The 141,114-nt window shown below is 31.8% G+C and overlaps 21 protein-coding genes and 2 pseudogenes across 24 annotated transcripts in view; 10 read left to right on the forward strand and 13 right to left on the reverse strand.

Moving 5' to 3' along the window:
• The first annotated feature begins 232 nt into the window (after positions 1-232).
• Positions 233-4,573, forward strand: LOC100795660 (DNA-binding protein BIN4). The gene is given in 13 exon segments (XM_026128297.2): positions 233-358; positions 553-638; positions 807-1,032; positions 1,281-1,342; positions 1,610-1,694; positions 1,697-1,890; positions 1,990-2,043; positions 2,356-2,473; positions 3,273-3,319; positions 3,442-3,468; positions 3,667-3,742; positions 3,850-3,986; positions 4,083-4,573. Coding segments are annotated over 12 exon segments (1,176 nt in total). The 5' UTR covers positions 233-358; positions 553-590; the 3' UTR covers positions 4,185-4,573.
• Positions 4,574-5,123: 550 nt separating this feature from the next.
• Positions 5,124-5,726, reverse strand: LOC121174742 (thaumatin-like protein 1). The gene is made up of 2 exons (XM_041014678.1): positions 5,492-5,726; positions 5,124-5,407 (listed from the first exon to the last, which is right to left on the reverse strand). The coding sequence occupies exons 1-2, from the start codon at positions 5,724-5,726 to the stop codon at positions 5,124-5,126; spliced, it is 519 nt and encodes a 172-aa protein (XP_040870612.1).
• Positions 5,727-7,940: 2,214 nt separating this feature from the next.
• LOC100527500 (uncharacterized) lies at positions 7,941-11,176 on the reverse strand. 2 transcript variants are annotated; one of them, NR_147693.1, is made up of 3 exons: positions 10,719-11,176; positions 10,020-10,099; positions 7,941-8,693 (listed from the first exon to the last, which is right to left on the reverse strand). NR_147693.1 is itself a non-coding variant. In NM_001249998.2 (2 exons), exon 2 carries the CDS (start codon positions 10,023-10,025, stop codon positions 9,585-9,587), a length of 441 nt encoding a protein of 146 aa, NP_001236927.1. In that variant the 5' UTR covers positions 10,026-10,099; positions 10,719-11,176; the 3' UTR covers positions 7,941-9,584. The 2 variants fall into 2 exon arrangements, 1 of the variants encoding a protein (NP_001236927.1); NM_001249998.2 differs by having other exon boundaries at positions 7,941-10,099.
• Positions 11,177-18,830: 7,654 nt separating this feature from the next.
• Positions 18,831-21,414, forward strand: LOC100796714 (UNC93-like protein 1). Its single transcript, XM_003522472.5, has 3 exons — positions 18,831-19,592; positions 19,737-20,610; positions 21,043-21,414. The coding sequence occupies exons 1-3, from the start codon at positions 19,304-19,306 to the stop codon at positions 21,275-21,277; spliced, it is 1,398 nt and encodes a 465-aa protein (XP_003522520.1). The 5' UTR covers positions 18,831-19,303; the 3' UTR covers positions 21,278-21,414.
• A 5,657-nt stretch (positions 21,415-27,071) lies between these two features.
• Positions 27,072-28,051, forward strand: LOC100797240 (uncharacterized). Its single transcript, XM_006578802.4, has one exon. The coding sequence runs from the start codon at positions 27,366-27,368 to the stop codon at positions 27,759-27,761; it is 396 nt and encodes a 131-aa protein (XP_006578865.1). The 5' UTR covers positions 27,072-27,365; the 3' UTR covers positions 27,762-28,051.
• Positions 28,052-31,564: 3,513 nt separating this feature from the next.
• On the forward strand, positions 31,565-35,991 carry LOC100776545 (stomatin-like protein 2-like). Its single transcript, NM_001255339.3, has 9 exons — positions 31,565-31,825; positions 31,918-32,164; positions 32,514-32,663; positions 33,476-33,533; positions 33,620-33,712; positions 33,882-33,980; positions 34,356-34,447; positions 35,044-35,103; positions 35,198-35,991. Exons 1-9 carry the CDS (start codon positions 31,680-31,682, stop codon positions 35,465-35,467), a joined length of 1,215 nt encoding a protein of 404 aa, NP_001242268.2. The 5' UTR covers positions 31,565-31,679; the 3' UTR covers positions 35,468-35,991.
• Positions 35,992-37,767: 1,776 nt separating this feature from the next.
• Positions 37,768-38,739, reverse strand: LOC100500079 (uncharacterized). Its single transcript, NM_001249573.2, has 3 exons — positions 38,320-38,739; positions 38,072-38,194; positions 37,768-37,972 (listed from the first exon to the last, which is right to left on the reverse strand). Exons 1-3 carry the CDS (start codon positions 38,689-38,691, stop codon positions 37,889-37,891), a joined length of 579 nt encoding a protein of 192 aa, NP_001236502.1. The 5' UTR covers positions 38,692-38,739; the 3' UTR covers positions 37,768-37,888.
• A 4,420-nt stretch (positions 38,740-43,159) lies between these two features.
• LOC100777587 (IAA-amino acid hydrolase ILR1-like 5) lies at positions 43,160-48,391 on the reverse strand. Its single transcript, XM_003523257.5, has 5 exons — positions 47,879-48,391; positions 47,666-47,791; positions 44,729-45,043; positions 44,337-44,465; positions 43,160-43,665 (listed from the first exon to the last, which is right to left on the reverse strand). Exons 1-5 carry the CDS (start codon positions 48,338-48,340, stop codon positions 43,288-43,290), a joined length of 1,410 nt encoding a protein of 469 aa, XP_003523305.2. The 5' UTR covers positions 48,341-48,391; the 3' UTR covers positions 43,160-43,287.
• A 688-nt stretch (positions 48,392-49,079) lies between these two features.
• NAC021 (NAC transcription factor) lies at positions 49,080-52,509 on the reverse strand. The gene is made up of 6 exons (NM_001289282.2): positions 52,069-52,509; positions 51,539-51,816; positions 51,140-51,445; positions 50,357-50,668; positions 49,776-50,195; positions 49,080-49,695 (listed from the first exon to the last, which is right to left on the reverse strand). The coding sequence occupies exons 1-6, from the start codon at positions 52,271-52,273 to the stop codon at positions 49,405-49,407; spliced, it is 1,812 nt and encodes a 603-aa protein (NP_001276211.2). The 5' UTR covers positions 52,274-52,509; the 3' UTR covers positions 49,080-49,404.
• A 12,610-nt stretch (positions 52,510-65,119) lies between these two features.
• On the reverse strand, positions 65,120-69,745 carry LOC100797792 (uncharacterized calcium-binding protein At1g02270). Of its 2 annotated transcripts, none has more exons than XM_003522474.5 (10): positions 69,306-69,745; positions 69,110-69,214; positions 68,835-68,940; positions 67,564-67,784; positions 67,380-67,456; positions 67,180-67,288; positions 66,972-67,097; positions 66,651-66,758; positions 66,434-66,541; positions 65,120-65,885 (listed from the first exon to the last, which is right to left on the reverse strand). In XM_003522474.5, the coding sequence occupies exons 1-10, from the start codon at positions 69,459-69,461 to the stop codon at positions 65,649-65,651; spliced, it is 1,353 nt and encodes a 450-aa protein (XP_003522522.1). In that variant the 5' UTR covers positions 69,462-69,745; the 3' UTR covers positions 65,120-65,648. The 2 variants fall into 2 exon arrangements, with proteins under 2 accessions (XP_003522522.1, XP_006578866.1); XM_006578803.4 differs by having other exon boundaries at positions 65,120-65,882; positions 69,306-69,744.
• A 6,086-nt stretch (positions 69,746-75,831) lies between these two features.
• LOC121174804 (60S ribosomal protein L9-1) lies at positions 75,832-76,672 on the reverse strand. The gene is made up of 3 exons (XM_041015027.1): positions 76,555-76,672; positions 76,312-76,452; positions 75,832-76,197 (listed from the first exon to the last, which is right to left on the reverse strand). Exons 1-3 carry the CDS (start codon positions 76,585-76,587, stop codon positions 76,108-76,110), a joined length of 264 nt encoding a protein of 87 aa, XP_040870961.1. The 5' UTR covers positions 76,588-76,672; the 3' UTR covers positions 75,832-76,107.
• Positions 76,673-81,136: 4,464 nt separating this feature from the next.
• On the forward strand, positions 81,137-82,313 carry LOC100306058 (60S ribosomal protein L9). Its single transcript, NM_001249964.2, has 3 exons — positions 81,137-81,561; positions 81,686-81,808; positions 81,914-82,313. The coding sequence occupies exons 1-3, from the start codon at positions 81,190-81,192 to the stop codon at positions 81,995-81,997; spliced, it is 579 nt and encodes a 192-aa protein (NP_001236893.2). The 5' UTR covers positions 81,137-81,189; the 3' UTR covers positions 81,998-82,313.
• A 1,440-nt stretch (positions 82,314-83,753) lies between these two features.
• Positions 83,754-85,375, reverse strand: LOC102659988 (stomatin-like protein 2, mitochondrial; annotated as a pseudogene).
• Positions 85,376-94,042: 8,667 nt separating this feature from the next.
• Positions 94,043-98,307, forward strand: LOC100798852 (heavy metal-associated isoprenylated plant protein 9). The gene is made up of 5 exons (XM_041015028.1): positions 94,043-94,414; positions 94,539-94,686; positions 94,800-94,963; positions 95,098-95,188; positions 97,668-98,307. The coding sequence occupies exons 1-5, from the start codon at positions 94,394-94,396 to the stop codon at positions 98,102-98,104; spliced, it is 861 nt and encodes a 286-aa protein (XP_040870962.1). The 5' UTR covers positions 94,043-94,393; the 3' UTR covers positions 98,105-98,307.
• Positions 98,308-105,448: 7,141 nt separating this feature from the next.
• LOC100778126 (uncharacterized) lies at positions 105,449-110,759 on the forward strand. Its single transcript, XM_003523258.5, has 5 exons — positions 105,449-106,360; positions 106,716-108,250; positions 109,217-109,282; positions 109,407-109,584; positions 109,693-110,759. The coding sequence occupies exons 1-5, from the start codon at positions 105,802-105,804 to the stop codon at positions 110,499-110,501; spliced, it is 3,147 nt and encodes a 1,048-aa protein (XP_003523306.2). The 5' UTR covers positions 105,449-105,801; the 3' UTR covers positions 110,502-110,759.
• A 2,821-nt stretch (positions 110,760-113,580) lies between these two features.
• LOC100779031 (peroxidase 5-like) lies at positions 113,581-115,101 on the forward strand. The gene is made up of 4 exons (NM_001255039.3): positions 113,581-113,823; positions 113,946-114,137; positions 114,222-114,387; positions 114,473-115,101. Exons 1-4 carry the CDS (start codon positions 113,611-113,613, stop codon positions 114,883-114,885), a joined length of 984 nt encoding a protein of 327 aa, NP_001241968.2. The 5' UTR covers positions 113,581-113,610; the 3' UTR covers positions 114,886-115,101.
• A 497-nt stretch (positions 115,102-115,598) lies between these two features.
• Positions 115,599-117,418, reverse strand: LOC100779560 (nascent polypeptide-associated complex subunit alpha-like protein 2). The gene is made up of 4 exons (XM_003523260.5): positions 117,124-117,418; positions 116,941-117,040; positions 116,224-116,342; positions 115,599-116,137 (listed from the first exon to the last, which is right to left on the reverse strand). Exons 1-4 carry the CDS (start codon positions 117,211-117,213, stop codon positions 115,790-115,792), a joined length of 657 nt encoding a protein of 218 aa, XP_003523308.1. The 5' UTR covers positions 117,214-117,418; the 3' UTR covers positions 115,599-115,789.
• Positions 117,419-118,043: 625 nt separating this feature from the next.
• On the reverse strand, positions 118,044-120,633 carry LOC100780632 (nascent polypeptide-associated complex subunit alpha-like protein 2-like). Of its 2 annotated transcripts, NR_182772.1 has the most exons (5): positions 120,419-120,633; positions 120,201-120,306; positions 119,213-119,289; positions 118,764-118,882; positions 118,044-118,681 (listed from the first exon to the last, which is right to left on the reverse strand). NR_182772.1 is itself a non-coding variant. In NM_001289261.2 (4 exons), exons 1-4 carry the CDS (start codon positions 120,518-120,520, stop codon positions 118,337-118,339), a joined length of 672 nt encoding a protein of 223 aa, NP_001276190.2. In that variant the 5' UTR covers positions 120,521-120,633; the 3' UTR covers positions 118,044-118,336. The 2 variants fall into 2 exon arrangements, 1 of the variants encoding a protein (NP_001276190.2); NM_001289261.2 differs by lacking the exon at positions 119,213-119,289.
• Positions 120,634-121,875: 1,242 nt separating this feature from the next.
• Positions 121,876-122,944, reverse strand: LOC100799371 (uncharacterized). The gene is made up of 3 exons (XM_006578805.4): positions 122,657-122,944; positions 122,448-122,534; positions 121,876-122,336 (listed from the first exon to the last, which is right to left on the reverse strand). The coding sequence occupies exons 1-3, from the start codon at positions 122,924-122,926 to the stop codon at positions 122,193-122,195; spliced, it is 501 nt and encodes a 166-aa protein (XP_006578868.1). The 5' UTR covers positions 122,927-122,944; the 3' UTR covers positions 121,876-122,192.
• A 2,009-nt stretch (positions 122,945-124,953) lies between these two features.
• LOC100781717 (uncharacterized) lies at positions 124,954-126,441 on the reverse strand. The gene is made up of 3 exons (XM_003523264.5): positions 126,028-126,441; positions 125,421-125,507; positions 124,954-125,327 (listed from the first exon to the last, which is right to left on the reverse strand). Exons 1-3 carry the CDS (start codon positions 126,397-126,399, stop codon positions 125,187-125,189), a joined length of 600 nt encoding a protein of 199 aa, XP_003523312.3. The 5' UTR covers positions 126,400-126,441; the 3' UTR covers positions 124,954-125,186.
• A 4,271-nt stretch (positions 126,442-130,712) lies between these two features.
• Positions 130,713-133,107, forward strand: LOC100780100 (caffeic acid 3-O-methyltransferase-like). Its single transcript, NM_001253074.3, has 4 exons — positions 130,713-131,143; positions 131,512-131,822; positions 131,980-132,044; positions 132,213-133,107. The coding sequence occupies exons 1-4, from the start codon at positions 130,725-130,727 to the stop codon at positions 132,513-132,515; spliced, it is 1,098 nt and encodes a 365-aa protein (NP_001240003.1). The 5' UTR covers positions 130,713-130,724; the 3' UTR covers positions 132,516-133,107.
• Positions 133,108-134,276: 1,169 nt separating this feature from the next.
• LOC100781172 (caffeic acid 3-O-methyltransferase-like) lies at positions 134,277-137,333 on the forward strand (annotated as a pseudogene).
• Positions 137,334-137,356: 23 nt separating this feature from the next.
• The window catches only part of LOC100782253 (protein DOWNY MILDEW RESISTANCE 6), a 9,437-nt gene continuing 5,679 nt past the window's right edge, over positions 137,357-141,114 (reverse strand). The window contains exons 3-4 of the mRNA XM_006578806.4: positions 139,373-139,697; positions 137,357-137,974 (exon numbers count right to left, since the gene is read on the reverse strand). Of these exons, the coding sequence (XP_006578869.1) occupies positions 137,729-137,974; positions 139,373-139,697 (571 nt within the window). The 3' untranslated portion in view covers positions 137,357-137,728. The remainder of the gene's footprint in view (positions 137,975-139,372; positions 139,698-141,114) is intronic.

Below are 141,114 nucleotides of genomic sequence, written 5' to 3' on the forward strand. Positions count from 1 at the left end.
TGACAAATTCAAAGTTTTGACAATTGGACCTTTCCATCTCATGTGAAATGGTTCTTCTTGCTAAAAAAATACAACATTTACATTTTCATATTAAATAAGAATATTTTTAAATAAATTAATTAATATTTTATACTTATTAAATACTACTCCTTAATTTATGTATATTAAATTATTAATCTCAAACAATCAATAATTTTGGAAGTGAGACAAAAAAGAAAAGAAACTGTATAATTTAGTATTTGGTGTTGTGAAACGACGTGTCGTTGAGAGTTAGGAAAACATAACAAATCAGGACTCCAGTTGCGCCAGAAAGAAGTTCCCGCTCTCGGTTGGTAGCAGCAGCAGCAGTGAACTGAAGGTATGTGGCAATTAGCATAGCATTCCTTTCCCACATTTATTCCTTCCAGATTTCACACATAATCTTACGTAGCTGATTCCCTTTTCTCGAGATTCGAGGATTTTGTTCACGATCTGATTAATATTGTGCCTACGACATGCTCGATCATTTGCTTCACTCAAAATGGATACTTAGAAACCGTTTTTTTCTTCCAGGGCCCAAACCGGTTTTCGTTTAGCATTCATCTCTGATAATGAGCAGTTCAAGGGAGAGCTCCCCGGATTGGTTGCGTTCTTTTCAGGTATCACTCTATGCCCATTCATTTCGCTTACCACCTTCCCCTTTTTACTATATGCTTTTATGGTTCCTCGTTTTCCTTGTTCAATTGCAACCTTGAATTTTAACATCAGTTCCTTTATGCTTCTTACATCTTTGTCTGTTAAACATAAGGAATTGTATTGTGGACTAGGTGCCATCTCATTCGCGGTTGACGCTGTCCTCTGATTCTGGGTCTTCACGTGATGGTGGATCTTGGAATGAAGATAAAACTGATGTTGAAGGGGCTTCTCCAAAGTCACCCAGATTTCTGAAGGTCACAAAGAGCAACGGAAAGACACCAGAAGCTGCAAGTCCTAAAGTAGAAGAACAAACACCATCCAAAAGAAAGAAAGTAGACAAGAAAAAGCCCAAAGAAGGTAACTTGCGATTAGATTTGTGCTTTGGAGTTCTCTCGAGATGACTACATGGAATAGGTATAGGTTTTATGGTCAAGGAGATGAGTAACATAATATTTACACATGTATAATAAATATAAAAATCAATTTACATGTAGTCTAAGATTTTTAGAAAAAAATTAGCAGCAGTGCTAGGATGTGAAAGTAATTTCTAATTTCTTTTATTGAATTGTCATTCAGTCATTTGTTATTAATTTATGATGATACAGGAAATAAAGAGGAAAAGGAGACAGCAAATGAATCAAACATCGACAAGCATATAGACCATAAAGTAAGTGCCCTGTTTTCTTCTATTTAATTGTCAGGGTGTGTTCATAGATTTAGAAGAAAAAACGAACATATTTCTGTGCTTTACCATATTTTCTGTATATTGACTTGCTCGATCCTTGAAAATCTACATAGAGGCTTCTGATGCATCTAGAGTTCTCAACCAGTTTAATTGTTTTTCTTAATGCGTTGAGTGTCTTCTATCATAAAAGCAGTGATTGACCTGCTACTTATTTTGTGATTCCTGTTAATATCAGATGTTTTTGCATAGGAATCTATTCATTCAATCTGGACACTATCATCAGAGTCTGAGTCATTCCTTTTTCCTCTCAGCATGAAATATCAGGTGAAGGAGAGTGTGTGGATGGACTTGTTCTTGGTAAATCTCCATCCAAAAAGGGTTCAAAAGAGAAGTCTTCACAAAAACAAATAGATATAGAAGATCATACACCAGTTAAAGGGAAGGAAATAAAGGCCAGTGCAAAGGGAAAAGGTATTGGTGATTTGAAAGTTGAAGAGGAAGAAACTTGTGAAAAGCCTGCTGAACCAAATGTAAGAATGGTTTGTTAAGGTTAAGGTTATAATGATTGCCTAAAAAAGCCTGTGATTTCAAATAAATAGTAACTTATGCTTGTTATTCATAAGTTGCAGGTTTCCTCCGCAAGGTTGCCTTTGATGCTTTCTGAGAAAGTTCAACGTACAAAGGTTAGGTGACAACTGTATGTTATGGATTTCCCTTTGCTCTATGTTCTGTCTTGTAAAATTGCAAGGGCCATGTTTTATTGCTGTTATTAGGACGATCTAATGAGTATCAGAGGTTTCACTTTTGAAAACAAATACAATTTTGTGAAAAGATAAGTTGCTAGTTTTGTTTTGAGTTGATAATTGTGTGATACATTGTAGATTTCTTATAAGAATCACATGTTTTATCTTTAGTATTGATTCTATTTTTCTTCTTTAATCCTTTTTCACGAAAAGGGAAATGGGTTTGACAGAGAGCTTTTCTGTTTTTTGCAGGCACTCATTGAGTGTCAAGGTGACTCCATTGATCTGAGTGGTGATATGGGAGCTGTTGGACGGATTATAATTTCAGATTCACCATCTGGGGATCAGGAAATGTGTTTAGACTTGAAAGGTATTTTAATTTATGTTTTCTGATTAATACACAAATTGTAAGTCCTTTGTTCTGTATAATTTATATAGACAATCATATACTGGCTCCGTTCCTATTTATAAGACCCAATTACTTAATTCATCAAGATTAAGAAAAATAGTTAATTTAGTTGACAACAATAAATTTATCCTAAATTTATATACTTTTCCAAAAATACCATTGTCATTAATGTTTCTCTCTCTTCTAAATGCATGCTAATATAACCTCTCTCTTGTTTAATTAGGGGTAATTTTAGTCTAAAAATAATTAATGCATGAGACAATATAGATTGGGTCTTATATAAAGGAACAAACAAGTTTAAAAAGTTGGATCTTATAAATAGGAGCGGAGGTAGTATATCTTGATCATAACACTGTAGCATCCATACATGTAGAAGCATAATACAGCTAAGCTATACTAGTCCTATTCTGATTTTTGCATGTTGACCTTGCTCCATGTTATAAAAAATGAAAATCTCAGACTGATAATCATAATGCCTTTTATATATAGATAGAGATATGTTAGGTGGTTTTAGCATCTATCAGAAAGACCTATTGAAGTCCCAGTAGGGACAGTAGAAGAGATTGAGGATAACCCAATGTCCCAACTACTAGAGAAAGAGGGAGACTGAGAAAAACTATGGGCAAAATAATTAAGGATTTAGAAGTTAATAATTTGTCTAAAAACATATTTTCCATTTTCTGAGTTATTGATACAGTACTTTTACTTGTTAGTGACAAGTGACCTGTATCTGATGGTTCAGATTTTGCTGTCATTTCAGGAACAATATACAAAACATCTATAGTTCCTTGCCGGACGTTTTGCGTTGTATGTGGCGTGATCTGTATTTAACATCACCTTGAAAGTTTTCATAGGGACATGTAGCTAGTTACTTTTTTTTATCAATATCTTTCAAATAATGTTTCACATGAGCTTCTTATTTTTTTTAGGTTAGCTTTGGGCAGTCAGAGGCAAAGGTCTGTTGGCTATCTAGTATCTACTTATTTTCTATCTTATTCTCTATAATTACTACTTCATTTAGTTAGTAAACTTTGGCTTAGATTTTTTAATTTTGTATTTAACGTTCTTACTCATCAGTAATTTAATCAATCATGCCAAGGATTTTTGAAAAAATATATGCTGTCATTGTGTTTAACTAGTAATTTATTAGTCAGGTTGAGGCCATCATGAATGACTTCATACAGCTGAAGCCACATTCTAATGTGTATGAAGCTGAAACTATGGTTGAAGGTTATTTGCATCTACCAACAACTATTTGGTGCTTTTATGTATGATAATGTTGCCTTTATATCCTGCATAAATTCCTTTCCTCACATCTATTCATTTCATATGAGAAGGGACACTGGATGGTTTCTTCTTTGATTCGGATGAGGAGTCTGGCAAGATCCAGAAGTCAACTAACCAAACTGATCAAAATGAGAATGCTGAGGAACAAGCTAATGGCAATTCCAAAGGGAAGGCTGACAAAACATCAGTAAGTTTCCTGATAGTCATTCTTGGTTTTGGATTTCTCCTTAGTGAATGAAAATGCTGGTGCATGCATACTTAATTGCTGAAAATCTGAATGCAGGGTGCTGGAAAGAAAAGAGGTAGAAGTACAGGAGGAAAACCACAAGCAAAAATAGCAAAGAAAAAAACTCCAGGTTCCAAAAAGGCAAAGACCAAGAAGTGATTCAAAGAAACTCTCTGTAATTTCTTGTATATGCCATGAACCAATAAAACTCTATCCTTGGTTTAAAAGTAGTGGTGCTAAATTACTTTGCCCATGACGAAGATGGTGATAGTAGAATTGCTGCTGTTGGAGTTCTTCTCAAACCACACACAGAAGAGTTGAAAGCTTATGATCTGTCGAATGACTTCTCACAAATTCCTTATTGTGTTTATCATTTTCAGGCCTGTTTTAATTATACTCTTTGTAGTTTCTTTTCCAGTGAATACTATTTTTATTTTAATTGATCTGCATTAGCCGGCTATTATCATCTAGAAGGGTCACTTTGTTCATTAAATTTCTGCAGAACATGTACTATAGAATATGTGAGAGAATGAATTTGAGGATTCCTATATTCCTGTTTACATTGCAAAAGACTAGTTGTTTCCTTCTTAACTTTTATTTTGCTAGATTTACAAGTTATCTTGAGATAATAGTGAGTATACTGGAATTATGACCGGTGGTATTTATGTGATATCAATTCGTTCATAATAAGCTCCGAACTTATTGGAGCTTTAGAAGACTGCTTTCTGAATCATTTGTTTTCAGAGGGTTCTTCAAGTGTAATATCTTTTTGCTGTCCATCGATTCCATCTCATTGATTGTGCCTTTTTTTTCCTTCCCCCCCCCCCCCCATTTTGAAAGCCCTTATGAATCTCTTCTGATGTTATTATATTACAAATGAGAAAGAGTGAGAACCAAGAGAAAGATTGGCTCTGGAAAGGGAAATAAAATATTTGATGAGGAAGTGACCTGCTGATGCTTCCAAAAGGGTTGCCTAATTGGTGGAGGAGATGCAAGATTTGGTCTTCTCATCCTGTGTCGTAATGTAAAATGTTAGTTATGGTCCTTTTTTTTCTTGAAAGTATGGAAAATTGGCAATAAATTGAAAGGGAAAGGAAATTAATCGAATTTGAGTGAGATGATGTATAGTGTATACCCGTTGCTGTTGGGACAGAAAACAATATCGTATTCATATGCTTTGCAAGTGAAAGTGCTTGTGCCATCATCAAAGGCATAACTATAAGATCTTGGACAAGCCTTCTTGAAAATGGTTGAATAATAGGAAGGCTTGCACGTATTTCTGCAGCAATACTTGTCTGTCTTGAATGCCTCACAAGCACTCCTACACCCGACTACCTGTTGGTTTTGATGGCCTCCTAGTAATTGAAGTTCTCTTGGACAACCTATACCATTGTACCCTCGTTATTCTTTGGTCATTTAAATACCTAATTACTTATGATATATTTGTACTTTAAATAAGTTCTTACCTCTATTAATATCAGTAATACAACCTGTGGCATTACAGACACCACCATATACACCTCGTGGTAGAGCGAGTAATGGCAAATTGTTGCCATCTACCATGCTAACATCATAGTAGTCTTGTCCATTACCTGCACCAAGTGTTATCTCAAACAGTGAGGTAGGAGGAGCAGAACCATTTCCCTCACATTCCAGCCTTCCCCCAGTCACCTGTTTGGCATTTTCCAACTCCTGCTGCATCAAATGTGCAACCAGTCCTTGCCCATATCCATCCTGACCAACCTGGAACAGTCGTAAGATTGATGCTTTGATCTGTGTCCAACTGGAATCCGGTTGTTGCAAGTGGTGGACTCCCTCAACCTGAAAGTGTGCCTGGCCATATAGTATGTGGACAGTTGTTGATTATGGTGAACGAGTATGAGAAAGAACAAGAGAAGAATGTAAAGAGAATGAGCAAACTGGTGAGGTTCCAGGATGACTTTGTTGGCATTTTCAAGGATTATTGTAGTTGGTAATGTAGGTCGAGCCTTAGAAACTGTAGAGGGATTGAATTTGATGGCCAAGGGAAGGGACAATGCCCCTAAGATTTGTAATTTATACTGTTCTGAAGGAGGGAGTTGTGTGCTAAATCAGTTGTGCATTACAACAGACAAACAGTGACGTTACTATCATGAAATCCTCAGCCGCAAGACCAGCTTTATGGGTATGGTATTTCTTTTATTGCGGATGGCCTTGCTTAGAAGCAATTATTTGCTTTTGCTATGGCATGGGAAGTTGTACAAATATGGAGTTCTTTGTGACCTCCTGTCCGGAGAAATCATTAATTTCTTCAAAGAATCATATCAGAAAATCTCAGATTGTAGCGTATAAGAAGTTGCATGGGATCATCACAAAAAAGGGGACAAAGGAGATAGAGTAACTAGACTAGGTGTTAGAGGGAAACATGTAGTGGTTCCCTTGCGGTACACACCCCTCTAGACCGATCAGGGAGCATCTGATTCTGATCATTGGCATGTCATATGTGAACTTTCATGGAAGCAAAAGACATAACTTTCATATATACAAAAAAAGAGAGCATAACTTTCATTCTTTCAACGGTAAAATTGACCGCAGCCTCCCTCGAGTATCCTAGTTATTATCCATGTCGCAGACTAGAACTAGAAGATACCGATTAATAGAACTAATTTAATGTATAATATATTTTTAAATATATATATAAGTAAATATCAAATGTAATGTTAGATGATTACAAATGTCCAATTTATGTAAATTTTAGTGTGCATGGTCTTGAGGGAATATCAAAATATTTAACAATTTAATTAATAAAATTCAATATGTATAGAATTATTGAAGTAAAATTTTTGCCAAGAATTATTATTGGAATAACTTATTTACACACACTTTATAATGATTGATTTAATAAAATTCAACATTTATAATATTATTGAAGTAAAGCCTTTATCAAGAACTATTATTGAAATAAATTGATTACACACAATCCACATACAGAGTACCATTTTTATTAAAAGGATTAGTAAGTTAATTTTTGTTATTTAAAAAATTATTATACAAAAATTAATTCCACATTAATAAGAGGGCACCTCTTAGGCTCTTTCCTTTATTCTTTTTTGGTAGTAAAGTTTTCTTTGAGTATTGGGAATTGTTAAAACCCTTTTAAAGTAATATAAATCTTCTAGTGCACTAAGAATAAAGTATACAGTAATATCTGTAGCTGAGAATTCCACCCAAAAAAAACTGCATCTTAGAAAATGAATAATGAAAATTTTAATCATTTCATAGTTCATTATGTAGTGCATATATTCAATAGTTACTTTTTTAGTGAATGGTTGATTATTCTTAATAATTTTCCATTTATAAGTGTATCTCCAAGATGGAAATGGAAATGATTTGCTAACCAATCAGGTACCACATTGCTTTCACAATAAACATGAGTTCTTCTGCCTGCCAAGGCTTCTTCAACAATTAACGAATTTGGGAAAACAATTGGAGGACAATGATGCTAACTTGGATAGCGAGTTAGTTACCACGAAATACACAGCACAGGATAAATCAGCTTCCAACCATAATTTCTAACTACCAATCGGTGGAACCTTTCGTTAAAAAAAAAAAAAAAACTTGCTGATGAATATTGAATACTACATACTACTATATCAAAATAATAAATTCATAGTCTGTTATGGTATAAACGTTTACTTTATCATAAAGAAATGTATTAATTTTGTAATTAATGGTTTGAATCCCTCACTTCTTATTTAAAACGAGTTCACAAAGGAGACCAATCAAAATTCAACACCATCCCCTAGATTTTTCTTTATTTTCCACTAGGCTTTCCTTCCAGGGGAGGTTTGTATAGTTTTTTTTAAAAAAAATAGCTGTGTAATAGTGCTTAAAGGGAGAATTCAAAAACAGACATGAACTAAGCTTTGAATAACTGCATAAAACTTGAATATTCCAAATTTCATTAATGATCTATAAGGTGTGATACAAAATGTCAAAAGAATAGAAACTAAGATATGCTTACAAATTACAAACCTCCGGCATTTAAATATCAGGATACAAACTTACATTTGCCTGGAATACAGAAGCAAAAAACATCATCAAGGCTGGGGAGAGTTTACTTTCCCGATTCAAATAAAGGGAAAATCACTTTCAATCCTCCAATATAGGCAGGCTGGAGTGATAAACAGTGCTGATAATTGTCACCTGTCAGTATCCCAGGACAGGTCACTTTTATTTGTTCAATCACTACAGTCCACAGGCAAGAAATGATAAAAAACTTCGTACCCCATTGCCCAGAGGCTCTTCGCTATGCGAAGGTATGGGGGAGGGATGTTGTACACAGCCTTACCCTTGCATATGCAAAGAGGCTGTTTCTGGATTCGAACCCATGACCAACAAGTCACCAAGGCAAGAAATGATAGTGAAAGACAAATTCATTTGGTCTTGTACTTCAAAATTCAAACTATGTTGAAATTAAGTATGCAGACTTTTTCAACTTTTCATAGTGTCTTGATCATCCACCAAAACTTGTTGGGAGCATCATAACTGTCCTTTCCTCAACTGTTACATCCACTCCGTGCCAGGTCCCAGCTGCTTAGTCTCATCATGACTCGTTACTTACAGGCCCATCATTGTTGTATAAACTTCGGCAGGGGTATATTAGAGCCTGAGCAGCTAAGCTTATACCTACAAGAAAAAAAGAGAAGTATCAATATTTCATCTTCTAGTCTAGAGCAAATCCATATTAAAATGTAATTCAGTATTGCAACACAAATGTTTTGAATGCTCCTTGGTAGCATATGCTTCAAAACCTGCACAAGTCACATTAAACTCAGACAGCCAGACATCAGTTAACTCATGGAACAAATAAGATAATCAAAACATGAATATTATGAAAATGTGAACATCTCTCTTGAGCCTGCAAAAGATCAAGAAATTAGGCAGCAAAATTAAAAATTAGTTTTCACATGCACAACTTTGTCCATGTGAGGAACTGGAGAGAACCTGAGCTTACAGAAGTCAAGGCAATCAACCTGACCCTGAAAGCCTAATAAGTGATAAGATCGATAATGGTGAGCAGTTTCCAGTGGAATTGAGGGATATAAAAGGGGTAAAATAATACAACTTAACAGCACTACTCTTGGCAATGAGTACACTAATAGTTGAATAACGCTGCCCTGTGATTACAGAAACACTAGAAACCTAACAACTGGCTAGAAAATGTTAAAACAGTTAAAGTACATGGTCGATTCATAGTGCACCATTCAGATCCAGCTACAAAGTCTGCTTCTCACCAAGGTTAGCAAGAAACTGAAGTCAATTCAGATTTCATAACTATCTGAATGCCAAATAAAGCCTACTCAAATCCCCATTTAACAGTCAAGCTACATTAAGCACTACATTACATTGATACTAGAAATATAAGGAGTTCCTACAATAGATGAACATACATGTCCATCGATAAGTAACCATAATTGTTCAAGTTCCGTTTATTCATACTCATGATAGAAAAAGGGAGAAAAAAAGGACAAGTGAAATGATAGAGTTTTTTCAGTTAAATAATATATATATATATATCTAGCTCATATCCATGCCATCTCCAACTTGGCTGCAGATAGGGCTGACAGCAGAGAAAGATCTCTCAAAAGGAGAAGGATGGAATTGGGCATCCCCCCGTCTACGCTTAAAACCACAGCTTTCAGAAGGCAAATTCTCTGCATCGAGCTTTCTTCGAACGCCTCTCACCGCCTGTTCCTCTGCTGGTGTAAGGGGGAAAATTTGACCACTAGCTCGACAAAGGGAACTATGGTTGTCATACAGAATTCTCTGGTTACAGTTTTTATCACAGATGTGAGTAAGCCCAGTTAGCTTGCAGCGATACATGTTTCCACAAACATGTTCATTTTGACATTTCCAGTCGCATTTGTGACCAGGAATCGGACCTTCTTGGCCCAAAATACTTGACAGAAAAATAACATTTGCAGGACCTGCAACCATAGATTTGCCATATACCTCCATTTCTTCAGTCAAGACAGCAGCAACTCCTAAGAAACCTTAACACACTCCGACTTCAAGGCCTTTGCCTGAATTGTCTGCATGCCTCACCACAACAACACAGATTTCAGTCAAACTCAACAAAATTTATCTGCTAGCTAGAAAGATACATAAGAACTGATACACTCTAACCAAAACCAAACCACCCTTATCTGGTATTCTTCTGAAAAAGGGTCTCTCAATAATATCTTATTCACATTCACAAAACGCCACGAATATTTGTTAAAGAAAAGGCCCAACAACAGCCACAAGAGTTAACAGCCGTTGACCAACCATTGTCATCAAATCAAATTAGATATCACAAAAAGCAAATCTGGAATCTAATTCGAGAACAAAATTATATTCAACTGCCCCATCTACCTTTGACAAACCGTCACAACACAAACGGCGTTTATTCTAGGCAGAAACAAACGCTCACATGCGACAGATCGAAACCAAGGCCAAGTGGGATTTTCACAACAACAGACAACACGACAATTAACACACGCGGCCTGTCAATAATCATATTCCGAGTAATATTTTCCGTCCCAGAAAGCCATACATCAAAATTAATTCACACTTAAACATTACACCTTAATAATAAATAAATAAAAAAAGGAGAATTTGGAAAGAATCGTAACAGACCCAACAAGAGAAAACAAAGGGAGATTAACTTACACGCTCTTGAGCTAAGTGAAGCACACGGATAAAGTCTTGGTCTTTCTTCCTCAGTACCTACAAAAAAGAACAAGAGAAACCAACAAAAAAGAAAAAAAAAAGAAGAAAAAAGCCTTCTTCTCTCTCTCTAACTCTCACCGAAGAACCTAAAGCTAAAATTAAACAAGAGAGAAGTGTAAGGAATAGGGCATTTATAGAAATGCTGAAGCTGGGTGACTTTACACTTGTGGGGTTGACGCACCCAGATAGGACAAAACACACGCAAACCAAAATGCAAACCAAATGCATCCCAAATGTAATTTCGCCCCCACTTTACCTACAATTTTGGATAAAGCTACCGGATTCAACGCTCTTGCTTAACCCATCACCTTTTTTTTTATTTGATGGTTTGTTTGTCACATGCACGATGCACCCAACGCCAACGGTTCTCTTCTCTCTCTCATCAGTGATCAGTGGCTTATCTTATCGTTCACACTTCTAACGTTTCAATCAAAGAGACTCAGAGGAGTGCGACGCGGAGACCTTATCCTCGTATTGACACTTGACACGTGTAAACACCACCCTCTTCCACATCGGCTTCGGACTTCTTTGTTTGATGGGCCAAGCCCATGACCCGAATGATACTCATCGAACCTTCTCTAGGGTTTGCAGCATTTCCATTTGCCTCCCTTTTTGACCTTTGCAGTTTTCAGCGTTGGTGTTTGCTTGAATGATATGTGGAATGTTTAACTCTTGTTATCAGATCAGAGCATCACTTCAGGAAATGTTTCAATCTTTTCATAACTTGGAACAGTTTTCGTTTTCTGCTTCGATTTTTCTTAGATCCTGCTGATGATTGAAGGGGACGCGTCTCTTTTATGATCAAATGTCACGTGTAAAAGAATGAGTGTCTCCAAACAGAAAGATGAGTGCGAAATGAGTTGAATTTGATTTTGGAATTTAGAACAATAAAGTTTTTGTAGCAGTAATTACAGAAACAAGTAATTACAATTTACACAGCTAAAAGTGACTTTAAAAAGAAACAAAAACCAAGTGTTTGACACACTAGAGTAGAGAGCAGATATGTAATAGCCTTCATTATAGAGCAGAAGCTTACTTTTTTCCCCTCCTTTTTACATTTATAATTCATCTACCAAGAATATATAATCCATAACTGGATCAGAAAGTCTGTAATTAGTTTATCTCAAGCAGAGGGCAAGCCTTGGTACACTAATAAAGTTGCTGCATTGTGGCCTAGTGCTGATGAATTCAAATCTTAAAAACAGGGGGTAGACCTTCTTTAGATCAGTTTTATTAGTGCAAAAGAAATTTACCATAGTTCATAATCCTCTGTTGACATGATCACAAGAAACTTGAGCATTCACCTAGTTGGCTTCATGCGTTTTAATTTAACTTTGCAGCAGCTTGTGGGTAGTAGGAATTAATTGACTTTGCAGCAGCTTGTGGGTGGTAGGAATTAATTGACTTTGCAGCAGTTTGTGGATGGTAGGAATTATTTGACTTGTAGCAGCTTGTGGGTGGTAGGAATTATGTCTCATAAGAGTCTTTATCGTGGACCTTGTCAGTTTCTCAAGTTCCTTGGATTTTCATTATTACTAGCCTTAGTCCTGTGAGCAAAAAAGGGATGTTGGTTTCCAACTGAAAGTTTGAAAGATGTCCTTTCCATTACCAATTGAACCAAATCAGTCAACAAGGAAGGAGTTTGGTCCTTCATTGTAGACTACTGAGGACTATCTCCTAAATCCACATTGCATGCTTAGATGAGCAAGATGTAGTGATTAATTGTTCAGACATTGACAATCCCAACTTTCTCAGCCGTGAAGTTGAAAGTAAAGGTATTAAGGCGAAAGCTTATTGGGAATTATCTAAGTTCAGCATGCATTTGAAGAGAGAAAAAACGGTAGTTTGTTATTAAGCCACCTATAGCACAGGAAGGGCAGTGTTTTAGTCTCTTTGTTTCTAATCATATGATGCCCGTTGTTTGCTTGATAACTTTGGAGGTTTGTTTGCTTTTCTTTGTACTATGGCTGTTTCTTGTGTAACTTAAAAAAAAAAAGGATTAAACATGCTTCTTAACATTTGTCATTGATTTGGTCATGCACGGTTGAGAAAACATTTATTGAAATGAATTTCTGCGTGAATCAGAATTTTCTTAAATGGGTACTTCTTAGTAACCATTGCAGAGAATATAAAGTACAACCCCTAACATTTTATTTGATAGTTTTTACTTTATCACAGCTAACTGATGGTAGCCACTAAGTTGAATTCTATAATGGCTCCAATTTTTGTTAGAGGCTAGATTCTGTTGAAGCTTTTAGTCTTGCGCTCTCCACTTCATTTGATGTTTAAGAAACGCATTTTAGTCTTGTATTCTCAACTTCATCCAGGAAAGTTCATAAATGTGACTGTATTAGAAACAAGAATGACTTCTGTCGTATAGAAGAGCACTAACAATCTGATTTTTTCCATTGAGGAAGGGTACAGAAGCAAGCTCGGTTAATACATAAGTTGTTCTCCATGTTCAGTGTGCTTTTCGCTGGTGTTTTTTTTTTTTTTTCGTTAAATCAATTAGATCAGTTAGTCTGTTATGTTGACTGGTTAGCCTTTATGCTGCACGTATAAAAACCCTTACAGTATGAATATCAACAGAGTTTCATTTTCTCTGTGATTCTGTGATCGATGATGAGGTATTGACTCCCCAGTTCTCTATCAGTAACAGTTTTATTGAATGTCCAGTCCTTAGTTTCTGTGTGCTCAATGCATGTGGAAATACCATTGTCAAAGACCCAGAAAAAGGTACTCTAGCCAGGCAACATCCTAAGGAATGCAAGTAAGACATTCACTAACTCATTTTTTCTAATATACTCTCTACTATTAATTAAAATTGATTGGAAATTACACAATATTATTAAATAAACTTGATTTAAAACTCACAATTTTTCTAACTTTTAATAAACTCAAGTCAATAATAAGAAGTGTGTTGTTTGCATTTCTCACCTTATTAATGTATCCTTAAAATGTGCCCAAACAATCAAGAATTGAATTTCAGTTGAGTCAACTTCAACTCAACTCCAATTGGATTGGAATTGAACATGCATTGGAAAGTGGAAAATGGAGGGTTCAACTGGAAAACAAACACGCACTTAGTACGCTGTTGCCACAGTCAACACAAAATAGAGGCAGCTACTGTTGGTCTCTTGTGTTGGGTGCCTTCTACTTCTATGGATATTTGGACCCAATCCTAATTCCTAAATTTTCTTCTTGCTTCGTAATGGCTTCCACGCATTATTTTCAGTGAAAATGTGGGTGGTCTGGAGTGATCGTTGACAGTCCTGAAGCTCAAGAGCAACTGCATCAGCAATCACGATCATATCGATGTGGAAGTTCAATGTACAAATTAGAATGATTTTGTTAGAAGTTTTATCTTGACTGAATACAGACTACCGAAGGATTGCACCTGGGAATATAAAGCAAGGTATAGAAATCGCATTCAAATTTGTGAGATGAATATTAGATTTAAGCATTACAAAGTAAGATTAGAATGATGAGAACAAGGATGACAACACAACAATTAAATCTTGCCTCGGCAAGTCAAATACTCATAATAAAGGTTGATACTTGAAAGTAATGAGGTGATTTTTTATAGTATTACTTTTACATTAATCATTTTTGACATATTTTTTCCTTTTCCTTTTTACGAAATACTACTACGATATAAACACAATTTCTCATTAGTCATTACTGAATTACTCAACAAGCAATATAAATAACTATATCTTAAAATAGCCTCTCTTATTTTCTAAATTAATCTCCAGCAAAGTATTATCTAATCAAATAGACACTTAAATATAGTTGGTACGATAGGATTAAATAGTTCGAACGATTCAACCGAGAGTCAGTTATTATACAGGCCGGTTCAATCAAACCTCAAAGATACTTGAAAACTCCCATTACAGATAAACTTTAGGATGAGAATCTAAGACTTTAGATTCTTTACTTTGACATTTCTCTTGTTTCCCTTCTCAGCCCGCGATGCTTAGCCCTTGAACAACACTATGATATATTATTGTTTTTATGACTCAAAACCACTTCCTCATTTGTTCTATTTATTTGCTTGTTCATTCTTTGTTGACCTTTTTTTATCAATTTTTTTAATATTTTCAAATTTTTAGAATATAATAATACTTTAATAAGTTTACTTGACTATTTGACCCAATTCAACATAATTAAAATTGGGTTGGTTCAGTTGGAGTTTCTTACCTAAAAGCAAAGAACTTGACCTATTCCAACTCATCATTATTTCATTGGTTTTAGTTTCAAAAACGACCAAACCTAACTCCCATTCAATTATACCCCTAAGTGAAAGGATACAAGGAATAATAATGAATTAATTATCAAGTCATTTACATACAAGGTTTTGTTCTGACTGCACAAGGTAGGAGCACCCCCAGTTAGAGGTATAAACTATGGCCATCTGTTCGTCAGTTATAAACTGCTAGAAGCATCAGATCGAATCTCAAAGGTGGTGAATGCATCGGTGTTTCAGTCAAACGCATCTCAATAACCATTCATATCTGATATCTTGTCTTTGTAATTAGTTGTACTAAAACAGGATACTGTCGTAGAACTATGCAAGTTTGTTTATTGTTTGAATGTTTTTTACGTGACGATCGGAAATCATCAATAACATCAAGTTTTGAGTCCTTTTCAATTTAATGATATATGATATTTGGCTGTATTCATGTGTACTCTAACCAAATGCATATAAGGAAATGGTAGCAATACATTTCTTATTAATTACTTTTTTTAATAGGAGTTTAAAGGTTCCACTTACTTTATATTCTCGCCCAATCACATATATCATTTGGTAATATATTTTTTAAAATAATTATTATAAAATCAAATAAATTTAAATTGTGATTAGATAATTATGTAAAATTTTATATTATCTGTGTATAATTATTTTTTATTTTTAATAAACTATTATTAAATAAAATAATTCTGAATCCCACTAAATAAAATAGATTGTGTTCCTATTTAGCAAGACTTATATGGATTTTTCTTATAACAAATGTACAGCAAAAATTTACTACTACAAAAATAGTGCATGTAGCAGGGAGTCATAATTGCATCATTGATTAACAACAACAACACTCCTTTTGAAAAACAGCTTTTGTATCTTTGCTTTTCAGGTAAAGAAAAATATATTAGCAAAATATCCCCATAATATATTTATTATATTATTATAATTAAACAATATTTACATATCTATATTAATAATTATAGTACTTTTTATTAACTCTATCCAAATAACATTTTTTTTTATTAAAATCACTTTTCTTGTATATATTTCTATTCATAACTTAATTCATTCAAACACGCTTCTTACTTATAAAAAGGATAATAATCAAATTTATTTTGGTTTAATTATTGGTCGAGTCCCTAAACTTTTACCAAATTTTTAATTAGATCTTTATTTTTTATTTTAATTAGATCCTTGACTTGTATTTATTTTTTATTTAGATACATATGTTTAATAAAATTAAGAATGAAATGATCATTCAATGATTTCAAAACATGAAATTAAGTAGAAAACGGTTATAAGATATAAATTTATTTTATTAGATATATTAAAAATTATGATTTTAACACTTATATATTTATCTTCACATGACCGGTATTGATTTGTACTTTTTTAACAAATCTCAATCTAAATAAAAAAATGATCCATAAAACTATCGTAATAGAGAAATTATAATAATTTACATATCATATTCAATCAACTTAATTAAATCAAATAAAAAACTTGATTAAATATTGTCTGATTGACCATGGTGAAACTATTAAGTACATAGTTATGTTTTATTAAAAAAAAGTAGATATTTAATTAATTAATGAAATGCGGTTTATAGAACCCTATAATCAAGTTTGAACCAAATTTTGTCGAAAAAGAATTTGCAGTATGGGGAAATGCTCTAGTTCTTGATATTTGTGACAGTAACCAGTATGGGGAAATAGTGGGTATAAAATACCTGTCCCTAATCACACTATTTAGCGTTAAGATGCTTATAATCTTGATCCGAAGAAACAATCGATAATCCTACGCACTTACCTATCATCGAAGGTAAATTCCATTTTAGCCTAAACCAAATAAATTTCAGTGTCTTGAAATAAGATTAGATATTTCTAGAATTGAGTATAGTAGCAGGTGATGCTGTCACAGGAAGGCCAAAGACGAGAGCGACAAATAATCAGTTGTTCAATTTGCAGCCGGCCAGAACCGCCGGCGTGCTGCCTCCCAAAAGAAAAACGCGATAGGGAAACGACAAACGTAGAATCATGTCAAATCTATTTTTTAATTATTTCATAATTAGTCAGAGGACTTTTCAGTTGGGAAAAACGAAGGAAAGTGGATAATTTTTTTTTCTAAATTATCAAATGATATAATATTTTAAATTAATATCCAACAGCAATGGATAAATCTAACCATAATTTATTATTTTTGAATTAAAAGTCGTAGACTAAACTGTGTTATGAGTTTTGTTTTATTTTTTTTCATTAAAGTCATAAAGAATTCATGACTTTAATTTTTTATTTTTTTAATACGATTTTAAAGTTGTTGGTGAATAATTTTTTAAATTCATAAATTATTTACGACTTTTAAAGTCGTAAATAATTTTCTTTTAATTATTTAATGAATTACTGTATATTTTTATAAATTTTATTTAATGTTTTTTATATTAATTTATTTAATAATTTTTTATATTTTTGTATATTGTTATATTTGATATACTTTTTATATTTAATATTTTTTATATTTTTTTACTAATGTTAAAGATTATTATTTTTAAATTAGAAAAATAATGCAAGTAAAACTGAATCATACACGACTAATATTATTTCTATATTTTAATTTTATGTTTATGTTTAATTTTTATTATTTATTTTATATGGATGTATTATGTTATTTTTATTTTAACAATTAATTTTATTACTAAATTAATTTTTGTTCTTAATATTAAAATAATTTATAAAATAAACTTAATTAATATTTCTATACGAAATCATTAATTTACCTAATGATAAATTTAAAAATTAATTAAAAAGATTTTAAAAAATTAATATTGTTTGATAAATTATAAATTATTAGTTAATATTAATAACAAAACATTTTAATATTTTTATTTAAATTTAAGTCTTTTGTATTATTTTTTTAATTCATAATATAAATAATAATCCTTAGTATTAGTAAAAAATATAGAAAATTTTAAATATAAAAAATATATTAAACAAAATAATATAAAAAAATATAAAAAATATTAAATAAAACTAAAAAGAAAAATAATTAAAATAAAAAATTATTTATGACTCTGAAGTCTTAAATAATTTATGACATTAAAAAAAATTTCACATACGATTTTAAAATCGTGTTAAAAAAAATTAAAGTTATAATTTTTTTTACAATTTCAATGAAAAAAAGCAAAATGTAATTTACAACTTTCAATTCAAAAGTTATAGGTTATCCTATAACTTAATTAATTTTTAGGTATTAATTTAAATTTTGATTCATTTAGTAATTTTGTAAAAAAAGAAAAACTCCCTTTTGTTGTTTCGCATGCGAATTGAAAGTTGAGAAAAAAAATAATGGAATGTTATTATGTTAAGGTAAATGTTTATCATGACCCCTTAATATTGATTAGAAAGATACTTACCCTCAGTATTGATTAAAAAGATACTTATGAAAAAAATTCATCAAAATATTTTTAACGTTTTTTATAATAAAAAATATTCAGTTCACGAATTAAATGAATTTTTAGTTTTTTTTAAAGAGTTCATTTTTAATATCTCAATCATTTGTGTGAATGTGTCATATTAGTCACTTTTTTCATAAAAAAATGTCTAAAAAAGAATATCATTTTATTCAAAAAAATAAAATTATATTTAAATCCTTAGGATTTCTTTAAAGATTAGACACTGTAAGTTCGTTAATTTTAGTTGTCCAGACAAGAAAAGGACTTTGTTGAATGATGTGAGCCAATGTACAAAATATCCTTATCGTTGTTGATCCATTGGTTTTGTCGCTACCCTTCTGGATGGCACAGAATCTAAAAGAGATTCACGTGGATTCATTGGATGGATAGAAACATCAAATTAACGAGAATTGCCTAAATTAATTTAGTTAAAATACATTTTTAATAGTAATATACAATAATCAGAAGAAAAAAAACATAAAGAAACAGAAAATACAATAACTTATAAAATAAAAAACTTAACGGACACCATGAAAATGAAAATAAAAAACACAAGCAAAGCCAAAGAAATTCACTTATCCACTTTTGTCTTGGTGATCCGAATCAGCCAAGCAGAAAATCCTCTTCCAGTTTTGCGTAAGCATCTGGAATCCTTGCCATGTGCATTGTAAATGCAAAATACAAAATAGCTACTCCAAAATTGTCCTATTCTACAGGCCAACCCTCTTGTTCCCATCACGCTTCTACTACTTCACTCTCGCCCATAAATTATCTCGATTCTCACACAATTCTTCCACTCTTTGACTCTATTCAGTTCTTGTCCAGTATTATCAAATGGGTACCCTCGGAAACGAACAACCAGGTACCCAGATCCCAGAAAACGCTAAAAGTTTTTCCCTTTTCAGATACAATTCACCCTTCATTCAGATCGTACTCATCGGGTTGGTCTGTTTCTGTTGCCCGGGAATGTTCAACGCCCTCTCCGGCATGGGTGGCGGTGGCCAAGTCAACTCGACCGCCTCCAACAACGCCCTCACCGCCCTCTACACCACCTTCGCCATCTTCGGCATCGTCGGGGGCGGCATCTACAATATCCTCGGACCCCACCTCACCCTCTTTGCAGGTTCTCATTTTATAAATATTAATTGTTAGTTTTTATAAAGCAGAATTCTTTTGTTTTTTATTTCATTCTGCTTTTACTCTCTGTAGCAATTTCAATTGCAAACGAAAGGTGCACGTGAACCTTATAAACTCATTCTCTTCGCAGGTTGCTCTACCTACGTCCTCTACGCGGGCTCCTTCCTCTACTACAACCACTACCAGCACCAGTTCTTCGCCATCGTCGCCGGCGCCATCCTCGGCGTCGGCGCCGGCCTCCTCTGGGCCGCGCAGGGCGCCATCATGACCTCGTACCCCCCGGAGAATCGCAAAGGCACCTACATTTCAATTTTCTGGAGCATCTTCAACATGGGGGGTGTCATCGGTGGCCTCATTCCCTTCATTCTGAATTACAATCGCGGTGACTCTGCTGCCACTGTCAACGACGGAACCTACATAGGATTCATGGTATTTATGTCCGTTGGGGCTGTTCTGTCGTTGACCATCTTGCCGGCCAGCAAGGTTGTTCGCAACGATGGGACTCGGTGTACTAACATGTTGTACTCCAATGTGGCAACTGAATCTGTTGAGATTCTCAAACTTTTCTACAACTGGAAGATGCTTCTTATTATTCCCGCTGCTTGGTCTAGTAATTTTTTTTACACCTACCAGTTTAACCATGTAAATAAGCCGCAGTTTAATTTGAGGACTAGAGGGTTCAACAATGTGTTCTATTGGGGGGCGCAGATGGTGGGTTCTGTTGGGATTGGGTATGTGATGGATTTCAGCTTTAAGAGCAGGAGGAAGAGAGGGGTTCTGGGGATTGGTGTGGTTGCTCTTCTTGCTTCTGCTATTTGGGGTGGTGCACTTGCAAATCAGATAAATCATGACTCCAGGGTGATCTTGGATTTTAAGGACTCGGGCTCTCGGTATGCTGGGCCTTTTGTTTTGTATTTCAGTTTTGGGTTGCTGGATGCCATGTTCCAGAGCATGGTCTATTGGGTTATTGGAGCCCTGGCTAATGATTCTGAGATTCTTAGCAGGTAAATTATTTATTCTTTGATTTTTTTTAATATTTTTTTAGCATATGATTGCAAAGAGTATCCTAAGTCAATTACTAAGATTAATCTCTTTCAAAAGATCTGTTGACACTCCTAGATGAGTTTGCCTCCTTTCAATCAAATTTTCTCCATATGTAAAAGTCAAGATTCCAATCCCTAATCACTTGTTTAGGGAATCAGAATCTGTCAATCACTCAGACCAACCACTTGTTTGTCTCATCTCATGTTTAATTATTTCTAATCCCTGATCACTTGCTTAGGAAATCCGAACTCGTTGCTACCTAGACCAACTACTTGTTGTTCTATCATGTCTAATAATTTGATTAATTTTTCTATTTATAATTAAGGGTGTAGGTCAATCATGCTTGAAGTTTGGGTATTAAATATTAACTATTGTTTGTGCTTGTTATACAGGTATGCTGGGTTCTATAAAGGCATACAAAGTGCAGGGGCAGCAGTGGCTTGGCAAATTGATAACCAGAATGTGTCCGCTATGGCTCAGTTGATTGTGAATTGGGTACTCACTACTGTGAGCTATCCGTTGTTATTGGTTTTGATTGTTTTGGCTGTGAAACAGGACAACAAGGGAGAAGAGGAACCTATCAAACAGGTCGCTCCTTCGTCAGCTGAAAATGGCTTTGTCCAATGATATTGTTACCTGTAAAATCAATTGCATCCTTTGTCTTTATTTCTGTTGTCTCACTTGTTTTTATCACATAAAAGTCTAAAATGGATGAATATTTATTTGTATGTGTTCATGAATGGAAATGGAATTCGCTTGTCTGATGCCTCGGAGAATATTAAAGGCGACAAACTAATGCAATTTATATTGCGACTATAAAAACTTGCAATGATTGCGGGATGGAGTGTAAGACGTAACGCGTGAGGGAATAAATATTTGTGTATGTCACTATTTATGAAGAAAGAGGTAAACGTAAATAAATATTTGTGTATGTCACTATTTATGAAGAAAGAGGTAAACGTAAAATGTTACTAACATCTAATTGCAAGATGCCGCTCGGTGTTAGAGAAGGATTTTCAAACTAGCCGGCGACATTTTGACATCCAAATGTTGTATCTCTCAATTGTCTACATTCAAATATATTTTTTTGTTACAGCTAAATGTTTTGTGTTTACATGTGAATGATGTCAGGAAAAAAAAAAAAAAACAAGAAAAGGGGTTGGCAGAAGATACGTTTAAAAAACAATTTGATCTAAAGAAAGCATTTATGTGCTGTTGGGCTGTTTCTCTTTTTATGATACCTGAATACTTCATTATTCTAATTTTGTATTTGGATTGACATAGTAAAGAATTCTTTTAATATTAGACTAAAGAATTAATCCTTCAAAGTAGTCATATCTATTTGAGAGATAAATCTATCTACAGTTATTTTTTTAGTGCAAACTTAGGATTCAATCCCTTATCATATTCTTAATGAAGAAAAATATATATTAATTATGTCACACGTGATGGTTTCATGATTTTGTAGTCAAGTAAACGTAATAATAAATAATTATTTTTACATTTCATGGTATCATCTAGATTTTATTTAGTGGAATATAATTGATATATTTTTATGTCATCTAAACACATTATAAACAAATTTTATTAATATTTGTTATTTTTCTTTATATTTATTTTCCCTGTGCATATACCTTGCTATCTTATCTTTTACTATATATGTTTCATAAAATTTGCTGGTAAACTAGTTAAAAGCTATAAGTTAAGGAGCTAAAAAAATTTGAAACTTATAAGCTAACTACTTTAATGAGTCAGAGTGTATGTTGGATAGTTTAAAATGACTTTATCTTTGAAAGAATGTAATGCATCTGATGCCTTTCAGCCTTTGCTAAACATACTTTATGTTTGTTTCAAGCTAGGGATGGTGTTTTTCGTGCAACCCCCTAGCTTTTGAAATGGAAGGACAAATTAAATTTTTATTTTGAGATGTCAAGTTTTTTTTATCTATTTTGTCTTCAACTACATAAAAGAGATTGATTTTAAAATTAATCATGTGATAATAATAGACAAGTAAACACTCATCCTATTGTAAGAGACTAATCTTTTTCTGTCATACTTATTCTTGTTAAGATTATATTTTTATATTATTTATAATTCAAATTTATTAATAGTAATATTATGAACTAAATATGTTTTTAGTCTTCACAGAAAAACATGACAACATTTAATTTTAGTTGATAATAAAATCATTTTTTTGTCTCCTATCCATGAAATGAAAATATGTTATATGTGATTCTTAGTTTTCATGAGCAAAAGACTAAAATAAAGAGATTATTTTTTGTTTAAGGATTAAAAATGAACATTGTCTTAATTATTGGGTTTAAAAACATATTTAAATATAATATTAAACAGATTATTGTTATTACTTAAACTAATATGTGTTTCAATAAATAGTATTATAATTTACGTAGTAAAAATATTAATTACTTATTTCACCTAAAAGATTTATAACTTATAGGATATCAAGAATAAGATCAAACGATACAATTAAATAAAAAACAATACTTAATATGTATTGTGTTAATACATTTTATTATTTTTCTCTAATTAAGATTAATAAAATATCTGAAAATTATGTATATAGGTAAATTGTTGCGTGTGTGTTATTGAAATAAATAAAATAATTTTTGTATTATTGAAATGTTGCTCCGAGGAGTGAAAAGGGTATTTTGTGAATTTGACCATCAGGACCTATTACACATGATAAAATTTATACTGGCTCAGGATTGTTACAAGGGATGCATGGAATATCATCTATAGAGTTACGAGAGGTTCCTCACTCTTCTTATCCTCTGCGTTAACTTCCTCCTTTTCAGGTTCCTTGGTCTCAGCCTCCTCTGCCTTGGCTTCCACTTTCTCCTCTTTAGCCTCAGTCAGCTCTACCAGAGGCTCTTCTTTCTTGTCACCCTCTTCCTGGGTGTTCTCCTGCACAAAATAAATAACTTGTTTAGATTCACGTTAGATAATTCATAATGCTTACTTTCAATGCTCACCTTGAAAAATTGATTTTAAGTTGTGTCATGCCATGTGTCTTGATGTGTTATGTGTGTTCTGAAATGAAAAATGGGAAGAATAAAGTAAAAAAAGAAGAACACAAACCTGAGCAACAACGGTCTCAGCTACCGGGGCCAACTCTCCTTCGTTCAAGGCAACTTCCTTAGGTGCGCTCACACAACCTCCCATTTTTAATATAAATTAACAAGGAGGAGGTTATGTGTGATTGAAGGAGAAAACACCGTACAATATTAATGGAAAGAATGCTGAGGGTTAGGAAGTGATGTTGGCCAAAGGGTATTATATATACCTATTGGGGTGCTAAATTTTAGGAGCAGTTTTCGGGTTGTAATAGCAATTGGATCTGGCATTGTGGGCTGTTTTGTGGCTGAATGCAACGCTGCTCTTTCGTATGCATAGCTGGCCGATGGAGTTGATTATGAAAGTTGTCTCCCCTTTTATTTTGAGGCTGGGCTTGTAGCATCCATAAATACTTAATAAAATATTTATTTTATTCATCATGAAATGATTCTTATCACTATTTACTAATAGTAAATTTGTAAGTATTTGCAATTCGGTTCGATTAGGAATGATAATGTGTAGATTTTGAGTAGGTTTTCCCCACTTATATATCTTATAAAAATAATTATATGACCCCTTAAAACTTATAATAACTATTGTTGAAAAATATACATAAATTTAATATGTTAGTATCTTAATTAGTTGACACTTAAGGAGAGAGAGAAGAGAGAAAAAAAGTGTAGTTACAATAAGTAACATAATATGATAGAAAGAGAAAGAGATAAAGAAAATTTTAAATTTTTATTTATTAAATTATATTTCTCATGCTAAGAAACTTTGGACTCGACTGCGTTTTTTCTCCAACCAGAATTTTATGAGTACTAACATCACCCTCTGGTTGAAGCATCATTTGACGGACTCTCGCGGGATCCTCTTTGTTGCTACGATTTGGTGTGGATATGGAAATGGTGCAACAACAGGAATTTTGATAGTGATAAGTGAGATATCCTTCAAAGTCCTACGATGGATATACTCACTCCACTCCAGGATGACAATATTGTTTCTTATATGAAGTAGACTGGTGATTAAGCTGGTGGAGGCTCCTCTCCGCGTCACCGGTATGCTTACCTCCTGCTTTAGATTACTCAACTTACAAGTAGGGACTAGTCACTTTCCTTTGTGTACCCATGTGCCTTGACACATCACAATGGGATGGGGTGAGATCGATATTCTCTCTCCAATTTTTTGATTGTCACCTTTCAACATATTTTTATATCCCTTTTAGATGTCCGTCGTATTAAAATTTGTTATCTCGTTTCTTTATGTGACAAGATATTGGATATCTCGTCTCAAATTAAATAAGTTGTTTTTTATAATTATATTAAAAATTTGATTTTAGAAAAAAATTAATCGATTGTTACCATTTATTTTTAATTACTTATACATCATTAAATTCATTGTAGTGTATTTGTTTACAAAAATCGTCAAGAAATTTTTTTAAAACATGTAAAAATTTTAAAATAAAATTAACAATTAATAAATAAAATTTTAATAGTTGGCACATGTACAAGGGGTAGTGACATCTTCATTCTCGAACCCGACCCCACTTAAAAAAGTCGGATAATCCCTAAACTCGAATCCATACCTGATCAATTTAGATATTCTCTATCAAAGTTGAAAAGGATTTGAACGAGTACCCACAGGTACGGGTTTCATCATAATTGTGAAACTGAGTTCGATCCGACCAGTCGAATTGGTCTAACCGAGACTCGATGGTCTAACTGGATCGATCACGTAATTAATCCGGGATGATCCAATCAAACTCAATCGGTTAGGTCATTGGATCTTAGTTAGATCTGTCTGACCCGATTGATTTTACAAAAAATAAATAAAATGAATCACTTTTACAATATCGTTTTGATGTCTGATCGTTATTAATTATTATTTTAAATTTTTGAGTATGAATGAACTTTTTTTTACATAAATAATATTAATTATATACTTATATAATATATATAATTTTAAATTTTAATATCTTAAATAAAATTAGACTAATTAGTGACTCACTAACCTATTGACTGACAGGTTAGGAGTTCAGCATACCTAACTGTTCTAGACTTGCGATTTTCCGTTTCCTGCTCTAGACACTCTCCTTCCTAGAGATAGTCTAGGGTAATTTCTTTTGTTACTTATCCACATAATCAAAAAATTAATTTCATGCAAACATGTACTAATCATTAAAAAAAAAACAAGTTTGTTGTCTACAAAGGTTAATACATCTGATCAAGTCTTTCACTTACATTAGTTTATTATTATTATTATTATAACGACAATAATTGGGACTTAGATTCAATTATCATATTTTCTCAGTTGATACTTGATAATAGAGGATATATAAATTTTACTATAAATTCTCACTATGATTTGTGGTCTTACCTAACCTTGCAAAGACAGTGTGTTCTTCTAATCTAATATTACAAAGATTAACTTTGTTTTTATGAGAAATATTATAAAGTGACATGAGATTATTTTATTTTAACCGATTATTTTGAATTCAAATTTTAAATATTTAGTTTTTTATTAATACTCAAAAAAAGGATTTTGTTGCATACAATAATTTTATTTTGTTTGAGCAAGATTGCTTATTTATAAAAGATATTTGTTGTCTTAAAAAAGGAGAAAAAATAAATTTTAGTCAATGGTTTTTAATACATTTTTTACTAAGCAGGTTTATATATGTTAATATGTTAACATAGGAAAAATTAGTGGTGATTAGATCATATATGCTTTATTTTAATAATTTTCATAACGAAGTTATATTTGAATTTTTTCATACTTTTACTGTTAAAAAATATTTTTATATTTAATAAAAAATAATGAATAAAACAACATTACGTGAATATAAAACTCAATCTACTCTATTAAAAAATTATACATTTTTTATCAATCACAAAATGTTGTGACTTTTTAATTTATATCATCACGATTTTTTATCGCATGCATAAAGTATATAGCTGATAAGATGTTAAAAAAGAAAAAAAAATGTGCTGTTGATTTCTATATTTTTATTTTTGTTGAATATGATTTTATATTGATAAATTTGATCTTCAAACTTATAAATTTGTTTTCTAATTGTTTATTTATGAAAAATAAAAATGTTCAAAATAGAGAGCAAATTTGAAAATCAATGTGAAATTATAAGGAGATTTTTTTATAAAAATTAAAAATATATTTTCCCATAAAAAATATCATGTATAAAAAGAAATCCAAAAACATTTATTAAATTGAATATCTTCTATTTTCTGTCTCACGACTCACTCTACTCACGATTCAAGTCTCATACACTGGGTGTGGTAGAAAAATACTACTATAAGAATGGATTGGACAAACTGCAAAATCAATGATGAAGATTGATATGCAATAAAGAAAATAAAAGTAACAAAGAAAGGTGCGGAGCAAATCATGTAATTATAGAAGATAGAGAAATCGCAACACATTAATTGCAATTTCAACTCCCATATATCATTCTCGTTAATTTCTTAACCCATCTTCCAAGCATTCTTATCCGACAAGGATTCCTTTCTCTCTCTCTTGATCCAATCTTTTCGTCCATTAAAATTAGGATTTTAAATTCTCAATTTTCAATTTTCAACTCCAATCCCTCCGGCGAGCTTTCCAGGAAGCTCGCTTCTCTCCGACCATGGCCGGAATCACCAAAACCTCTCACTTTTCCGTCGTTTTGATCGCCGTCGTCGCCCTCTGCGTCTTCCCGGCAGCGACATCCGATAACGTGGCCTCGGCGGTCCTCGGGTTGCCGTCCCATGTCGCTGGCGAAGGAAAGAACTTGTGCAGCGCGGCAGCGCCGTCGTCGTGTCCCGTGAAGTGTTTCCGAACCGACCCGGTTTGCAGCGTGGACGGCGTGACGTACTGGTGCGGGTGCAGCGAAGCCGCGTACGCCAGCGCACAGATTGCGAAATTGGGGTTCTGTGAAGTGGGGAATGGCGGCTCCGTCACTCTTTCTGGTCAGGCATTGCTTCTGGTGCACATTGTGTGGCTCATCGTGTTAGGCTTCTCCGTCTTCTTTGGTCTCTTTTAATTTTTTTAATGCTGAGAGCTGAGGAGCAAACGTAACACAATACATACACACTCATGTCTCTCACTTTACAATGATGTAATAGCTGTTTTTGGTATTATGTAGCACTAGGAGTTTCACAACGTTATTTAATTCAGAAATTAAAATACTTTGGCCTCTTACGGGAGATACTAGCTAGCTTTTATTGATTGATTCGCTGAAAATGCAGATTTACATTTTTGTCACTGTTCATTCGATTTACATTTTGGGGACCACTTTCTGGCCATTCTTTTTATTTGTTCTTATTATCAATCATCTTGCTCAAGTGAAACTTAACCACAATGTCAATCAGCTAATGGTTATTGATCAATCTTTCCATCTAAGTGAATGTTAACATATGAGATTGATGTGATGTTTAGTAAGTTATTGTTTGCCTTTTGAATGCATTTTTCTTTTCTTAGACGAAGTTGTAGCTTGTTTCCAAATTCCTTCGGTGATAATAACTTAGTCTGTGTTTCGATTACTTTTTTTAAAAAATTAATCTTTTCCCAATTTTGCTATTGGTTTATCTTTAATTAATTGTTTATTTGTTTGTTTTCCACGTAAATGCCACGTTAAAAGTAAGGATATAGGGAGTTCGTTCCTTGATGGTATTTATGTCAGAACAATATGAAAAGAGTAGAGAGTAGAGGATGAAAACATTTATGCTCGTTTTTGGTTTGGACATCCTTTTATTAACTTGTTGGGATTGAATTTTCCAATTTTGTGTTCTCAATCTTTTTCTTTTGAGAATATATAACTATTTGAGTTTTACTCTATATGCATTGGTATTGAATATTTGCTATAAGCGGTAAATTATCATGCATTGTTGCCTCTTCTCTACTTCTTTTGTATTATGATCTGTGTGTTGTGATGAGAGTGGTTGACTCAGCAGCTGAATTACTATATTATTAAGTTGTCAAGGATCTCTACTTAATTAGATGCTGTTAAAATGTGATTAAAGTATTTTTGTGTTTTCACCTAAACAAGAAATCAAATTGATTTTATTATCATTTACTTGATGTTTTCCCCTCGGAAGCATTGTATGGCACATGCTTTAGATGATAATCCGATTATTGTTAATTTCCTCACAGCGTAATGTATATGTGAAATTCACTGTTTGTTTCTCCCCTCCAGTTTTGAGTTCAACATGTGATTTTTTCTGGCTTGGGTGTTATATCATATGCAGTATATATAATCAATTTATACCATCGTTAAGAATACAGAAACCAATTTCAGCTTCAACAATAACCATGTTCATAAACTAAAGCTCCCTGACTCGCCCAAGTTGTCAAACGTATGCTCTCCAAAACTCCTAATGAATCTCCAATCCATACAAATATCAATCAAGGTCTCTTAAACGATATTGATGCAGTTCATCATTTCTTGTGGCCATATTAGAAGGCCATCTTTACATGTAATTTGTACAAAGTGGGAGAGCAACTCCCATTATAGTTGGCCTTATAATTCATTTAATTTCCTTTACACTATTTTAGGTCACACTAACATATACATACATTACGAGTATAGAGGTTCACCGGTTGAGTTAGATCAGTTTTAAAGAAAAAAATTGAATCCAAATCCAATAACTTTGATTTTTTAATTCACCATGTAATCGGTTTAGTTTAAAATTTATTTAATTTAATCTAATTTAAAGTGATTTGGATTAGATAATTTTTATTTGAGAAAATATTAAATAAATGAAAAAATATATTTGAAAATATCAAATAAGTTAACCAATTTATAACACATTAGATATATATATATATATACACGCAATTACTATATAAAAATAAACGTAAACAACTTTGATAAATATATTTATGCATCTTAATTCAAATAAGTAGTAAGAAATATTTTTTTAACTTATTCTTGCGAATGAAATAGCTTGCAATATTTATTTTTTAAAATTGTAATAGAAAAATGTTTAACCTATTTTACTCAAAATAGCATAAGTATTAATATGCGGGGTTAGTATGAGTCACGAAATTAAGCTAAGAACTCATTTAAGACTTTAGTATTAGAATAATTTTTTTTTTGGAATTCTTAAATATTGTGTGGCGTTGTAGAAAATGATTAGGAATGTAAACCCAAATCAAATGCAACAATTTTTTCCCATCAAAGGATCCTTGTGAAAGAGCATAAATATGTGATTAAATGTTTTCCCTTGGAGCTTGACAATATTTTCTACAAATCATGTAGTTTAATAATCACGAGTCAAACCTCTACAAAGTCCACGAAAATGCAATCCTCAACCCAAGTTATGCAAAATGGTGATTAATCATCTCACATAGACATAATAACTGAAAAATATTAAGGGAAGATATCAAATGGGCATATATGGGATGTAATTAAATCAAATAGTCATCAAGGTTAAGCTCCAATCTTAGAAAAAGGAAACTACTCACACTGTCCCACATAGATGTGAATAAAACAAAAACAAAAATGAAAAGTGATGCTCTTGCCTATAATCTTAAGAAGGTCTATTTAATTAAAGCTAGTGAGTTAGATTTATCGTGTTTAAAGATTAAAAATGTTTTAAACTTTCTTAAAATGCAAATAAATCATAAATAAATGCAAAAATTATTAAATAATAATTAAAAAAATAAAGTGTCACATCAATGAGTTGGATCATCCAATTGATAGATTAAAAAAAAACATTATTAATCAAATGACATCAAATTTTAATGAATTGGATTGAGTTTTACCTAAGTAAAAAAAAATGATTTGAACCAAATGTTTGGGTCAAGTTACATCAGGTTCTCATGAGTTACTTGCAGCCATGAACACTCTTAAACATCCAAGTATCATTAGTATAAATTCTCAATGTATGCGGTAAGTATCCAATACATTGCAAAAATATTCAATAAAAAATAAACATTAAAGTAAATATATTAAAAAGACAAAATAACAAAGAAGGCAAACCTAATTAATTGAAAAAATATATTTTGAAAAATAAAAATAAGAATATATATTATTTTTCTCTTAAAAAAAGTACACTATAGAATTATATTATTTCCAATAAAGTATATTCAGACTTAATATATAATGTTAGATTTGAAAGTAGTTAATTTTATAGTATGAATAATTAAGATTTAAAGAAAAAAAACAATATATAAGGTAATAATTAAATTAAGAATATAAAAGAGTAAATTTTATAAAGAAAATGCTTAAATAAAATTTTGGTATTTTAATTTTATCCCATCCATAATTTTGATATCCTTATTTCAAAATAGAGATATTGGATTATTCTATTTTAGAAAATCCACAATTTTATCTATATTTATTTATTTTATTTCTTATATTTTAATTAATTAAATCATTATCATGAAGCATGAGAATCAAGATATTATTTCAACTTTCAACTTAACCAAAGATTTTATATTCAAATTTTGGGTATCTAATTGTGCTAGAAAATAATTTTGTTATCCATAGTGGTGTCATCCAACTTAAATAAAATTAATATGTTAGCTTTATGACTTAATAAAATTAAAATAAATAAAAAATAAAACTTAAATAAAATTAAAGATTTAGTCAAAATTATAAATTTTATAAAACAAAAGGACCAAATGTTTTTATTTTAAAATGAAGAAGTAAAATTGTATTTAATCTTAAAAAAATAAAACTAAAATAAAAATATATAAATAATTAATTCACGCAAAGAAAAAGTAAAAATAGAAAAGGTATTTTTCAACTCCTTTTATAATGGTATTTTTCAACTTTTATGTCTTAAGAAAAGAAATAAGAAAAGTATAATGAAAAATGATTTCAACATAGGGAGTCAAAGATGTTAACTAACTAAAAATTACAGAGGTTTCACTAGGATTTTATTAAAAGCAACTGTCAAAGAGAAACAAAGAAAATTCTTGCACACCAAAGAAAGATTGCAACAACTGCACGAAAATGGCGACCATTTGGAAGACCAACGCATCGAGAAACGCAGTGCGTTGTTTGACGCAGTCCTTGGCATCCACTAGCCGTACCCCTTCGCTCCCCTCTCATTTCTCCTCCGTCCGCTACCTCCGCACCGGTCGCGATCCCAGCTCAAGGTTAGTTTTAGGTTTTGCAGCCAACAAATTACGATTCTTTTTTCTTTCTTTCTTTCTTTTACTTGATTTTGAGAGTTTTTGTTGTTGAATAGGACTTATGAGATAATTCCGCCGGTGAATTGGGGGATTCGGATTGTGCCGGAGAAGAAGGCGTTTGTGATTGAGCGATTCGGGAAGTACGTCAAGACTCTTCCCTCCGGAATCCATTTTTTGATTCCCTTCGTTGATAGAATCGCTTATGTGCATTCGCTCAAGGAAGAGGCTATAAGCATTCCCGACCAGAGTGCTATCACCAAGGACAATGTCACCATCATCATTGACGGCGTCCTTTATGTCAAGGTAGAACTGTCTTTCTGTCTATCTATTCGGTTTTTGTATTTGAGTGCTTAGCGGCTTTGACTTGTTTGAATAAATTTCTTAATAAGCACTTGTAGGAGAAAAATTAACAAGGAAAAATGAATTTAAGTTAAATTAGCTTGTGTATAAGCTTCAGCTATAGAAGCTCTTTCATATAGATACTCACTATAGCTGATTTTAGTTTAAGTGTTCGATGATTTTAACTTACGGGAGCAGTTTGACTCATTTAACTTCTTTTTTTATTTTTTTTCTCCAATTGTTTATTAAGAACTTTGTCAAAATAGGGCTATGTTTTATTTATTTATTATTGTTTTTTATTTTGGGAGTTCAGATTGTGGATCCTAAGCTGGCGTCTTATGGGGTGGAGAATCCCATTTATGCTGTGATTCAGCTGGCACAGACAACAATGCGTAGTGAGCTTGGTAAGATTACTCTTGACAAGACCTTTGAGGAAAGGGACACACTCAATGAAAAGATTGTGGTGAGTTTAGATATTAGTTCTTTGAATTTGATGTTTGTGTAGTTATTTGCTCCCCCTTTTCTTACCTGAGGAAGCATCTTAGGTACTTTAATTTCAGTCACGCTTAAAGCAGAACATAAATTAGTTCTAAAAAAATAAAAAAAGTCTCTTTTGATGGAGCTATGCAAACTGTGGAAAGGATGATTTGTTTAACTTATAATTTCATAGTTCTGCACCAATGGGGGTTGGGTCTAATAGAAGGAACAAGTCCCTCACAGTGTGACAAACTAAGGTTTGAATCTCTACTAGGAGAGGTACCCACATTTAGTATTTGACTGTGCCTTAGAAGTATATATGTGAGAAACCAAAAATTTTAAAAAATAAAAATTCAGTCCTGCTTCAACCAAGTTGTATATTGAGGAAATAAAATTAGAAACCAGACAGTAGCTAAAGATGAAAATGTTGTAACAGTAGTTGGTTGTGTGATTGGTTTCTTTCCTACTGCGATCATGTGCAATGTTGTGTAAGTCCTTAACTTATGATAACACAGGAAACATTTCTTACAATTGCTTATGGGTTCATATATTAGATTTATTGATAAAGTTTTACATAATAAGCAAGAACATAGTTCCTAAGCCAGCTTGGTGCCAATGAAATAGTATTTAACAATGATAGGAGGAGATAATAAACATGAACCGAACCAACAACTCTGGGCTTTCCCTTCCATAGGAGTTAGTCTTGTGTTCTCTTTCTGATGTATCCTAAAAAAATACTGACAGAGTTAGTCCTGTGTTAGCCATATAATGGTTAATTGTGTGACAAAATTATTGCAGGAGTCCATTAATATGGCTGCAAAAAGTTGGGGTCTGGAGTGCCTTCGATATGAAATAAGTAAGTTTTGGAAATGGATAAATAATTTTCTATATTTTTTAGTTGACAGTTTCTGCATAATTTCTTTCATGCTTGTCCTTCTGTAGGGGATATCTCTCCTCCACGTGGAGTGAGAGCAGCTATGGAGATGCAAGCAGAAGCAGAAAGAAAAAAGAGAGCTCAAATTCTTGAGTCTGAAGGTAATCAATTTGATATTCCAATCCATCGTATGTTCAATTTTTCTTATTTTTCATCATGAATATAGTTTTAGTACCCACGTCATTTAACCGAAAAGGATCCTATTACTCACCCAACTTCTACATGTAGCTTCTGTTTTTACTGGTATTGGTCACCTGTGGTGTTAAACAGGAGAAAGACAGGCTCACATAAACATTGCTGATGGAAAGAAGAGTTCAGTGATCTTAGCATCAGAAGCTGCGAGGATGGATCAAGTTAACAGAGCTCAAGGTTAATTACATCTTGATAAATTAGTTACAACTTCCAGTTGTGTTGCAATATTAATTCTTTAAGATAAGCTTTGATGTCTGCCGAGCATGATGTGAAATCCCTTCATTTGATTTCAAACTGTCGTTTGTATCAAGGTATTTCATAGGTGGATTCTTTTTTTGAGAGGAATGATCTTTTGCATGACAAGATGATAACGAATTGTGCATTAGACCATAGTCTTATTTGAGTAGCTGATTTATGTTCTTTTATAACATGCCACCATTGATGTGCTGTTCAATTTGGCATGACTTCTGTTTTCTTCATCTATCAATTTCAGTTGGTTGATTTGATATCTTTATAACCTCACAAGTCATAATTAACATGATTCTTCTTCAGGTGAGGCTGAAGCTATCCTTGCTAAAGCAAAAGCAACGGCTGAGGGACTGGCTGTTGTGTCAAAATCCCTAAAAGAAAATGGAGGACCTGAGGTGAGGGTCTTCAGCTTTTTCATATTCCATATATCACTGCTTCTACTAGCTGTGATCTATATGTTGATTAGTTTTACTCATTTTTGGTTGTTATATGTTGCATTTACTAAAATTAGTTTATTCACATCACTTTTGTAATTTTTCTAGCTCTTCATGTAGATTCTTAGATTGTGGTGGTCAAAAAAGTGTATAATGCAAATCGCATATGGATAGATCAATTGATTTCTATTGTTTGTATGTCGATGATGGTCAGCATTTTTTTATTCTTGGTTTGCCATTCCAGCCATATAGACTGCATGTGTGAGTGACTGAGAGACTTCTGTATGTAAACCACATTATTGATTGTCCTAGTCAGTTTTAATACAGGATCTGGTTGACTAGTTATAATGTTTGATTTCTTGAAGACATTCAAATATGTGACCATCTAAATAGGTAGAAGGGTTTATTATGTTGATGTTGGTGTTATCGCCGAAGCTGGGGAAAAAATGTGGTGAATTTTGGTGTATATAACTGCCTCTTAATTGTCACATTGTTTTAACCTTATTGATTCCCATGGAATAACAGGAAAGGGATTAATATTGTCATTTGATTTGCAGGCAGCAAGTTTAAGGATTGCAGAGCAATATATTCAAGCTTTCAGTAACATAGCCAAGGAGGTGATATATCCCATAAGCTTATTGATATTCACCTGCACTGCATAATTTGTTTAGTTTCATTTTTTTATTTATTTTATCTTTACTTTTTCCTCAGGGCACAACAATGTTGCTTCCTAGCTCTGCATCCAATCCTGCTAACATGATGGCCCAAGCTCTTACTATGTATAAAAGCCTGCTTGGTAATCCTTCCAGTGGTAAGCTTAGTGGAACTGCACCCCCTTCAATAGCAGGGCAATTAGAAGGAAATGATTCATCCAGTGAGGTTAAAGGCGAGAGCTCGACGAATGCTACTGTAACTAGTGGAATCCCGGATTATCGTGGAAAACCTGGATTTTCACTTCAGAGCCCACCAAAACGGGAATAGTCTTTCATTTTATAAAACTTGCCTTTTTGATGAATTCAGTTTTTTGATTTATGGATGTTGCTGTGGAAATTGAGTTCGGACTTTAGAGAGAAGAAGGCGGAAGAGTCTGGTTGGAATTGCATTGCTGGTTGTTGTGGCATTTACCACGGGATACACGTAGTTTACTTTTTATTTTTATTTTTTTATCTCTTCCTAACTGACAAATTTGGGGAGGAAATAATGAAAAGAAAAGAAAAGAGTTATTCTGTCCTCTCATGTCTGTCCATACTAGTGTTTTCTTTCTTTAATGCTTGCCTGCATACTCGCTCTATGGCATCGCTTGAATTTAGATGAAAATTTTAAGGATCTTGTTAACTAGAAAGTCTTTGATAACATTACGAATGTATTTGAAATCATGGTGTACGTGTAATTTCTTAAATTATTTGATATTCCGTTTGTAATGGGGTGTCCATTATCCAAATGGTTGAGCGTAAGACATACATACACTAATCCTTCTCCTGCTGTATATTTCAAAATTATTCAAAACCCAAATATTCTATCTAGAAGATTTTGGTGAAGTTCCATGTTCTTTCTACAACTAGAAAAGTGTTAGTTTGAATTAAGTTTATTTTAAAAATTCATCATTTATTTTTATCTACTTTTAAAGAGATTTTTGTTTAACTTAAATAATATTTTAATTTCTAAAAATATCACGTTATTTATTTTAGTTCTTATAACAAAATTATTCATTTTTGTCTTAGAAAATTACAAAAATTGTATGTTTTTAGAGCATCTCCATTGGTACCATCATAATGGAGTTGCTTAAATTATTTTTGGGAAGTCTTGCAAAGAGATTTAAGAACTTCAAGTTTTCTTTCAAATGATGAATTTTTTAAGATCTTAAAATGACTTCAACAATTGTTTCACAATTTTTAAGAAGTGTTAAGGACAACCGCTTCTATAATTATTGTTATTTCAATTGCTTTGCCTCAATGATAAAACTGCATAATAACTTTTTTTTAAGTATAACAATCTTATATTCTTTTTTAATAAAACTAAAATATAAGACCATGATATTTTTTTATGGAATAAAAACTTATCTAAACCTTCTTTGTAAATTAACTCCAATAATGCTCCAAAACATAGCATGTATTTGTAGAAGTTCACAAAAATGATCACACTATTTCACTTAAGGTTGGAACTTGCCATGATTTTGAAAGTGAAGCCAATATTTTTTCACAATCCTTACACCACTAACAAACAACGGAACTTGTAAGCATGATACTAGTAGTAAATAACTAGAAAGTATTAAAATGCCCAAGGTTAAAATATGAAGATTAATAGTAGTTATCAACCAACAGGTTCTGGCTAGGAGTATAGATTTCATTAAAAATGACAAGTCATATTTTCTAGTGAAGATTAATTATTGACAAAAACTTGTAAATAATTTGTGAATTATAAGCAAATGTTCAATCCCGCTTACTCTGCTCTTTTCTCATTCTCTCCTATTTTAACTTCTCTACTAGACCAGCACCTGGTACCACCACAATTTTCAAAGCTGCTTGAACTAACAATTCAGCGCATTGCACACAGATTTCTAGCAAGGATAGCCTCGAAATACAACTCCAACGTCGCATATAATAACAAATTCATCGAAATTCAAAAGACTTGTTAATGATTGTAGTATGATTCTTCAATAGGGTCGTCTTGGCTTTGCAAGTTTTAGCTGAATTGATATGAGTAAATTCTTTAGGGTGGTGGATGGGAAGTTCCTATACGTTTCATGGATATAACTAAAATAAAGGCAATCCAAGTTCACAAAAGCATGCTATATGGAAACACATCAGAAGCACTTGAGAAACACATCAAAGCACTTGAGATTGTCATGTGAATTTGGATTATTGGGTCAAGTGTCACAGCCACGGCTCTATAAATAATAATTATAGACCCCACAGGCAACAGGCATAGTTGGATATTGGCAGCCTCCCTGACATCCCTCACTAGAAGTTCATAAATCCGGGAAAATAATGAAGGTACGACTAAATGCATTTTAGAGGTAATGGAAATGTTCTACGGAAAAGAAATTGTAGTTTAAAATGAAGTGGGTATGTTGTGCGTCTAACAAGCAATATGGGAAAGACTAAATGGCTCAAGCCTACCAACTTGATATTTATATTGAGGGTGGGTTATTGTCGAAGCAGAAATCAGAGAGAATGCAGGTGTGCTTCGTCACATTAATTGGATTGCCACAAGCTGAAACCACTACTGAGAATTGCTGTGGTGTGGAGGATAGAAGATAGAGAAAACAAACACAGACTATACTAATAAAAAATATTCGCAAAAGGAAAAGTTTGACAACACAAAATTGTAAAATCCAATCTCAAACAGTTAACAAAAAAGCAACCCAAACTAAACAATCAAGGTGCTTGTTGTTTTCAACATCTACTCTTCCAGTATTGTTCCCTTCTCACTAACATAAATGCCATCGAGAAATTTCCTGATATCCTTCTTTTTAACATGGCATTTCTGTAACAAACAAATAAATAAACAATTAATTAAACCCTAAACCAATACCAAAATTGAGAAAAAATTGTATGGAAACATGTGCATGGAGAAAGATTAAACCTGGTTAATGAGAGCACAGGACCTAGAAACAAGTTCAATGTCGTTCCCATCCAAAATCAATTCATCTTTAACTTTTTCAGATCGAACAACGGAAACACCGTTAAGAAGGTCCACTTTTCTCACCTAATGATACACGTAATAAGCAAATCAATCACTAAACCTAATACCACAATTTATTTCCTAGTAGCAAAAGATTAAGAAAATAAATAAATTAATTAAAAGAAATAGAGATGAAGAGAGTAAAGTACCTTCTTTTCGCCAAGGAAATTTCTGATCTCAATAGACTTGTTGTCGTTGCCGATGCTTGCGTTGATGGGAAAATGGGCATAAACGAACCTCATTTTGTAGCGGTAGCCCTTGGTGACGCCGGTGATCAGATTCTCCACGTGGCTCAGGGCGGTGCGAATGGCGGCGGATGTTTTCCGAGAACCGAACCAGGCCTCCACCTTCAGCTTCCTTTTACCGTTTTCGTCAGTGATGAGCTGAAAATCGAGATTCAAGTGCTTGAAGTCTCGCACCAATTTTCCGCGGGGGCCCTCAACTTCGATGACCTTGGCATTAACCTTGACGCTCACGCCGTCCGGGATGTTCATGGTCTCTGCAGAAAGAATTGTTTTCATTTTTGCAACTCACGGAATCTCTGCTACCGTCCCTCTCACGATCCTCTCAAATCACAACTTCAAAACCCTAATTCACGTTTATATATAACTATTGGGTTAGGGTCATACCTCACGGCCCATGTCCATATCGCATTAACCTTATATTTTTATCTTTAATCAGAAAAGGCCGTTACTTGATGCACCAATATTTTTACTGGGACACCCAGCACCTGGGCTGAAATGGCAAAAATGTCCTTCACCCTACTAGTATAAATACAACAATAGTTTTTGTTGGTACAGCATGGATCATTCTTCTTCCTCTTCCTATGGCACTTCTTCTTCCTCTTTCTCTTCCTACGGTGTTTCTTCTTCCTGCTACCGTTCGTGTTCTGGTTCTTCCTCTTTCGCTTATCCTTCGTCTTCCTTTGTGTTCGTGATTGTTGTTATTGGTGGTTGTTTGTCTTTGTAATAGTTCTTCTTCTCGGGTAATCTTCTTCGAGGTAAGTTCTCCCTTCCCTCTGAGGCCGTTACATGATAATCTTGTATCCCCCATCCATGTATTTGTGTAAAAATATATTACACATGAGAATGACAAAAAAAAAATGCACACAATTTCGCCCAATAAACATGAAGAGTGAATGTTCATGAGAAGAACTTAAGTGAAACCTGTGTCAAAACTTTTTAAATAACTTTTTTCCAATTTTTTTGTCAATTATTTTGTGAGTAAGGCCGGTTTATTATTTTAATATAATCTATCAACACTTTAAAAGTTTTTTATTTTTTTTATTGTATAGAAGTATAAAGGATTATGATAAATTAATTAATTGGACCTTATAACAATGATGGAAAATAATAGAAATTATGCTTATATTACATGGTTCCGCTGAATATATCTTGTAACATTTTTTCATTTAACATGTAAGTGTTATACAGTTATTGGAATGAAATGATCATATACTTTTTTCATCAAGCTTTGTAAGTGAATTGTTTGAATGTGTAATTTTTCCATGTGTATGAAATCTAGCACCAATTTTCCACAAGGACTCTAAAATGATCATACTAGAGTAATTTTACAGATTATTTTTATTTAATGATAACTATTACAAAATAATCTTGTATCACCCATCATGTATTTGTTTAAAAATACATTACACATGAGAATGACAAAAAAATGCACACATTGTCGCCCACTAAACATGAGGAGTGGATGTTTATAAGTGTCAACTTTTTAAATAATTTTTTTCTTCAAAATGTTTGTCAATTATTTTGTGAGTAGAGCAAGTTTATTATTTTAATATAATCTATCAATTTATCTCTAACATCACTTTAAAAGTTTTTTTTTTATTTTTTATTTTTTATTGTATAGTAGTATACTATGAAAGGATTATGATAAATTAATTATTTGGACCTTATAACAATGATGGGAAATAATAGAAATTATGTTTATATTACATAGTTGGCTGAATATATTTTGTAACATTTTTTTATTACTTTTGAAATAGTTATATATAATTTAGTACTTTTTTATTTTTTATAACCTATTTTTTTCATTTAACATGTAAGTGTTATACACTTATTGGAATGAAATGACCATATATTTATTTTTTCATCAAATTTTGTACGTGATATTTTTGAATGTGTAATTTTTTTCATGGGTCTGAAATCTTTACATATGAGAATGACAAAAAACAAATGCACACAGTTGTCGCCCAATAAACATAAAGAGTGAATGTTCATAACAAGAACTTCATGAAACCTATTTCAAAACTTCTTAAATAATTTTTTTCCAAAATGTTTGTCAATTATTTTGTGAGTAGAGCCGGTTGATTATTTTAATATAATCTATCAAATTTTCTCTAAGATCACTTTAAAAGTTTTTTATTCTTTTTTATTTTTTTATTGTATAGTAGTATACTATGGAAGGATTATGATAAAATTGTCTACTGCACACGACAAGCTAAATAATGAGGGACTAATCCGTATATAATATTTAGTAGCATTTATTTTTAATTTTCTTAAAAGTAAAATTTCCACACTCCAAAAGAAATTTCTTTATTATTGTGATATAATAATTTTTTTATAACACATGCAAGTTTAATACAGAAGAAATTAAAAACTATACAATATTTTGTAATACTAAGGCTAAACATGATTTTTTTATTTTATAAATCTAACCAATACATAAATTTGGTTTGAATTTATTAACCCAGTCACTTTTTTCCATGTCAAAGGTTTGAACCTAAAACTATTTCAATACTACTTTTAAACCACAAATCAATTATTGGAATAATATTTTAATGAATTTATGTTTTATATTATATATTCCATTGAATATGTTTTGTACCAATTTTTTTATTACTTTTAAAATAGTTATAATGTACTGTATATTGGATTTATTAACCCAATCACTCCTTTTCAAGTCAGGTTTAATATTATGCCAGACTCAGACTGTTTGAAATTAATTTTAATCAATCTTGGTTTCAAATGCTTTCTACTTGAAACTAGATTAAATGCTAACTACAAATCAATTGTTATCTGAATTAAATATGTGATTTGATCTGTCTTATAAAGTTAAATCTAAAATATTTTCTACATCAGTTATTTTTTCACAAAAAATATTCCAATAAAATCAGTCATAGAATGACTTACCGTGAGAGAGACATATTTCATTAATATTTATTAGTTTTGTTCATGTGTTAATTTGAAAAAATAAAATAATTTAAGATAAATTTAATAGTCTCAAATAAATTAACCATTTTTTTCTAAATCCTGGTAAATTAATTAATTAGACCTTATAATAATGATTGGAAAAAATAATAAAAATTATGTTTATATTATACATTTCATTGAATATATTTTGTAACAATTTTTTATTACTTTTAAAATAATTATAAATAATTTAGTACATTTTTATTTTTACAATTTAATTTTTTCATATAACATGTAAGTGTTATACTAGTTATTGGACTAAAATGACCATATATTTTGCATCAAATTTTGTGTGTGATTTTTTCAATGTGTGTTTTGAAATATTAATTACAAAATATTTGACAAGAAAATATTAATAATAAAAAATAACATTGCAACAAAAGTTAAGAAAACGAAATTTAGACAAAAAAGAATAGTTCATGCTGAAATCTGAGAATTAAAGAACGATGCTATAAAAATTATTACGTATGTATATAAGTAATAATGTTTATCACTCGTATATGAAATCTGCTGAGAATTAAAGAAGGATGCTATAAAATCTCCAATATTTCTGCCACATCTGAGAATTAAAGAACGTGGTGATTGGATAATAGTTACTACTCCAACATTTCCAACAGTACAAAATCTATTTAATTATGTAACTAATTGCAAGTATATCACTTAATTAAAGAAGTGGTATTTATAGAGATGTCTAATGCTGGAATTGTATACGGTCTTCTATCCTTGTTTGGTGCTTCGCAGCAAAAAAAAACAAATTAGGTGGTCTGTCATATCGAATGAAAGTTCTAAATGTATGTGTTTCGACACAACTATGTAACAAAAATGAATTTCCATATGGTTTTACGTTGTGAAAACTAGTTAACGCTAAAGATATTTTGGGAAATGAATAACATGGGCCTTCAACAAAAAGTAGCCAAATGGACTTTTGGGCTATAATAGTTTCTTGATTGATTTTTCAGATGTCAAATACTTAATGCATCCCATTTATTGCTAGGTGCACCCTCAAAATTCCTAATATTTCCTTCTTACCCTTCCTCTCCCAAGAAAACTCTAGCTGCCACCTCCCAAACCTCCATGGCCATCGCACTCCACCTCCACCACATCCAACACCATTGCCACACCCAAACACCACCACTAATACAACCTAATGCCACCTTCACACCACATCAAACCCACCATTGTGCCACCACCCTACCACCCATCATCATCACACTCATCAATCATCACTATGATCCATGAACCTCCACGCCACACCAAAACCACCATCACGTCACACCTCCCTCATATAGTTTGAGATTAAGTAATATGTAATACAAATGTATTACGAATTTCTCAATCTGAAATTATGGCTCTCGAATTTGATCTCTACTTCTCTTTCACAATGGACATGCTCTTTGACTCCTTCATCATCGTGCGTCTCCCTTCCGCCGTCTACATCACAGCAACGCCATCTCTGGTGGTAGTGGGCTGCAGTCCATTCCGATTCTTTATTTTAACTTATGGGTGGACCAAACAAAAAATAGAGTGCATTAAGTAATTACCTCTCAAATATATAGTTATGGAGGCCGACTTAACGGTAAATGCAAGATTAGATTTGTGTGGTTAATGTTATTCTACCTATTGAAAATAGAAAATTTCATAGGCTTTTTCACGTATATTTGATCAAACTAACTTATCAACTAGTTAAAACAGCTTACTACCAAAGGAAGATTTGGAAGCGTAGATTATAACAAACGTGGATTTTGGAATCAGTAATGGAACTTAATGACCAAATTATATGTAATGAATTTTCTCAGGTGTAACCATTTAGCATAATAATAGGACTGATCCAACACTTTTGAGATATGTACATGTTTCTTAAATATACAAAAATCTTCAATGCATTCATCAGAAATTATAATCTGAATTTCAATAAATAGTATGCTTATGCTCATTTAAGTATAACTCAGCAATAGCAGTGTGCAGGGATGCCCCTATTGGAAGAACTTCCTCATCAAGGAAGAAAAAAGGGGAGTGTGGGGAGTGAATTGCTCCCACTTTATCATTTCTGATTCCAATAGAAAACAATACTCCGGGAATCACTTGTTGAAAAAATGCAAAGTCTTCACCTGCCATCACCTTCTTGGCTGCATGGACATTGTCTGGACCAAGCAGAATTTGGCCTACTCTTTCGACATGCAGATGCAGATTATTGTCATTGACAACAGCAGGATATGGGGTGAAGTACTCTTCTTTGAAATCAACATAAGCATTACATCTGTGCACAGCTGCCTGTCCTTCAATAATCTGCAAGTATTTTCAAGCACCATGAACTAAACAAAATTTATAGGGAAAAAAAACAACAATTAAGTTTACTATTCATCCTTCTATTACCACAGACTGAGAAGTATGAACAGCCCAAATGAACCATTCAAATCTGAACAGTAGAACAAAATCAATGGAGTGAAATAAGAAAGGTAAGATGAAGGAACTATGCAATGTGTGAATCACAATTCAAGGACAGTTTGACATGCAGTCTACTCTATTGAATACTCAGCCGAAAAAATAGCAGCAGAAAGAAAATATTGGAAATGTAACCCCCAGGTACAACAGCTAATGGCTTCACCTTAAAGCTGAATTAAGGATGGAAAAGAAAATTATTTGTTGAGAAAGTAAAAATAGATTTCCAAATGAGCATTCCAACAAGCAGTAAGTCAGGATAATCAGCACCACTCAGGTGATTTTAGATCATTTCTTAGGTTCTTTTATGTATTTTCTCTTGACAACAAACTGATTTTTTGTTATACATACACGGAAAAAGTACAGCTCAATAACAAACTGATTTGACAACCAAACCAGAATTGATTTTTTGCTGAAATATAGAGATGATGCAAATCATAAATGAACCAGAACTTCCCAACAGCTTATTGAAGTTTCTGATTGATATTAATGATGTCTATAATGGTCATCATGTGTACCTCCTTTAATCGCTGTCTGAAATGGTACATGCCTTCATTTGTCAGGCTCCTAAGTGTGCCTCCAAATTTTACATAGGATGGAATCACGTTTAATGCAGTCCCACCTTCAACAAAAGTAACTGATAGCACCTGTAGCAAATATATGATGGTCAGGTTTCAACATGACGTCAAAATGGAAGTTTTAGTAGATTTTCTTTTGATGTAGCTAAACAGAATAGTGGATAGCTTTTAGATACGAAATAGCACAAACCAAGACCTAATAGGCTTATATGCATGGAGACAGATCCACAACAATGGGCTGAAACAAAGTTTTGGAAAATTTCTCAGTCAAATATTTTGCAATTAAATGGCTAAATCTTCCTGTGAAAGTTAAGATTAAGAGTAGCCCATACTTGATTGTGAAGAGGATCACTTTCTCTTGAAACAAGCTGTTGCAGTGCCAAAATTGCAAATGATGTAGCCAGCACTGGATCTACATTCTTGTGGGGTGATGCAGCATGACCACCTACTCCTACAATTTTTGCCTCAAACATGCATCCAGCTGCTGTCAATGCACCTGGAATAGATGCTATGGCTCCAGTAGGTGTTGTAGTATCGATATGTAATGCAAAAATTGCTTCTACATCTTGAAGCACTCCTTCATTTATCATCTGTAAGGCACCTCTAGCTCCCTCCTCACCAGGTTGGAATAGAAGTCTTACAGTTCCCTTTGGTATCAAAGATTAGGGGGACAATCTTTAAATAACAGATTTTGAGTTTTAAATAGTTATGCATGTGTCATAAAAACACAAACAGAAAAAAAACAGTGCTTACATTGCCTAAACTTTAATGCCATTACCAGGAAAAGGAAACTCAATAGCCAACATTTAAATCGTTTATTAGTTGACTTATTTCTTCTGAAAGCATTAGAAAGCTAGGACATTCAGCAAGTCTGATCTAGTTGGAATTATGTTAGTTAATACATTTTGAACTTCATGGAATCCTATTTTATCTAAAAAATTTAATATGTGAGTAGTTGCAGTAGTTCCAACATTACAGTACAGACTTTCAATGAACTTATGATCTGTAGCATGCCATCTAATCCAGCAACTGGTGGTATTAAAGTCAGAACAGACATATGCTTAAGAGGCACAGCTATAACTTCAGAACCAGATGAGAATAACCCATATTGAGCAACATCTTAACTTTCAAACTGGCATGAAACCCCAAAGTTGTGAAGCAGATAATTCAAAGCTTAGAGAATCCATAAATTTCTGCTTGCTTCGGTATGATCTCTACAAGCTTCTGGAAAATTAGGTTATTATCAGCTGGAGCCAAGATAACTAAATATCCAGGTCTAGGCATTTTGTCTGTGGTTGGCCCCCAGGCCTAAAATCCATACAGCACAAATAGCTTATAGAAAGGATTACACGGAAATGAAGAAATTCTGTGAGGAATAAGAAGCCAAAACAATTACAACTTTACCAATCTGAAATAGAACAGTTATTTTCTGGATGCAGGACACCTAATAATGTGAAAAAAAGAGACAGAACTAATGTAGATCACCCAAAAAACGTTTAAACTGAACTTGGAACAAGTCTAGAAAGGTAAATGTTTCCCAGAACAATAGTGCTTCTTTCCATCCCTTGGTCCCCATGCTTTGGACGAATAATTCTTTCAAAGGTAGTGGTTGGTGCAGTTTAATCCAAATAGAATAAGATTATCAGAATTTTGCATTAAGTTTTTGTCATGAACAAACTATCCCCAAAGCTTAAATAGTTGGGTATAAGCACAGGAGTGGCTTACTATATAACACACCCCCTCATGCAAGAGCCCTTTAAGGCTTCAAGAGTGGACAATATACAGGCCCACCGTACCTTTGCAGAAATTTAACTTTTATTTAGAAGAATGGGAGATACAAGGTTTGAACCCTAGATCAGATGGTCATAGAGGCCCTAATATCATATCATGAATCAACTATTCCAAAACCTTAAGTTGTTGTTGGGTGAACGTACATGAATGGTTTGATATATAACGGTATTGAATTATAAAAACTGTGACTTATATAGCTAGTGAATACACATAGTTTTGAACTACATGCTTGCAGCTATGATTAAGTTGTCCCAGCTATTTTATGGTCCATTTTCTCAACTTTTGTTGTGAACAGTAAGTTGCAATAACAAGTTAGTTCAATAGGAATGGACAAAAAGAAAGCTAGTTCATTAGAGAAAAACTGATCATGTAAGTTATGATAGCAGAAAAGAAAAATCATTTGATGTTTTCTAGCTTTTGGGGCAGCTGGTGCTTGATAGAATAGAATTAATTACTTGGCACTCAAAATGAGCTTAATAGATAAAAGATATGCCGAAGGAGGAATGGGTTCAATACATTGTATGACAATCGTTTGACACAAACAAGCCAGATGTTCTCAGCCATGCTTGAATCTCTAAACTGAATTAGCATATAGTAGACAGATTGTTTTTAATGATTTCACAGAATTCTCCTAACTCCAGTATTTTCTCCAAAAATGATGGACCAACTAACAATAAAAAAATCTGCAGCGGCATGAATAATATTATTAAACACATCATTTTCACGGTAATAAACAACATACCCACTTATATCCAAGTGATTGTATGCAAGAAATAGTGTCATACAACACTAAGATAGTAAGATTTCAACATTACAGCAAGAAACCAACGGAAGCATGTGCCTTCTTTCACCCACACACAACAAAAACATAAGCTGTAAAAGTCCTTTAATTCCTGTTCTTATATAACTAATAATTTGATCAAGGAATAGCAAAAGGGGTTCAACTTCCAAAACCACCTTGTACATATACCTTAGTAGATGGAATTGACCCCAATTTATTTGGATCAACAAATAACTCCATCATGGCAGACTTCACTTCAACACCACCTCCATGTTTTTCCCAAATGAGCTAACCCCAGAGCTACTTTTGGATTCTTTCAACCAATGGACCTTCCTATTGAAATCCATAGCTACCTAAGGGCTAAGTGATGTTAAAATTTGGATTTTTTCTAACTTCAATAGACAACAACAACAAAAGCCATATCCCACTAGGTGAACCTAACATCAATAGACAACATACCAAAATTATATGAATAGTTGTACAATCAATTTAGGACTTTGTGTTTAGTCATTTTACACTTTTAGCTACTTCAATAGTTAGTTTTATCGAACACTTATAATTTAATAAAATAGCTATTCAGCTACTAAGTAGCTTTCTAGCTTCCAGCTAGCTTTTCAGTTAGTTTTGCGGAAAATAGCCGAACACCATAAACATAAAAGATCCACCCAAATTAGCAAAGTGAGAATTTGAAAAGAACCTGAAGATTATCTTGGCGCTGGTTGAGCAACTTTGCAGCCCCAAGTAGCATGGTGGTGTGAGCATCATGTCCACATGCATGCATTCTGCCCTCAATTTTGCTCTTGTGTTCCCACTCAACAAGCTCCTAAACAATCAAACCAAAGACACACATCCACAAACAAATACCAAAACAATAGGTTCATGAAGGAGCACATGGAGGAGAAGCTATCACCTGCATGGGGAGTGCATCAATGTCAGCACGAATAGCAATGATGGGGCGAGAACCAGAGCCAAGATGAGCCACTATGCCGGTTTTGGCAACTGGGTATGTGTAAGATATGCCAAGCTTGTCGAGTTCACTGCGTATAAGAGAACTGGTTTCGTATTCTTGGAAAGCAAGTTCTGGGTGTTCGTGAATCTTTCTCCTTACTGAAACTAACCATTCCTTCTCCTTCTGTGCTGCTCCGAGAATTTCTTTGGCATAGAATTGTTCCTCCTCGGAGCCGAACACGGTCGAAAGGGAAGTGGATGATGACAGGAACACAAGTAACAGATGAATGGCTGTTATCAAATATGCACTCATCTCTCCACACTGAACTACTCTCTCTGCGTGTGAGTTCGAGAATTGTAAGTTGTAACTACCGCTGTTTTTGTTGCTTACTTGCTTCCAAGTCACTCGTTGACCCACCCTCATTGATCGTGGTCGTGGATTCTTATAAGTTATAAACAAAGAGAGATGAGAAAACAAAGAGATAAGAGATAAGACTTAAGAGATAAATAATGGAAAGAGACTGGAAAAAATCATTACAAAAAAAGAATTCAGTTTTTTTATCATAAAAAAATCAGTTTAATTTTCGTATCCATTTTTACATTATTAATAACATTAAAAAACACTCTTCTTGTTTTTCTAAATATTTTTATTGACTTTAATTCTTTAACCTCTCTCATAATTTATATACTTTAATTTTTATTAGTTATACATGTGAAGAGACTTCCCAAAATGCTCTTCATACAGCCAGAAATTAGACTCCCAAAAAACTAAAAACATTAATGAATAGTCTAATTTTTTTAAAATTCTATATTGAAAACTTTAAACGAGGATAAGCTGGAAAAAAAATACATCAATCTTGAATTATTTTTAAAAAGAAAGATATTACAAAAAATGATTGTTCTAGTAGTAAAGAAATATCGCAATGACCATCGGTTCTTGGAGGCTAAAGCAAAGGCACTTTTTCAATTTTAAGTTACGTTGCTTGAAAGATGTTGAAAGTTGAAACTACACATAACAGATAGCCAAATGGCGGCGCTGCTCCTGAATTTGAGCGAGCTGCAATAAAATGTGCACGTAGTAATGCTATTTGCCAAGTTAGCAGTTAATATTCCCAAGATGGTAATAATATTTCCGGCCATTATTTTAAGTACTTTCACTTGCATCGCTAAATTTTCCATTGAACGTTTACAGAATTCAACATTTCCAGCCATTATTTTTCTCTCTATCACCCTTTGTTTTATGAAATAGAGAAGGAACAAAATTAAAAGGAGGTGCTAAAAAGTTGGAAAAAAAACTGTATATATAATGTACAAGAACAGAGTCTACAGACTAGCCAACCATGTGAGCATACATATACCAACTACGTATGCACTCAAATATATATTGAACTATCAACAAATCTAAGTAGACCTACATGCCTCCCCTCAATTGGCCCAAAAAAGAGATGGAGGCAAAAAAAAAAAACAAAGGAATGATCTCCTAGCAGTTTAAAATTTAAGATATCCCCAAATGTCAGTAAAGACCACTAATGAGACCATTACAAAGGCAGAAAGTACAAAAACAGAAGAGCACTTGGTGCGATTTGAGGAAGCCTTTGAAATGTGAGGCACCCTTCTGAGCAAGAAAAGGTCTTTCAACCCCAAGGTGGAGCCTGCTTTTGTAACTTGTTGAGAAATCTTTCTTTTGCCGGTTGACTCGGGTGTCTTCTGCAGTTCATTCCCATCATTAGTAAGAGTAGCACTTTCATCAGAAGCATGATTTTCTGAACCTTTCTCCCCCTACAAAAGAAAAATAAATCTCCTTTCACAAGCAAGGACAATCTTCTTGGACACACAGGCTAAACAAACAAAAATCTTACCACAGCAATGACTGGTTTTGCATAAAGCTCTTCTTGTGCACAACTTTCACTTTTCACCGTCTTATTTGAGCCATGTGTAGCCATTGACAAACGAATTCTCCTCTGTGCAGTACCTTGTGTTGAGTTTATGCTTAGCTGTTCATTTCGTACCTCACGATGCCTCCTTATGATTCCAGTATTGCCACTAGCAACTGCACTACAGATTCTTTGTTGCTCATAATCATCAACTACATTGTATACTTGACCCATATTAACATCAGTAAAAGCTCTCTGGGAATTGTTTTGAAATAACCCAACATTGCTTTTCTGCTCGTCACCAACACAGTCAACGGGGATGCCAGTGGTGCTGCAAAATTCTGAAGTTATCAACAAAGGAATCCTTCCGTCAATTGCCCCCTCTGCATAACCAGCTTGCATACACTGCAGCATACAATAAGACTATCATTATACAGGAGACACAAGAAAACCATGTTAGATTGTTAGAGCTGACACCGGGAGTTGGGAACTACTATGTTTTACTATCGAGGCAGAACCTACCTAGAAAGATTAAAAGATAAAATAGTGTAAGAGCTGTTACTCACTGTCATATTGGCAAGTTCAGAATCTAAGTCGCTGTTTAATATGTTATCCTTAACATTAAACAAGGGGTAGCTCTGCTGTTGACAATTGGGATCCTCAAAGGGTACTTGATCCCAGTTAACAACTGAATTCAAAAAGTCTGACATGTTTGTCTCATTTGTACCATATTGAAGCCCATATCGACCATCTGATTCGATGTTTGCTTGATAATGAAATTCTGGTTGAATATGTGCAAGTACAGGGGAGAATAATTTGCCATCCAGTAGCTCGCTTCTTGGGTCATAATATATATCAAAGTTCAATGGTTGAAACTCCTGTAGGTAACAACAACATAGGAACTAAATCAATAATTCCAGTGCATGAAAAATCAAATCAGGGTGAACAAAAACAATAAAAGAAGCAAATCTATCTGTTTATCTATTTACCTATATATATAGTAAAATTGACTTGTTAGTGATCTTTTAAGTAGCCCCAACTCTCTCATAATTATAAGGAAGGTACAGTGATTATCAAACATAAACTATTAAAGCACTATTCTCCTAATCAGCTTCTTTTTTAGCAAATAGACATTAAGTTCACTCTTGCAAATAAAGATTAAAATCACTTTCAATGAACCTCTAAATAGCCTAAACTCTCCATCATGATTTAAAGATATGCATTATTTTCTCCTTGAAGAACTATGTTTAAATAGGAATGACTAAAAAGAATAAAATATTGCACATATTACCATTACAAACCAGTGATAACTAATAATAATAAATAACAACTCAGTTATTCCATCTAACCTCCGCAGTTGGTAACTCAATTTGATTTTGTGCATCACAAGCATCATATCCATCAGTACGGCGATCAACCGGGGTTACAACATTGGATATTGCTTCCTCAGAGTGTGCAGGGATCATTGACTGATGCTTATCATCTTCTGTAACTTGTGACGGCGATCCTGCAACAACAGCCAGATCAGATTGTATTTCCTCTGTGGAGTAATAGGCAGCCACAGGAGTGGAAGCAGTCGGCTCTGCTTCATCACAGTGTGAAACTTCAAGGCTCTCATCATGTTTCTTAAACAAGCGACAAAGGACATATGGATTCTGGTACAAAACAAACAAATAAAAAAGAAAACCATCATCACTTCATATAATTCCTTGGCCAATTGACAATTGCAGTAGAGTAGTGCTATGTACCTGTCCAGGATTGGTACCATCAAGCTCCTTCAAAGTGGGGCGATACTCATGCATAACCCAATTGGTCCTATTCCCCTTGGGTGCTCGACCAGTGTAGAACACCAAAGTCTTCTTCATTCCAATCAAAATCGTCCCAGACTTGATTTTACGATCCTTCCCCGTCGCCTTCCAATACCCATTATTCGTCGCTCTGTTCAATCGATGCCCATTTGGATACTTTCGGTCCTGTGGACAGAAGAAGAACCACTCCGGATCCTTAGTCTGTACCACCGACAAACCTACAAATACACAACCCCCCCCAAAAAAAAAATAACTATTTGAAAAAAAAAAGATAAACTAAAGAAACTCCAACAACAATCACTAACATATATTTAAGTAAGAGATAACGCTCCTCTCATAAACTAACTTTTTCAGTTGAGTCTAGCACAGACACAAATTCCAAGAAAATAACTACCAATTGAAATAACATAGCTACCTCGAACTAGAGATTATATGATTGTAAAAGGACGAAGAGAAAGAAAAAAAAATACCGGGCATGTCCCAAGGCTCCCATTTGCAGACATCAATTTCTCGGATAACCCAAACCTCGCGACCATTACCGTTGATCTTCTGTCGCAGGTAGTAATTGACGAGTTCCTCGTCGGTAGGTCGGAATCGGAACCCTAACGGCAGCGAATCTAGAGACACCACGGCCGCATCGTCCACACGAGACGGATAACAGTCCACCGAACCCATACTCAACCAAAAAGAAAGGGAAAAATAAAATCTCCAAAGCACCCGCTATCAATTATAAAGAAATAAACCGAAGCAGAATTTGAAAATCAAAGGAATAATTCAGATGTGTTTGTTTGTTTTGTTTAGATGTTGTGGCCCATAGCTTTTTCTCACTTCTAATTTTCTCTGGTAAAGTAGCGCGATCAAGCACTCACGCATGAAGAGAGAAAGTGTAGTGTAGTGGTGACTCTACCCGCAATTTTTATTTATGAATTTAACACAGAGAGAAACCGTGTTTCAATTCATTGTATACGCCGCGTATGATGTTTTACCCTCTCGTTTCTACGAAACTACGGTCACACCACTACTGTGTCTGTAACTCAATCCAACGCGTTGGGGTTAAATGGGAATTTTGTTATGATGGATCAGAAAGTAAAGTTAGGGGAAAAAGGATATGCTGTCCGGCAAATGGGATTCTGACACGTGGCGTCAATCGTGCACAATGGAGCCCTCATTTTACGTGCTGAGTAAGAAAACGAGAGTTAACAAACAATAACAACCCAATATGAGAAGAAAATAAAATTTATGCAATTGCTTGTTTGAAAATATTGGTAAAAAAATGTGATTGTTTTTTATAAGAGAAAAAAATTTATATAATATCAGCATAACAGATTTTTATATCGTTATTTAATCATAATTATCATAATGATATGATAAATAATTCAAATAATAATTTATGATAATATATAATTATCAAAATTTTTGTTAAAATAATTGAACTATTCATACACGTAAATTTATTGTTTTAACTTTTTTGAAAATATTTACTACATTTGTTGTTGGTTGTTTTTCTTCTTTTAATGCATGTAAAAAATTAATTATATACTTGTGTATCATACTTAAAGTAATTATATAATTGCTACTAAATATATGGATCAATTGTGGTGGAATTGTTGCAACTTAATTAAAAATTCTATGTTTGTGTTTGAATATTTAGAAAAAAAATTATTATCATCAACCGTACTCAGAAAATTTTATTTTTGATGAAGGATACATGTAGTTAAAAAAATGAAAATTTAATTTATATATTTGTGCTGCTCTTCTTTATGCTTTGTAAACTTTCTTCCTCGTCTGTGATTCTGTTTCCTTTTTTTTTTCTCTTGTAAAAAAAGTAATTATATCACATCTTTATTAATTTATAAATTTGTAAACATTTTTATTTCTAATTGGTGCGTTAATATAATACAAGCATTCCTACTAATTATAAAAGAACAAACAACAATCTCCATCTCGTCTCAGCAAGACCTTCTTCCCAACTCTTCTTATCCTTTCTCACTCCATTATGCATTATCATTCTATTCATTTTACCTTTTCTGTATTAATAAAAAAAATCTTAATAAAGTATATATTTTCTGATATTTTCATATAATCTCGTATTAACTGAGCCAGAACCCACTACTCCGAGGCGTGCCCGTCGTCTCAATGGAAATTTTTACTTTTTTTTTCAGGAAAGAAAGATATCCCTCCTTTTGATAAGAATTGAAACATTTTATTTTAAGGGGGGTAAATAAACAACACTTCATCTTATTATAAGAAAAAACAACAATTCCCTTTCTCTCGCAAGACCTCTTCTTATCCTTTCTCACTCCATTATGCATTATCATTCTATTCATTTTACCTTTTCTGTATTAATAAAAAAAATCTTAATAAAGTATATATTTTTTAATATTTTAATATAATATCCTAATAATATTAAATAAAAAATAATATAAGATACACAAATTGATAATAATAAAAAAATAAACTTTATTTAAAAGTGGAATAAGTTATAATAATTTTAAAAAAAATCAAAAAAATATTATTTTGAATTTTTTTTAAAAAAAATATTTTTTCGAAACCGGTTACACTAGTTAACCTACTAATTTTTTATGGGTTCAATGGTTTTGCACCAATTTAGGAAGTATTGGACCTGCTGACGTGTGATCAAACCTATTTCTACTCTAATCGACCAGTACAATTTTCAAAACAGTACAAAAGACATTTGTAGAAGAAAACAAAATACAAATTAAATATAACACTAAATAATGTGACAAAGAGGAAATAATATATGACATGAAAAATAAGAAATAATTTTTTAATGATATATCAATATATTATTAATAAGGGGATTATGATTAAAGCAGTTTTTCAATTCAATCCATTCCCACATATTATATGAGTATTTTTCTATTTCCAGATTCTCTGGTGAATGATATCTAGAATATGTTTAATAAATTCTGGTGGGGAAATAATGGGAGGGCAGGCCGTGGGATAAATTGGATTCAGGGATTTGGAAGGCTTCAATGTTGCATTACTGGGGAAGCAAGGTTGGTCCATTATGACTAACTCTCATTCTCTAGCTACAAGGCTACTCAAGTCTCGATATTTCCCTAGTTGTGATTTAATTTTATGCAGGCGGAGTTGGGGAATGACCCTAGCTATATATATATACGTGGAGAAGCTTATAGTCTGCAAAGATCCTTGTCAAAGAGAGAAGGAGTGCACAGCCAAGTATTATGATGATTGATCTTATTAAAAACCACGAGGAGGGACAATATATGGAAGATAAATATCAATGAAGCTTTATTTGATGAAGAGGATTCCCATGAAATTCTTAGAATTCCTCTAGTTGATAGCACACAAGGGATAAACTGACATTGAAGGAGTCAAATGTTGACTTGTGTTGGAGTACGTGATGATCTAATTTTGAACTAAGCTCGCCAATTCTACCCACAATCAGAGAGGAGGAGGCATTGGCTCTTCTCTTTATTTTAGAATACCTTAGAAATAAAGGTTTCCATGATACCATATATAGTGGAGATAGACAGCCAGGATAATTCTAAGTTTGGGTAACATTAATTATTATCAAATGTGGTAGCTAGGCTTCTTCTGGATTTAACAAATGTTAATGGTTGGTTTGTTAAAAGACGAGCCAATAAAATTGCTCATAAGTCAACTTATTCTCATGGTAGTCCCTATTTGTTTGAAGTTTTGCCAAATTGTATTGCTACCTATATTAATAGTGAAATAATATAAACCAGTTTTATACATAAAAATATATTAATAAGGCATTTAAAATGAAAAAAGTGCCGATCCATGATTGCTCATCTTGTTTTTTTTTATATATATAAAAAAAACAAGTAAAAACAATACTCATCTTGCTTGTTACATCATATCAAATACTAATTATTAGATATTTTACACGGATTTGTTTATTGAGTAATACGATATGGTGTCCTAGCTAGTAAAGTGTTTTAAATGTCTATTTGGTTTAGAAGATGAAAGTAGGAAAAAAAATTGAATTAAAGTAATAGGTAAAACACGTAGGTCTTAAAAAAGAAACATAAAATTTGTCTTAAGTATTATTTTTCTCCACTCTACCAAACACACCTAAAAAAAGATATTCGTTGACATTCGCATGATTCATTTCAATGCACAATAGAATTTGACGATGATTGTGTTTATTCAAGAAGAAGCATCATATGTTTTTTTTAGACAAGCATCACATGTTAAAAGATAATGCCTGCAATTTATATATAAGTTTTTTATATGAATATTTTTTTATTTTTGTTTTAGGATAATGCCTAAATTGTTCCGAAAAGTAAATATGGAGAAGAAAAAAAAATAAGTTAAGGAAATGATAACAACAATAATAAACTGACTTGTGGATACAATAAAATAAAGTACTCAAGGTTAATATAAGGTATAATAATTTGGCATGTGGACAGAATAAAACCAACAATTTGTCCTCTTTCATTCTCCTTAAATTCTAATTTTTATTGGAATAATTTATGTTTTGTTGATCTATTTTCTTTTTAAAAGCACTCCTCCAAATGTCAACACAAGAAATGTTTTTTATTGATCTTGTAATAATAAAAGACAGATAAAAAAACTTATAATAACTCATACTATATTCAACCAACTTAATTATACCCCTTATATGTTTTGTCACATTCTAACTTATTTATCACCAAATTTTACTCATTAGTATAAAAGTCATATTCACCTAGGTTTTATCATAAAAGTAATTTTCATCAAATGCAATAAAATAAAACCTAAAAGGTCTTCTAAGTTGATACCACAATCATTTTCTTTTCTTCTCCTTTTCTTCTTTGGAGTCTGAAAAACCACTAAACAGCTACATTACAAGAGAATTTGGCACTAAAATTAAAAAATCATGTCAGACTAAGGATCTACAGTGCCAAGAGGAGACTTAAAGTTTTTATTATTATTAAATATTAATTTATTAGTTTTTGTTAGAAATGTTAATAGAAAAAATTGAAACTATCAAATCAACCTCATATCTCTTGTCTTTTAAAGAGTAATATGTGTGGGTAAGAGTAATATATCAGTCCCTCTTTATCAGAAAATCAATTCGCCTTGAGCAAACTAAACTATATATGTGGGTGAGATTCAATAACACTAATTAAATAAATTTTATTAGTTTTAACATTGTCGATCACTCTCTTTTTCCCTTAATTTGTAAGAGATTCAATTCAATAAAACTCAAGTATCTTTATGAATTGACTATTTTGATTTTTAGGTTTTTAAATAATACACGCTGATAAATTAATTGCCACAAAACGAATGCAGGTGAGGTGATATGCATGTATTATTCACCTACGAAATCTCGGACTACTATATTGCATGCATATTATAGAAAAGAAAAGAAATCTCAGCCATGCACGTGCTTCTCATTCTTTCAATCTACAACATACATCTCAGTCATTTAGATTACATAATTACATCAGTCTATCAAATTTGATTTTTTTTACTAATTCTTATATATTTTATTTAATGTTTTATTAAATGACCACTTTATCCCTACTCTTCCTAATTCAATCCCTAATTTCTTAATTCAATCATCTTCAATCTTATTAACGTTACTGTCGCTCAGATATTGAATAGAAGGAGAACGAAGAATCTGATCGTCTCTAACAGCAACACCGCATCGAACTGCATGTAGAGAGATAGTCGTTGTTGGTGCGGGAATTGGGCTGTTAAATAATTGATTATTTTGTGTACTGTTAGAGACGGTGGAACAAATTATAAGAGAAACAATGATAGTAATTGCTACGTACGTCATCGCAATGGTTCGATGTTGTTCATAGACCGTGTCCAATGCCATAAAGGAAGAAGGGAGAGACAAAAATAATTCATATTTTTTTAAAAAATTATTTTATCAAACAATGTTTTTTTAAAAGCTTAAACAAACGGATTCAATATATAACGATTTTTTAGACCAACAGAATTATTTATTGGTATAATATGTTTTATAATTAATTTAGATCACTCATCCCAAACTATTTTTATGCCATACTTAGTAGTAATTTTAGTAGTAAAAATTGAGGAGAGTACATGTGAAATTAAAGGAGACAAACTACAATTTATTCTTTAATATATACTAAAATTATATCATATTTTAATTGTAATAAAATAAAATTAAACAAAAGTATTAAGAGATTAATTGTAACATGTATATAATTATCAATTAGTGAATTTAATTTTCTTAAATAGGCTGTCAAAATGTAAGAGGTTATAGCATAGTTTAACTCCGGAATAATTTTAACTTGAGACAGTAATTTTGATGACGGGTCATCATTACGTTGAGCCTTTTTTCACAAATAGATGAACGAGTGACAGCACAAATTTGTGAATGAACCTTATAAAATTCAAATTTGACCATTTCTAGAAGCAAATAAACTAGTACGCGAACCAAAACAAATTAATTTTCTTAAAAACGAAGCCAAATTAAGCATTATTGGTGGCGTTACTGTTTACTCCGTCTTCATTATTTTCCTCTTGCTTCTGTGCCTTCTCTCTTAAGAACCGTAGTTGAATAGTTCAATTCAAATATCTGTGTACCTTGAATCACCTCCCACAGCATTGCCTTGAATAGCCAAGTACTTGAATTAACTCAATTTTATTGGTAGTTTCAAGTTTAAATTCAAGATATGTAGATCTATTAAATATTTATCCAGGATTTTATTATATACTATATATAGTAGTCTTATTCAATCTAAACATAAAAAGATTTTGTGGTCTCTATAAGTTTTTTAAGAGATATTGATATTTTATTAATTCACTTTTAATATATTTAATAGTAGTACTATCATCGAATATTTTGATACACTCTCGTACATTTTTTTCATGTAAATTATACTCTCTTTTTAAAAAAAAAATTAAGGTGTCCAAGAATGAATGTTTAAATAGTGATTATAGATCATCCATTACCTACCCTATATTATTTGATAGCCTTCTGGCAGTAATCTTCCAAATCAAAACTTATCATAACGTAGTCGTTTTTCTAAATCGACAAACATAATATTATATATAATATAAGGGTATCAGAGTTACCAAAAATTACAAAAGATTCTAAAGTCAGTTAATATATCATATTAGGTTTATGCAGTACATAGAACATGTAGATTAGATACTGGATAATTAACCCCACTACTGCACCCAATCTGGGGCTACAAAGATCCAAACAACCAAAAATATTACGATAAAATGCAAACAAAATAAATCTACCCAACAAAGCCTTCGTTGTTAATTAGCATCACGTACCAACTATAATATGCAGCTCCACCATCATTAATGTCCGTTGGTTACACAAGAATAAGTGGCCAAATTGATATGCAATAACACATGCAAACTAGCTGTTGCTTACCCATTGAACATAGGAATACTGAAAATCGGAGGAATAATTATGCAACCATGACCAAGACACAAACACAATATTATCCATTAAGCCACTTATTTTCATTCATTGCTAGTTGAAAATGATGTTATTCTTCTTCCTCCATATTCATGAGATAACCGCACACCATATGACATTCCAAAATTTCTTTTGAGCTTTGGTGAATCCCATAGCATTATTTTGCCTAAAAAGTATCTCAATAGAGAGAGGGAGGACATTGACAAAATCTGAGACTTAATATGACTTGTATAAAAGTTTGGCTTAACTTACAAGTTATAAATTTATTTAAAGATTTACTTTGTGATAATTTAACATTAAGATATATGTGAAAATATGTTATTATTGGCTTTATAAAATTCAAATTTAACTTGATTATACAATATTAAATATATTTTTTAGATCTAATTTAACATTGATGATAATTTATTGAAAAACATATTTTACAATAAGGCCTTTGAACGAGACATAATTTTTTCTTTCAATAAATTCATGAAAGTAACTCTTTTTTGTAATATCTAGAATAACCTTGCAACACATGCGCTCGTGGCTTATTTTGTAATATCTAAATCATAAAGAATGGGAAATTGGAATTCATTACTGAAAATATCAAGAAGCACGAGAAATTGGAATTCATTACTGAAGTCCAAGTTAATTTCGAACATATCCATGTACTGCCCTGTGATGAAAGAATGAGAAGTTACATAGCACAACCCAGTACTCACTGATGTATTTAGCTTCACTTGTGCGAAAAATTAAACTTTTAAATGTCATCATAGAAAAATTCGAAGGTGGCATTCTCTTTTTATTTTGAAAAATTATTTAGGTGTAGATGCACACACTTCTATCTGGTTGGTACGTACTCATATCTTTGGTCTCATATGTTCGATCAGTAACATCATACTGATTCATGTCCCTCTAGCATCTACTGATTCAACAACGACCAGGATGACATGTTATTGCAGGGGACCAGCTTAGGCATATTCATAAATGGAACCTAACGTTTATAAATGGAAGCCGTACATATCCAAATTTTATCCCTATCTTTTCAGTGTTTGCTCTCGATTTGTTCTTCCTTGACAGGAAGTCTCTCCTGCTTAGAGGTTCCATTCCGATGTAATGAGATATTTCTAGTATTTGTGACTTCAATGCCACTGTAAATTCTTCTCTCGGAGTGGATTTGAAAATCTGTGAACTTTAGTGAAGGGATGTCAATATATATTCTGAATTTCTTTTTATTCAAAGGAATCAAAGACGAATAAAAGACTTTACAGCAACGCACGTACACTTTGTTTAATCAATAGAATTAGATCCCGTATATAAATTCTGAATTTTACCTAAAGAAAGATATAGCTTCTGTGTTCGTGACTATATCCGTATCTTGCAGTTTGCGTAATATATGTTGAAATAATCATGAACATGCATGATAGCATCTTACTTCACGTGCCAAAAAGGCGAATCCAAGGAAAAAGAAAAGTAGGAAACCTACATATCATAAAAGAAAAGGGGCAGTTAAAGGTAAAGCCAATATGACTATACTGCACTACTAAATTAGTGGAATCTCGTCTATATGTCGGAAATTCAATTTCAACCCTAATACAAAACCTTTTATCGTTCTATAACTATTGGTTCACCTTAATTAGCTTTCGGCAGCTTCATTACCGGTTCTTCAACGATAACTGCATGCTAAGCTCAGACTAATGAAGTGTTGTTACTTGCAAAATAAGCAAGGTTACAAGTTGAAATTGGCCACAACAACCTCGGTAACTTCTGGCTTTTGGAATAAATTATTAGATGGATTAATTAAGAGCATTGTAATCTATATTAATTTTGACATAACACAATTTCTTCTGATACTGAAAATTTAGAGAAAGGAAATAATGTTTCAATCTAAGAATAGAAAAACCTCCACACTTGTAGAACACTTTTAGATGTACTTATATTTAATTCATTTTTAAAATAAAAAAGTAAAAATTCCTACAACTTGTCAGATACTAGATCTAATTGACCAATCTCATGAGATTACATAAGACATAATTAAGTGTTGTGAATTTTTTCTTGAAAATTAAATAAAAGAGACTTGAATACTTATTAGGTTAAGATTAATATTCCGAATTATAAATATATATTAGTCCCAAATTATTTAATAATTTTTTGACTTTTAGACCTCTTGACTAATATACAACTCCTTTGTGTTTGGATAACCATTCGTTTATGGAAAACAAAAGTTGCTGAAAGCAACTCCTTCGATACTTTTTCTTCAAACATAATTTTAGAGGCAGCTAAATGGATTTCCGAATATGCGCTAACCCTCGTCTTTATTGGTCTTGATGAGTAACATAATCAAATTAACACTACCTCTAATCCAACAATTAAAAAGCAAAGATTCCTCTCTTCGACTGCTATTGCTATTGCTATTTCTAGCTACTGATAGACTATTGGATCAGAGCTTAACAAGCCTTGTCGTCTATATAGAAAAAACTTAAATTAGTATTCATTAGTTAAAACGTTGCAAATTTGTAGTTTTTTTTTTTAACAGAAATTTCGTATAACTTTGGAGAAGAAATTTGAGTTTTGGACGTATTAACCATCGCCTATCTCGAACTAGCACATTATCTTTGGAAATACGTTGCCCAGTGTCCAAACTTTTTTTTCCGATAACCCCAGTCTCAACTTCTAAAAGAGAAGTGTTTCATTTACTTTTATGGGTTAACAAGTCACATTTGAAGTTAGTGCACATGTCAAGCTTTACATAATTTGTCGTATATGGCTGCCGTTTCATGCTACTTGATTGAAATGATACAATTGAAATTTGATATCCACTTTGTTAAAAAAAAATGGATATCTACTATCACAATAAGAAAAAGGAAAATCTTGAGGGAATATCAGAATGAGACAACAAAAAGTTATTCCTTTTGACTTTGAAATATTATTTTAAAACATGTATATAAAAAGGGACAGTAAATAAATAAAATTAAAGATAATTATATATAATTTTCTGAATTATCTATTTTTGTATTATTTTTAAGAGATTTTAACCTATTTATTTTATATTTTAACCCATTATGTCCTCAAATAAAAAAATTAGAATATTAGAATCAAATATGTTATTTATTTTATTTCTAAATTTTTATTGAGATTTCTATTTATTTACTTATGTTTTTTGTATTTTTGTTTGACAAATTAGATGGCATATTCACAATGCAAAACAATTTTATATTATCATTAAATCTTAAATTATTATATATAATAAATTTATTATTTTTTATAATAATTACCTCAAAAGACATAATAATAATTTCATACTAGTTGATTGTATAGATATTTTGAAACGGATAATCCATGGTGATTAAACTCTTTTTTCTTAAGGTAAACTAAAAAGGGGGAATTAGAGCTCTAATTCATCAAGAAAGAAGAGCAACCCAAAATAAGACAATTTCAAGAGTCTTGGACCTTTATCTATAGTGTTAAATATCCGGCCCACATATGAAGGTGCAACCGAAAGTCTTACTTTTCGAATTGCATTCACAAAATTGTGAACCAAACATGCAGACACTTGTATCCTGCAGTGAACAAGGATTTCTTCTACGTATAGAATTGCTTATATATTGTTCTTTTCACTCAAAAATAAAATATATATATATAACACGCACTTATATATTGTTTTTCTGCATCTTTTTATACTACTAGTAGTTTTTTTCGACCACATCTCTGATTTCTCTCACTGTTTTTCTTCATTCCACTCATTTTACATCCGAGAGAACATGAAAAAAAAATTACCCAAATAACAACCGACCGTGTAAGTGTAGCCCTTCCAAGCACAAAAAGTAAGAAAATGAAATAAGAACTTTATCTTTGTTAAGGATTGACTGAAATACTTAAAGTTCATAGAACTTTTTCTTCTTTTAAATAATCCTTGCAAATTTCGAGGAAAAGGATTGGAAAAAAGAAATGCTGACTTGAGCTTATTTAAAAGGGTTAAGAGAATCTAACTTTAATAATGGTAACTAAATCATGGATTGCAGGATTGACACAAGGCCGAAGCTTGATATCACAAACTAATGGCTGAAATTAAAACCGGTCTATTGTTGACCTCTTGTTGCGTTGCCAAAGAATAGTTCAAAACATGCTCAACACCTTGCTTGATAACCGGATCATTTTATTCATTTTCCTTTTGATACTTATTTAGAATGCTGGATTTTTAGAAGTTGATTTTTTGTTCAGTTATGAATCCTCATACACCAGCTTGCGACAGAATAAAAAAAAAAATACACCAGCTTACATTGTCTAACATAAAAGACAATTATGCTTACATGCAATATTAATGGATTATGATATATGTATAAAAAATTAAAAATTCCTGCAAGGCTGCAGCCTGCAACCAAGCATGTACTTATCATTTTAATAAACTACTAGAATAGTTCACCTATATCTTGTACGGACAGAGAAAGCAATCTATATATTTTAATGAAAATAAAAATGCAAAAGAAATAAAAATAACAATATAGGGAAATTTCTTTACACAAAATAGAGACGGAAGAAAATTTGATAACTTCATGACACATGGCAACTGGCAAGTGGTTGAATAGCTTTAATAATACTGTTAACTACATGAAAAAAGATAAAAATGTTTTCAACAAAAACTCATCTTTGAGTTTTGTCCATGACCAAATTATGTCATTAACTTTTAAAGGAATAGGTAAAGATAGGTGCGTGGAACCTACAGACTTCTTTTTATTAAAGTAAGGATATACTTCCACAAACTTATAGTATTCTATTCACTCAATAAGGACCAATGATGGAAATACACACCAAATGCACCATGTTGAAAATAATAAAAATACAAGTTTAATATGATTTAATACTCCTTACTTACAAGTTACCTCTATGAAAACACCTCAACATATTCATTATCATAAATAAGATTACATATTTTTTTATAAACTAAAAAACACTCCCTAAATAATATATCACATTACAAACTTGAATCCTCCACTAAAAAATTATCAAAAATAATATATAATCACTCACAAGACACACCTCTTCTACTTGATACATGAAAATCCTTTTTTCTCCTCTTTAGGTTAGGATGGTGTGTCTTTTCTTCATAATGACCGATCCCCTTTCTAGAATTAACTCCATAGAAATTGTCATGCATATCAATAATAATCACTTTTCCTTGTCAATTTATTATGCATAGAAACCCCAATTTTGAACAATTTTAATACTATATTTTATTTAAAATTTATAATTGACATTGCTAAAAATCTTTCACTCAATTAAAATTTTCAAACTTTATGATTAATATGTCTCTCCACCATGCTTTTGTTGCTTATGGGCGCTGCCTTATCATATCTCTAATCTAATTCTAAATATTTATGCATGGGTATTAGATGGTGCAATCATATACACTTGTACCGTCATTAACTACCGTCTACAAGACATACTACACTACTAACAGAACTTTCAATATAATCATCCCTACAAGGATCGATCATCAATACTTGTTTGATTGGTCACATGTGCTCACCATCAAGTCTAATACCACTGTTAGAAAAATCACATAAAAGGACTGAAGATATATAGGAATACACACTAGTTACACCATAGAGAACACACAAAAATACAAATTTAAAGTTCGGCGTTAATATCTTTGTGGTATTGCTACTTGTAGAATGATAACATAACATTCATTCTAGGCTTGATATGGGCCATGCTTAGGAACTGGAATTTTGGGCTCATAGATTTTCTTCTCCGACCTCATGTTAGGCGGGGTGTATTAAGAGATGATATGCAACCTTTGTTTTTTCTTGCCTAAGTGGCTTTTTCACCCGTTGCTCACCACCAAAAAATAGTAGCATCCTTCTTAAATCCAACTTATTCGTTAATTCACCGTTTCCCAAGTTTTCATTTTCACTATCAAGTAATTGTGGCCTCTAAGATGTAAAATATTAACCGAGTTTAGGATTCAAAACACAAATTTCATTGCTTAAAATAACAGGGAACTTTTTCTGTTACAAATGAGAGTGAGTTTTGCCTGTATATAGTTGTATTTCCTTTCTTGTTTTTTTTTTTTTCGAGGGGAAGGAGGGGGAGGGAGGAGAGCACCTGAGTTCTTAAAAAGAAACTAGTTTATCGAACTTTGTACAATGAATTTATCACAACTGTATCAAGAGAAAAATATGTTACAAGACAATGTTGTCTGAATTCTCCCCTATTTAAAGAAAGCTCTAGCTGGGGGTGCCATCTTACCTAGCTACAAAATGGTTTGACGCCTAGGACCTATACACAACTATACAGATCATTTCTTCTGTTGCTTCCTTTGGTCTAATCTTTCATGTTTCACCATACAAGAACAATAAATGGGAAAAACAAACTGGGTGAGGAGTGTTGCTCACTGCAAATGTCATCATCAGCAATGCCGCCCAGCCAGAGATACTAGAGTGCTACTGCCTTCAAATTACACTCTTTAGTATGCTTATGCTTACCTTGTCAAGTGATGGTGCAGTAATCACAACACAGGGCTCTTTAAAATCACCCCAGAAAAGAACTCTTGTATCTTCCCTTGCTCGTTCCACTGTTTCACCCATTCTTATAGTGACATATATATGTACATAAGTCGTAATTCTAAAACCTATGCTAGAGAGGCCAAAAACATTGTCAGCAAATCAACTGGGAGCATGGCATTCTTATGGGCGAAAACACTACAGTGAGCCGTGCATGATCAGAAAGGGAGTAGTCTTCAGGCCATCTACCTTTCTCTACTTCTGGAGGGAACAAAACTGCGTTTTTTACACTGAAACCAATTGTTTGCTCCTGTGCATCATTTGAACCGTCGTCCTGATCACCATTCTTGTTGTCATCTATATCTGGAGCTGTTGAACTCCAGATTTGCTGCTGCATCCGAATTATATCAAGATCATGGATTTATCCAACAAACTAGAAAAAGAAAGGATTAAAAAAATAAAAGGGAATTCTGCCACTTATTCTACAACAAAGCCTTATCTCACTTGGCGAAAAACAAAATAAGAACTCAGCAATGATTCTCTATGCAGAAATGTTTTACTTCACTAAATGACATTACATATGCCCTTTACAGGTTAGTTGTTCTTGTTGGATCAGCCACTTCCTAGTGGAACAAGGCTTATTTGTTCTTGTATCAGCCACAATTGATCAAATGACATGCTAGCAATAGTTTCTACGAATTACACATGACAGAACTCTTTGATTTTGATATGTTTATGTCTGATGACTCAGAAACTAAAATACTGATAGGCAAATTCCTTATAGCATTGCTATCATCAGTGCAATACTATATGCCTTATGGAGAAAGCCATTTAGATTCAGGGATCCTCTCACAATTTTTATAGGAAAAATTCAAGATTTTAAATCTTGTATAATATTTATGCCAAGAGCTAATTCAATGTCAATGTCAAATACATTACCAGAAATTTTTTATAATCAAGAACACCGTTTCCATCTACATCTGCTTGGACCCACAAGTCCTTTATCTCTTCGTCGCTCAATCCATGGCAATGACCAGTTAAACTGAGCTGCACATTAATAAAAAAAAATAACCATCAGGATTATTTCTCAATCACAATTCCCAAGAACTAACTGAAATTTCAGAGTGCTTATCCTACAGTCAATACTACAACATACCTGTTTAAGTGCTTCACAGAAACCAGAATAGGTAATACAATCTTCGTTATCAACCTTTAGAAAGGCAAATGCATCACTCTCAGTCAATATAGCTCTCCGTAGTAGATACTGAAAATGGAGAAATTTATTGTCAATGATAATTCTGTTTCACAAAATCAGAATCCTTGTCTAATATTGAATGTTTTGCCTCACTAAGTGTTCAACTCTTCTATGTTAAATCTATAGGAAACACCTGTCACCTAGAGATATATATTCCAAGCAAAGATGGTAAAATTATTACGCTTAATAGTTTTAGTCTAGGTCCAAATATTCCATGATTACCTTGAACATACCAAAAACTGCTTCACTCCAACTAGCTTTTAGTAGTTTTCGATATTTGTCGGGATTGAGAAGCCAAATAAAATCAACAGCACATATATTTCCCCGGTGATTGCGGTGGCTAACCCACTGCATTGACACAATGTTAAATAAATATAAGTGACTGGCATATTGTCCAGAAGAAAAAATCTAAAAATGCTAAATATATGACCTTGTGAGCATCTGCATCAGTGTAATGATGTGCAGTATCATAAGATGATACAAAGCCCTGAGACCTCAAGAACTTGTAGACGTGTCCACGTTTGCTTCCATTCCAGTCACTGTTAAAAAAACAAAACTCCAAATAAAAACACAATTAAATTGTTTTAAACAAAAAAAAAAAGTACATTAAAATCCATGTGGAGAGTTTACCCGCAAAGTACGATTGGCATTGGCTTGAGTTGGAAATCATTCTGATAAGATTCTACGTATTGAAGTATCTTGTAAACCTGCAGGAAAGTAAATTTTATGGTAAATCTGTCTAAGTGAGACAGCAATCTTAATAATTGGTATGCGATTTAAGATAGACTAAATGTCATTCAAAAAGCTTAGATACCTGCTGCAGTCGTACAAGGGATAGAGTTGAATCATGGGGAAATATCAGGTGAGTGTTAACAATCAAAATTTCCTGCCTAATATTACTGTTTCGCCATTGCGAAATCGGAGAAGCTAGTTCAACATGTAACAACTGAGCCACACGATCACCAAAATCATTGAAATGCAACTCCTTATAATTAAGAATATTAAAGTACTCCCTTTGCACTGCTATTAGAAGACCTGCAGAGCCCGGAGGAAACCATATGAGAATTTGTACTTTGTAGTGTACATAAATCTTCAACAGGCAGTTCTGGATCAAAACTAAGCACATGGAACATAACAACATTTATGAGAGCCGGATTACAATTCAACTGACTGAAACTTCCATTCGCTAGAAATTAAAAAACAGAACATGTTTTTTCTCAATAAAAACAATTTTAAATGTTTGTTCACTTTCTCAACAAATACTTTCTGAATCCATTATGTGGTATCCCCGTTTGCCAATTTCAATAAATTAGTTCGTCAGATCCCAAATGGGAATGGACTCTCATTGAATTTTTACATGATAATGAAATTTTTTTGGTTTTCCACTCTTCATATCCATTGCATAGGTAATACTCATCAAAATTTAAGAACATATACGAAGTGAAACATGGACACAATTGTTATACACAAACTTCACCCTGAGAGGAATCTAACTATATAATACTCCCTCAGTCTCTTATTTTCTTTGTTACTGTTGAAATATTCTTCAGTGTCAAATTATGCCATTTTAGTATAAAAAATGTATTAATTACTTTTTTTCAATAATACTCTCAAAAAATAAATGCACTAATAGATATAGAGTATAATTAACAGTATTTTTTTTATTTCTCTAAAAACAAACCTATTCAGGCATGGCCAGATCTTAAATATGGATATCTCTCTCAAAGGGATTTGAACCTTCGTTTGCTGCGTCGTGAAAAAATAACCTCTTGTGCTAAATTCAATCTCCTTTTGTTAAATAAGAGTATTTTGTCATGGGAATTGGTATAATCAATTATTTTCATAAAATATGCGCATTACGTTAAACCACAAGACGGAAGGAGTATTAATGGAAATTTCAAGGACAACAGCATGCAGATAGAATTGTTTACCACAAAATCCAATGGGAAAAAAGACAACTACCCATTTAAATTCAGCAATTGACATCTATTTGCAATAAAGAAGAGGATGAAATTCCGACAAAACCAATACTGATCCAAAAAGGTGGTGTTTAGGAATTGAGGGAGAACGTGTATATCATCATACCGTCCCCACGGTTGTTCGTCCTTCCAAGCTTGAAACTGACATAACCAGCGTCTCCAAGGCTCTTTTCGTACAAATTAACAAGCTCTTCATTTCCAACCCAAAATTCCTGCACAAAACCCACGTAATTAATCATTAGCCTATGGTGCACTCATGGCCCATTGGTAAAAATTTCTCTGGTGTTTAGCCCCTCACATGCAAACATATGACCCATTATAATATAGATAGATAGATAGATAAAATCTCACTGCAATCAATTTCACTTTCACAACACAAACCTGAAGACAGATAATGGAAGACCTATCATTCAACAACCAATCCAATATCCTGTGATTCCTTGCCAACCAATACGCTCTGTAGTCGCTCTCGCGGCAACTCGGATCCTGCTTCCATAACAAAAATGAAAACTTAAATTACCATTTTCAATGGGTTTTATTATTATTTAGACATTATTACAATGCTAAAACAAAAAACCTCATGGTTGATGCGTTTGTATATGGGGGCGAGAATGTTAAAAGTGGTGCAGGTAATACAAGGTTGTTGTTGGTTTTCCTTAATGGAAGAAGAAATCGCAAAACTCCCAATCCTTGAAATCCTTCCCATGCTCTTAGCCCACCTATCCGTTATCATTCTACGTCCAAACCCAGCCCACCAATGCTGCCCCCTAATATAGTAATTATTGTATGCAATCAAAGATGATGAAATATTTATTATTTGATGGGAAAGTAACCGCAATTGGAAATGGTTGTTGTTTTGTTTGGTTTGGTATCTGAATTATGAAAGGATACGATGATGATTGAGGTTTGAAAAGAAGGGAGGAAAAGGGCTTTCAGAACTTGGTGTGGTGTGAGGGGTCAAATGCAGAAATGAAAAGAAAAAAAAAACAGAGAGCCGATAATAGCAAACGTTGTCTCAGAAATAGGTTTTAGCCACTCTTTTATAATTTTTCCACCATACTTTAACTGCCCCAACGGCCGAACCGATTTGACCCACCTCTCCTTCCTTTCGGTCTTATTCAATGCCTTTTCCTCCCCAAGTTACCGAATTTTGGGATCCAATATATTTGAGTTTCCTTACCTTTTAAAAGTAATACTTACCTTTTTAGACTATAATAGATAATATGCTTTTTTTTTAATGATGTTATTCATATACATTATTTATTATTTTTGTCGATAACTCATTTTTTTTACTTAAATATAAATTTGGCTTTATTTTTATTATCGTTAGGTTGTAAGTTTGTAATTTTTAAATTTTAGTTCCTAAGCGAATTTACATTTACAGGAATAAAACGGATTAAAATGAAAAACTAAAATCTTTAGTGCACTAAAATTAAAAAAAAAATGCAGACTTACAGATAAATTAGCAATCTCTTTCTTTTCTTGATTAAACATTGAGTGCATATATCTATGACATCAAACCATTCTTTTCTAAAGTAGCTTTCCATTAATAAAAAAAATTAAAAGCTTTTACTTTCCACTTTCTTTTTCTTTTAAATCTCAATAATCAAAATACATATACAATACATTTTAACCAAGAAATTATAAACATTTATAAAAAAAATTATAAAATAATTAGACTTAAACATTCAGGAAATCGAGTGTATGAAAATAACTTAAGATGTGTCTTTTTATATTATTTTTAATTTATTCTAATACACTCTTCAAGATAATTTATAACTTACAAGTTATATCAAAAAGATTTAATCATGTTTTTTCTTTCATTATAACTTATACATTGTATTTACATGATAAGTATTTTTTTCGATAAGTCTCTAATTAAGTTGTTTAGTTAAAAATACATCCTAATTATTAGATTGGTGGACCTTCTCTCTGTTTTAATACTAATTTTTCGCCCTAAAAATGTACGTAATATATAATAAAAATGAGCATTAACATATTTTGTACCTATAAGAATTTAGGGTAAAGTACATTAATCCATAATAATTTGTATTTATATATAATACTAAATTTCTTCCACTAAATTTGTAAGAAGACATTTTCTAAATTTGTACTCTTTAAAAATATTTTTATTTAATTACCTTTTTTCAATTTAGTTTATTATATTTTTATTTATTCCACATATATTTCTTTATTTTTCATATTTTAATCTTAGTTTTAAATATTTAAGAACAGTTGTTAAAATTTTGAAAAAAAATGTTTAATACATAAAAAAATTGATTCAGCAAAAAGACTACAAACCCTGGCTTAAAAGAAAAAGAAAAAAAGTGGTGGCGGGGTGATGCTGGATTGGCGCAATCGACGTAGTAATTAAAGTCTTCTTTTTTTTCAGTCTTTTTCGCCGAAAGTAAAGAAGAAGAAAAATAACGATAAAGTTTGGAATCAACGAATCAGCGTCTGCTACTGCCGATGGGCGATGACCAACCATTGGTGAATAAATAATGATGGCTATAATTGTATAGAATAATAATAATATTTTTTAGATTATTTACAATTAAAATTAAAGCAGTGTTTTAATAATTCGCATGATAAAAAAATTTATTGTGATATTTTTAGTCCCTTTCTGATAAAAATAAAGGAATACTACATATTTTTTTTGTTATATACATATATATTAACTAAGGAATTAAAGTTAAGTTTCAATTCCAACCTATGAAACGGAAGGGTCATAATAAACTCATACGAGTCAAAGTCTTACTTCTTGTTAGGTCTTAATTAATTTCTTCATATTCCGGTCTTAATCTTACTATTTGTATTTGCTGACTCCGAACTTCGGTGGATAGACAGTCACTATTTGTGGACAGAACACATTTAAATGTTAATTTAATAATCTTGTATTATAAAATAATATCCACCAAGACGTTAAGGAAGAGCCAAAACTCAATCGACTACCTCAACTTCTTCGCGCGGTCTCTGCAACCAAATCCAAATATAGAGAACAAACAACAAGCTAGGGCAGTGGAAATTGAGATCAAAATCAGGAAGAAATTAAGCCTATAAGTTATAAATGCATGCAGAACAATGAGCTATATTCTACATAAAACTATATACAAGGGAAGAAAGCTTGCCTTTCAAAGTACGTAGAAAGCAAAAGGAGCAACACAGTAGCAGCAACCAGTATGATCCTCGATAGAATCTGCATCCCAGTTGCAAAAACTTGCACTAAAAGCATGTCTACGACCACTTGAACCATTCCTTACCAATTTTCATGCTCTCTCTGCCTCTCTCTCTCTTTCAGACACTCTGAATTGTCCCTACCTAAAGAAAAAGAAGAAGAATCGATTTGTGGTGAGAAAAGGCTTTTGTTTGGTTTTGTGTACACCAATCAGGAACTGATCAAGTTTGTATTATTTGATTAGCACATGGGAAAAAGAAAAAAAAAATGAACTAAAGAGAATCTAAGATCTCAAACAAGGTACAAAAAGCATAAGTATAAACTGAAGTTGGAAAGCTTTGGAAGGCAGATAATGGTAACAGATGCCATACATTTTATTTGCTCAAACTATATATTAGGTTAGGAAAGTCTGGGTTGTCAAGCCATGTTTCTCGCTTCATGTTATACTATATATATGCATTATTAATTAAGTAGGGACAATTTTCAAGGATATTTCACACACCACATTTTATACAATATATACATTATATTTAGGGGCATTATTAAGTAGGGACGTTTTTCAAAGGTATTTTGGACTGATAGGACAAAATTCAGGTAATGTTCTTTTATTAGGTGTTTGTATTGTTGTTCAATCAAAATTATTATTTTACTCTATAAATAGTGTAAAATAATGATTTAATTTTTTATAATTAAAGTTCCTAATTAATACATAATTACTTTTGAATATATAAATTATATTGTAATTAAAATACATTATAATTAAATAAGTATCTTTGAATGTATGAATTATATTTTGAACGATAATGATTTGATATGAGGTAAATTTTAACTATTTATAATTTTTTAAAATATTAAATTTAATTTAAGTAAAGATATAAAAGAGGATAAATTAAAAGGGGTAGACAATTAAGAAGATTAATTATACAAACAAAGATAAAAATATGGTAATTTGAGATGATTAATTGAGAGATAATTTATGTTTGTGCTGTGAGATTCTAAGGAACCTTTATGCTCGGGTGAGAATAAGGGAAGAGGAAGAAGGGAGAGTAGGTATTGTGTGTTTCATGGGGAGAAAATTATTTCAGGTACGGGTTTACCGCCTACAGCGACCGTCCATCCACCCATGGCAATAATAAATAAGGTCCCTTTGATATATAAACATATATTTCATGAAAAAATAGACATATAATTTAGTTACAACTTAATATATTTTGTTGCATTAAACAAATTTTAATAAAATTAAAAAAAATATGTATTACATCTTCCATTATCGGTTCAGATTAAATCTTGTAGTTTTACTTTTATTAATATAATAACTTTTCATTTTGAATATTATTTCTACATGTTTGTTTGGTTTAATTGGGAAAGGAGAGGAAAAGAAAAAAAAAAGACACATTTTTTAAATTTAATAGTTAAAATATATTTTTGATCCTTTATTTTATTGTAAAGAATCATTTTGCTTCTTTATTTTAAAAAAAATACATTTTGGCCTTTTAACTTATTGGGAGTTTGCCTAAAAAACTTATTGGCCATTAAAACTTGCTGCAAAGTGTATTTTATAATTGCCCCGAATATAGAACACTAATGGTATTACTTTCATGTTGGTGGAAGGACAACCATAACTTAAATTTAAAAGTTAAAAAATTGAAATGCAGTGGTGGAGGGGAACATGGATGTCCCCCAAGTTTTTTCCAAAGTAAATTTAATATAATATAAAAAAATTATGAACCTCCAAAAATTTATAAAAAAAATTATTGAAGAATATATATGAAAATTATCTTATTAAGTGACACTTAAGGAGAAAAATGTAGGTATAATAGATAATTTAATTTGATAGAAATAGTATGATAAAGAAAAATTATAGATATTAATGAAGTATTTATAACATTAAAGTGTCAGGTACAATTATTCAAAATTATTTTATGCATCTAATTTATTTCTTTTTTCTTATACGACCTCTAATAATATATAAAAGAAATCAATAACTAATATATCAAAACTAATAAAAATGTTGAAGTTAGTTAATTTTAATTAAAAATATCATGAATTTAATTTTTATTCTAAAAATGCCAATATAATTCAATTGTTTAAGTAGTAGTTATATATTTAATAACATTAATGAATATTTTTTTCGTATGAAATTGACTTAAATTGTTAATAATTAATGAAATGATTGATTGCCTCATTAGTAAACTTCGCAATAAATTAAAGATATATATATATATATATATATATATATATATATATATATATATATATATATATATATATTTGTTTCTTATATAAATGTATAACTAATATATTTAAATACGAGTCTGTGTTTTTATAATTGCAAGAAAAATATATCTATTTGTTTCTTATATTTATATAAATGATCAAATTAGCTAGATAATAATATTTTTGTACTCGATATAGTTATATATTTTTTCTTTATAAAAAAATTAGATATATATCATACATTAGATCTTAATTTTTTTTATATTTTTATACATGCAAAAAAAAATTTCTTGGTCCCCTTGAAGCAAATTCCTAGCTCCGTGGGCAAAATGAGTCTTTTAAGAAAATAAAGGACCAAACACAGATTTTCACAATTAAACAAAAGACTAAAAGTGCATTTTAATGTATTATTATTATTATTGATGAGTTAATTGCTCAAATATATAAGTGTGTGGGATAGCTTTTGGTAGCGCTTACAGAAAACATCATGAATGATTCATAGATGAGAACATAGACATTTTCGTAAAGTCTAAATATATATGCATGCTTGATAACTTTCGTCCAATATTAACACATATATAATAATGTTTGTTATCATAAAAATTGTGAGAAAGCTTGAGTGATTAAACGTTTCCTTGTCTTTGGTTTCAACTTAAAGATAACGAGGCCAATGTGTGTCTTCCCTCATGAGAGTGGAGCATAAATCGGAAATACAAGCCAAACGAAATAGTTCAGATTCTTCTCCCAATTCGTGATCTATTGGATGGTGAATTAAAAAAAATCAAAGTTATTGGATTTGGATTCAATTTTTTTCTTTAAAACTGATCTAATTCAACCTCTGGACCTCTATACTCATAATGTATATATGTTAGTGTGACCTAAAATAGTGTAAAGGAAATGAATGAATTATAAGGCCAACTAAAGTGGGAGTTGCTCTCTCACTTTGTACAAATTACATGTAAAAATAGCCTTCTAATATGGCCACAAGAAATGATGAACTGCATCCAATATCGTACAATAGTCGTTAGTGGAGGAGAAGTTCCAATATTACATGTGGGTCTGGTTAAGATTTAGGCATTCAAATTGTTCAACTTAAAAGGAATGGTTGTTTAAGAGAGGGATGAATAAACGCCTTGATTGATATTTGTATGGATAGGAGGTTCATTAGGAATTTTGGAGAGCATACGTTTGACAACTTGGGAGAGTCAAGGAGCTTTAGTTTATGAACATGGTTATTGTTGAAGCTGAAATCAGTGATTAGAGATACGATAACTATCACATTGATTGGACTACGGACTTTACTGGGAATGTGAAGACTAGAACAATAAGAAGGCAGAGACGATAATAGTATGTAGATTCAATGAAGACATTGGTTTCTGTATTTTAAGCTTAACGATGGTATAAATTGATTCTACTGCATGTGGTAAAAAATGATATAACAGTAGCCATGCGGGAAAAAAATCACAGGTTGAACTCAAAACTGAAGGGGAGAAAAAAACAATGAATTTCACATATACATTAGGCCGTGATGAAATTAACAATAATCAGATGATCATCTAAAGCATGTGCCATGCAATGCTTATGAGGGGAAAACATCAAGTAAATAATAATAAAATCAATTTGATTTCTTGTTTAATTAGGTGAAAGACACAATAATACAACTTCTAACTTTAATCACATTCAATTTTTAAATCTAACTGCATCTAATCAGGTACAGATCCTTGACAACTTAATAATTCAGTAATTAAGCTGCTGAGTCAACCACTCTCTCTCATCACAACACACAGATCGTGTAAGCAAAATACCCATGGACAAAACAAAGAAGTAGAGACAACAATGCATGATAATTTACCGCTTCAAGCAAATATTCAATACCTAGAGCAGAACTCAAATAGATATTCTCAAAAGAAAAAGTTTGACAACACAAAATTGTAAAATCCCAGCTAATCAAAAGGATCTCCAAACCAAAAACCTAACATAAATGTTTTCATCCTCTACCCTCTACTCTTCTCTGATATTGTTCCCTTCGCTCGCTGACATGCATAAATACCATACCATCAAAGAACTCCCTGATATCCTTATTTTTAAGCAGTTGAAAACAAATAAATAAACAATTAATTAAAGCTAAACCAATTGCAGGATTGGGAAAAGTTTGGGTGGTGACATGTGCATAGAGAAAGAGTATATATACCTGATTAATGAGAGCCCAAGACCTAGAAACAAGCTCATTGTGGTTTCCATCCAAAACCAACTCATCCTTCACTTTTTCAGATCGAACGGAAACGCCCTCGAGGAACTTCTTCCTGATATCCTTAGCTTTAAGATGGCATCTCTGTAGAAAACAAACAAATAAACAATTAATTAAAGCTAAACCAATAGCAAAATTGGGAAAAGTTTGGGTGGTGACATGTGCATAGAGAAAGAGAGAGTATACCTGATTACACAAAACTAGAAACAAAGATATCATGAAGTTCCTTGAGAGAAAAGGTAAAGGATGAATTGGTTTTGAATGGAAACACAAAACTCTAGTTAGATAGTTCCAGGTTCCTATGTTAATTGGGCTATAGGACCAATGCTTACACTTAGGTTGTTAACCCTTTATTTTGAAATTAAAATAAAAAAAGAAAATCTAAAATGTTAATTGGGTGCCCATTTGTTTAATATGGAAAAGTTGGAATCTTTTTATTTTTACTTTTAAGTTTTTTTACACAGAAGTTTTTACTTTTAAGTTATTCATCAGTATTTTTTTGTTGGTGGACAGGAGATTGTAAAAATTTAACATTCATCCTTATCCTTAAAAATAAAATTCAACAAGAACCATTTTTTGTGTCTAAATTTCTTTTTCTTAGCTTTTGTTGCAATGTTATTTTTTATTATTAATATTTTCTTGTCAAATATTTTGTAATTCATATTTCAAAACACACATTAAAAAAAATCACATAGATGCAAAAATATATGGTCATTTTAGTCCAATAACTAGTATAACACTTACATGTTATATGAAAAAAATTAAATTATAAAAATAAAAATGTACTAAATTATGTATAATTATTTTAAAAGTAATAAAAATTGTTACAAAATATATTCAAGGAAATATATAATATAAACATAATTTTTATTATTTTTTCCTATCATTATTATAAGGTCCAATTAATTAATTTACCAGGATTTAGAAAAAATTGTTAATTTATTTGACACTATTAAATTTATCTTAAATTATTTTTTTTAAATAACCCATGAACAAAACTAATAAATATTAATGAAATATGTGTCTCTCACGTCATTCTACGACTGATTTTATTGGAATATTTTTTTGTGATAAAAGAACTGATGGAGAGAACATTTTAAATTTAACTTTATAAAACAGATCAAATCACATCTTTAATTTAGATCTTATAATAAGCATTGAAAGTAGACAGTTTTATTTCAATAATTCCTTTGTAGTTAGCATTTAACCTAGTTTCAAGTACAAAGCATTTGAAACCAAGATTGATTAGAATGATTTTCAACGAGTCTCGCATATTATTCAACATGACATAAAAAAGAGTGATTGGGTTAATAAATCCAATATACACTACATTATAATTATTTTAAAAGTAATGAAAAAAATGTTGCAAAACATATTCAATGAAATATATAATATAAAACATAAATTTATTAAAATTTTATTCCAATAATTGATTTGTGGTTTAAAAGCAGTATTTAAATAGTTTTATTCAAACCTTTGACATGGAAAAAAAGTGACTGGGTTAATAAATTCAAAACAAATTTATGTACTGGTTAGATTTATATAAAAAAACCATGTTTAGCCTTAGTATTATGAAATATTGTATAGTCACTTATTTAAGAAATTTTGAGACAATCATTTGAGACAATAATTCTTACCTTCTAGAAAAAGTCACTCTAAAAGGTAAAGATTACCTTCTATTCCAAGATGGGAGTTTCTGGTGAAAGGGGTATTATTTTTTTCACACACAATGAGAGATGCAGAGATCCAAATGCCCCAAACTTGGGTGTAAGTTGTGGGCCTAACCCAAATAATTAGCTTTTAAAGTTTTTGTTTGAAGTTAAAAATATTAGGTTATTGGGATATAAACATGGGATGTGAGGTACGACCTAACCCAATACTTACACACATAAACATGAATTAGGGTTTTGGAGTTGTCACCCGATAGGCGTTGCCCGAGAGGGACAGTTGCAAAGATTATGCGAGTTGTAAAGATGAAGACTATTCTTTCCTCAAAGACCATGAACATCCTTCGTGTTGTGAGCATCAAGGTTCATGCCAAGGTCATCAAGGTTGAGAGTCCTTGTGAAAAATTGGTGCGAGACTTCAAGGCACATAGAAAAAAATTACACATTTAAAAAATTCACATACAAAATTTGATGAAGAAATATATGGTCATTTCATTCCAATAACTGTATAACACTTACATGTTAAATAACAAAATTAAATTATAAAAAATAAAAAAGTGCTAAATTATATATAACTATTTTAAAAGTAATAAAAAATGTTACAAAATATATTCAACGAACTATATGATATAAACATAATTTCTGTTATTTCCCATCATTGTTACAAGGTCCAATTAATTAATTTATCATGGTCTAGAAAAATTGGTTAATTTATTTGAGACTATTAAATTTATCTTAAATTAATATTTTTCAAAACTATCCCATGAACAAAGCTAAAAAATATTAATGGGATATATGTCTCTCACTACCAAGTCTACGACCCACTTTAGTATAATATTTGTGTGAAAAAATAATTGATGTATAGAACATTTTAGTTAAACTTTATAAAATACATCAAATCACATTTTTAATTTGGATATTATAATAAGGATTGAAGGTAGTAAAATTTATTTTGTAGGTAGTATTTAAACTAGTTTCAAGTACAAAACATTTGAACCCAAAATTGATTAAAATTAATTTCAAACATTCAGTATGACTTGAACAAAGTGGTTGGGTTAATAAATTCAAACCAATGACTATTGACTAGTATAACACTTGCACATAATATGACAAAATTAAATTAAGAGATCTAAAATACACTAAATTATAACTATTTAAAAAGTAATAAAAGAATTGATACAAAACATATTCAATGAAATATACAATACAAAACATAACTTTTCTAGAATGATTATTCTGGAATAATTTGGAAGTAAATTTTTGGTTTGCCAAAAGGTGATTGAAGAAGAGTTTTGAAATACTTTATTTCAAAATTGTCATTTCAAAACCTCATGGGATAACTTTTATTAAATAGTTTTGCAACATTTATTGTTATTTTAGAAGGTAGAATTTCTGGCTATTCCATTAAACAATTTTTACCTTTTAGAATAGTTATTCCATGATAGAAATAATTACTCCAAAACTATTTTGGAAAAAATTATTCTAAAATAAGGTGATACAAAACTATTCCAAAATAGCTATTTCTGAATAAAAATAAGTATTTCAAAATTATTCTGAATTATCATTTTATAAGGTAACTTTTACCTTCAGAAAAAAAAAATATTCCAAAAGGAAGAAATTACCTTCCAAAATGATCATACACTAGAATGAGAAATCATGGTGAAATGATTATTTTTAGGGTAAATAATTATTTTTGTCTCTTATTGTGTAATTCGCTGATAAATGCATCCCTAAAAGTTAAAAATACAAAATTTAGTCCCCGAACATGTAAAAAGTGCAACAAATATATCAGATTGTTAACTTTCGTCCGTCACATTAATAAAATAACACATGTGACACAAACAGACAAATTTATCATTAAAATAATTACCAGCATGACCATTTTGACTAGATTGAATGAAAATGTCAGTAAGATACCATTTTTGGACGTAAATATCAGTAATTTTTTTGTTGGACAAAAATGTCAATATTTTTTTATAGAAGGAAAATGTTAGTAATTTTTTTTAGACCTAAATGTTAGTATGTTCCATTGGACCAAAATGTCAACAAGTTATCATTATTGGACGAAAATGTAAGCAATTTTTTTATTGAACCTAAATATCAGTATATATTGGACTAATTTGTTAGACCTAAAATTTTATTTTATTTAAGGGTAAGATATAATTTTAGGGTAAATTTTTGTCATTTTTTATAGTTATAAGCATAACATTACAATAATCACTTAAAAAATATATTTGCAAACATAATTTAAAGCAAACATGATAATAAAGACAATATTGATTATCAACCATAACTTGTGTGTCGCAATAAAAATTATCTAAAATAAAAATTGTACCAATTTACCAAAATAAACCTTATAACAGTGTATCAATTGTTACAAATTTTTTCAAATTATAATAATTAGTCACTATCTACTATAAATAAAATATAAATATATTTCATATTCCACTTTTTGGAAAGTTAACGGTCAGATATACTTGTTTCACTTTTTACACTTTCGATGACTAAATTTTATATTTTCGTCTTTCAGGGACGCATTTGTCAGCAAATTACACATTCATGGACAAAAAATTACTACTTATCCTATTCCTATTCCTAGAGACTGGAAATACAAAAAATCAAGAAAATATTATATGATAAATATGTCCCTATGTTGACAATTAGAGGTTGTCACCTTAACAATCATTTCAGTGACAAGTTCATCCCTCTATGTCACATAGGCTATTTTATTAATGATGACTGACAGATGTTAACGACCAAATATATTTGTTGTATATTTTACATTTTTGGAGACTAAATTTTATATTTTAATCTTCCAAAGACACATTTATTAGTGAATTATACATTTAAAGATAAAAGTGACTATTTATACTTATTTTTATCCACATATAAAATGAGAGGTGCATAATACAAATTTGGAGGTAAAAGATTTAAAAGCCCCAAACTTGGATGTAAGTTGTGGGCCTAACCCAAATAAATTAACTTTTAAAATTTTTGTTTAAAGATAAAAATATAAGGTTAATGGGATATGGACATGGGCCGTGAGGTATGACCCTAACCCAATAGTTATATATAAACGTGAATTAGGGTTTTGAAGTTGTGAGTTGAGAGGATCGTGAGAGGGGCAGTAGCCGAGATTCCGTGAGTTGCAAAAATGAAGACGATTCTTTCCACCGAGACCATGAACATCCCGGACGGCGTGAGCATCAAAGTTCATGCCAAGGTCATCGAAGTTGAGGGCCCCCGCGGAAAATTGGTGCGAGACTTCAAGCATTTGAATCTCGATTTTCAGCTCATTACTGACGAAAACGGTAAAAGAAAGCTGAAAATCGACGCGTGGTTTGGTTCTCGGAAAACATCCGCCGCCATTCGCACCGCCTTGAGCCACGTGGAGAATCTTATCACCGGCGTCACCAAGGGCTACCGCTACAAAATGAGGTTCGTTTATGCCCATTTTCCCATCAACGCAAGCATCGGCAACAGCAACAAGTCTATTGAGATCCGAAATTTCCTTGGCGAGAAGAAGGTACTTTACTCTCTTCATCTCGATTTTTTTAATTTATTTATTTAATTTCTTAATCATTTGCTACTAGGAAATAAATTGTGGTATTAGGTTTAGTGATTGATTTGGTTATTACGTGTATCATTAGGTGAGGAAAGTCGACATGCTTGATGGCGTGTCCGTTGTTCGATCTGAAAAAGTTAAAGATGAGTTGATTTTGGATGGAAACGACATTGAACTTGTTTCTAGGTCCTGTGCTCTCATTAACCAGGTTTAATCCTCCTCTTTCTCCATGCACATGTTTCCATACAAACTTTTCTCAATTTTGGTATTGGTTTAGGGTTTAATTAATTGTTTATTTGTTTGTTTGCTACAGAAATGCCATGTTAAAAACAAGGATATCAGGAAATTTCTGGATGGTATTTATGTTAGTGAGAAGGGAACAATACTGGAAGAGTAGATGTTGAAAACAACGAGTACCTTGATGGTTTAGTTTGGGGACCTTTTTTGTTAACTCGTTCAGATTGGATTTTACAATTTTGTGTTGTCAAACTTTTTCTTATGGGAATATTTTTTTTGAAATCGTTACTTCTATATGCTTTGGTGTTGACTATTCTCTGGAATTAGTAATCTATCTTGCATTTCTGTCTCTTCTTGACCTCTTTGTCAATTGGTTTTCAGCTTGTGTGATATGTCTTGTGATGAGTGGATACTCAGTTGGTGATTGACTGAATTAATATGTGATCAATTAATGTAGTTAGCATCTGACAATTAGAAATTAAAGTATTTTATATTGCGAGTTTAAGGTGAAGAACTCAGTCTTTCACACACACACACACATACACACACACACACACACACACACATATATATATATATATATTAATTTCCCCGTTAGATGATGTTTATGAGAAAAATTCCCACTGTATTCTGCCCCTTCTCAGTTTGAGTCAAACCCAGTTGCTCTTACCACTACTAGTGTTATAACATATCTACCATTTGCAGTAGCATGTCAAATTTTTTTTTTCTAACGACAATGGCTTCAACATACAGTGCCAGTATAGTTTGTGTTTGTTTTCTCAGTCTTCTACCCTCCACACCACAGCAATTCTCAGTAGTGGTTTCAGCTTGTGGCAATCCAATTAATGTGACGAAGCACACCTGCATTCTCTCTGATTTCTGCTTCGACAATAACCCACCCTCAATATAAATATCAAGTTGGTAGGCTTGAGCCATTTAGTCTTTCCCATATTGCTTGTTAGACGTACAAAATCCCCACTTCATTTTAAACTACAATTTCTTTTCCGTAGAACATCTCCATTACCTCAAAAATGTATTTAGTCGTACCTTCATTATTTTCCCGGATTTATGAACTTCTAGTGAGGGAAAAGGTCAGGGAGGCTGCCAATATCCAACTATGCATGTTGCCTATTGCCTGTGGGGTCTATAATTATTATTTGTAGAGCCGTGGCAGTGACACTTGACCCAATAATCCAAATTCACATGACAATCTCAAGTGCTTTGATGTGTTTCTCAAGTGCTTCTGATGTGTTTCCATATAGCATACTTTTGTGAACTTGGATTGCCTGTATTTTAGTTATATCCATGAAACGTATAGGAACTTCCCATCCACCACCCTAAAGAATTTACTCATTTCAATTCAGCTAAAACTTGCAAAGCCAAGACCCTATTCAAGAATCATACTTCAATCATTAACAAGTCTTTTGAATTTCGTTGAATTTGTTATTATATGCGACGTTGGAGTTGTATTTCGAGGCTATCCTTGCAAGAAATCTGTGTGCAATGCGCTGAATTGTTAGTTCAAGCAGCTTTGAAAATTGTGGTGGTAGTGGTGTCTGGTCTAGTAGAGAAGTTAAAATAGGAGAGAATGAGAAAAGAGCAGAGTAAGCGGGATTGAACATTTGCTTATAATTCACGAACACTCAAATGAAAATAAAATAAGTAAGTTAAAATGTGAGAAATGAAGTATAAAAATGAAAGATGTTTAATTGAAGAGAAATAAAGAAAATGAAATAAATGAGTAGAAAAAGGTGAGAAATAATAATGAGCATTATTATAACCAAAGACAGATTTTTCCTTGTGTGTGGACTCTCAATTTCTAAAGAACATTTATACTTTATACTTTTTTGCTCTCATTAAAAAAGAATAAGTTAAAAATATAAAATTATTTAAGGTTAAATTATAATTTACTTTTTTTTTTCATTGATAACCACTATTTTTTTGTATCACTATTATTTATTGGTGTGACCTACGAATTATTTATAAGTTTTTGTCAATAATTAATTTTCACCTGATAATTTGACTTATCATTTTTAATGGAATCTATCCTCCTCCTAGCCCGAACTTGTTGGTTGATAACTACTATTAATCTTCATATTTTAACCTTGGACATTTTAATACTTTCTAGTTATTTACTACAAGTATCATGCTTACAAGTTCCGTTGTTTGTTAGTGGTGTAAGGGTTGTGAAAAAATATTGGCAAAAATATTGGTGCAGAACTATGAAATTCTAAGTTAAATAAATCATCCTTTCCACAGTTTGCATAGCTCCATCAAAAGAGACTTGCTTTTATTTTTTTAAAACTAATTTATGTTCTGCTTTATACAAGACTTCCACCAACAAGATTTTAAGCGTGACTGAAATTAAAGTACCTAAGATGCTTCCTCAGGTAAGAAAAGGGGGAGCAAATAACTGCACAAACATCAAATTCAAAGAACTAATATCTAAACTCACCACAATCTTTTTTCATTGAGTGTGTCCCTTTCCTCAAAGGTCTTGTCAAGAGTAATCTTACCAAGCTCACTACGCATTGTTGTCTGTGCCAGCTGAATCACAGCATAAATGGGATTCTCCACCCCATAAGACGCCAGTTTAGGATCCACAATCTGAACTCCCAAAACAAAAAACAATAATAAATAAATAAAAGATAGCCCTATTTTGACAAAGTTCTTAATAAACACTTGGAGAAAAAAAAAGTTAAATGAGTCAAACTGCTCCCGTAAGTTAAAATTATCTTACACTTAAACTAAAATCAGCTATAGTGAGTATCTATATGAAATAGCTTCTATAGCTGAAGCTTATACACAAGCTAATTTAAATTAAATTCATTTTTTCTTGTTAATTTTTCTTTATCCAAACATGTCAAAGCCACTAAGCACTCAAATACAAAAACCGAATAGATAGACAGAAAGACAGTTCTACCTTGACATAAAGGACGCCGTCGATGATGATGGTGACATTGTCCTTGCTAATATCACTCTAGTCGGGAATGCTAATAGCCTCTTCCTTGAGCGAATGCACATAAGCGGATCAACGAAGGGAATCAAAAAATGGATTCCGGAGGGAAGAGTCTTGACGTACTTCCCGAATCGCTCAATCACAAACGCCTTCTTCTCCGGCACAATCTGAATCCCTCAATTCACCGCCGGAATTATCTCATAAGTCCTATTCAACAACAAAAACTCTCAAAATCAAGTAAAAGAAAGAAAGAAAAAAAATGAATCGTAATTTGTTGGCTGCGAAACCTAAAACTAACCTTGAGCTGGGATCGCTTACATGTTAAATGACAAAATTAAATTATAAAAATAAAAAAGTATCAAATTATATATAACTATTTATTAAAATGTGGTTGTTGTGTCTTATTGGTATAAAATTTCTTCAGTATTAACCCTTCAATTATACAATAATAATTTTACTTCATACATTATCATTGTATAACTGGATCAAATCCACCATGACGATGCCCATACTTGGTCCGCTCAAATGACCTAGATCATACTCATACACATCAGGGATTTTCCTTAATTTTTGGACCATTCTCATTTGACAATGCCATTTGGTAATTGGTACCATGATTCCACATTTTGCCTTTAACCTGCGTCCACAACAATGATCAATTCTGTCGAGGCTTCAACCCAAGGAGCTTGCTTTATATAATCCACGATGTACCTCGAGTAAAAATAGATTCCTATATATTAACCCCTCACCTTTAATTGAAATCGATTCGAGTGTCAAAATAAGTATCGTTACCCGGACCCCTGTTTGTAGTGGCAGAATAGAAGACTATCCACTTTTGACATGTGAAAGTCAAGTATGGAACAATACCAATGATGATAAAGTACATGAAAGCTTTTTAGTAAAAAATGTTAGTTATACATCCTCTCGGTCAAATCTTTATAAATTTGGTTGTTTTTATTGTTTGGGAATAGAAGGACATTGCCACTAATGCACCTTATATACTTACACTATTGTTATCACTTATTAGGGAGTAAGAAGGGATAAAAATATTTGGGAGATCTTCATCCATAGATTACCAATAAATTATATAAATAAAAATGATATCATATTCAATCCAAAACCTAAGACATTAAATTTGAGTTATTGTTACTTATATGTTCGACATATTTATTTATATTCAATATAAGATTTCTATTCACATTGATACTCATGGTTCTAACTTGTGTCCCACAACGTGCAATGCGACCTCAATATTACTGTTGGTGGAATGCATATATTAAAATGTTCAGATATTATCATTCTTTCCGAAAAGATATATCTCTTTAAAAGGAATAACATTTCTCATATAAATTAAAAGGTATAATGAACTCATAATTATTCATCAATAATCATTGAAACTGATATTCTATCAAGAAATACTCTTTTTATTATGTAGGATATGATCCGGCAAATCTTTCCCAAGACAAATGGAGTTTACAATCGTGTTTGATTTCATATTCTTTCAAAGGTGTTCTTGGTAACACTTTTGATTTAAATAACTAAAGTTTGTGACTCGTCTTAAAATGCACAAATAACTTTCAATAGTTAACAAATTTACTTTGTTTTTTCCTTAGAGTTCACATAACATAAAGCTAAAATATCACTTCGTAATCATGAGTGTTGTCTTGAGTTTTGAGAGCAAAGCATACTCAATAGTCTTCATCATTGTAACTTAAAAGGAAATTTGTTTCTACTTTCATCTTATTATAATTGTAAAAAAAAATTGTCTAATAATAATTGTCACTATAATATTTTAATATAATTTTAATTATTTTTTTTACTTATATTTCTAATAATATTAATGATAAGTCATAAAATTTATAAATAAATTAATGATAATATAAGATTAATTTTATAAAATTATTATTATTTATTTATTTATTATTCTTTTCTTGATTTGTATAAAATAATTTAGGACGAAAGTTGTTTTAGAATGGAAGGAGTAGTAACTTAGGTTGTATTCTTAAATAACTATAGAGGAAGCAACTTAGCACCAAAGAAATCGACTTAAGGATAATAAGCGAAATAATAAGTTCAAGGCCTTAGTTATAACTGACTTACAGAGTAACTTGATGACAATTATCAAAATCAAATTTCCAACAGAAATACTTATAATATGGCACGTGACTAGTACGATGAACACTACGATGACATCACTACTTATAATATGACACATGACTAATAATGTTAAGATGAGCACTACGATGACATTACTATAACAAACACCCTCACCCTGTTATAATAATATAGGGAGACTCTCTCATGATCATGGTTATTAAACTCTCGAGTTAACTCGTTAACTCTTATAAGTTTATGAGTTCACTTGTTTTCTGCAAGTTGACTCTTGAGTAAACTTTTTTTTTAGTAGATTCTTGGACAAACTCTAAGTAAACTCGGTAAACTCTCGAGTTTATCACCGAATCAATGAATTAGCAAGTTAAAAAAATTAGATCAAAATGTAAGTCATTTTTTTATTGTTTTCTCTCTGTATAGCATTCAACATACCTTCATTTAGTGTATTATTTTTAAATACAAAATTCTCACATTTAATAATATCAAACCTTTATTCTCTAATAACATCAAATCCTTCAACAAGTTATTATCTAATAGTGATGTATTATGACTATAATTGGTTAATTAAATATTCTGAACTTTATAATTTACTATTTTATTTTATGATATTGTTAAAATGTTTAATTAATATGTTATTTATAGATATTTTATTATTATTTTATATAAAGTAGATTTTTACGAGTTTACGAGTTGAGTCACAAGTCGAGTTTGATAATCTTGCTCATGACATACACCATAACAACACTTGACTCCCAAAACTCTCTCTCACTCTAATTCTCACTACGTAACTCTAACAAATTACATTTCATGTCCTACACCATGACGGGTTGCACAAGGTTTAGAAATATGCAGTTCAGCCTTTCAATGAAATTCACATAAAACTTCATCCAACAATAAATAAAAAGTTAAAAAAGAAAGTGTAAAAGAATGCATCATTAGCACTTTCCTGTTTGATATCTAAGCTAGATCCGCGCGTATCCCTTTATGGAGGTTATCCCTCAATATATGATTTCATGTTTTCTTTTGAAGGTTCTCCAATAATGCTTCTTATATAATATTTCTCATAAATATAATACAAGAGCATTTGAAGTTTCAATTAGACATCTCAAAGTTCATTAGTGATAAATACCAAAAAGAAGTTCAAATAAAATTTCAATTTCATTTTTAATTTTACTTCAATGATATTTTTAAAATTTCAAATAAAATCTCAATGCTTCTTAAATTTTACTTGTTTTATCCTTCGGTAGGCCCTATTAGTGCACATTACAAAAGGGAAAGGAAAATTCAAGAATATTGCAGAATTTACACGATGATATATAGAAAAACTGATGACTATAATTCCATGATGCATGCGCATTATTCCTTGAGAATGACATTGGACCAGATCTAATTTTTCTCTTTATGAATAATGTTGCTTAGCTTTTTAATTGAAAATAACAGAGTGAACGCATGGAATTTTCCTATTGGATGTCAGTTTTCCAAGATGAATATGTTCATCCTAAAGCAATGGCACTGATTAGTAAAAGTCTTTAAGCCCATAGTCCCAGTATTCATGTGATGAGAAATTCATAATGCAATTATATAAGAATGGTGAACACATATATATTCAGCTACCATTGGCTCAAGAAAAGAGAATAGGTGGTTGATTTGAGTATGAAGGCTCTACTAATCAACCTAATCAATTATCCAGATTCTTCTTAACTGCCAAAGCTAACATAAGGGACCACACACATTAGGATTCTTAATCAGCTTTCTTTTCAATGTTTGGACAATCCCATGTTACCCATGTCATTAAAATCTACTCTCCTGCTTTTGATTATATTGAGTAGTAATATTTGTTGAGTGCCAAGTAGTATATAGTTGTTGTAAGTTGTAACTTTAGGCAGCTATTGCTGTATTTCAAGAAAAAGTCACAGACAAATCCATAACCCGGTAGAATCCAAGTAACGTGGCTTTTTGCCTCAAAAATTGCTGTTTCAACATGCTTTAGGTAGGGTGGACAGCTTGTCTCAAGTGGTCGAATTGGGTAGGGTAAAATGGCGTCAAGCCTTCAGCATTCAGTTCAGATTCTAGGTCAATGAATTTTAGATCTGTCACGGTGTCACCACTCACCAAACCCTTCTTTTTCAAACACATATTTATAGTTTTTAAATGTGCATTTCAAAATATATTTTTTTCAAAACTCAATAACCCAGATTTTAATTAACTTCAATTTGACTAGATTGGTTGAGTTTGAGTTAAACACTAAAAATTTGCAAAAAGAAAAAAGAAAGAAAACTAACCCAAGATGATCTCATCAATTATTTAGTTTGGACAGAATTTTTCTCCAAATTAACCCATGGCTATCATCCCTATGCTTTAGACTACGTTTTCCTATTTTTACATTATGTTTTACGTTTTATCATGGTAATTACGAGTTAAACCTGGCTTAAAAATCATTATATTATATTCGATTAGAACATTGTAATCTTTTCAATTTGAATAAAAAATATTCAATATTCTTCGACCTTAGATTTGTTCATTTCCACACGTAGCTGTGTCAACAATATACTTCTTGGTTGCACTCCACTCCGCTTAGCACAACATAAATGTATGGTGTCTCAGTCTCTCAGAAATTGTTAGAATTGAAACATTCTGTGCACAATGATGAGTCATCTCATCTCCACGTGTTATTACATAGTACCTTGTAAGTCGGGACACGGGATTCTTCCATTTGCATTGTTCCAAAAATGTGCAGTGATCAAATCAAAAGCTTTTCAAGTAAGCTATTGAGAAACAACCCAATTTAGAAAGGATTGGATTCAAGGGCCTTGTTTGGTTTTGATGTGATAGTAGAAGAATTTTACCCGACCAATCCACCTATCTTGTTAGCATAGTTTGGTAAGGTAATGCTTAAACGCAGAGTTTGACCCCACCACGTTTTGGCATATTGGATTTTGTCTACATATAAGATAGAGGGAAGAGGGATTTAATCAGTCATAAAGCCAAAAAGAGACATTTTACAATCCAAATTAATCTACTAATGGTGCTACTAAATGAAGATGCATAAAATTTTACTGTCATTGAAACTAGAAAGTCACAAACAATCCATGTGGGGACTACCTTTCTTGTACGGGTGTTTACACGCAAGATGCAAGCTATCTCTCATATTCCCACGTTTCATTCATCCCAATTATATGCCATGAAAATCGGGTTGGAAATGCGTTGCTTAAGCTCTAACGTAGAAAGCCAATGTTTAATAAGTTAAGCCTCATTTTAAGAAATCACAATATATCTGTGATCACACTCATGACAGTCTAGCTTATTTGTTTTGCAACTGCTCTTCCATCAATTGATGAGTGAGGCAAAGAAAAATGTTTAATACAACTTTTTAGTAATTAAGTACGCTGCACTTGATGATTCAAATATCTATATAATCTTGAAGACTATAACTTGAGGATTTTTTAAATACGTTAAAAAAAGTAAAATATTTTTAACTTTTAAAAATGGTTACTATCATCACTTATAAATGATATAACATGTAATGTTATCTCCACTATAGTTACTAAGATGATATTATTGGGTACATATATGCACGTTACTACTATGTAGTAATATGAATGATTTCAAAATAAAAGTGTTAGATCAGAAGAAGAAAAAATAAAAATAAAAACATGTCAAATGATATCGAGAGAGACAAAGAATAACATAGAAAGATAATATAGGAATAGGATGTATAGATAATGGTTGATTTACCAAATTAGAACATTTTTAGAAATTAAATACAAAATAATATTATTCTTAAATATATAACTGTCACAAAATTTTTTATTATCGACTAACTTTTTAGTTAAATTAATGAGTTTGACTTTAACCCTCTATGTAACATAAAATTAATTAGTTTTGCTAGTTTCATACCAAGTAATGATTAAAGTAAAATTTATTAATTTGACAAGTTAATATAGAACTATAATTTATTTTATAACTTGGGACTAATTCTCACATGAAGTGTCACTTAATTAATGAGTTTCACATGAAATGTCACATTAAGGTCAATCCCATTTTTTAAATAATACATAATTAAAATAATATTATAAAACTATTCAAAGCTTCTTTTTTTATTTCAAAGGAAGAAAAATCTTACATCAAAACATCACAAGTAAAGCAACCCCAATAAAATCATGCCATTATAAGGCTATACAACCTACAGGAGGTGGTTGGTTGGTTGATTGAAAGTAATCAATTAAGGCTCATTAACATGGCGTGCCCAAATAGCAAACAAGTGAGCTGGTCAGTAATTTGCTTCTCTGTAGCAAAGAGTTATCTTTATACGAGAGTTTTGACGGCTCCCTAATAATTTTAGGATTTTGATATTGTTAGTTTTTTTAATCAATTAAATTTCATGTCATTTTATTATTAATTATTTTTTATTTTTTCATATTAGTTCTTGATTATTATTTTTAAAATTTTTAAAGCGTAAATTTTTTAAATTAAAAAATATATATTATTAAAGATAACTTTAAAGTTTAAACGCTTAAATTTTTTAGTCATTTTCAACGGTTTTTATAAAAATATCTTTTGGGTTTAGGTTTTAAAATTTTCTTATTATTATTATTTCTTAAGCATAAGTTTTATAAAAAGCGTTAAGAGTAATTAAAAAGATTTTAGGATTCAAATTTTTAAAGTTATATTTAATCATATTTTTTAATTTAAAAAATAATTTTAAAAGTAATAATTAAGAATTAATTTGAAGAAACAAAAATAATAATTAATAAAACAATGACATATAATTTAATTGATTAAAAAATTAACAATATTCAAACATCAAAATTAGTGAAAACACCGTAAAAACTTTCATCTTTAATTATTTATATTCCATTTCCGCCGCATAAGACTGTTGCCCTGCTCAAACAAACTATTCAAAGATTGTATCTCGTTAAGTTTATTCTATATAATGAACCGTTTACAACAATTTAATGCATGCTAAACTTAAGGCTTGATTACTTAATGAAGTTCAAGGCTTTTGTATTCAAGCTATTTATTATTTTTAAATTGGCTCTCACTTTTAGAGGCGGTGTTAATTTGGTCCCTGGGATTTAAAAAATGTCAAAAATAATTCTCGACTTTACATCCCGTTAGTCTTTGCCGTTAGTAGTCTCTTAACACCGTTAGTAAATGTGTGATGTGACACGTTAAGTGTCACGCACACGTGAAACTTCCACATCAGTTTCTTCTACTTGTCACGTAAGGAGGGACTAAATTGACATTAAAGGGACTAAAATGACATAATTTAGGTAATTATCTTTTTCCCCAAATTGTTAAAATCCTAATTACTACTTTAACATTCACGCTTTCATTCCATTTTTCCTCCTACTCATACTCTCATCCAATTCTTATTCTTCTCTTATTCATCTTTTTTCATCTTTGTAGCTCTTCTTCTATTATTTTGTAGTCTACCATGTCTGCTAATTCAAGCACAAGGGGGAATGCCACGTTAATCAACACGAGAAGACCAAATGCAGTGAAAAACAAAACTCTTAACTCTACTGGAAAGCACTGATTGCGACAATCAACACCGGAGGGTGACGATAATTGACGTGAAACACACAAAAACACTGATTGTGTCAATGAATAGTGAAGGGTGACGAAGAATGACAACCACCACCACCACCACTGGGAGAGCGATGATTGATGTGGACATAGCATAGGAACGTTATCCTTCAACCATAGGAGGGAGAAAATGGTGATAGGGAATTCATCACGTTTTCAATTAGACTAAAAACTATTAGGAATCAATTTGACATTATATACAAAAATTGACTCTTCATTTTCTAATATAACATTTAAAATTATGTCATATTAGTCCCTATGACGTGACATTGCTTATTTTCCAATTAGGCTTGCCACGTGTGCGTCCAGGTGACACTTAACGTGTCACGTCATACATTTACTAACGGTGTTAGGAGATTACTAACAGCAGAGACTAACGTGACAAACAAAATGTAAAGTCGATGATTATTTTAATATTTTTTAAATCTCAGAGATCAAATTAACAACGCCTCCAAAAATAAGAGACTAATTTAATATTTTACTCAAACGTCAAACTAGCTGATCAAACTAGCTAGTCAAATTTCACTACACATAAACAGCACAAATCAAACTTATTAATTTGATTAATAAATTTGACTTTGACTGCATATTTTGCATAGAAGCAATTTATTAGCGACTTGACCCACTCCACTAAACAGTCAAAACAAATTCATGTTGATGATATGTTTCAATAAATAAATATTTTTTATATTTATTTTCTAAAAATGCTCCAATTTGGGAAAATGACCCAAAGAGATGTGTTTGAAAAGGATCGGATATATATGAATATAAATATCACTAATTTGATATTAATTTTTTAAAATACTGCACAATAAGTTTAAATATGTTTTCATGGTAAAAAAAGAAAAATACAAAATAAAATGATATAATATAAAAAATAAAAAATATATAAGTAATATAACTTTAATTTTAACAAAAAAATGTTATGTTATAATTAATTCACATGCGTAGTGATCAAAGTATCTTAAAGGTTGCATCATTGATCATTTTAGCCTTGCGCATTTTTTATTTTTGATTAAAATAGAGTCTAAGTAATGTTTGATTTAACGCAAATATTTTTTTCATTACACTTTATAGAAGAGTATTTTTTTTTAAACAATAAATATATTAATTTTGTTTTTCTTAACTAGGTGTAGTTGTAATAATTTTACAATTACAGATGTTTGATGTAGAAAACAGAGAAGAGTTTTGATAAACATATAATTTAAATGGAAGGAAGAGATATATAGAATGAAAAAAGAATGACAGATGTAAGAAAAGTAATGTGATGGAAATTGAAACATAAAAAGTAATTATATGTAAAATACAGATCAGATACTCAATACTCATACCACAAAAATGCACATCTACGTGGGAAGGTACGTAATTTACAAATCTATGTAATTGCTAAGGAGGTGTCACGTACACTTTATACACATGCCATGCATGTATGAGAATTTGACACTTCACCACCTTGTCTTGAAAAATCTACTAATCGGCAAGTGTTTTCATTTTCAATAAGCAACAACCTTTTTCTCTCTCCCTCCCTCTTGGCCATGACATGAATCACTATTAATCTCCTCCCTGTCTATAAACATGATAACCATGCTCCAACGGATTCTCCCCTTTTCACCATCAACATTCAAGTTTGAAAACAATTCCAAATGAAATATTAAACTAGGAGTCTTTTCTTTGTGCTATTAGTGACACTGCATGTGCTCTGGAATATCTTAGTTTGGCTTCATATGCTAATTACCCATCACCCACTTTTCATACTCAGAGTGTGATACTCCTACCCTTCCTTTGGGTAACTGTTTTCTTGTTAACCAACAACTTCATCTCTTGTATTTTTAAGCCCATTTTTTCTCCCAAAAATCAAAATTCTAAGTTGATTTCTCATCTCAACTCATAGAGTAAATGGGTGAGGAAGCAAAACAAGTGAGCCTTCAGTTTTGGCATTCTGCTTTCTCATTGATATCAGTTAATCTTCTTACAGATTTCTCTGGGCTAGCTAGAACTCACTATATTTTGTTGTACTATTTTATTTTATTTTTATTGGCAGGAATCACCCAAGGCCCATGAGTCTAAGCCAGAGGAAAATCAAGAAGAGAAGAAAGAGCCTAAACCACCATCTCCGTGTGTGTTGTTTCTTGACTTACATTGTAAAGGATGCGCCAAGAAAATTAAGAAATCTATTATGAAAATGAGAGGTTCATTCTATTCTGTCAGCTATCTCTTAATTTGCTTAATTTCGAATATATTCCTCATGTCATGCATATGCATGTCCACTCATTTTCATTAATTTGTTTTTATCTTCTAACAGGAGTCGAGGGAGTGGTGATTGATATGGCTAAAAATGAAGTGACCATAAAGGGAACAGTGGAGCCTCAAGCAATCTGCAACATGATTTCGAAGAAAACAAAGAAAAGAGCCAAAGTTATATCTCCATTGCCAGAAGCAGTAGAAGGAGAACCTATACCTTCTCAGGTATCACGAGATTTTTCTTCTCCTGGTCGCCAAAGAAAAAAAAAAGTTAAGCTAAATTGAAGTATATATATTATATATACTGATATACATGTACATATTCAATCGATAAATGGTATAATTGGTTTCTGTTCCAGGCTAGTGAACCGGTTATTGTAGAACTTAACATAAGCATGCATTGTGAAGCTTGTGCTGCGCAGCTCAAGAGGAAGATACTCAAAATGAGAGGTACTTATTATATCTTCTCATTTTAACGTGTTGGCTACATAGCTGGTTGATTTGAAAGGGATTGGTTTGGATTGATTTTATTTGGGGGAAATATATAATCACTTTGAAGAATTAATTTGAATCAAGCATTCTAAAAATGTTAAAAAAATTGACCGGTACTTTGTTAAATATAAAATTTAGTGGTTCCTATGCAATTTTGTGATTGCATGTGACAAACCAAAAAATCCTCCATGATGATTATTTCACATTCATTTTGGGTGATATATATGCCTATATAAAATATTCATAATTTTTTTTATAGAAAGAGACGTTAACAATAAGTAAGAGAGACATATGTAGAGGAATAAATTAAGGTGTAAAAGGGATGAATTAATTAGATAGAAGTGAATATATAAAATATAACGCAAATATTTAACAGGAATAATAATATTTTAACAACGAAAGGATATGAAATGAGTCTGGGGAAGAGAGAGATAAAAATAGAAAAAATATAATAAATGATGTGATAAAAAATAATGGTGTGAATAAATGTTAAATATAAATAAAATGTGAGAAGAAGAAATTTAAGAAACTTAGAATTTTAATAAATAATTAAAAAGAAAGAAAGTGAATTCTATAAAAAATTTAAATTCTAAGAATTTTAAATACTTCAATTAAAATTCTTCTATTTTTAAAATTGTGTGTTTGGATAAAAAAAAATTTAAATTGCGAGGATGAAAGAAAATGAATACACAGAGAAGAAAATATATGATTAGTGTGTTTTTAGAGAGAAGAATATCAATACGACACGGGAAGTGACACGGCGGCGGTATACACCACCACACCCGACCACAACATTTAGTCACGGGTGCAAGGCATGACTCAGACCCTCACCTTCGCTTCGTGATGGACAATGACGATCGCTCCCCTGACTGACAGATGCAGTTTTACGTGTCCTCCTACACCTGCACCCAATCGACGCTCCGCGAAGTCAGACGCTATTTCTTAAAAAAGATCATCATCAATGTGAGGAAAGAGTCGCGAAACGGAATTTCGGAAACTTTTAGATGAAAGAGAGAATAAATATGATAAAGGAAATACACGAATATTTTGAAAGACTTTTCTATCAAGAAAAAAAATTAATTTCTCACCTTTTAGAAAGAAATTAAAATTTCACATTTTTAGTTATTTAAAATTTTGTTTTAAAATTACAAAAATTTAAATTTTTTATGAAAAAACATTCTAACAATGAATTTTAGATTAAAAAAATTTAAATTTTCTAATAAATTATTTTTCTCAATCAAAATGAGTGTGGGAAAGAGAGAGATAAAAATAGAAAAAATATAATAAATGATGTGATAAAAAATAATGGTGTGAATAAATGTTAAATATAAATAAAATGTGAGAAGAAGAAATTTAAGAAACTTAGAATTTTAATAAATAATTAAAAAGAAAGAAAGTGAATTCTATAAAAAATTTAAATTCTAAGAATTTTAAATACTTCAATTAAAATTCTTCTATTTTTAAAATTGTGTGTTTGGATAAAATTAAAATTGCGAGAATGAAAGAAAATGAATATACAGAGAAGAAAAGATATGATTAGTGTGCTTTTAGAGAGAAGAATATCAATGCGACACGGGGAGTGACACGACGGTGTACACCACCACACCCGACCTTTAATCAAGGGTGCAAGGCATGACTCAGACCTTCTCCTCCGCTTCGTGATGAACAATGACGATCGATCCCCTTCGTGATAGAATAAAAAAATTTAAATTTTCTAATAAATTATTTTTCTCAATCAAAATTTTATATTCAAACGCACTAAAACATATTCAAACGCACTAAAACATGATTGAAAATGCAGCGACGACTTGACCTCTGTTACATATAGAACAAAAAAAAGCAACATGATTTAAAAACTATTAATAGCATTTACCTTACAACTGTTTTATTACACCTTTTTTTTATGAACAACCTAAATCTAATCATGCGCTATGCATGAATGATGGTCATATGTACTGTAAGTATGACATGCCTAAAAATACAAAATCATCCCTTTGGCTTGCGCCATACCTATTCAACAGAATAATGTTTATTGATATACGATCTTAAATTAATGCAAAAATGTGTTTTGTTTTAGGTTTAATTATTTTTTATTCCTTGAATTTGAATTTGGAGTAAGTATTTTTTTAATCTTTGAAATTTAAAAATATTTATTTTAATCCTTAAATTTTAAAAAATATTTTTTTCGTACATCACATGATTTTTAATTATTTTAAATTAATTTTTATTTTTTATCGACTTGAATTCATATTTAAAAATTATTATAAAATATTAAATTTTTATCATAAAATATTAATTTAGTATATCAAAAATTAAAAAAATAATTTTTCAAAATTCAATAACTAAAAAAATATTTTTAAATTTCAGAAACTAAAATCAATAGACCCCAAATTTTAAAATTAAAATAGTAATTAAGTTTTTTCTTTTATTAATGTAGGAGTTGAAACAGCAGTGACAGAGCTTAGCACAGGGAAGGCTATTGTGACGGGGACCATGGATGCAAACAAGCTAGTGGACTATGTTTATAGACGCACCAAAAAACAGGTCAAAATAGTTTCCCAGCCTGAACCTGAAGCTGAACCAGAAAAGAAAGAAGAAAATAAAGAATTAGAGAAACCTGCAGCAGAAGAGGCAAAACCTGATGAAGAAGAGAAAGAAGGTGGCAAAGACGAGAATGAGAATAAAGAAGAGAAAGGTGTGGAAGAAGTGGGTGGTGATGAGAATGGAGTAGTGGTGCTTAACATTGATGATGATGAAAGCATGAAGAGGATGATGTACCACTATTACTATTACCAACCACTCTGTGTGATTGAAGGAATCCCACCCCCTCAGCTCTTCAGTGATGAAAATCCCAATGCATGCTGCATTTCATAAATTCATCTCACAAGATCAAAGCAAAGATTTTAAATAGTAATTTGTAATTAAGTAGCAACCCAGTATGAGGAATTTAGAGCTGAGTTGGTGACTGGAATGTGTCAAATGAGTTGATTAATAATATATGGTTCTGTCCTTTTTATATATGTACGATGTATTATTTATTACATACACGAATAAATATTGTAAAAATGTTTATGAAATTCAAATATGTATCCTCATTTTATTTTTCTTAAAAAATTTCTTTTCAGCTTGGTTAATTGATTTGAATTAATTTACTGTTGATGATGATAATGATTACCCAAAGAATAATAATATTTTGATAATCTACTTTTCTTTATTATATTACTTATTAGACACTGCAACCCGTCACATCTAGGCACAGCAAATAAATAAAAAATAAAAAAGCATATCAAATACTAATTACATACGTTAAAAAATTAAAAATATATATTTTTAAAATCAGGAAATCAGCAACAAATGATAAGGAATAAATTACTGGAAAAAAAACAACAAAATTATATTTCCATCACGTTCTCTTTCACTTCTCACTCCTTCCTCTTTTTTGAATTCCCTTATCTAAAATGGTGTTGGTTCTCTTGTATAGATTGAAGATCCAAAAATATAAAGATAAGTGCCACATCTTTCAGGCCAAATCCACACTATTAGCAATTTCTACTCCGACATAAATTGAGATGATGATAAATGATCACAAAATATATACGTTCAAAAGACAATGATAGGTGTAAAACAGCTAAATGAACAGGAAAGGAGAAAATGATGACTGATACCAATCCCCTCCAGGCCAGTTAAAAAATAATTACAGGGATGCAATTTAATCTTTCACCGTTCAATCTTCCTTATGTTATTTTTCTATTAATATTATGCTTGAGTAAAATTTTATACTAACGATTGAGATTCATGCAGTTAAAAATTAAACTGCAAAAGATCTCGATACAAATTAAAGATGACAGAAGGCTTATAGTCAACCTTCATATACTGTTCCTCTTGCTTCACAATAATTAAGACATAATGATTCATTTCAAAAAAAAATAAAATTCATTTATTAGTTTTGTTGTATAGTGGGGGTGAGAGAATTCAGATAAATTAAGGTTAAAAAGGTACCATTAGAATTTACTATTCTAATTAAGTTTATTCTAACACATTTCAATACATTAAAATTTAATACATTTTGCCTTATTCTCCTTTGAAGACGAAGAAAAAATTAAAAGAGAACTAAATCATGCCAAAGATATTATATGAAAAATTATTTAATTTTTTGTAAAAAAGATTGAGTTTTATAAAAGAAAATATAGACTCACATAAAAACTACTATAAAAAAATTTATTTCTCTTTCACATTGATGCGTAAAATATATTAGATTTACATAAGAGAAAGTGTATCCTACATACTACTAACAATGAATTTGAAAGTTCGGAGATTGAATCTAAACGATCAAATATATTTCTAATTAGTTAAGTTTATTAAATTAATAGTAGAATTGATTAAAAAGAAGGATTAAATATTTTATGGTTTTGGTTTTTATAATAAAATAATTAAATACATATAAGAGAGGTTTAAGGGATGATAAGAATGACCATGGGTTATGACTTATTAATACTAATTTTTTTTCAATTTGAGTCCTAATGAAATTTCGTGTCCAAATAATTACTTATTTTCAAAAGCAAATCAACTCAAGCATATGATCAAAGTTAAAAGATGTTCTTTACCTTACATCAATACCTCAATGATCATAGATCTATCAATTTAAGTTTAATTATGTAATTTAATGCTGAAACAGTTTAATTAATCTATCTGAAATTACTAAAATAATTTAATCATGCAATTTGATGTAAAATATTCTCTATCTAAATCTACAAATTACATGCAAAATAATTTATTACTAGAATGATAGATTCCAAATAAACATTAAAGAAAGAAAGATAATTAATAAAAAAAAATAAAAAATTTCATTAAGAACAAGAAGATGAGTAACTTTAGACAATTACATCATAAATTCATAACCCCTAAACTAAGAACTAAAAAGGAAACTAATCATTTATGATAAAAAAAACTAGTCACCCGATAAATAAAGAGGAAAGATAAATATACCAATTTTTATAATTTCACACATTAATATATTTGGAAAAAAAAATATTTTTCAGATTTTAAGAATTAAAAATTAATTTTTTATTTAAAAAATTAAAAAAAATATATAATTTTAATTTGAAAAATTTAAAATATATTTAAATCTTTAAAATCATATACAACTGTTGATAATCACAATTAATTTTTTTGTGACTCTTATTCTTCTTTGTGTCCTTCCACACGCTAATGATGAACTGCGCGAAAGGATAATGATTTCTGAAAAGAAATATGAATGGTAAAAGGGGGAATAATTGTTATTCTGGTTAAGGGCACTCCCTAAAGAATGGGATAATTAAGACCCAGGAAAATTGTCATCTTGACCAGCAATGCAATGATTGGAAATACCAAAATGTCCTATATATCATAAATTTTCATTTTTATGGAATTACATACTATATATTATGATCTGCGGTCATTATTGACTAATTAAACATTTCACTCGGCTCATTGGATAACTAGGTTCAAATTAAGTTCCTTTACTAACTGAGTTAAGAATAAAAAAGAAAAGTTTGTTTAAACGTGATCTAAGATTCAGTTTATCCTTGGATGCTTATTTTTCTATCATCAAATTATTAATGATGCAAAAAATCTATCAATTTTCTTAATAAAAAATAACTTTTGTCAAAAATTCTAAATGACTACTTTTAATAAGTTTTTTTCCTAATCATGTTTTGGGAGCAAAATTAATTTCACTAATCATGACGCAAGTTTTTATGCAAAATTTATTATTAAAATTAATATATATATATATATATATATAACTTAATTAAGATGGGAGTATGTAAAAATAATAGATGACTAAAATAATTATATATGATGTCATAATTAATGTTGATTTTTTATATTCAAATAATGAAACTTTTAATAAAATATAAATGACCTAGCTTTATTTGGTAAATAAACAATAAACTAACATTTGCAACAATTATGAATTCCAATCCCTTCTTTTTTTTTTTACAACATGCATTCCCTGGTTGATAAGTACTTTATTTTGTCCATATTCTATACTCATTTTTTTATAAGTACTGTGTAGTGGCACAAGAATAATTAGTACATATAATTAATATTAATATTTTTATTATAAATTTTATTTTATTTTATTTTCTATCATATCCTTTATCTATTTTATGGGTTAATTTTCTGTCATCTATTATTCTTTTATCTTTATTTTCATATGAATGTGTGTATACGTAAAACAATTAAAATTAGGTGGAAAAAAATATAATTTATAAAATAATAATTATTGTCTTATACTTTTAAAAAGACAAATAAAATTAAAGGGAATAATTTTTTTTCTAAAAAATGAAAAACAATGTTACTAAAAAAACCTTTTTTTCATTTTTTTTTACCGGAATACGTCAACTAGTAATTAAAATACAATCTAAGAAAGTCTTAACGTGAGGTCTAATTAAATGAAAAATAAATTAACCAAAGGACTGAGACTGGTCTCATATAATAACATATCAAATGCTGGAACATCTAACACGACCCCCTTGGAAGGTGTTAAGAAATAAAAGCAAGGAAGGAGGTAATGTGCAAAATTGTGCATTGACTTCAATCCATGAAAATTACATCAGGCTGGTGCCTGTTATTTATATAAGAAGAAAATGCAAAACAGAAAAGCAAAAAACAGAAAATGAATAATTCTGGATGGAGAGTTTGTTATTAATCCTGCCTAGTTGGCATTCTCAATAATTTACTCTTTTGTTCTTTCTGCTTGTGCACCCGTGGGTACGTGGGTACTTGTAGCTCGTGTGAACTTTGTAGCTTTGCATCCTCGTTCATTTCATATTTTGACAGAAGGAAAGCCTTTCCTTACAATTTTCATCACTCCTCACAGAATCATGTTTTTGCAAATATATGTCTTACATATAGTACAGTTACACGTACTTATCAAAAGTAGACCAAAAAAGAAGCTGATTCTCGAGAAAAAGTTGTGGAAGCAAAAAGGTTCCTGAGACCACCAATTACTCGTGTGCTACGCCTTGGAAGGAGGTTCTCTGTCACTCTTGTCAGCACCGCCGTGTACTCTCCCAAGATCTCCATCATGCTCACTACCATTATCATATTTTTTTGTAAGTGAAGAACTTTACATAGAGGAGTGTCTTCAGGGTCCTAGAAGCAAAGTTCATTCTCTTTTTATGGGTTTAGTAGTTAATACAAGTGGACTTTTTGCCAAGAGGGTTTTGAATTATGGGGTGGGGAATTGATATGACATATATAATAAAGCGTAAGCGGTTGGGCCCAAAAAGGTTTGAAATCTAGCATTTTCTGTGGGGATTAGGCATGTCATAATTAACAAATTTTTATGAGATGATTACCTCAATCTTGGTATAAAATATATGGTATCAAAAGAAAGAAATGGATTCACATGCTATGTTTATGTGGTGGGTTCACTTAATCGCAGGTAAATGGTGGCCATCATCGTGGTGAAAATGAATCTGCTATCAACTTATCATGTATGACTTTGTCATGTGGTATGCGTTCAACAATAGAACTCCCTTTGAACAACTTGCAGCCTTAATGAGGTGTGTGTGTGAGAAAGATTAATTCTGGTTACTTTCATTATTTTTAGTATTGAATTTCTCCCATTCAACCCCTTACATGAGGGGTATGTTAAATCATGCATTTTTGTATCAATTATCTTATCAAAAGAAAATATTTTAATTTGGTAGATGCATGCATTGAATATATTAATTTGCCTGTTTCGGAAATATGCCATGTGATTTGGCTAGCTGTTGTTTGCCAACACATAGGTTTGTCCGAACTAAATTGAGTTTCAAATGATAATTGGGTGCCTTATCGTGTTAGAAATACTTGGATTTCAATGGATCAGTGATGCAGAATTTACTGTGATCATAATGGTCATAATTGGAAACAGGAACCAACAATCCAAGGGGTAGATCTTTTTAAAGGCCCATATCAAGCATCTTCATATTTAGAGATTAGATTCAATGAAGAAACCACCAAAATTTCAGTACATAATGTAAAAGGGAATGTATAATGCAAAGGACAAATAAGCCCAAATGGTCGAAAAAAGCAATTCTATGCAAGAGAGGTAAGGAAAGTTTCTAATCCCATGCTTTCAAACTTATAACCGAGCCATAGTTAAAGCTGAAAAGCGCTTTGCTATGAAAAACGGTGAATTCTAGGAAATGATTGTCTTGGTTACAAAAACAAACACCTTTTCTATTGCTATACTTACACTTGCTAGCACATCATATTTGTTGCAAATTCCCCACATAGCCACTTAACAAATCTTAATAAAATTTGATTAATTAATTGTTACTCAAGCTACTAAGGCTCGTCACCATTGCATTGTTAAAATAAGTAAGTTATTGTAGTTAACCAAGATACGTGATGCATATATATAATTGGGGTCATTCTATGATTTTTCTTAGTCATAATAATTTTTTGTTGCTATTATTGTTTATCTCATGTCATGTTAAAATCTTTTGGTATACAAGGTGAAAAATATTACGATGGAAGGTGGTTTTGAGGGAAAAATGCATTTGGAATCATGCATGGTGTTAAATTCAGTATAAAAGCAGCCAAAAATTATCGTAGGCAAGCATTTTGGTCTGATTCAGGCATATGCTGGTTTAGGAAATGGGAATAATTTCATTCTAGACTTTTCACTCTTCATTTAAACTTCTTGATAGTTGGCCTCTTGGTCCACTTCAACAATCATAAAGGGAGGCCTTACCCTGAAAAGAGTCCAAAGGAAAGATTCAAAAGCCCAACTGGTTAAAGAGTGATACTAACTAGTTTTATTTTGTCATCATGACATTTTTGTGAGTATTATCAATTTAATTGATAACTACTCTATTTTTAAAAAAAACTTGATTGTCCACATTTAGTGGATCTTCCTTCCAACTATATTATTTTTATTGATAATACTCAAATTTAATATCTTATTTAAGAAAATCAAGTTTAATTTCATTTAAATTTGACACTTTAATAATGTTAACTAGTTATGTTATTTCCTTTCTTTAATTTGGAGCATAGTTAGTTATTTCCTTTTTTAGTTTGGAATGTACAAGTGTATTATGGTGGAGATGTCATTGCCACTAGAACCATGATCATCCACCATTCCACCGTGATAAAGCACAACAATAATAATGTCTAAAATGTGCCCAAAAAAATTGATTTTATTAAAATAAAAATATTTCACATTTTATCTACTCTCATTCTAATAGCCTAAATTAAAAAAAAAATTGTCCCTATAAAATTGATATAAAATATTAATTAATTTTCGTCAAAAAAAAATATAATCAATCACAATCATATTTTTTTATCATAAAAGTTAAACTTAAGACTTTTCTTAAATAAGCTTTACCTACTAATATCATATGGTATAATATCATATGAATCAATAATTTGTTGTTATTCAAATATTAATTTGACGGGTCTTTCAAATATCTTATTAGTTTTGACGATTATTTTATTATTGTTTATATTAAAGGTCAATTTTTTTTTACTCAAATAGTTGTTACATATCTTACATCTTAAATATTTTAACAAACATTTTGATTTTATTAAAATAAAAATATTTCACATTTTATCTACTCTCATTCTAATAGCCTAAATTAAAAAAAAAATTATCCCTGTAAAATTGATATAAAATATTAATTAATTTTCGTCAAAAAAATCTAATCAATCACAATCATATTTTTTTATCATAAAAATTAAATTTAAGATTTTTCTTAAATAAGCTATACCTAATATCATATGATATAATATCATATGAATCAACAATTTGTTGTTATTTAAATATTAATTTAACAAGTCTTTCAAATATCTTGTTAGTTTTGACGATTATTTTGTTATTGTTTATATTAAAGGTCAATTTTTTTTTACTCAAATCGTTGTTGCTAAAATAAAAATTAAACCAAATTAAAAAAAAAATCTTAAACATTTGATCAGATATCTTACATCTTAAATATTTCAACAAATATTTAACAAACTTACCGCAGGAACGGATTAATGATCAATAATAAATACATTATCTTTGTCAATTCAAACAAACTTTATGTTCTACTAATAAATAGATTTTAAAGAAAATCTTCTATCACATAAAAAGCAATTTTATCTTTTAATTTTAAAAAAATATGATTATAATAATGTATTTGAATTCAATCAATAATACAGTAAATACGTATTTCCTTATTTAATTCTGTAATAGATTTATTCGGTAATTTTCTTATAAATAAAAATTGAATGCAGAGATCTCTCTACGTGCTGTTGTGTTTGGACTGAAATTCCGAATCGCAATATTTGACAAGATACTACTTACCATTTGCGTTGTAGTTGCACCCCCTTCTTTCTCGCCATCTCTTCTTCCTTTATGTTTGTTATTTGTTATCATTTCGATTTCATTTTCGCAACTTCTTTTGCAATTGCTGTTACAAAATCAATAAATCTGTCAAATTTTCTACCCAAAGTTCCAAACTTGCTCTCGTTTTCATCAAAAACCACTCCGAATTCTGGTGGGTCCGCACCAGTTTGACTGATCGTTCGTTCATCGCAGCGTAATCTGCAAGCGAGCGATGAAGGGTGTGGGAGGATATCACGATTGGCCCTATTACTCTTCGCCGGCTTCAAATTTATCAGCTTTTGCGGCGCCGTTTAGTGTGAATCCCTACACTTCCAGTGAGGCTTCGTCTCAGTTCATGGATTCAGCCGAATCCGCAGAAACTGTGCCCCCAATTCACTTTCAGCCCTACGGGTACGATTTCTTTTCGAGCCCCGTTAGACAATTGGATTCCAGTGCGCAATTCCCTCATCTGGGTTTGCCTTCTTATCCCGCAAGGTCAAGCCTTGTTGAAGCCCAACCCTACTATGCGTCTTCTGCAATTCACGATCACTCTTCTAATTCGGCGGCGCCTTATCATTGGTCTTCTGAGGCTCCCTCTTCGGGTTGGCCTTCGCTTAGGGTAGCTAATAAGTCACCTGAATTAGGGTTTTCTGGTCAAGGTGGTGTTTCCTGGGACCAGTTTCCGGAGTTCAATAGCCGCAGTAAAGAGAAACTGATCGAAGTTGGGAGAAGTCTCTCCTCAAAGGAAACAAATGTGGCTGGTTCGGTTGGTGAACAAAAGAGGAACCAAGGTGTGTTTTGTTTTGTCTTGTTTTGTTTCCCTTGTCTTGTTTTGGCGTTTTTTTAATTTGTTTATAATGTCTGTCTCATCGTATTACGTTTATAGTGTTGATACTATATAACATAATAAAATATGGACAAAATCTGGGCTGTTGAGAGTATTACTCTTATGTATTTTGAATTAACTCATCTCATATAAATTTTATGCCTTTAGATCAATGCTCTCTTCTTTGTTTCTAGTTGAGTTTCAGAACAATTAAAGTAAGAAAATAAATATTGTAATTGGATGGAGCTATGTGGGAAATAAACTTTTCATCTTTTATGTTTAAATTAAGCGTTTATTATTATTATTATTATTTAATGCAGGGAATCAAGATGTGAAGGACTCTGCTAATTGTGAGGTTCCACAAATTATTGATTGGGAAAACTACAATATGCCTGCAAGTGCAAATCATATACATGATACATCTAACTGGTGGGGAACTATCAAACCCATGCCAGTTGAATTTTCTGGTACATCTGTTATGCGATCCCCTTCAATGTCTCTAGAAACTCATCAAGAGGCCCCTTTGAAAGTAGTTTCTGATTCAGGGAACAATCACTCGTTGAACATTGGTTCATATGACAAACACTCAAGGCATGGTGATAAACCTTCAAGAGTTGATACTGTTTCTTCAATGCCTAGAACAGGGTTGGTTACAGATTTGAATATTGAGGATATTATAGCAGATGAACATGTTGGGCACAATGATTTCTATAATACAAAGGAGGCTTCTCACATGCCTAGTCCTGGAACTGCTGGGTTCTTTGATTCAGGTCCTATCCATATGCATCTAGGAAGAAATGAGCCTTCCTCATCAAACAAAGCAATGATTTCAGACAAGAATGTTTCGATGAATGTTGTTGATTATATATTTAGAGGAAGTCATGCAAATGTGGATAATTTAAGATTGAGACCTAATGCTACTGAGGGTGCCAATTTTGTTCAGAAATCTTTTGAGGGTGTTGACCAATGCAATCCGGCTGAAGACTCACCTTGCTGGAAGGGAGCTTCTGCTGCTCGCTTTTCTCATTTTGAACCTTCTGCAGCTCTGCCTCAAGAATATGTACACAAAAAGGAAATCAGCTTTGGTTCTATCATTCAGGAGCCTCAGAATATTCTGCTTGATACAGAAAACAATATGAAAAAATCAGGTGAAAATTCAAATGGCTATCAAACGCATACCAAAATTGTCAATCAGGAAAGAAGTTCAGCAGGTTCTCCAAGGAAATTTTCGGTAACAAAGTTTGCACCTGAATATTTCAAGTCAGGTAGTGCTGTGAATGATGGTCCTTTTCAATCTAAGCCTAGCTGTGGTTTTGGACTTCATTATCTGGATATTACCAAAATGAAGGAAAATACTGTGCCACCAGCCAAGCCAACTGACTGTGCATCTGGATCTTCTCAGATGGGGCTTCAACATGTAGACTTAAAGGAATTTATTATTTTTCAGAAACAGCAAGCTTTAGTATGTACAGGTGATGTAGATTCTGGATGCAATGTGAATAATTGCTCGGAATATAGTTCATCTTGCTCTGCTGAACATGTCCCGCCTTCACCTTCTTCAGTAGTAGATACAACTACTACACCTGAAAATTCAGCTAGGAAAGTATCAACTGAAAAATTAAATGTCCAAATGCTGCTTGATACATTGCAAAATTTATCAGAATTGCTTCTTTATCATTGCTTAAATGATGCCTGTGAATTGAAAGAGCGAGATTGTAATATCCTTAAAAACGTGATCAGTAATCTTAATACATGTGCTTTAAAGAATGCTGAACAAATTGCCCCTGCACAAGAATGTTTTTTCAATCAGCCAGAAACTTCTAAGAGTGCTGGAGAATCACGTGAGTTTCACCAGGTATATTCTTATTTCTTATATTCAATAACAAAACCTAGCTCTCTAGTGTATTGGAAACACATTTTTTATTACTTATGAGTAGACATAAAAACTTATATATATATTGCCTCATTGTTTGATGATAAAAATCTAACAACAATTGTAATTCATGCTTTCACACATGTAGCATAAAAAACAAAAGTTTTCCAAACTAATGTAGCCACCTCTAGTAAATTAACTTTTCCTCTATGTGACAATAACCTTTGCATCAAATCAAATCAAGCAATCAGTGAATATATAGCTTAAAGTCCTCTCAAGTGTTGAGCATTGATGTTGAGTTGACATTTGAAAACTAGGAGAGGATACCATAAATTTTGGTGATTAAGCTATATGAGAATGTACTTGTGGTTACAATGATTTTAATGCGGCTTTCTTGTGATGAGTTTGGGATAATAATGGATTGTAGTAATGTAGGTCAAAGAGTGCTTTACCTGTTATTTAAAATAATGAAATTTGGAGAATCATTAGCAAAAAGAAGAGAAGAATGATTTTGATACAATGCTAACTGCTAAGCTTGCTGGGTTTCGGAAGAGGATAGAATTGGTTTTCACTATGTCATAGGTGCTGTCCTCTGAATATAGATTATGAATTATGTTGGTTTCTAGTTCAGTTTTTAAATATATTTGTTTGTTTTGTGGATCTTACTTTGATATCCTTATGTAAAGACCCTGCCACAGGTAACACAGATTAACACATTTATATTGCATAAAATGTAATGATGGAAAAGAGATATACATAGCTATAGAAGCTGCATGAAATAGTTCCCTAATTTATAGCATGTATAGATCCATTTTGTTGAAGGAAAAAGAGGGGCTTCTTGGTTTTTTTCATTCCATGATATTGAAGGTGGAATTTTGTGTATGTTTATATGTTGAACGAATTATTAGTCCTGCATTACTTATGTAAGTTCTCTGAATATATTCTCAGAATGCAAGTTTCAAGAGGCCACAATTAACCAAGACAGAAATGACAAAGGCTTGTAACATGACTAAGGTAATCCAGGCAGTGTTATTTCTCTCTGTTTACTAATACATGTTTTCAATTATAAAGGAGGTAAATTACAGCAGAAAGGAAATATTTAATTATTGTTGGCATACTCATACTTTTTGAATTATAGGATCTAAAGAGGATTCTTAGTGAGAATTTCCATGATGATGATGAAGGAGCAGAGCCTCAGACTGTATTATATAAGAACCTGTGGCTTGAGGCTGAAGCTGCACTTTGTTCCGTCTATTACAAGGCTCGCTATAATCAAATAAAGATTGAAATGGATAAACATTCATACCAGGAAAAAGGTTGACATTTTTTCTTTATCTCAATATGATCCATTGTTATAAATGTCCTGGATAAATAACCTGGAAAATTGATTTATTTTTAAGCTAATATCTTGTATGATGTTGTAGAGATGGAGAAGCAATCTAAATCTGAGGTTGTTCCGTCTTTGAGCCAGAGTCAGAGTTTTGCAACTAAAGTGCATCATCCAAACCCTGATTCTTCTGCTGCCCTTAAATTTCGTGTCTTGGATGCAACCAATCTGGAGGAACTATCTTGCTTGAATATTTCCACTGATATGAACAAGCCTAATGCAATGACACCTGAAGGAAAAGGTGGTCAAAACCTGGATAGCTTCATCAATAATTATTTTGTTCCCTGCTCAGACGATGAGGCTGAAAGAAATGATGAGTCTTCTGTTATGGCCAGATACCAAGTTCTCAAAGCCCGGGTTGACCAGTCATCCATTGATAATCTGGAGGAACCATTAGACATAGCAGACAAGTCATCACCTAGAGGGAGGGATAATCAAAACCAAGTTAATTTATCCCAAGATTCTCCTATTCCTGAAAAAAACTGTACTGATTATGAGACATCTGTTCTGGCTAGGTTTCATATTCTTAAATCCCGGATTGAAGGTTCAAGTTCTACTTCAGAAGGGAAGCAATTAGATGGAGATGGATCTGCTGGCAAAGAAATGGATGACACAACAAATTCAACATATGTATCTGAGGGTAAAAGTTTGGACGTCCATGTAAATCCTGCTGTGGTGCATCTCAATTCCTACACTGCCGTGGACAAGTCAATCCCAAAAGAGTTTCATCTGGATTCGGAGGACAATCAAGAAACTCAGCCTAGTGGAACCTGTGAGTTTCAGCCTCCTACTTACTACTCCGATGGCTTTGCATCAGATTGGGAACATGTGGAGAAAAGCTTGTAGGCCGGTTTTGAAACCTATAAGAGTTATTTTATATGGTTCAATAAATGTTTATGTTTTGAGTATATGACTGAATAAATGTTTATGGGTTAGGGTTATTATCTTTAATCAGACATTCATATTGCAGAATTTGGTCTTTATCAGTCTTTGTTTGTATATAACAATGTCAGACTTTATTTTTATCTAATGTGTGCTTGCTCACTTGCACATGTTGATAAATAAGTGCAAGTGAAAGAAAAAATAAGTTGTTAAATTGCCAAAGAACAGACCATTTAGTCTTCCAAATTAATCGAGCTTTGGAGTCTTGATTTGTTTGTTTTTTATTTTCAAAGGCCACTTTACTCGATTGCTGTTTATTTGCTAAAACTGCGCCTGAATTTATGAAATTTAACTTGCTACTTCCAAGTACTCCTTTCTTGTGCTATCGGGAGCCTTTGTTTTTGTCCCTAAAGAATTTTGATGCTATATATTTGTGGTACAACAAAATGTTTGTGTTTTGGTTCAACAAATGTGTATGCTTTAGGTATTGTGTTTCTGTTGCAACATTTAGTATTGTTTTAGGTATTTGAAGGCATTTAGCATCACCATAAAATTGGTGAAAATTATTGGTTATTTTTAATGGATTAGTCTATAGTTTATAGTTTGACCAAAGTTATTAGCGTCAGTCTTTCACGGTATCAGAATGATTTTAATGGATTTACCACATAAGAATGATTTTAACGGCTTACAAGTTACATTCTTCATCATTTCTGATTACCTCTATTTCTTGATTTCTTCATTTGTTTTTGTTGTGGCTGTCTTTATCTTTATTATCTCAGTGTTCTACCCCCATTGCCTTCATCTACTCCTAGTTTTTGTTGGTTTTAAAACTGAACCGGAGTACTTTAGTTTGGTTTTAAAACGGACCAAAAATTTTTTTAAAGAATTTCGGCAAACATTTTCTAAAATATTGGTAGCAAATTGAATTTTTAAGTTTTAACAGTTCTGCCGGTTGTCAATAGTCACATTTTCAATCTAAATGTATTTCATTTTACAACATTATTCTCGCAAATGTAAAATAATTGAACTTAGCTCTATGTATGTGTAAAAGGGAAAAAATGTTCTAAGAAGGGATGCTTAAACTCTATAGAGTCTCAAAGAAAAAAAAAAAAAACCTTGAGGGCAGTCAAGATTCAAAAAGATACGCCATTAACATTATTCACATATATTTGCTACCTAGCCTCGTGGAATTTAGTATATTGTTTAAGATTCCCATAAGTCTAAATTAAGTAGAGCAATTGAATAAAGAAAAGCATCTGACTTAACAACTAAAGTCCTTTACGGTTTAGGTTTCCATTTAGATCACCATTCAGTCACGATCAAAGCTACACCTAATCCCATTGGAATACATCAATTCATGAGAAATAATGGTTTAGAACATATAACTAGTCTTAAAATGTGACTTTATCGATTTGTCTTGGATATTAAATGCTAAGTCTGAAAATCATTTTTCCTAATCCATGCCTTCTTTCCAGGAATGTAAAAGTTGTTGCAACAACTAACTCGTAGACCTAGCATGTACATTATCCAACACAATTTTTTTTTTGGCTATCATATTTACTAATGTATTCAACTTTTAAACTTTCCAGTAACAACTAATTTGGATTTTCGTGCACTCAAGTCAACTAAAATCGATTTAAGGTGAAATCTTGAAAAGTGGCATACTATCATAAGAGCACTATTGATAATCGTTCCGTTTTCATCTAGCAGACGCGATTAATTACTTGTATAAATATAATTAATCCGGTTTAACAAAGTGATTGAAAGTAAATTAAGGTAATTATATACAATTATTTATAGTGTCGTACAGTTAATTTTCAAGTAATTAATAGTGTCAAACAGTTATTGACTGTCACACATGATTAACTGCATGCATTAATATATAAATAATCTTAAAAAAAACTACATATATAAATAAATATGGTTATTTTTGCCTCATAAATGATTAAGAGTAAAAAAACGTGATTATATATAACTATTAATGTGTGATTAATATTTCTGTGAGGTTATTAAAATGTCTAGATTAACTTTGTCTCACAGGTGATCAATGTCATGAGCTTATTAAAATGTCTAATAATGTTCCATCCGTCCCTAAATATAAAAAATTATTTTGAAATTTATCTGTTTCTTTTTATATTATTATTTTCTAACTTTTTCATTGATTATTATTTTATCAAAATATCCTTAATTATTTTAATCCATAAATAATAATTGTTATGAATTATCTTTTTTATGAATATTTGAGAACTCAAGAGTTTATTTTTAAAACTTAAAACTCCATTACTATTATTGTCTCCGTATATTATTTATTTAATTAAAAAATAATTAAGTAGAAAAAGTGAGTCACAATAATTTTAAGAGTAATTTTAAAAAAATATCACAATTTAATGTTGTTAACTAAATTAATTAACTTCTTTAATATGTGTGAATTAGTTATAAATGTGTTGTCAGTGACGGATCCAAGACCCTAAGTTAATGAGTGTAAATTATAAAAAATAAAATTAAGAAGTTTAATTATATAAATATAAATAAAATAAAATACAAAAATATAAAATTTTATTTATAAATTTGATAAATTTTAAAAAATGAGGGGGTGCAAGTGCACCCCCTCAAATGAACCTAGGTCCGCCACTGTGTGTTGTAATTGAGAACCGAGGGAGTAGTAAATTTTGCCTCATAAATGATTAATATTAATCATGTATTGATAATTATATAAAATTATATTCATTTATTTTTAATTATTCAGGAGACAAGTTAATCATATTTATATATATATACACTTAATACATAACTATGTTTGTAGAAGAATATTGGATGAAAAAAATGTTGGTGGACGTTTATTCTTATTGGACCACTACAACAATAGCGCGATATAACTTGTTCTACTTGTCCTGTCTTATAGCTCCCCAATCACTTGCATTCTTGAGGATCAAATCATAATAATAATCCAGCTTATTGCCTTATCACTTGGCACTAAGGGCAGAATAACCCTCTTAATCATTGCCTTTCATGTATAAATAGGCTATACTTATGTCATAAGCGTACTTAAAAGCAAAACAATCTTTCAGAGAAAATGAAGCCAAATAAGCTTAAATGTATAACTACATTTTTTATCCTATATTTGTTCAATCAAAATGCTCATTCTGAGCTGCAGGTTGGGTATTACAGCTATTCATGTAGCATGGCTGAGTTCATTGTGAAGGATGAAGTCAGAAAAGGTGTTACTAATAATCCTGGAATTGCAGCTGGGCTAGTAAGAATGCATTTTCATGATTGCTTTATTAGAGTAAGTCATTAACTCATTATATGAAGTCATTTATTATTTATCCATTCCCCTTAAATCTTGGTAGTAAAATTTGGTAATTACCTGTTTTCTGTAGTAAAATTTAACCGCTTTGTTAAATTTAGGGGTGTGATGCATCAGTGCTTCTTGATTCCACTCCCTTAAACACTGCAGAGAAAGACTCTCCCGCAAATAAACCAAGTCTCCGAGGATATGAAGTCATTGATAATGCCAAGGCTAAACTAGAAGCAGTATGCCCAGGAATTGTTTCATGCGCTGACATTGTTGCATTTGCAGCAAGGGACAGTGTGGAGTTTGTAAGTTTGCCTACTTTGTTCTATAAAGTAGAAACATCTTTGAAAGCAAGAAAATGACCTTGTATTATTCCTTGCTTCACACAGGCTCGAGGGCTTGGTTATGATGTTCCAGCAGGAAGAAGAGATGGCAGAATCTCACTAGCTTCAGATACAAGAACAGAGTTACCTCCTCCAACTTTCAATGTAAACCAACTCACTCAACTCTTTGCAAGAAAGGGATTAACACAAGATGAAATGGTCACCCTTTCAGGTATACATTGAGCTTCAACATAACTCTTCTTTATGGTTTTGCTTGTAGCTTAAATTTGCTAATGGCATGTACATTGTGCATGCAGGAGCACACACCATCGGTCGCTCTCATTGCTCGGCTTTCAGCAGCAGATTATACAACTTCAGTACCACTTCAAGCCAGGATCCAAGTTTAGATCCCTCATATGCAGCACTTCTGAAGCGGCAATGTCCACAAGGCAGCACAAACCAAAACTTGGTGGTTCCAATGGACCCTTCAAGTCCTGGAATTGCTGATGTGGGGTACTATGTTGATATATTAGCAAACCGAGGCCTCTTCACATCTGACCAAACTCTCTTAACTAATGCTGAAACAGCCAGCCAGGTGAAACAAAATGCCAGGGATCCCTATTTATGGGCAAGTCAATTTGCAGATGCAATGGTGAAGATGGGTCAAATCATTGTCTTAAAAGGTAATGCTGGAGAGATTAGAACAAATTGCAGGGTGGTCAATAGTTAGCAATAGTGGTGAAGGACTCAAGTGCCTGCAGCAAAGAAGATTTACAAATTCTAAGTCATGTTTCTTCTGAGTTTTTTTTTTCTTTTCCTGCTTGATTACAGAGCAAGTAACTTTGCTTCTTTTTTGTGTGTATGTGTGTGTTAACGTAACTGACATTCATCTGTCGGTGAATCAAAGTTCTTTCTGTTTGCCCTGAAATAGATAGCTTGTCATGTGCAACAAGAATTTACTCACGTTATCCAAATCAATTTCTTTGTGCATATTGCAAAGATCGTCCAATCACAATGCATCTCTATCAACAACCAGCGTATATTTATCCAAGCTAGACATCGTGGAGGACTAATGATAAATTAGTAAATTTCACGTTTAGGTTCGCCAATACATCTATAAATAATTACTTTGAGTGTCTTTTTCTCGTTTTAAACTTGTAAATGCAACAAATATCATCTTCAATTTTTAAAATTAATTCAATTTAGTCCAATCATCAATATCTCCCAAGACTACAAAAATTCATGGCTCGATGGCCCCCATTTCCAAAGGCCCTGGGACATGAGCCTTTAGTGTTGCAGGTACGGATATAATAAACCAACCATATATGCCTAAAGTTTACAGAAATGAATTTTAGCCGTATTAAACAACAAACAAACAAACGAATTTCAGGGCTAAAAGCTTAAGCGCACAAAGATATAGAGCTCATAGAAGGCTACTATAAGTAAAAATAACAAAAGAATATGATCATTGATCATCATATTGTACCACAAATTTTAGAGAGCAACAAAATTATAAGGTAAACACAACCATAAGGACCAGAGATATGGTTTGGCTACCACAAAATTATAAGGATGGCACTAGTTCCAAAATCATCCCCAAAAATCAACAACTACAAATAGAACATAAACCGAAACTAAGTAGTGAGCTCCATGATGGCACCAACAATGTCCCCGTTGTGAGTCTTGAGGGCCTTGACAGCCTTGCTTCTTGATACTCCTGCCTGTGTCATCACCAAATCAATGTCGTGGGGCTCGACACCAGTTTCATCAACCTCCTCCTCTTCTTCAGGCTGTGCTGCTGCAGCTGCAGCATCTTGATCTTGTTTTGCCAGTACAGATTCCACATCTGGCATCCTGAACTGTTGAGCAGCCTGTGTCTGCAACTGAGAGCTCAAGTCCTCTATTTTTGCCTCCCCAAATATGACATAGGTCTCAGAATTTGGACTCTTGAAGACATCAGGTTTTGAGATGAAAAAAAGAATCTAATGCATAAAACAATTTGGTTAAAAACCATCAACCTCCAAGATAGATCACGGATAGAACAATAACAATATAAACAATGACTCACATTCTTTGTCCTCTTGATTGTGACCCTACTAACACCAGTAACAGGTTTCAGTCCCAACTTCAGCATTGCTTTTCGGCTCTTCTTCTCACTTCTGCTCTGCTTCCCACCCTCAGCAGCACCTGCATCTTAAAATCCATTTAGTCCAAGAAAACAGATAAACAGATATGGTGTTGCAATAGAAGACGAACAATTAAAAGATGTACATTGCATTTTTCTTCAGGTAAAACCCTAACACCCGTAACACTACAAATCAATAGACAACTGCATAGCACAATCCCTTTTTGAATAAATAACATATGTACTGACAGTGTAAAGATATTTTACAGTCTCAACAAACCAACGAGAAATACTATCATGTATACTAAGTTTGTAAACTTTTATAATAAGTAGCTTAAAAATTATAGTATTAGTTAACAATGATTTCATATTGGTTATTTTTTAAACTGTCAGTGCATGTAAACTCATCGTTTTTCTCATTGAGAGAAATATCAAAATTATATAAGAATCATAAGCACAGAAATATTAGCCAAATAGAGTAAACATATCAAGTTCATTTTCTACAACAAGGCTAAATAGTTAACATTTCTCAGATGTAAATCTATATATGTAAATCCATTAATCAATATTAACAGTGATACATAAAAAAAAAGAAATACAAAACAGAAAACATTGTGATTATGAAATTAACGATACGAGAAGGAAGGAACAGAGGAGGACCTTGGGCGTCATCTTCCTTGTCATCGTCGTCCTCGTCCTCGTCTTCGGTTTCGTCTTTGTCATCGTCCTTGACGTCTTCGACAATAGGAGCGTCATCTTCCTGAGAAAAAACAGATCGAGGAAGCGAATGAGAGACAGAGTAGAGTGGAAAATAGAAACGGAATCGAAAGGAAATGGGGGGACCAGGGGGTGAGGTTTCTTCTTGAGGGATGCGTCGTCGACGAAGGGGATTTGTTGGTCGGCGCCGGCGTCAAGAACGGGACCCGGAGACATGGCTTGAGAGTTACACTAAACAGTGAAGCCCGAAATTAGAAATTGTTGCAGATACGATACGATGATTTCTTCTATTCATTCGTTCCCTCTCCTCGTCTTGAGGGTTTTTGGATTCCTAGGCCCATTATTTCCTTGGGGACTTTTTTGGGTATTGCAAGATGCACTCTTTTAAATACACTATCTGTTATTAACTAAAATTTATTATAAATCTAAACCTTGTATGGCTCCCCTCTTTTACATAATGAGTTTTACTCCTAATTTTATATTTTTTTAATAAATTTAACAATAGAAAATATGTTTAAAAAAATGTTATTGACACTCAATAATATTTTAGCAGCATATTTTTTTTATCACATTTTAGCAGCATAAAATATGCTGATAAAAGCCTAAGGATATTTTTTTTATCACATACAAAGTGTTTATCAACTTTGCTAATTAATAATCTTTGTCGATCACTTTTAGTTAATTAAAAAGTCCAAAAAATGTTAAAAATAAGTACCAGAGGTAATTTTAATCAACCTAAGATATTGAGTATAATTTTCTTTATATTTTATTAAACCCCAAAAGATTTTGAATATAGTTTACCGTGTAACTTAGGAACACCTTTTATTTATGTAACAAATCATTGTGCCGATAATAAAGAATCAGTCACATTATTGGATAACCAAGTGGAATATCGAACAAAAACCAGCTTTCACTACAATTTCAAGCCATTATAACTAAAATAAAAGAGGGCGAAGGCATAGTTAATCCAATCTTTCCCAGTAAATTCAGTTGAAAAACCTACGAATTGGATTATGAAATAGATTGTTCAACATCCTGATTCTTCTAAATACTAATACTAATTAAAAGCATTCAATAGAGTAATTTAAAATTTCTCCCCTTGACACTATTTAAAAAGAAACCCTATTTTTCTGTGAGAAATGCTAACCAATAGTACTAAAAAAAACTAAAACAATAATATGATCATTCAGAACTTTTTTAGAACGCAACAAAATTATGATGTAAAGGGTAAAACCCAAATCCCAAACATATAACGGTTATGTTGATTCGGTTTAACATAGAAACGGCACTAGTTCTAATATCATTCCCAAAAAACAAACAAATAGAACATAAACCCCAATTAAGTAGTGAGTTCCATGATGGCTCCAACAATGTCCCCGTTGTGAGTCTTGAGAGCCTTGACAGCCTTGCTTCTTGACACTCCTGCCTGTGTCATCACCAAATCAATGTCATGGGGCTCGACACCAGTTTCATCAACCTCCTCCTCTTCTTCAGGTTGCGCTGCTGCAGCAGCAGCATCTTCTTGTTTTGCCGTTACAGATCCCATATCTGGCATCCTGAACTGTTGAGCAGCCTGTGTCTGCAACTGAGAGCTCAAGTCCTCTATTTTCGCCTCCCCAAATATGACATAGGTCTCAGAATTTGGACTCTTGAAGACATCGGGTTTTGAGATGAAGAAAAGAATCTAATGCATAAAATAATTTGGTTAGAAGCCATCCATCTTCCAGATAGATCACAGTAAAGAACAATAATATATAATGACTCACATTTTTTGTTCTCTTGATTGTGACCCTACTAACACCAGTAACAGGTTTCAGTCCCAGCTTCAACATTGCTTTTCGGCTCTTCTTCTCACTTCTGCTCTGCTTTGAACCCTCAGCACCACCTGAATCTCAAAGTCAAATAAAACGAATTTATGAACAAGGTCAACAGATAACAAGCCAAACAAATAGAGCATAGAAATGGCTGCAGCAACAGAGGGCAAAGTAACAGTACATAAACACATCAATTTCTCTTGGTAAAACCCTTTATTCCAAAACTATGTGACAGCTATAAAGTGTGTCTCTTTTTCATCGAAACAATTCATCCTATAAAATCATAAGCAAAGAACAGTAGTTGCTGAATATAGTTAAGATGTTCAGTTCAACATCAAGAAAAAGAATCACAAAAATTATAATGTTGGTATAAGAAAGAGCTCAGTGATCAGAAGCAGTACTCTGAAGATCTCCAAAAAGGGTCATCCCTCTTCAAATTGAGGTGCTGCAGATTCAATGAGGTGCTCACCTAGTTGATCTGTTGATAACTATAGTAAATAAAGATAAAACAAAGATCCAACCATCTACTCATAAAATGTGAAGCTGAAGGGGGGGATAAAAAAGAACTAGTGGTCAATCTTTGGGACTCAGAGAACAGACCACCTTAGGATATAGTAAGATTGAACATCTATTTTACATTCTCCAAAATGTTATGCTTGAGTTAATAATTTACGGTGAAAATTAATGCAAACTAATCAAATATGTTACTAATTTCTTCTTTTGCTAATGTAACATCATTCTTTAGCAAGGAACACACGTTATGACCAAGTCACCTTTGTTAAAATTCTCAGATAAATATTTAGTGACTATGCTACCAATCATTCACATTCCAGAAGTTTGGACATTAGCGACAAATAACAATAGAATGTAGCTCAGATATGCTTTTCAAACCCCAACATATAAATTCCAATCAATCAAGTGACAACTAATTTAGGGTTTTGCCAAGCCTCTAGTCCCACATGAAAACAATGTTTTTACTTCAACAAAAACAAAAACAATCAGCAAAGACTAACAGCCAATGAACAAATAAATACATACAAATAACAGCAAAGGGATGAAGAAGTTGAACATTAACTGTTACTGCTAGCAAACAACTAAAATTTCTCTATGATTAGAGACCTTGTTAAGATCGTTCCAGTATGATTAATAAGAATAAAATCCAATCTATATGCCAATTTGTTTAACACAAATAGGAGTCATAATTCTTCCAACATGAATTAGGTCTCACGGATAAATACAGAACTCCACACAAACCCTAGAAAAATGCACAAGCACGCGGAAACCAAATAATCGATTAGAACCATAGGGTTTACTAACAAAAACATAAAAAAAGGACCAAATAAGGATTTTATTAGGCTAAGAGGAAAACACAGTGAAAGAGAAGAGGACCTTGAGCATCGTCTTCCTTGTCATCTTCGTCGTCGTCGTCGTCGTCTTCATCGTCGTCGTCTTTGTCATCATCCTTCAAGTCCTCGACAAGGGGAGCATCGTCCTCCTGACACCATTCACGGAAATGAGACATCAAACATGAACAGAAACGAGTCCAACCCAAGAAACCCTAAACACAATCGAAATTAAAACAACAGTAGTAAAAAGTGAGGAGGAACCTGTGGTTGGGGTATCTTCTTCTGAGTGGCGTCATCGACGGAGGGAAGTTGTTGCTCTGCATCAACCTCAGGGGAAGCGTCGACAACGGGACCTGGAGACATGGCTTTGTGAGTTGGGAGAGGATTGGATTGGTATTTGGGGTTTCGCTCGGCGTAGGTTCTGATCACTGAGCTTAGACGATAAGTAGATATAGATAGGGATTGCTCATTTGCTCCTCATTCACCATCGAGGGTTTTCAAGTTTATTGGGCCCAGTTTTCTTTAGTAAGATAGAAATATGGGGCCTATAATTTGAACCTCTTGTATTGCTATTTAAACCCCCCCCAAATAGACACGGTGTCAATACTAGGTTGACCACGTCATTATTGCTCCGCTGCGAGGATCGCTTGTCCCTGAAGAGAAGAATCACCTTTTGTATTTTCCTATATATTTTTTATTTGAGAATTTGTATTTTGTTGTTTCACCTTACATTTGTGTGTGTCTATGATGATTCTAGTTTGATTTCTTTTATATATCACCTCATCAATATTTATTAAGTTATTTCTAAAATAGCTACGGATACTATTATTCTAACTATTTAGATGGCATTAGATTTAAGTGTTTATTTTTTGTTTTTGTTTTTTTTAAATAATTTTTATTTTTTTAATTTTCAAAATTTAGAAAATATGTATAAAAAATAACACTGAGTTAACATTTTCTTTAAAAATGAAAACTTTAAACAGTCAAATCAAGCGTCATATGTTTTTTATTTATTTTTATTACGGCTTTTCATCCCTTTTTTATTTCATATTGAAATAAGCAACAAACTAGACATTCAGGAAACAAAAAAAAAAAAAAAAAAGACCAATTAATCATTATTCAATTTGGCTCAAGGATCTCACTGAATCAGAAATCCCGGTTGGTATTCCATTTTATTTTTACAAGAAAATTATAACCAAACTCAAACGAAGAGTATAATATACATCCAACCTCTGCTAATTCCGATTAGTGTACACGGGGAACTTGATCCGTGTCACTTATGCAAACGCAAGAGAACTTGCCCAAAACTAATTAAATTATGAAATGAATCCGATAATAATTAGGGGGAAATAGAAAATAAATGGGGAAGGAGAGACGCAGAATGGGACTCGGTAATGACAAAGTGGCGGCGTGATGGCCATATCATTTTCTTTTTCCTCTCAGTCTCTTTGCATCACATCTTCTCATGGCATACATACATTTCTTAGTTATTAGACTCAATAAACTTCAGTTTTGTAGCTTTTGCTTATGACCGTCCACTAACTTGTGGAGTAGCAATGTTGCTTGGCGTTTGACACAACACAATTAGTCACGACAACAAGCATAACATCATTCTTCTAGTGTGCCCCTTATATATCACAATGAACTGAAGTTTGCCCAGAAAAATGACCGTGCGTAAAAAAAACAAACACGCACAAAACCAGTAATTACAAAACGAATTCTTGAAGAACATGAAATATATAACTTCAATAGATCCATCCAGCAGTAATAGCTCGAAAATCCCCTAATCCCAGAGCAGAAAGAATCTACACATCAGGGTGCCACAAACCCTTATAGTGCCCACAAACCCCTTTCACAAGTTTGGGTACATTTTTGTTACTTATCTATAGTGCCCACAAACCCCTTTCACACAGAACGTTTGAGTTGAGTACATTTTTTTACCACATTTCCAGACTAAACCATACTGTGTGAGAGTCTCCCAAATACAATAAGACTCTGCCACGATCATAGTGCAACCATTCCAATCACTCATCCTTCATGGTTGAGAATTATAGAGACGCACTGGTTGAATTTTCTTCAAACTCCTTTTATTCTTCCAGTAAATACCACTCTCTGCATTGCAATGCCAGCCCTTCCAGTCCTTACACGGGGCAGCCGTATCACAAACATAACAATAGCACTGCACTCAACAAAACATTATTCACTGTCACAAATGTAAGGTGAAATTTCACAAGACTAACTTAATAGTAGCATGTATAATATGATGATAGCAATAAGCTAGTTCAATTACCATTTCACAATAGCTCTCATGAGGCGTGGTCGTGAATGGGAATTTGAGGCACAAATGTCTTGAGTGCGGGTAATCTCTGCAAGCAACCTATGCCACAATAACTCAAAATCTTGAATTCCAACACCTCAAAGAAAGGGTTTTTATTTTTATCCTCAATAATTTAAAACCCATGAAAAAAGAGTGAGAAGAAGGGTTGTACTGTAATGTACCTGGCCCTTTTCAGCAATGACGGAGACATCATCGGCAGAAGAATCAACCAAGAGGGGAACGGCGGCGGAGGAAGGGTCAAAACCTAGGATGAAGCAATCCTCGGTTTCCTCGAAGCGGCGCATGTCGTCGATTTTTTTGAGACAAGCTATGGCCCTGATGGGGGAGTCAATGTCGATGTCATATTGTGGTCGTGTACGTTTCGAAAGTGTCTTCGCCACTTTGGTGGTGGGTGTTTTCATCTTAATTTCTTCTTCTCTTTCACAACACATCCTCTTAGGGTTCAACGATGATCATAACAATATATAGGGGAGTGGAAGTGGAATAGCCGATGAAATTCAAAATACCCAATCTTCGATTTCCAGCAAATATGACCGTTATCATTATTTTCTTTCAATTAATAATAATGTTTTTATATTACATATAAAAATTTAAAAATATTGGTTCGAGGCAATCTTTCCTTCTTACTCAATTTTTTTAAAAGGTTTTACTTCTCTTAGATTGGCATGGTTTTTCTACTATTCGAATTCTTCTTATGCTTTTGTAAGAAAAATATTCTTTTTATTTATGTTCTGTTAAAAGTTAAAAATAATATTAATTATTTAATGAAACCCTTAAACTATTCATCAAATTGTATAAGTATGATATTTCAGTTTTTTAAATTTGAAAAATCTCTGTTACTTCATGACTCTCCAAAAAGTCATTCATTTTAATAATTTTGATCCTTATTTTTTATTATCATTTTACACCAAAAGAATTAAAGTGAATGACATTATGAAAAATTAAGAACTAATGGAAGACTTAACATCTTAAGGATTAAAATGTCTAACTCGAACAATTTTGCGAAGTAATGTAAAGATTTACTCTTGTTGGATTATGATTTTATCTCTACCTAATACATTATATGCATTTGTATGAACGAGAAGAAAAAAAAGTAGTAGAGGTCATATTAAAAAGTCAAAAGGTAATTTTAATATAAAATAAGAATATTAATTTTATTTTTTTAATTTATTAAATAACTTTTAAAGTAGATAAGAAAAATGGTGAGAGTATTTCATATTCCTTCATTTTTTTATCTCGTAAATAATTTTTGTTTTTAACATTATACACATTATCATTTTTTAGGGACGTTTGGTACATTTTTTTAAAAAAAATCGGATATCTAAGTTTAAAAAATTTGATTTACTTTTTAAAAAAGTAACAATCCCAAAGTTTTCAAGTAATGTTTTTGAGATATTTCTCACAATTTTTCTCACGATGAGAGATAAAAAAAAGTCTTATTGTAACATTACTCTTCTATTAGATTATTTAATCCTAAAGTTTTCAAGTAATGTTTTTAAGTTATTTTCAACAAGATTGTTTTCACGAGGAGAGATAAAAATCTAAAAAAAAAATAGTTGAAAAAGTTTCATTGTAGCATTACTCTTTTATTAGATTATTTAATGTGATAAATAATTAAAAAATTTGATAAAAATATTACTAACTCTTTGATTCTTAAAAATATTATATAAATATTCTTTAAAATATTTTTTATCAACCAAAAAAAATTTAATTATTCCTAAAAATCATGATGTGCTGGCATGAAAAAAATTTCCTTCTATCGGGCACCTCCTAGGGTTTAGCATATCTTTAACCCCTAAATTTGTTAGGATTTATGTTTGGAAATATGCTTAGTCATAAACTTTTTTTACTAGCTAACTCCCTTGCACTCTTTTTTTCCTCTTTACTTTTAATCTTTTAACTTTTTTTTTCATGTCCTTACTTTTAGTCTTATAGTCAATAGGATAAAAGTAAAACATCAGAAAAAAAAATAAAGGAATAAAATCAGTCAAAAATGTTTAAGAATTAAAAGCAAAAGTCCTAAAAAGTTTATGGGGTAAAAAGATAAAAAAAAAACTTTTTAAAAATAAATTATGAGTTTTCTTTGGACAAATAAATAAATAACCATGTTCAATAATATTAAAATTTTAAATGGAAGTAGAAGAAACTAATGTGTTTTGACTAAAGGTAGATATATAGGTTAATGTAGTTTGTGTTGACTTAGTCTACATTGACTCACAAGTTTGACCTGACACTAAAGGTTGACCTAACCAAATTCGCTTATATTGAAAACAAGTTTCATTTTCTTGCCTCATATTTACCTTGCGTAAATCGTAATTAAAAAAATATAATAACAAAATTTAAAATAGGTCAACATTCGAAATTGCTGCATATTTTAAAGTCCGCAACCAGAGCAAATTGTAAGTTAAGCAGGCCATCTATGGGTCACAATCCATGTACCTACTTCTAGTTGTGGGAATGATTAAAAGTGAATTTGGATTAACTTCTCAATACAACTCAATATTTTATTTTTCTAATATTTACACTATAGATGGAAGATAAAGATTATGTTCAGTGAAATTAACTAAAAGTTGAAACGTTAAAAATGCTACGTTTGGCTTAATTTCAATTTGATTTTGTCCTCCATTACTTTCCATGCACATTCAAGGGGACCTAAATTTAAACAAGAGTTTTTCCTTCTGCATTTTGTTTCTAACTAGCGAGAATACTTTGAAATTTCTTCCGATTCCTTTCTTCCTTCCAGTCATCATCGCTATCTGCATCACAGTGTGAGAGTGTAGATGGGTTCCAATACTTACATGGTGCAGCTGAATCACATACATAACAGTAACACTGCATTTGACCAAAGAGATTTCAGAATTAGTTGGTGGTGAGAGGCAAGGTGGACTACAAACAAAAAATAAAGACAGCAACTCCAATCATTACCATTTCACAATAGCTCCCGTGAGGTGTTGCAGTAAACGGAAATTTGACACACAAATGCCTTGGATGCGGGTAATCCCTGCAAGCTACCTATAAATTTGTCAACAACAAAAAAATCACTAGTACAACCACATGTAACCCCAAAAAATAAGAAGATAAAATAATTAAGGTTCTTTCATTGAGTAGAAAATAATTTTACATAAATAAATTAACTTTTATGAAAAAAAAAACTAATTTATTTTACTTTTTATTTTAATTCCTCCAGTGACTTATTGAAAAATTTATCCAACGTGAGACTAATTCAGAAACACACCCTTCAAGCCAGCAGACAGCAATCAGGGGAACTAAATAGACACTTGAAGCAAATCATGTATACGATTAATAAAGTAAATAAAATATTTTGGTGTATACATTTTTTTTATTCTTAAAATTACCTTTTTAAATTTTTTTAATCCCTAAACTATTCACACTTCACTCACATTCTGAAAACTAACTAATATTATTTTAATTTTATTATTTATTATTTTAAAAAAATTAGAGAGGCACTGAGTATTTTTTTTCTAGTAATAATAATGATAATTTAATTAAAGTATTAAAGTAAAATGTATACCTCGCCCTTTTCAGCAAGAATGGAGACATCTTGATGGTCCAAGGAAAGCTTGGAGAAGTCGAGCGAGTGAAATGGATCGAAGTCTAAGACGAAGCATTCCTCGGTTTCCTCGAAACGTTTAATGTCCTCTTTTCTCAGACAGACTAGGGCTGGAACTGAAGTCTCCTCTTTGGTAGATAGAATTACAAGGTCTGAACTTTTTCCCTTTTCTTCTTCCATTTTCTTGCTTCTTTCCTTTCTCTCCCTGTCCGGTTGCCTCCCAAGAAATTCCGATTTCAGAGCTCCAACACTAAACATATTTATTAAAATACTAAAAGAATAAATATTTATTAGATAAATTATAAAAAACGTAAAAAAAATATTATATACCATACAATTCCCAATAAAAATATTTCTAGTGTAGGTTGTTTATCCAATACCATTAAAGCATCGGATAAAATTTGTCCATATCAAATTAGGAATCTCATTATGATGTGACCCTTCACTTTCCCTTTCTAATGCGGCGTCGTTGCAGACTCTACTACATGCTGTGCTGCCCACCTTTTTATTTGGCCTTTCCTTTGCAAGAAATTAAGATTATGTTTGATTTGTATTTTTATTTTTTTTTTATTTTTTATTTTTATTTTTTGAAAATTATTTTTATTTTTAAAATATTAGAATTCTGAAAATATGTTTGGGTTTGACTTTTTGTTTTTTGCTTTCAAAAAATAAAAATACTGAAAATGTGTTTTTAAAAGGAAATATATTTTTAGATTTGCTTAAAATTGGATTCACTGTCACCGTATTTTCATTTTTATCCAAAATGAGATTCCTAGTTTCATCTGGAAACAAGATTTTTTTATTGTTTTCATTTTTTGGTTTGTTTGAAAAAATATTTTCATTCAAAATGAAAACAGAAATCCAACCAAATACATTTCTATCACCATTTTCTATTTCCAGTAAAAATGAAAATAGAAAACAACCAAACCAAACACCCCTAAGGAACTCTTCAAAAATTAAGGAGACTTTAAAAAAATAAATGAGTATTTTTTTAAATCGAAACTATTTTTAATTAAGAAAGACCATTTAAAAAAATAGTTATAACTTATTTGAATTAAAAAATTATTACATGGTTTTTAATATGTTTATAAGTTGTCTTCAAATTATTTCAAGAAACTCTTTATACTAATTTATAAAAATAATTTATAACTTGTATAAAGATATCTTAACCATATTTTTTATTTAAATATAAAATTATATAAGTAGTATTGTTTTTCAAAATTATTATTGTCATTAATATTCTTTTTTTTAATTATTTGCTATTGTAATTTATCTTTTAATTAGGTGAAGCTTATAATAAAAAAGGTAAAATTCTAATGTTGGATCTCTTATACTTTCAAATCTTCAATTTTCATTCTCTCGTTTCTAAATCAAAATATTAAATTTTTTTTTTAGAAAAATAATTTTAATGTGATAGTGTTTACATAACATTTATGTTAAAAGGGTGAAATATGGTAAAAAAAATAATTTTAATAAAAGTTGATCTTATAACTTTTTATTTCAAAAATAAAATAATAAATCACTAAAATATTTACTATGTTTAGTTAATTTTATAAAGGTGATGGCATTCTCTTGACAACTACTCCCTGGAGTTCTTAATATAAGACATAATGTAGAAAGAATTAATGATTATTTTATAAATTATTTTAAAGTTAGTTTCTTTGCAATATTTAATTTTTTTCATTGTTTATCCTTATAAAATATTTTTAAGTATTTGTGTTTTTTTTATAGTGGTGTATAATGCTCACTGTAATGTTTTCACTTCATCATAACAAGTCACACTATTAACAAGGATAAAATTAATACATTAGTGATATTAAAAAAAAACCTATAAAACTTACTGATTTACTTACTTTTATTTGTCTGTATAATTATATTGCAAGCACCTCATATTAAGGATTAAAAGGAGTATTATTGAATAAAATTCCATTAATGGAGTATGAAATTCTTATCGATATTTTGTGTGTTTGCGCATTATTTTTACATATGATGACAAGTATTTGTCCTCCTTTGGAGGATAGTCATTAAGGAGGAAAAATCTTAATTAATTCTTAAAATGAACTTTATAATTATTTATGGGAAATCTTAAAATGAGTTTATTGTATAATTAAGATGTTTTTGAAAAGTAGACAACTGTTATATAGTAAATGTTAGTGTTCTAATATTTGCATTTTTTTTATATTCTCTAATACGTGTATCTTGATATAGGGTTTTCTTTTATTAAAATATATGTAACTAATCGTGCATAATAACCATTATCTAAGTACTGTATATTTTAGTTTGAAGCAGTCGCGCTCCCTTCCTCGTATGTGGTGTCAAACAGGAGCAAGAAACCCAAAGGTGGTGGGAATTTAAATATGTTTGTGGAATTTGTTTTGGGTTTATTAAAAGTTAAATTATTAATTACTTATTTAATTTGTATAGTTTTTAAATTTATCTTTTTTTATTTTTAAAATTAATAAATAAATTTTTTAGTTATCATGATCTAAACTTTAGACACTAAAAAATTTAATTATTAATTATAAAAATTAAAAAAAATAAGTTTAAAAATCATAATAACTAAATGAATTATTAAACAAACTCAGAATATAAGATCACGGGTCTGTCATTCACACACTAGTAGGCTTCAAGCACCAAACAGAGGAAGAAAAAAAACACTAGTAGGTTCCACCTTCTTTTATTTCCTCTAATTATACTTGGTACCATTTCTTTTAAAAATTAGGTAAGATGTGAACTAGCCTAACGTGGAGATGCTACCAAAACTATTAGGATGTCATATTCCTTAATAAATATGGGGTAAGCTGAACTACTGTTTTTACTTTTTAGTAACTACAATTAATTTTGGGAAAATGTTGAGCAACTATTCTTAACTTTACTGCAGTTCTGATTTTACTTAAATTGGTGATTTAAACTAATTCTGAAATATGGAAAATCTCCTCTTGCCTTTAGGAGTGTTTAATTTGTTTTTTTTTGTCATTTTAAGATATATAATATGTTTTTATTAGTTATCACACTTTTCATTTGTTTCCAGAGTTAAAAGATAGAATAAAAACATAAAATGAACCAAATATCACCAAAAAAAATTTTACAGAAAAATAATTTAATATTGTTATACAAATAATAATAAATTAACATTAGCTTATATAAATATAATTCAAATATTTTGATCGACAAGTCATTAGTTTGTTAGCTTCTAGTGAGATAAATTTAAACTCTTCTCTCAATTCCCTAGTCGATGTTATAACGCCATTTTTTTTTTTAATTGTGAATTATGAATGTTGAAATTCAAGTCTTGTAATTAAAACCTTTTTATTTGGTTCTCTCTTGCATATGACATGGCGAAGTCTTTATTTGGTTCTTTTCTCGTCCTTACCAAACCATGGCATGGCCCTGACTTGCTGCAATCAATTATCTCACCATTCTAGGTGAGTTAAGTGACTCACAAGAAATCAGTACAAAAATCACAACTATATATTATATAATTGTTGTCTAAATTTAAAGTAACGCGAGTTATAGGACATACAATATTCTAAACATTTCTTCTTGTTTTGCCATTTGACTTGAAATTTCTAAAATGTGTGAGTGGGTCTCCAAACATATACTTCGTGCTCTTCCTATGGTGTGGTTAAGGAAATGAACTACTTACTCTGCAATCTCGATGGTCTTGAACCATGTGGCTCCAATGACATGCATAGCTCATCATTAATAATGTATAAATTCTTTTTATGAATATCTGAATTTGAATACCATTTGTCTACGTAGGTAGGACAGGTTAGACTTTGGAGTAGCTACTAATGCTGACTCTTATGTACATTAGTTGAAAGTCTAACAGAGACATACTACGTAACACGTATAGATGCTCCATTTTCAATACTCGAGCGAGAAAAATGTGGACAGGACACTACAGAAAAGTGCTCCTGATTGGAATTTCATTTTCCTGTCGTTATTATTTAGTATTTAGTATTGGGGTTGGGATTCTCTCCTACTCGGACTTGTTAATTGTGTCTATATTTCTCCTACTGCAAAATTTTTGTGTCTATATCTCTCATACTAAAAAATACCCGTAAATGAAGAGGAGTATTTTTCATGCTATTGACCTAGTCGTACGAGTGTTTCTTTTTTGTCAAAGGTTTCTAATACTTCCTACCATTCGTTGGAAAATTTCACCAACTTTTAGTTTAAGCAAAACAAGATCATATGTGTTTCCTTAATAAATTTACTAATTTACGAACTCTGGTTCAATTAATGAAATTTAACGCAACCCGTCCGAGACTAATTTGGGCAAGGCACACTAGTTTTGACATGGTAGCTTGGCTAGCTATATATGTATGTTTACTCCGTTATCTCTTCAAAATGTAAAACCTCATGAAACTTGAGCAAAAATAGCATGGCTTAAAATGTCGAGTTCTTTGCGAAGTTAGCAAATTAATAACTTTCCCTCTTTAGTTAATATGTATATATAACCACATTATTTTATTTAATTTCACCCACCCTCACATTTCACATGGATCATATCATATTCCATATTTGTGGCTCGGGTGTGGTGGTTGGGGTGGGGCACAAGTGTAGGTGGGTGGACCATTAACATCATCATTCATTTCTGAACTCTATGCATATATAAGCACTTCACTTCACAGAGCAAAGACACAATCTGAGGCATGGGTTCAACAGGTGAGACTCAGATTACTCCAACCCATGTATCTGATGAAGAGGCAAACCTTTTCGCCATGCAACTAGCCAGTGCCTCAGTACTCCCTATGGTTCTCAAATCAGCTCTTGAGCTTGATCTGTTGGAAATCATAGCCAAGGCTGGCCCTGGTGTTCACCTTTCCCCCTCCGACATTGCTTCTCGGCTCCCAACACACAACCCTGATGCACCCGTTATGTTGGACCGTATATTGCGCCTCTTGGCTTGCTACAATATCCTCTCTTTTTCTCTTCGCACTCTCCCTCATGGCAAGGTTGAGAGGCTCTATGGTCTCGCCCCTGTTGCTAAGTACTTGGTCAGGAACGAAGATGGTGTCTCCATTGCTGCTCTCAACCTCATGAACCAGGACAAAATCCTCATGGAAAGCTGGTATCTCACTTTTTCTCACTCTTTGTCTTTATCTTTTCCATGAACTGAATTCCATATTCTAAAATTTGCCGATTGTCATCTTTTTTTATTTTAGGAAGATTACATTTAGTAGGCATGCCTATGTTTTAGGAAGATTGTTTTGTTATGGGAGCAATAGAAGGGAAGAAAAGAAAAGGGAGAGTAAGGGTATCAGGGAAGTTAAACCTTTTACTGAGAGTTGAAAGTTAAAATAAAAGGAACTGTTATTAACTTAAATTATGTGTATGTATCAATACATAACTAAATTAATTAAAATGCATAATTGGTTGTATGATAAATTATTTGATTTAAGAATTTTGTATCACTATGACACGGTTGTGTTCTTGTAGGTACTATTTGAAAGATGCAGTCCTTGAAGGGGGTATTCCATTTAACAAAGCATATGGAATGACAGCCTTTGAATACCATGGAACGGATCCAAGGTTTAACAAGGTTTTCAACAAGGGGATGGCTGATCACTCTACCATTACAATGAAGAAAATTCTTGAGACCTACACAGGCTTTGAGGGACTTAAATCCCTGGTTGATGTTGGTGGAGGAACTGGAGCTGTAGTCAACATGATTGTCTCAAAGTATCCCACTATTAAGGGCATTAATTTTGATTTGCCCCATGTCATTGAAGATGCCCCATCTTATCCAGGTATCTTAAATTGAATCATCATCATGTCAAATTTAGAGGTCCTGCTTATATTAGATCACTTACCATTGTCAATTAGTCATAAGTTGTTATATGTTGGTTAATATTGTTTGACTAATGGTTACCTAACATCAAAATTGGCATTGATATTTTTTATTAGGAGTGGAACATGTTGGTGGAGATATGTTTGTCAGTGTTCCAAAAGCTGATGCTATTTTTATGAAGGTGAATTTTAAAATCTGAATCCATTCCATTGTCTTACCAACTCTAGAAATTAAAGGCCTTTCAAGGTTTTCTTTTCTCAATCAAGTTTTGAGCCGTTACTTTTTGGTACCACAAAATCATGTTTCACTTGTTTATGTTAATGACTTGTGATATCATTTACACATTCAGTGGATTTGCCACGATTGGAGTGATGAGCACTGCTTGAAGTTTTTGAAGAACTGCTATGAGGCACTACCAGATAATGGGAAAGTGATTGTGGCGGAATGCATTCTTCCGGTGGCTCCAGACTCTAGCTTGGCCACAAAGGGTGTGGTTCACATCGATGTGATCATGTTGGCTCACAATCCAGGTGGGAAAGAGAGAACAGAGAAAGAGTTTGAGGCTCTGGCCAAAGGCTCTGGATTCCAAGGTTTCCAAGTCCTGTGCTGTGCTTTCAATACCTACGTCATGGAATTTCTCAAAAAGGTTTAAGTTCTTTGGCGTGGATTCATATCAAGTTGCATTTGGATTTTGACTTTGAGACTCTGCTTGGGGTGCTACTTACGAATGTTTTCCCGGAAAAACGTAAATTTCTTCTAATGCTTTATGAAAAGAATAACGAACAAGTTCAATGTATACCGCCTTTATAAAATAATAACAAGTTTCATATTGTGGTTCTGGTTCATATATAGTTCTAGCTACGCGTTCTCTTAAGTGCCAACCCTTATAGGAGAAATTTGTTGTTGTTTTTCCATTCTATTTCTAGCCATCCAAACAACATGTTTTTTTACTCTATTTTCCTCTATTTATATGGTTCATATTTATGTCCCATTTATATCACTCCTAATTCAAACACAAAATTAAGATGTCATCCATGTACAGTGCCATGATCAAAATTTCACCGATTAATTATTAAGCATCATAGCATCGACATCCTTCCACCAATTGCACATATATTGTACTACTCTGTCAATCCACCAATATATTGTTAGTGACGCCCATCCTCAACCTCAGCTTCCTTTGTGTTGCATCCAGACAAGCCCGTGAGTAATCAAGTCAATAGGAAAGTGAATAATTAAACTCATTTCTTACGGTGATTCATTTCCAATATTGAAGTTTAATCTTTTTCCAATAGTCCATCCAAATCCCTCTTTATTGTTGAAAACATAGGTGAATTAATTTATATTTCCTCAAATTGTCCACACAATAGAATACCACACCACTTGGAATCTAGTTACATTTGATGCATCACAATTAATAATTCCTCTAAATTAAAAATAATAAAAATGCACTTTGTTGAGTGATAATTATAAAATATGAACTAATTTGATAATCAATTTTAGCTAATAAATGGGTGTAATTTATATACTTTATTATTATTTTTAAGGAAATCATGAAAAAATTAACATCTTTGTAATTTTTTATTAACAGAATTCAAAAGAAAAAAATTTCAAGTGCTTTATAGCGTCCCACTCAGGCTTAACACGTAACTTAGACTTAACGTGCGAAAAGGCACACAACGAACCTTAAAGTGCGCTTAGCGTGAAAGCTCGCGTTAAGCGCGAAGTCAGCGTGAAAAAGTAAATTAAGTATATATAAAGAGGAGGAAGTAGAAGGAAAAAAGACACTGAGTATCAAGACTATCCAAAGCCTCGGGCCTCTTCCCTAGGGGAAATCCTTTTTCTTATTCATTCCCCTTTTTCTTGACTTGTTCTATTAGTCTTTTTAACCGTAAAGTCTCTCATCATGAGAGACTAAACTCTCTCAATTGGAGCCGAGTAGCCAAAGTCCCTTATAATATAACTGTTATTCTTATTTATTAATGTAATTTTAATTTCTATTATTATTTTCTTTGAGATAAAATAATTATGAGTCAGTGTCCCACCACCAAAACTCAAACACTATCTCCAAACCTTTTTAAAAATACTTGTATTATTATACAAGCTACTTCCTTATTACATCCTATTCCTATACCCATATTGACATTGTTTGGTATAATTCTTCCACATGCTAAATTCGACAAGGTCGATATCCGGTTTGGAGACAATTTCAAACAAAAGATTGTACCTTTGTGGAGACTCCTTTCAAACATAAAAATAGAATCAGGTGAAAAATAAATCATTATAACCTTATATGTCTTCTCTTAATATTTGATGCATAAGCATAACAAAAAGACATAAACTATTCAAGTACAATCTCGATTGACGTATGTACGAACGATCTTTGTGGGGCCATGGTGGGGTGGTTGGGGGCAGGAAACAAGGATAGATGGGTGGGCCATTAAATCATTGCTAAATATCTATGCATATATAACCAGTTCACTTGGCACCTTTGTGGTCACAAGCTCACAGAGCAAAAACATTCATTCCAATATACAAAATCTTGAATCATGGGTTCATTAGGTGAGACTCAGATTACTCCAACCCACGTATCTGATGAAGAGGCAAACCTTTTCGCCATGCAACTAGCCAGTGCCTCAGTACTCCCTATGGTTCTCAAATCAGATCTTGAGCTTGATCTGTTGGAAATCATAGCCTAGGCTGGCCCTGGTGTTCACCTTTCCCCCTCCGACATTGCTTCTCGGCTCCCAACACACAACCCTGATGCACCCGTTTTGTTGGACCGCATATTGCGCCTCTTGGCTTGCTATAATATCCTCTCTTTTTCTCTTCGCACTCTCCCTCATGGCAAGGTTGAGAGAGAGAGACTCTATGGTCTTGCCCCTGTTGCTAAGTACTTGGTCAGGAACGAAGATGCTGTCTCCATTGCTGCTCTCAACCTCATGAACCAGGACAAAGTCCTCATGGAAAGCTGGTATCTCACTTTTTCTCACTCAATCTCTTATACCATTTTCTAAGTCCTTCTCTGTTTTACTTGTCCATCAATTCCAGATTCTAAAATTAGCCAATAGTATCATCTTTGCTTCTAAGTGTGATAATATATCCAATTTATGTCACTTCAATCTTAATCTTAATCTTAATCTTCTTTAATGGATATTTCTAATAACAAGTTACTTAATTCATAAATATTTTATTTTTTTATTGTATTTAATACAAAATTAAGTAATTTATGAGTAGTAATTTATTTATATAGATGACTCTTTTCAATTTAAAAAAAATTCAAAATCACAATATGCAACATCAAAATAATATTTTTTTTATTATTAAGTAATCTATTAAATAACTCTCATCATAAATACTCCTTACTAATAATTTATAGTAGGCATTCCTATTTTTTAGGAAGATTGTTTTGTTATTAATGATTATCATCTAGAAAAGAATGATTATCCTCTTTTTACTTCTATGGAGTCTGTTTGGAAGATAAGATGAAAACAATATTAGAAATAAAATTTAAACTTTTTTAGGAAAATTGACATTTTTTTATATTTTACTTTAATTTAAAAAGTTACTACTGAAAGACTGAAAGTAATATTGACGATGATTGTCCGATGACATTCTGCCCAAAGTCAGAACTATGAGAGGTCACGTTTCACTTACCACCAAATCACCAATGGCGGCGGAAGCGTGAGTGTGATTGTGAAATAGTAGTATTATTTTTCTTCAGGCTTTCAATATGAGCAGCAGCACAATTCCATATTGGTCCAACAAATTATTTTGTCAAGACTCAACAATTACTCTACACGTGTCTCTATATGACGCGAGGAGTTGAACCAACGAAATGTATCAACTTCGTCCAAAACAGTAGTATTATTTGTAGGGACTTTATATAATAGGTATATATGGCTGATTAAATGTATCAACTTCGTCCAAAATTACTTTATGTGATCTTGACCTGGACTAAACAATTAAGAAGAGTTTCACCATGGACGCGATTATGTTTAAATAATTGAATTAAACTACTTGATAAAGAGTTAAATCAGAGCTTAACACGATTGTGTTGTTGTAGGTACTATTTGAAAGATGCAGTCCTTGACGGGGGCATTCCATTTAACAAGGCGTATGGAATGACAGCCTTCGAATACCAAGGAACAGAATCCAAGGTTTAACAAGGTTTTCAACAAGGGGATGACTGATCACTCTACAATTACAATGAAGAAAATTCTTGAGACCTTGTCAGGCTTTGAGAGTCTTAAATCTCTGGTTGATGTTGGTGGTGGGACTGGAGCTGTAATCAACATGATTGTCTCAAAGTATCCCACTATTAAGGGCATTAATTTTGATTTGTCCCATGTCATTGAAGATGCCCCATCTTATCCAGGTATTTTAAATTGAATCATCACCATGTCAAGTTTAGAGGTCTTGCTTATATTAGATCCCTTAAGCATTGTCAATTTGTCATAAGTTGTTATATGTTGGTTAATATTGTTTGACTAATGGTTACCGAACATCAAAATTGGCATTGATATTTTTTATTAGGAGTGGAGCATGTTGGTGGAGATATGTTTGTCAGTGTTCCAAAAGCTGATGCTATTTTTATGAAGGTGAATTTTAAAATCTGAATCCATTCCATTGTCTTACCAACTCTAGAAATTAAAGGGTCTTTCAAGGTTTTCTTTTCTCAGAATCAAGTTTTGAGCCGTTACTTTTTGGTACCACGAACTCATGTTTCACTTGTTTATGTTAATGACTTGTGATATCATTTACACATTCAGTGGATTTGCCACGATTGGAGTGATGATCACTGCTTGAAGTTCTTGAAGAACTGCTATGAGGCACTACCAGATAATGGGAAAGTGATTGTGGCGGAATGCATTCTTCCGGTGGCTCCAGACTCTAGCTTGGCCACAAAGGGTGTGGTTCACGGCGATGTGATCATGTTGGCTCACCATCCAGGTGGGAAAGAGAGAACAGAAGAAGAGTTTGAGGCTCTGGCCAAAGGCTCTGGATTCCAAGGTTTCCTTGTCCTGTGCTGTGCTTTCAATACCTACGTCATGGAATTTCTCAAAAAGGTTTAAGTTCTTTGGCGTGGATTCATATCAAGGTGCTCCTTTCCAAAGCTTTATCGGAAAAAATGTAATTTTTTTCTGGAATAATGAATAAGTTCAATGTATACTGCCAATATCAAATAACAAGTTTCATATTGTGGATTACATATATAGTTGTGTTTCCTCCTTAATGCCAACCCTTTTTCCTTTGATTAACTGCTATATTACCAATACATACGTACATAAAGTAATGAAATTTCACTGAACCGTGGCTATAATTTTCTTTGGTGGTAAATCCATTATCTTTTTGAATGAACAGAACGTTATAATAAAGAGCTAACACATTATCCCCAGTCCAATGGGGACACTGTGTGGCCAGTGGTTCTTCGGTGTATAAAAGATAGGAAGCAACCCAAGATACTGATATTTATGGAACATATTCTCAGAATTATGACAATAATAAAGTTCTAAAATTAAGATACTTTCCCTTAGCGCTTCTCTAAGACCAAGAATGCATGAGCAGCAATAGGAAATTTTGAAGGTTCAACATATGAATATTACAAGACATTTTTCTCTTCCTAAGATAAAGCTACTATAGCACGATTGCTTCTCGGGAAATGTAACCTCTTCCACATGAAGCAAAGGAATAAGCAGTTCAGTCTTGCAGCTATATCACCACAAGAGAAATCATGAGCGTCTGACACAGAAGTTGTGTAACAAACTACAATTTGCACTAACCAAATGCACCAACAATAAAACAACAAAAGCAAGTGGCACTAACAAGGAGGAGTGAAAAACAAAATATTAAGATACCCTTGGGTTACTTGTTCTTGAAAAATTCCAAACAGTGTTCTTGGTCTAAGTTCCTGCTCCAAAACTTCTTATAGTATTCTGCATATGTAAATCCTCTGTATATTGCTTCGGATCCACCTTCCGTGAGTGGTTTTGCAGGGCTTATCAATGCCTCGTCATTTGGACAAAGAAATGAAGCCACAGAAAGCCTTGGTTTCTCAACATTGACAACAGCACGATGCCACACACTCTTGTAAAGCCCATTACTCAAAGCCTGCAAGCACTCGAGGGCAAGTATCAAATTGGTTGTTACAACAATGGGCTAAATTCAAAAGACAAGATCCAGCCCAATAAAGAAACACACACACACATATATATATGTAAGGAGCATTGCCGGCTATTGCTTCCTGCACTCCCTTTTGTCATCCAAACTGGTCAATCTGAAATTTAAAATCATATTCCAGAATGCATGCCTTTTTTAACTTCTGTAATTATCAATCCATAAGGAAAAAATGAAGTATTCCAAAAAGAGTGCAGGAAGCAACAGCCAGCATTGCAACATTTTCATTTTCTGCCCTTAATTCCCACTGTGTCTCCCTTTACATTTTCTATGAAGGTGAAACTAAATTTGTTTTAAAAATATATTAATTTTATCATCCATTTGCAAACTGCTCTAGTAAAAGTTATACCAATTTTACTCTTATATGTGTGCTATGTTTTATAGCATTTAGGCTTTGCCATATGCTTTTATCCAATCCTAGCTATACCTAATTGACCTTATCTAAATTATCTAACTTGGGCTAATTATGGCCCAAACACATAAAGCCCATATGGGTGTAGGCCATGCGTCAGCTCCAATGCCAGACTAGGCTTCACTATAAAAAGTAAGCAGACATGCTATGTGAAAAGCTAAATCAAGCAAAACAAAATTTCAGGTACTGTTAGGTTGACATCATTTATTTATGCCTTGCATCCCTTTACACTCCACTAAAAGTATCAAATCACTTTACAAGGAAAGAGATACATAGGAGACAGAATGTTTCTGATAAAAAGTATATTTTTAGTTCATGTAAAAACAATAACGAATTTTGATTTTAGTTTTTATAAAATATTTGCTTTGTTTTTTATTTCCTAAGAAGGTGAAATCTTTATTTTTGGTCCTTATAATATTAAATATTTGTGCCTTTAATGAAAAGTCAAGTGCCCATCTTTTAAGTGGCACCCACTGGTGTATGTAATATCATGTGAGTATGTCATAACTCTGTTATCTTTCTAGATCTCCAAAATAAATACTATTTATCTACCTTAAAATGAAAGTTAAAAATAAAAAATAATAATTTTAAATTTTGGAGGATGTAAATAAAAATAAATAAATTAGGTAAGGCAGAACAAAAATATGCTTATTGTCTAAGAACAAAAATAATGAAAATAAGAACAACTTTTATAGAGATCAATTTAATACTCATTGGTTTTATAAGGACCAATAATATATTATAGCCATGTTTTAAATGAACTTAAAAGGAAATTCATGTGAAAGAAAAACAACAAGATTTGAAACTTGAATACTTGAAGCAACAAATGACTATTAGGTGTGTATGTATGAGTGAATGCTCCTATATATCTTGAGTTAGAAATGAGGCTTGCACATAAAGAGGAAGTTAGTTAGAAATACCTGGAGTTGATCGCCAATGTTAATGACAAAGGCATTAGGTTGAGGATTAACGGCGAGCCACTTGCCATTTTTGAGAACTTGAAGGCCACAAACCTGAAGGTCTTGGAGCAGAATAGTGAGTGCATTTGGGTCAGTATGCCCTGGCAATCCATAGGTAAGTTCTGGTTCTGGGCATGGTGGATAGTAGTTCACTGCCATGTGCTGCCCTTGTTCCCCTAATACATTCTTTATGTAATCTTTTTCTAGGCCCAAACTCTCCGATATGTACTCCTGTATTCTCAACCCCAATTCCCTAACTAATGTGCAGTATTCTGTCACAGTTTCCCTGCCAATGCCAAATCAAGAGGGGGGTGAGTATAAAAATGTTAGCTTAAATTATAATTTTGATTCTTTTATTTACTGATTTAGTTTTTCTATTTTAGAATATATGTAATTTTGGTTTATTTTTAATTTTGATTATATCTTCAGTAAATATGTTAGATTTAATGTTGAATTGAAAAAAGAAAAAAAAAACATATGAAACATTAAGAATTTAATCAGAATTATAAATTTTTTAAATAAAAATCAAACTGTAGAAAAAAAAATAATAAGAAAAAAATTACAATAATGCTGATGCTCGACTTAAAAGCCTAAATAGCATCCATCACATGGGTTTGCGTTTTCTATAATTGGAATGATGCTGATGCTCATCAACGCAAATCGGACGTGTGGGGATTTTATTGGAAATGAACTTTTTACTCTAACTCATCATGCACTTCCTCCATTTTAATTGATTTTTACATCAATTAAGAAAAATCATTATTTTTAAGATAACTATAGTATTTATTAGCCTTACCAAAATAATAATAGCATTTATTAAGAGTCAATTTTATTAAAATATTTTTTTTCTTAATTTCTATAATTTCTTGTTTGGTAAAAATACTATATCATGAATTTGAGAATAAATTTTCAAAAATTAGGTTGGATCTCACATCTTCATCAACTATTTTATTACAAATATTTTTTTTTGTTATTCCATTTAATTTCACTCTACGGAAATATTTGTTTCACGGGTAAGGGATATAAAATATTTATTTACATGGAACAAAAATTTCCTTGAGTAAAAATACACATATATTCTTTTCCTAATCATCATCACACTCCCATGTTATAAGATAACATGCTTATAGTTGCAGCTTTTAAACTCACACCGAAGTAATAGAACCATAACCGTATATTGCTACTTATTGAGTTATTGTTTACTTCTTTCTTATATGTTGGGTTTGAGTGAAATTCCATTAAATATTTGAATGACGTGTTGTAGTGGTGAACTTCTTGGTTGGGTAACAACACTTCGTTGGTTTTGGTGGTATCACTAACCACGTGATGAGCTCATGGCCAATTGTTCCTTACATTTTTAATGTGGTGCAAATAGGTATATTTATGTTTTTTTTATCATGCTCTAATAAATATTAAAGGAGTAGAGAAAAAAAATTTATATTGAAACATGAGATATATAATAATTTGAACCATTTGTTTGTCATTTGTTGATTTTATAAAAAAATTACTTATTTAATAAGAAATAACATATTTAACATAATAAGAATATTTTAATAAGTATAATAATTATTTCCAAAAAAATAATTTAACCAAATATATGTTTAATTATTTATGAAAATATAAAAATATTTTTAACTAATTTCATAATTAATCAAATATGTTTTATTAAATAGTCGAGAATAACATTCTCATGTTTTATTCAC

The sequence above is a fragment of the Glycine max genome, chromosome 4, assembly GCF_000004515.6.
Source record: "Glycine max cultivar Williams 82 chromosome 4, Glycine_max_v4.0, whole genome shotgun sequence".
In the NCBI taxonomy this organism is placed as follows: domain Eukaryota; kingdom Viridiplantae; phylum Streptophyta; class Magnoliopsida; order Fabales; family Fabaceae; genus Glycine; species Glycine max.

Coding starts and splice junctions, on each gene's coding strand:
- LOC100779560 (XM_003523260.5), bottom strand. CDS start 117,213: ATGTCTCCGGGTCCCGTTCTTGACGCCGGCGCCGACCAACAAATCCCC. Junction 116,343..116,940: donor CAAGGAAGATGACGCCCAAG/GTCCTCCTCTGT, acceptor TTTAAGATGCAG/GTGCTGCTGAGGGTGGGAAG. Junction 116,138..116,223: donor CAATCAAGAGGACAAAGAAT/GTGAGTCATTGT, acceptor TTTATGCATTAG/ATTCTTTTTTTCATCTCAAA.
- LOC121174742 (XM_041014678.1), bottom strand. CDS start 5,726: ATGCAGCAGGAGTTGGAAAATGCCAAACAGGTGACTGGGGGAAGGCTG. Junction 5,408..5,491: donor TATTACTGATATTAATAGAG/GTAAGAACTTAT, acceptor ACAATGGTATAG/GTTGTCCAAGAGAACTTCAA.
- LOC100797792 (XM_003522474.5), bottom strand. CDS start 69,461: ATGATAACGGATAGGTGGGCTAAGAGCATGGGAAGGATTTCAAGGATT. Junction 67,785..68,834: donor GACGAACAACCGTGGGGACG/GTATGATGATAT, acceptor CGGGCTCTGCAG/GTCTTCTAATAGCAGTGCAA. Junction 67,289..67,379: donor ATGCCAATCGTACTTTGCGG/GTAAACTCTCCA, acceptor TTTTTTTAACAG/TGACTGGAATGGAAGCAAAC.
- LOC100796714 (XM_003522472.5), top strand. CDS start 19,304: ATGGGTACCCTCGGAAACGAACAACCAGGTACCCAGATCCCAGAAAAC. Junction 19,593..19,736: donor CCACCTCACCCTCTTTGCAG/GTTCTCATTTTA, acceptor TTCTCTTCGCAG/GTTGCTCTACCTACGTCCTC. Junction 20,611..21,042: donor GATTCTGAGATTCTTAGCAG/GTAAATTATTTA, acceptor CTTGTTATACAG/GTATGCTGGGTTCTATAAAG.
- LOC100780100 (NM_001253074.3), top strand. CDS start 130,725: ATGGGTTCAACAGGTGAGACTCAGATTACTCCAACCCATGTATCTGAT. Junction 131,144..131,511: donor AAAATCCTCATGGAAAGCTG/GTATCTCACTTT, acceptor GTGTTCTTGTAG/GTACTATTTGAAAGATGCAG. Junction 132,045..132,212: donor CTGATGCTATTTTTATGAAG/GTGAATTTTAAA, acceptor TTACACATTCAG/TGGATTTGCCACGATTGGAG.
- LOC100780632 (NM_001289261.2), bottom strand. CDS start 120,520: ATGTCTCCAGGTCCCGTTGTCGACGCTTCCCCTGAGGTTGATGCAGAG. Junction 120,307..120,418: donor AGAAGATACCCCAACCACAG/GTTCCTCCTCAC, acceptor GAATGGTGTCAG/GAGGACGATGCTCCCCTTGT. Junction 118,883..120,200: donor CAAGGAAGACGATGCTCAAG/GTCCTCTTCTCT, acceptor TTTGAGATTCAG/GTGGTGCTGAGGGTTCAAAG.
- LOC100306058 (NM_001249964.2), top strand. CDS start 81,190: ATGAAGACGATTCTTTCCACCGAGACCATGAACATCCCGGACGGCGTG. Junction 81,562..81,685: donor ATTTCCTTGGCGAGAAGAAG/GTACTTTACTCT, acceptor GTGTATCATTAG/GTGAGGAAAGTCGACATGCT. Junction 81,809..81,913: donor CCTGTGCTCTCATTAACCAG/GTTTAATCCTCC, acceptor TGTTTGCTACAG/AAATGCCATGTTAAAAACAA.
- LOC100527500 (NM_001249998.2), bottom strand. CDS start 10,025: ATGGAGGTATATGGCAAATCTATGGTTGCAGGTCCTGCAAATGTTATT.
- LOC100778126 (XM_003523258.5), top strand. CDS start 105,802: ATGAAGGGTGTGGGAGGATATCACGATTGGCCCTATTACTCTTCGCCG. Junction 108,251..109,216: donor AATCACGTGAGTTTCACCAG/GTATATTCTTAT, acceptor ATATATTCTCAG/AATGCAAGTTTCAAGAGGCC. Junction 109,283..109,406: donor AGGCTTGTAACATGACTAAG/GTAATCCAGGCA, acceptor TTTGAATTATAG/GATCTAAAGAGGATTCTTAG.
- LOC100798852 (XM_041015028.1), top strand. CDS start 94,394: ATGGGTGAGGAAGCAAAACAA. Junction 94,415..94,538: donor TGGGTGAGGAAGCAAAACAA/GTGAGCCTTCAG, acceptor TTTTATTGGCAG/GAATCACCCAAGGCCCATGA. Junction 95,189..97,667: donor GAAGATACTCAAAATGAGAG/GTACTTATTATA, acceptor TTATTAATGTAG/GAGTTGAAACAGCAGTGACA.
- LOC100779031 (NM_001255039.3), top strand. CDS start 113,611: ATGAAGCCAAATAAGCTTAAATGTATAACTACATTTTTTATCCTATAT. Junction 113,824..113,945: donor TTCATGATTGCTTTATTAGA/GTAAGTCATTAA, acceptor TGTTAAATTTAG/GGGTGTGATGCATCAGTGCT. Junction 114,138..114,221: donor CAAGGGACAGTGTGGAGTTT/GTAAGTTTGCCT, acceptor TGCTTCACACAG/GCTCGAGGGCTTGGTTATGA.
- LOC100797240 (XM_006578802.4), top strand. CDS start 27,366: ATGGCCGGAATCACCAAAACCTCTCACTTTTCCGTCGTTTTGATCGCC.
- LOC100500079 (NM_001249573.2), bottom strand. CDS start 38,691: ATGAAAACAATTCTTTCTGCAGAGACCATGAACATCCCGGACGGCGTG. Junction 38,195..38,319: donor ATTTCCTTGGCGAAAAGAAG/GTACTTTACTCT, acceptor GTGTATCATTAG/GTGAGAAAAGTGGACCTTCT. Junction 37,973..38,071: donor CCTGTGCTCTCATTAACCAG/GTTTAATCTTTC, acceptor TGTTTGTTACAG/AAATGCCATGTTAAAAAGAA.
- LOC121174804 (XM_041015027.1), bottom strand. CDS start 76,587: ATGATATCTTTGTTTCTAGTTTTGTGTAATCAG. Junction 76,453..76,554: donor TTCTAGTTTTGTGTAATCAG/GTATACTCTCTC, acceptor TGTTTTCTACAG/AGATGCCATCTTAAAGCTAA. Junction 76,198..76,311: donor CTTGGGCTCTCATTAATCAG/GTATATATACTC, acceptor CTTAAAAATAAG/GATATCAGGGAGTTCTTTGA.
- LOC100777587 (XM_003523257.5), bottom strand. CDS start 48,340: ATGAGGGTGGGTCAACGAGTGACTTGGAAGCAAGTAAGCAACAAAAAC. Junction 47,792..47,878: donor TTGATGCACTCCCCATGCAG/GTGATAGCTTCT, acceptor TTGATTGTTTAG/GAGCTTGTTGAGTGGGAACA. Junction 43,666..44,336: donor TCAGACAGCGATTAAAGGAG/GTACACATGATG, acceptor AAATACTTGCAG/ATTATTGAAGGACAGGCAGC.
- LOC100781717 (XM_003523264.5), bottom strand. CDS start 126,399: ATGGTATATAATATTTTTTTTACGTTTTTTATAATTTATCTAATAAAT. Junction 125,508..126,027: donor TTCTTGCTGAAAAGGGCGAG/GTATACATTTTA, acceptor ACAAATTTATAG/GTAGCTTGCAGGGATTACCC. Junction 125,328..125,420: donor ACGGGAGCTATTGTGAAATG/GTAATGATTGGA, acceptor GGTCAAATGCAG/TGTTACTGTTATGTATGTGA.
- LOC100799371 (XM_006578805.4), bottom strand. CDS start 122,926: ATGTGTTGTGAAAGAGAAGAAGAAATTAAGATGAAAACACCCACCACC. Junction 122,535..122,656: donor TCATTGCTGAAAAGGGCCAG/GTACATTACAGT, acceptor ATTGTGGCATAG/GTTGCTTGCAGAGATTACCC. Junction 122,337..122,447: donor ATGAGAGCTATTGTGAAATG/GTAATTGAACTA, acceptor TGTTGAGTGCAG/TGCTATTGTTATGTTTGTGA.
- LOC100776545 (NM_001255339.3), top strand. CDS start 31,680: ATGGCGACCATTTGGAAGACCAACGCATCGAGAAACGCAGTGCGTTGT. Junction 33,534..33,619: donor GTGCCTTCGATATGAAATAA/GTAAGTTTTGGA, acceptor GTCCTTCTGTAG/GGGATATCTCTCCTCCACGT. Junction 35,104..35,197: donor TCAGTAACATAGCCAAGGAG/GTGATATATCCC, acceptor CTTTTTCCTCAG/GGCACAACAATGTTGCTTCC.
- NAC021 (NM_001289282.2), bottom strand. CDS start 52,273: ATGGGTTCGGTGGACTGTTATCCGTCTCGTGTGGACGATGCGGCCGTG. Junction 51,446..51,538: donor ATGGTACCAATCCTGGACAG/GTACATAGCACT, acceptor GTTTTGTACCAG/AATCCATATGTCCTTTGTCG. Junction 50,669..51,139: donor TTGAGTTACCAACTGCGGAG/GTTAGATGGAAT, acceptor TGTTACCTACAG/GAGTTTCAACCATTGAACTT.